General features: G+C 37.0%; 13 protein-coding genes and 2 long non-coding RNA genes across 27 annotated transcripts; 8 read left to right on the top strand and 7 right to left on the bottom strand.

Annotated features, from left to right (window-relative positions):
• Positions 1-4,450: 4,450 nt before the first annotated feature.
• Positions 4,451-7,718, top strand: LOC125204731. 3 transcript variants are annotated; one of them, XR_007173627.1, is made up of 7 exons: positions 4,451-4,943; positions 5,473-5,708; positions 5,797-6,055; positions 6,564-6,743; positions 6,828-6,983; positions 7,066-7,306; positions 7,548-7,718. XR_007173627.1 is itself a non-coding variant. In XM_048103446.1 (6 exons), exons 1-6 carry the CDS (start codon positions 4,914-4,916, stop codon positions 7,237-7,239), a joined length of 1,035 nt encoding a protein of 344 aa, XP_047959403.1. In that variant the 5' UTR covers positions 4,452-4,913; the 3' UTR covers positions 7,240-7,493. The 3 variants fall into 3 exon arrangements, 1 of the variants encoding a protein (XP_047959403.1); XR_007173625.1 differs by lacking the exon at positions 7,548-7,718 and adding an exon at positions 7,419-7,493 and having other exon boundaries at positions 4,452-4,943; XM_048103446.1 differs by lacking the exon at positions 7,548-7,718 and having other exon boundaries at positions 4,452-4,943; positions 7,066-7,493.
• A 9,979-nt stretch (positions 7,719-17,697) lies between these two features.
• LOC125209517 (60S ribosomal protein L15-like) lies at positions 17,698-19,617 on the bottom strand. Its single transcript, XM_048109120.1, has 4 exons — positions 19,459-19,617; positions 19,226-19,392; positions 18,441-18,638; positions 17,698-18,089 (listed from the first exon to the last, which is right to left on the bottom strand). Exons 1-4 carry the CDS (start codon positions 19,460-19,462, stop codon positions 17,844-17,846), a joined length of 615 nt encoding a protein of 204 aa, XP_047965077.1. The 5' UTR covers positions 19,463-19,617; the 3' UTR covers positions 17,698-17,843.
• Positions 19,618-23,737: 4,120 nt separating this feature from the next.
• LOC125209528 lies at positions 23,738-25,883 on the top strand. The gene is made up of 3 exons (XR_007174331.1): positions 23,738-23,957; positions 24,397-24,470; positions 25,061-25,883. It is a non-coding gene; the product is annotated as an uncharacterized LOC125209528 (long non-coding RNA).
• Positions 25,884-38,632: 12,749 nt separating this feature from the next.
• LOC125189177 (protein ACTIVITY OF BC1 COMPLEX KINASE 3, chloroplastic-like) lies at positions 38,633-43,812 on the top strand. Its single transcript, XM_048086474.1, has 5 exons — positions 38,633-39,545; positions 39,618-40,173; positions 41,854-42,040; positions 42,149-42,518; positions 43,327-43,812. The coding sequence occupies exons 1-5, from the start codon at positions 38,697-38,699 to the stop codon at positions 43,453-43,455; spliced, it is 2,091 nt and encodes a 696-aa protein (XP_047942431.1). The 5' UTR covers positions 38,633-38,696; the 3' UTR covers positions 43,456-43,812.
• A 135-nt stretch (positions 43,813-43,947) lies between these two features.
• LOC125189335 (peroxisomal nicotinamide adenine dinucleotide carrier-like) lies at positions 43,948-46,573 on the bottom strand. Its single transcript, XM_048086649.1, has 10 exons — positions 46,416-46,573; positions 46,175-46,336; positions 45,968-46,098; positions 45,829-45,883; positions 45,515-45,667; positions 45,180-45,248; positions 44,980-45,087; positions 44,786-44,854; positions 44,397-44,451; positions 43,948-44,299 (listed from the first exon to the last, which is right to left on the bottom strand). The coding sequence occupies exons 1-10, from the start codon at positions 46,494-46,496 to the stop codon at positions 44,136-44,138; spliced, it is 1,047 nt and encodes a 348-aa protein (XP_047942606.1). The 5' UTR covers positions 46,497-46,573; the 3' UTR covers positions 43,948-44,135.
• A 43-nt stretch (positions 46,574-46,616) lies between these two features.
• LOC125189557 (alpha-ketoglutarate-dependent dioxygenase alkB homolog 6) lies at positions 46,617-48,270 on the top strand. Its single transcript, XM_048086840.1, has 7 exons — positions 46,617-46,772; positions 46,840-46,900; positions 46,971-47,009; positions 47,155-47,267; positions 47,425-47,671; positions 47,760-47,806; positions 47,892-48,270. Exons 1-7 carry the CDS (start codon positions 46,683-46,685, stop codon positions 48,054-48,056), a joined length of 762 nt encoding a protein of 253 aa, XP_047942797.1. The 5' UTR covers positions 46,617-46,682; the 3' UTR covers positions 48,057-48,270.
• An 82-nt stretch (positions 48,271-48,352) lies between these two features.
• On the bottom strand, positions 48,353-51,307 carry LOC125189250 (L-ascorbate oxidase homolog). Its single transcript, XM_048086575.1, has one exon. It carries the CDS (start codon positions 50,135-50,137, stop codon positions 48,461-48,463), a length of 1,677 nt encoding a protein of 558 aa, XP_047942532.1. The 5' UTR covers positions 50,138-51,307; the 3' UTR covers positions 48,353-48,460.
• Positions 51,308-51,446: 139 nt separating this feature from the next.
• Positions 51,447-53,860, bottom strand: LOC125189424 (transcription factor Pur-alpha 1). Of its 2 annotated transcripts, none has more exons than XM_048086730.1 (5): positions 53,447-53,860; positions 53,320-53,367; positions 52,409-52,549; positions 52,065-52,310; positions 51,447-51,986 (listed from the first exon to the last, which is right to left on the bottom strand). In XM_048086730.1, exons 1-5 carry the CDS (start codon positions 53,720-53,722, stop codon positions 51,834-51,836), a joined length of 864 nt encoding a protein of 287 aa, XP_047942687.1. In that variant the 5' UTR covers positions 53,723-53,860; the 3' UTR covers positions 51,447-51,833. The 2 variants fall into 2 exon arrangements, with proteins under 2 accessions (XP_047942687.1, XP_047942739.1); XM_048086782.1 differs by having other exon boundaries at positions 52,065-52,307.
• A 142-nt stretch (positions 53,861-54,002) lies between these two features.
• LOC125189616 lies at positions 54,003-57,444 on the top strand. Of its 5 annotated transcripts, XR_007170843.1 has the most exons (6): positions 54,003-54,120; positions 54,234-54,338; positions 54,478-54,535; positions 54,622-54,739; positions 55,466-56,923; positions 57,101-57,444. It is a non-coding gene; the product is annotated as an uncharacterized LOC125189616 (long non-coding RNA). The 5 variants fall into 5 exon arrangements; XR_007170840.1 differs by having other exon boundaries at positions 54,041-54,338; XR_007170841.1 differs by having other exon boundaries at positions 54,041-54,338; positions 55,466-56,982.
• Positions 57,445-65,607: 8,163 nt separating this feature from the next.
• On the bottom strand, positions 65,608-65,919 carry LOC125195425 (secreted acidic protein 1A-like). Its single transcript, XM_048093576.1, has one exon. It carries the CDS (start codon positions 65,917-65,919, stop codon positions 65,608-65,610), a length of 312 nt encoding a protein of 103 aa, XP_047949533.1.
• A 1,167-nt stretch (positions 65,920-67,086) lies between these two features.
• LOC125213072 lies at positions 67,087-70,161 on the top strand. Of its 5 annotated transcripts, none has more exons than XM_048113576.1 (4): positions 67,087-67,509; positions 67,592-67,901; positions 69,763-69,856; positions 69,984-70,161. In XM_048113576.1, exons 1-3 carry the CDS (start codon positions 67,226-67,228, stop codon positions 69,853-69,855), a joined length of 687 nt encoding a protein of 228 aa, XP_047969533.1. In that variant the 5' UTR covers positions 67,087-67,225; the 3' UTR covers position 69,856; positions 69,984-70,161. The 5 variants fall into 5 exon arrangements, 2 of the variants coding, with proteins under 2 accessions (XP_047969533.1, XP_047969613.1); XM_048113656.1 differs by having other exon boundaries at positions 69,926-70,161; XR_007174877.1 differs by having other exon boundaries at positions 67,715-69,856.
• Positions 70,162-71,862: 1,701 nt separating this feature from the next.
• On the top strand, positions 71,863-73,871 carry LOC125201363 (E3 ubiquitin-protein ligase SIRP1). Of its 2 annotated transcripts, XM_048099442.1 has the most exons (3): positions 71,863-72,038; positions 72,305-72,345; positions 72,566-73,871. In XM_048099442.1, the coding sequence occupies exon 3, from the start codon at positions 72,625-72,627 to the stop codon at positions 73,657-73,659; it is 1,035 nt and encodes a 344-aa protein (XP_047955399.1). In that variant the 5' UTR covers positions 71,863-72,038; positions 72,305-72,345; positions 72,566-72,624; the 3' UTR covers positions 73,660-73,871. The 2 variants fall into 2 exon arrangements, with proteins under 2 accessions (XP_047955399.1, XP_047955398.1); XM_048099441.1 differs by lacking the exon at positions 72,305-72,345.
• Positions 73,872-88,177: 14,306 nt separating this feature from the next.
• LOC125201235 (glucosidase 2 subunit beta) lies at positions 88,178-94,256 on the bottom strand. The gene is made up of 16 exons (XM_048099271.1): positions 93,966-94,256; positions 93,757-93,882; positions 93,485-93,580; positions 92,505-92,744; positions 91,745-91,920; positions 90,671-90,781; positions 90,515-90,580; positions 89,977-90,304; positions 89,797-89,901; positions 89,612-89,713; positions 89,455-89,512; positions 89,290-89,358; positions 89,069-89,156; positions 88,659-88,720; positions 88,510-88,561; positions 88,178-88,421 (listed from the first exon to the last, which is right to left on the bottom strand). Exons 1-16 carry the CDS (start codon positions 94,090-94,092, stop codon positions 88,356-88,358), a joined length of 1,872 nt encoding a protein of 623 aa, XP_047955228.1. The 5' UTR covers positions 94,093-94,256; the 3' UTR covers positions 88,178-88,355.
• A 4,497-nt stretch (positions 94,257-98,753) lies between these two features.
• Positions 98,754-99,740, bottom strand: LOC125204046 (uncharacterized protein At5g19025-like). Its single transcript, XM_048102589.1, has one exon. The coding sequence runs from the start codon at positions 99,586-99,588 to the stop codon at positions 98,935-98,937; it is 654 nt and encodes a 217-aa protein (XP_047958546.1). The 5' UTR covers positions 99,589-99,740; the 3' UTR covers positions 98,754-98,934.
• Positions 99,741-105,809: 6,069 nt separating this feature from the next.
• LOC125195416 (receptor-like protein 2) lies at positions 105,810-109,117 on the top strand. Its single transcript, XM_048093567.1, has 3 exons — positions 105,810-105,817; positions 107,017-108,221; positions 108,294-109,117. The coding sequence occupies exons 1-3, from the start codon at positions 105,810-105,812 to the stop codon at positions 108,938-108,940; spliced, it is 1,860 nt and encodes a 619-aa protein (XP_047949524.1). The 3' UTR covers positions 108,941-109,117.
• Positions 109,118-143,222: the final 34,105 nt, after the last annotated feature.

The raw sequence follows: 143,222 nt of genomic DNA, 5'->3' as shown, positions 1-143,222 counted from the left end.
TCACTATTCAATAATACTACTTTAATTACTTTTTGTATTTTATCAATTTCAATAGAGTGAGTACTAAACTAAGAGAGATTAAAATGATTGATTTGTCAAAAGTCAAAATATTTCATTTATCTTAGACATCCTAAAATTATTTAGGAATAGATTAACTCGGGACATAGACATCTTATAAACTACTCATTCAAGCTTATACGCTTTTTAAACCTAATTTTAGGCAAATTATTAAGACCGGAGAGACATGTCAAGTGAGGGTCATTGGATCCTCTACATATCTGACACGTGGAAAATTGTAGTTATATGGGTTGACTTATTAAACACTATGCTTTATGCAATCGTTATCAAATTTTATGTCTATAGAGATACCCAAATCATGAATTGGTAAATCCAATTGAAAATAACGTGGCTATTTAATAAGCAAGTCATGATGTTGTTTAGCTAAGCTTAGCGCACTCACATTAATTATATTAGAGCACTAAAACTTCAGTCGTATAGTAGCGTACCGTGGCATTTACGTTATCTTAATTTTTCCATTTCCACAAACATTTATATTTGTGCCAAAATCTTCAAATACAAGAATAGTCAAATTAAGTTTATTATTACAACAATCGAGACTCATTTGTCTTATTATGAAAGTATTATCATAACGACGCGATTCTCTTTAAAGAGTTCATTCAGTTATTCCATCAAGATTTTAAGTGTAACTATCATCTATAGAGTTGCATCTTTCTCAAGCTAATAATCAAAAGTTATATGTTGTCATGTCACCCCCTTAATTAAATCCCTTGGTGTCCGGCTTTGACAATTCAAATCTAGGAAGTTACAAATGACATTTTAATTTAAGTAAAAAAATAACAATTCGATGAAGTTGTCAGGAGATCGCACTTAATTATTGTTGTATAGTATCTTAATTTAACTGACGCATGGAATTACGTAATCTCTACTTATAAAATTTTTTAAAACAAATGAAATAATCCTTCACACCCGGAATTATTACTTAAATACATTTTCTACTGTAAAGAATTTTTCATTTCATTTAATATTTAAAATGAAAAGTATTTTTTCATCATTAAACATCATGAATATGCAAAAATATACAGGATGCAATGATATAATAATTAAAATACACAAATGCAAACACACACATGTATCATGTAGTGGAGACTTGAGCTCTAAAAATACTTGATGATAGGCACATAATTATAGAAACAACAAGATATCGTGAATTGGAAGCATAGATAAGAATAGTATAATTAAACACTATGTGCATGCTCTTCATAATGACCTTCTATTCTAGTGATTGTGTTTTACTTTTTCAACAAAGTGCAGCCACAGCACCATATTTATATTCAGTATTTTCATGCAAATCAGTTGCCGCCGCGCACTATCTAACTTAATTGCCTAAATATTTAACAAATTTCTATCACTTGTAAACTTCAATTTATTTTAATATGAATACTAGATCTTATATTTTATACTCCTTATTTAGAGGTTTTATATCAGTCCTATAATTTTAAATGCCAATTAATTACCATCTAATTATTTTTTATTTATATTTAACTTATTAAATTACTACTCCATAAGATAGTATCACATTCTAAACCATTTACAATACCCTCACCCTTGGGTAAAATTTCAAATTTGGGGTGAGTATAGAAAAAGTGTTCTATTTTGTTTGCATTCGGGAAAAAAACGTCAATAGATTAAATTAGGGATGTCAATGTAGCTCGTAACCCGTGGACTGGTCCGGATAGCCCGTCAAATTTACAGAGTTAGGACTGAAAATTTATAGCTCGATAAAATTACAGTCCGATTAGCCCGCACCCGATTAACCCGCAATCCGTTAGAGCCAGACCCGAAAACCCAATAAAATTTCTATCGTTCTATTTTTTGACTCTAATTCGACACTTAATTAGTTATTTTATAGTATAGATCACTAAAACAATAACTTTCAATTTTATATATTGAATATATAAAATTAGAAACTTCAAATTCACTAAAAAAATATACTCCATCCGTCCGCCATTAGGAGTCCCGGTTGAGTTCGACACGGATTTTAAGAAATATAAAGGAAAGTGGGTGAGAAAAGATAGTGGAATGTGGGGTCCATTTTTATATATTAGTTTTATAATAGAATATGAGTGAAATGAGTTAGTGGAAAGTGAGTTGTACCTACCATTTATTGTAAAAGTGAACCGGGACTCCTAATGGCGGACGGACTAAAATGGCCAACCGGAACTCCTAATGGCGAACGGGGGGAGTAGTACTATTTAAATTTCTAAAACATGCTTTAAAATTTCTTGATGTTTATGTTTTATTTTGCATAAATCTCAAATATTAGTATTTGATCATGTTTATATTTTGATTTTAAATATATATCTCAAATTTATCATAATTAAATATTTTTACATTTTATAAATATAACTAATTATTACCACTATTTATTGGATTAATCGCATGTTAATTTTATCGGTAGCAATCCGATTAACCCGTTGGACTAGCCCGGAACTCAAGTTTTTAGAGTTAGAGTTGAACTTTTATAACTCGAAAAAATCACAACCTGATTAGTCTGCACCCAAATGACCCATAACCCGATGAGCTTGCCCGGTTGACATCCCTGGCGGAAAGCATCAATAGCATTGACGTCTTAAAAATACCATCTAATTAGCGATTTTTAAACATGTCAATGCTATTGTCGTTTTTTTATTTATAGACCTGAGTAATTTGGTCGCAGTAATTGTAATATCTATCATATTTTGTTGGTCTTTTAGCGACGTCATCCTCTTTTTAAAATCGTCCTCATCTTATCATATCTTCACAAGCATTCTGAATTCAAAATTAAACCATTATTATGTCAAGATTTGAAATGACGGATAAAGTTGAGTATATACATAGTTGATAGTCCCACTCGCGAACAATCAACTCCAATAATATTAATTAAGTGGAGTATTTCGTCGTATCTGTCGTGGGTTAAATTGGTAATTTTACACAAAAATCTCAATTTTAAAGAAATCATATCACTTTTGTGCTGTTAATATAATTAAATTTAAACATGAAACGAAAAGTGGAAATATAAAAATCCGATCAAGAGAATTGTTAATGAGAAAAGCATCCTTTTTCCCACACAAAAAGCACTTACATGATTTTTATTCATCCATGAATTTCTGAATCACAATATTATTGTCGGAAAGTGATAGTCGTTTAGTTACAGATAATAATCCACTAGCAAGCATCTTTTATATTTTGCCACGTGAATAACTGAATCATTTTTCTCATTTCTTATAAGATCAAATCTAAATAATGCACTCTTTCTTGCAATGTCACATTACATTTTTATTTGTTCTTCGTCGCAAACCCGTAGTGTGGCCCATCATTTGACCGTTTCAAAGAAAATGGCTCATCCTTAGTTAATTGCATAGACCTAATGTTTAAATTTTTGGTTAATTTTGTCCTCAGAAGTCATTCCTGCCATTGAGTTTTGACGTGTAATTTCACAAATCTATGTGGCTTTCTTGGTTACGTGAAATTTAACATTAATTAAAAAAATAGTGAGTATTAACATTCTTCTCTTACATATAACACTTGAAAATAAACTATAGGCCTCAAATCTATTTTTTTTATCATCGTTACTGATGTGACACAAACAGGGGATGGGAAAACGAACATATGCGGATACCACATCTAATTCCTAATCCGATTATTGATTTGAGTATCCAATTATCTGATATGGGTATTCGAAGTTGATCAATTGGATATCATAAAATCTGAAATTTAAGCATTTTCTAATTTTTGCACCAACTTTTGTTTTGACATGCTCGTGTGATTTTTCAAACTAAGTTTAATTATCCATATTATGATCTGACAAAAGTAAAATTAGGTTAACAAAATAAATTTTTGTTGTATAATTTATATTCTAAAGTAAAAATTAAAGTTGAATTGTATTTGTTGGGTTGCAAACTTATTTTACATCGAACAATGGAAGACTTTGGAAGCAATATTTAAGTGTTGAATTTTAATTAGTTTGAGTTTTTTTAAAGAATGATTTAAAAATAAATTTGAGCGAGCTTAGTTCAAAGTAAACAACATCCAATTAATATACAATCAATGATCCTAACAGGTGGTACTAGAATCTAAATAACTTGATCAGGCTCGGAAAGACTCCGATTAGGATCGGGCCTTAAAAGAGACAGTTTACTGGTTGAGAATGGACTTCAAAGGAAAAAAAATACGAAAATTATAAATTGATAAATTTAGGGTATGAATAAAATGGTAAAAGCCATTAATTTTGAATGAAAGAAGTGAGTATTTCCAAAATAGGCTTCTTCTTTTCCACATAAAATAATCGAATATACGTATTTTATTGCCATAGAACAATTCTTACCAATTCATTGTGGACCAAAACAAAAGTCATAACTAAGATTTAAAAAAAAAACAATAAGGCGTCGTCAGCTTTACCAATTTGCACGCCTGAAATCGAACAAGTATGGCTGTTTCTCAAATTGAATGAGACCCTTCTTCCACATTACAAAAACAAAAATCTAGCCACACATCAAAATTCCCACACAGACAAACACACACTCTTTGTGCCAGATTCTACGTTGTAATAAAAAACGGAGAAGAAGAAGGAAAAAAGATAGCAGCAGCGGAAAGAGCGCCCCCCAGCTGTTTGTCTTTATTATTTTGTTCTTAACGAGGAGCTCCTAATTCTGCCATTGCTCAACTCAACTACCCTTGAAAATTGAAATCTGTTCTTCATATTTATATATAAATGTATATGTAATGTAATGCATTGTTTCTAGACAATATAAAAATCTAGTCTTGGAGATGGTGGAGGAGTAGTTCAAGAAATCTGAGCTCTTTCAGAAGAACCCTTCTGGTTTCTCTTCATTCTTGGGGGGAAATTGGTTACTATGGCCGAAGAAATCTGTCTTTTCACTAAGGTTTGATTTTTCTTCCTTATTTTTTTTTTCTTTTTTTTTTTCTTCTTCTCTTGGTAGCTTGGTAGATTTGTTTGAGTTAAAGTAGCAGATTGTAGTTCTGTAGAGGAAAGTTTGAATTTTTCTGTCTTTTTTCTTGCTCATATTTCTGAAGTTGAAGCTTTGACTTCAATGATTAGTAGGGTTGTTAATGTTACTAAATGAGGTTTTGAGCTTTAGGTTTTATGTAGTTTGGCTTCTGAGAAATCTTGAAATGTTGTTTGAAATTAAAATTTTGTGGTGGCCTGCAATGGGGTTGAAGTGTTTTATCTTCAATTTGGGTCCATTCCTGTAAAATAGGGTTGATTTTCATCTTTCTACATGAGCATTTATATTTACATCATTTTAGTAAATTGATTTCCATTTTCCATTTATTGGGAGATGGTAGGAAGAGGTGAAGGTTTGATGAATTCAATCACAACATATATATTTGACTTCTCTTCTGAAGGTGTTTGTGTATTAGTGGACTCATCATTTCCATTTGTAATGACAGGATTCTATAATCATAAAACCTCCCAAGAAATCTCCAGCTTCGTTGCGGATGCTTGTTTTAGTATTCGCTATGGCCTGTGGTATTTATATCTGTTCAGTCTGTTTAAAACAAACTAGCATTCATACAAGTACTAAGTTCCACAACATCGAAGTTAGTCAGAGGAATTGTCATGATAACGCCATCGATAGGTCTCAAACTCCATTCTTGCACTACCCAAAGCCCACTTCGTTTAGCAGGCAAGTATCCACACGTGTTTAATACCAGCTTTGCTATTATGGAATAATGGAATGTATAAGATATGAATGTTCTTTAATTTTATGGCAGGGCCGAATGTGCTAGTAATCCAGTGCGGCTTTTTGCTATTTTATCGATGCAAAGATCTGGAAGCGGATGGTTCGAGACATTGTTGAACAACCACACCAATGTAAGCTCAAATGGGGAGATATTTTCTGTTAAAGAAAGGAGAAGCAATGCCTCTTCAATTATCTCGACTCTGGATAGAGTCTACAATTTGGACATGTTCACAAGTGCTTCCAAGAATGAGTGCTCAGCCGCGGTTGGCTTCAAGTGGATGCTTAACCAGGTTAGCTAAGAATGCTTTAAAGCAGGGAGCCATAATTTGCATCTTTCTATGTTCTTTTTTTTTTTAATATATTTTGGGGTTCCGTTGCATTATCCATTTTTCCTGCACTAAAAACTCTGTTTAGGAACTTCCAAAGATTCTTTGTAAATAAACTATGCTTTCTGCTTCCAACGACAAGGTAAAGGGAGTGAACTGTGAAGATCAACTGATCAAGTTCGTATGGTAACTTGAAACACTCCATAGCACAATTAATCCTCAGGTGTAAAGAGATTGATGAACAAGAATCTACAACTTGTAAATAGCACTAACTTGATGATTATCTTATTATTGGCAGTATTGAGGATTACTTAAATTTGAGGAAGGAAAGCCTTTAGTTAGTAGTAAAGATTCTGCATGTTTTCAGGCTTCGTTTCACATAATTAGAAATCAGATAGCTGTTCAAATTTTTCCTTAGTGCTTCGTCTTTGAGGCTCTGTCTTTTTTAACTTTCACTTTACTGCTGATGCAGGGGTTGATGGAGTACCATAAGGAAATTGCAGATTACTTCAATGATAGAGGTGTTTCTGTAATCTTCCTTGTCCGGAGAAATCTGCTTAGGCGGATGGTTTCTGTTCTTGCTAATTCTTATGATCGTTACGCTAAACTCCTAAATGGGATGCACAAGTCTCATGTGCACTCACATGAAGAGGTATGTACGGAGCCACCTGTGTTGTTGATCGTTCAACTCCCATCCAACCAACTGTATGTGCTTACGGTGTCTAATCCCTTGTAGGCTGACACTCTTTCAAAATATAAACCGGAAATCAACACTACTTCGTTGGTGAATGATTTAAAGGTCATGGAGAAGATGGTCTTGGAGGCGCTGGAGTATTTCAGCCGCACAAGGCATATTATCTTGTATTATGAGGATCTCATAAAGAATCAAACCGTAAGTTGCTTTTTATCTTCACATTGGTTTTCTAGACTTGTCACAAAATGATGGTTCCTAACTGCATTTTCCTTTGCTGCAGAAACTGATGGATGTTCAAAGATTTCTCGGGCTGCCATTAATGGATTTAAGCAGCCGGCAGGTGAAGATACACCGAGGATCACTGTCGGAGCATATCAAGAATTGGGATGACGTCGACAAGATTCTACGAGGAACAGTATATGAGAGCTTCCTCCACACTGACTACAGTAATTAGGGTTAGAGGCCATTGATGACTGATAGAAGCTGCACATTTTTTGGCCGGATGCCACAAAGTTTATCAGGTGATCAATGCAATGTTGATCTCTGTCCAACTCCAATCCAAGTTTTCTTTTCCTTTTCCTTTCTTTGTAGTATTTCTTTTCATTTTGGTTATATTTTCCACATGATGTATAGGTCTGTAATTTGTGCATAAACATTGATGATGTGAACCGGACCGAACCAAAAGAGAGATCAATCGATTTCATATCATCGAATAGTTCTTAACTGTAGCGTGTAGTTTTCATACTCGTGTTTAATTCTTAGGGCACTCGTCAGGCAACTGCTTTTGCGGACAATGGCATGATGCCGAGTTTGGGCCGGACACGACTGCATGCGTTGTTGCGGATGTAGACGGCCCGCGCAACCCCAGAATGCGTGCCCTATATATAATGAGTAATCTGATGGAATTTGATGATAAACTCCTATGTGACTTATAGAATAAAATGTCCTTATTAGTGCAAAATTGTATTCAGATGTTTTCTCTATTGTAATTCAACCTAAAAGTCAACAATTGTCATGACTTAAAATATAAAGAGTAAAGGTCAAAATTGGTCCTGAACGTATGGTCATTTTACCTTTTTGGTCATAAATATTATCTTTTGGATTTTTTGGTCCTAAACATATGGAAATTTGATCATTTTGGTCCTCCGTCAACATTTTCGTTAAAAATTAACGGTCGACGGATTTAATCCCTATTTTGACCAAATTAAACTTTTAATTCTGATTTTTTACTCCCTAATTAATTCTCTAATTATTTTTATAAATATTCTTTTAAGGCATTAATCCTCCACATCTTAAATGGATCAAACCACCATAAGATACAAATTAATCCCCAAATCAGAATTTTAGGGTTTGATGAGTGGCTTGTCTTCTTCATCATCATCCCACGACAAAACTCAGATCAGCCGAAGTCAACGCATCGATGTCGTTCCAGCTCCAATAATTCGGCAAATCCATCTCCCACGCCGCTCCCGGAGCATTCACGCTGGTGATTGTCGACTCCTCCATCGAATCGAGATTTCCAGCGAAGTGATGGTCAAATGCATACGAACTAGCATTATTCGTGTCGAAGCTCGAGAATTGAAATTCGGAGGTTGGAATAAACTGAGCGCCGCTGAAAGGGGGAGGAATTTTGTCGATACCTTTCGAATTCGACGACGTCGATTCATGCAACAGCAGCGGCAATGCTGAAAAGGGGAGGACTTATTTTTATAAATTAGAGAATCCCAGAAACGGCAAACCCGTCGACTCCGCCGCCCAGCTCCCGTCGCCCTCACATCGGCGACTGCCGGAGGCAGATTACTACTCCCTCCATCACTATCGGTCAAACTCTCTCTCTCTCTCAACCTCTCCTCTTCACCAATTTTAATATTTGTAAAAATAATTAGAGAGTTAATTAGGGAGTAAAAAATCAGAATTAAAAGTTTAATTTGGTCAAAATCGGGAAATAACCCGTTGACCGTTAGTTTTTAACGGAAATGTTGACGGAGGACCAAAATGATCAAATTTCCATATGTTCAGGACCAAAAAATCCAAAAGATAATGTTTAGGACCAAAAAAAGTAAAATGACCATATGTTCAGGACCAATTTTAGCCTTTACTCAAATATAAATGAAATACTCACATTTTATGAGTTATTTCTACGTTCTTAGTAAATTTTATATAACTCGTAGTGCTAAGAATATCAGTATCCTATAGCAGTGGTGTGACATGGTCTAGCTTGATCTCTTGTACAATATTCCCTCCGTTTCGCCATAGTTGAGGCGAAATTTTTCGGCACGGAATTTTAGAAAGTAATATTGGATGTGTTAAATAAATAGATAAAAAAGTAAGAGAGAAGAAAAGGTAGAGAGAATAAAGTATAAAGTGAATAAAGTAGAGAGAATAAAGTAAGACAGAGTAAAGTAAGAAAGAGAAAAAGGTTACCATATTTAGAAATGACTCAACTATGAAGAAACTTTTCAAAATGGAAAAATGACTCAACTATAAAAAAAGAAACGAAGGAATTACTATATATACGTGGCCTATGCTGAGTAATGAAATACACCTACTGCTATTCTCTACTATTACGTCTATATACTTCTCCACTTATATCTATATTTTATTGTTCTACAAGTAGATTATATTGAACTTTTATTCATCAAGAATTCGGCTTTACTTATACGTACGTATAAACAATTGAGAATCCTTCCTCCAAAACTAATTAAAGAGCAGAGAAAAAGAAGGATTAAAGAAAAAATCCATTCCAATAATTTTGCTAACTATTCAATTAGTATATTTTTTCTTTCGGCCGAACATGAATAAATTCAAGAGTGTCGAACTCTCGAAATCATTTAATTTCGATGAACTGAATTTACTAATAATAGAAGATTCAAGAACCATGTTTCCAACTTACCTCCCAAAAAATTGGAAAGAAAAGAAAACAATCTTCTTCAAAAATGCCTGTGCCAAAATATCTCAACTAATATTGATTCTTTTAGACATAATTAATTTCTTTATACCTTTAATAAGTTAGTTTTTGTTGATTGCAAGTTATCAAAAAAAACTATACTAGTACTTATCGATGTAGCAACCTTGAAGTTCTTTCGTGGTCCAAAGATTAACTATGCTACTACCACAAATTAGTTTGATTTGAAGTTGATGCAAAATGAAATTTGAAGACATTGCACACATCCAACAAAGAAGATGCATCATGTGCAGTAGCTCTTCGCAATGCAAAAATTAAAAGTAGTTGTCAATTAGAGCAATTAATAAAAAGGATTTTATTTATATATCAACCATCATCAAAGTGTTTCAACTCTCCCAAAGCAAAACAAACTCCAAAAATAAAAACATGGCGAAGTAAAGTAGATTGGAAATTTACAAATTAGAAAGAAAAGATGAAGCTGAATGTGAATGATTAGATACAAAAAATGATTCAGTCACGCGTAGAATGGCCTATACCGGGACTATGGCCCGGTGTGGTAGGTCGAAAATAATCCTTATTTGCACCCTTGTATCTCATCTTTGAAGCTTGCAAACCTTTTCTTTCAACCAAGATTCGTCCTTCACTACTTACAAATAGGACTCCTAGAATGACCACCATCATCAAGAAAACAAAAGCTTTGCCCATCCCCATGAATATGTTGCAAGAGACGAGAAACTAATTTGGTTATAGTTAAACTTATTTTGGTGGGTATTTATATAATTGAAAAATGTAGGTCCCAAGATTCTCGTATGCTTCACCCTGGCCAATGATTACAATATTCAAGAATATGAGACTTGAGACAACCATATGGGCTGCAATTTTAATAGCTAATATATACTATCATTAGCTTGTTAGAAATATGGGAGAAATCCGAGTCGTTTACATGTCGTAATCTTACTATTATAATCGAAGGAAATGAATAACAAAAATGAAATGGGAATTACAACAAATCAGTTGTAAGTCGAGCAGAGAAAATCCCTCTTTCGTAACAAAAATTATGTCATGGCTAGTGCTTTCGGATTAGATTGTCCCAAAGATAAAACGACTTCCTTCTAGCGTGTAGAAGCACCTCAAATTCACTAGGCATTGGTGAACGAACTTCTTATGCACTAAATGAAGAATGCAAGGGAACTTTGAGAGAGATGAAGATTTGTAATTTTGTTGTGTTCATTCTCAAAGTTTATGCAACTTATATGTTAAAAGAGACTTTAAAAGAGACTTTAAAAGTTATAGCCTTTAAGGCACCTCATAAAGTTAGTTAGAGGTTATGGAAGTTCAGATAGAGTTACTATAAGTCTATAATATATGGTACGATTAAAGTGAAAACAAATCTTATCTCAAAACTAAGGCAAATTGTGGTCAATTAGATGAAAAATTAGATTATGGAAATTTAATTATTATGTGTTCATTATCTACACATTAATAGGGCATTACAAGATAAAATGGTCCTACTGAATATTGTTTTCAATATACAAATATGATTAAAAATATAGTCACATTTTTTTGACATTATGTATACTCCACTTAAGTCATTTTATACTAGTATGTGCATTTGGATCATTACACCACTGCAAAACACTTCATAAACCATAATAGTTCGCAAATTTAAAAACACACTTACATATATGACATTTTTTCGGCATAATATACATTGAACTCAGGTCACATTGACTTGGAGTATTATACAATGAAATAAAGAGTATTATACTATAGGTCATTTTAGATATATAAAAATGAGTACTTCATCCGTCTCATAAAAGATGTCACACTTAAGGGATGACACATGATTTTAGGAAGTTTTGTTTTACATATGTTAAGTGGGGAGAGAAATTATAATATTTATATTAATATGAGAGAGAAAATTTTCTGAAAATGAAAATGTGACATCTTTAATGAGACAACCTAAAAAGGAAAGTTAGACATCTTTTATGGAACGGAGGGAATCTACATATTTTTAATGTAAATTTCTTCTCCTAAACATATATAATTGAGATTCGTTAGAATCCTCATAAAATTTACTTTAATTTGATACTCTCTCCGCCTCATAAAAATGAGTCATTTTGGAATGATACGAGGTTTAATGCATAATTGATAAAATAAAATAGAAGAGGAAAATAAGTTTAATAGTGTAGAGGAATGTGGGACTCATAAATGAAGTAAAGAGAGTGAAATTATTTACTTAAATGGATATATACTTTTTCTATGAGACGGACGGAAAAAGAAATTTAGTCCATTTTTATGGGACGTGCGGAGTATGTGATATGTGAAAAATATTTAAATTGAGAGAGTTATATAAAATTAATTTTTTTTAAAGATTTTTATGAGTTAATTTAAGGTTTATCAACTTCATTGAAACTGGCATTTGTCATTAAAAAATCTATAGCAAGTAGTACTCCTACTTCATAATAAAACCCATTGAATTCATTATACATTGTACCATGATTATTCAAAATACATCGACATCATCGTTCATTATTCCATAACTACAAAAGATTGTAGACAGATAATCACTCTAATCGAAGTGCTTTAAATTGGTCATATATAAGAATTAATTTATTTTTCTACATATATTAGTAGGGAGAAATCATTCCATATATTAGAGCTCCCAGAATTACGGAGCAAAGGTTTTTACAATGAAAATCTTTGCCATTAACCGCAAAGAGAATCTTTGATTTAACACACAAAACCTGACAAAGGTGTAACCTCAGGCTGTAAAGCAAAGATATTTCAAAGGCAAATGCCCTCAAATTTAAAGGGATGGTTACAATCAAAACAGTATCAGTACCAAATAAATTGCTACACAAGTTGCTACTTCACATAGATTTCCTATTTTTAGTGGTTGAATAGCATTTAGTAGTCAGCTCATGGGGAAATTATTAGCATGTTTTCACATTATTTTATTCATTTTTTTTGTACCATGTCCTTTCAATTCTTGAATGGTAGGTACTTACATATATTCTCGGTCTTTCAATTAGCTAATTCAAATCATAACTCGTACCGGCACGAATAAGAGTCACATTTCTTTCTGGTATGGGTTAAAGAAAGGTTAAGAAAGTGGGTGAAAAAAAGTTAGTGAAATAGGAATCTCACTTATATATATATTAATTTAAAAAGATATATGAGTGAAATGAGTTACTGAAATATGGGGCCTCTTTACCATTTATAATAATTACGAACCAGGACTCCTATTTGCGAACGGACTAAAAATGAAAAAATGGAGCTCCTATTTGCGGACAGAGGGAGATTTGCTTGCGTTCTATACAAAGTAATCAGAAATCCAATCGCCTTGGAGACAAGTCTCCAATTCTTTAACATGTCTCAATATTGTGTTCTTATTAACAAAATTCTTTCGGCCATAATTGAATATGTATCATGTTTAATTTCATGAGATTGAATCTCACAACTTAATTCCATATGGATAATTATATAATAATGAGTCATAGATATCCACCTTCAACTAAAATAATCTCATAACTTAATCCTAAATGGATAATATGATAATCATATGATAATGAGTCATAACAACCGAACGACATCCAAGAGGACATAGAATTTTAAGTCCCCGTGACATATGACCTGTATTTCTATTTTATTTTGAAATAAACTAGCTTATACTAGCTTATTTATTGATTTGGATATGATCTAGTTTATAAGTATTCTCTCTGTCCCATAAAAATAAGAACATTTTTCATTTTGGGATGTCCCATAAATATATTTTCTTCTATTTTTGGTAACTTCTTTCTCTCTAACAAGGCGAGTCTCATTCAATGCTAACAATACTATAATTACTTTTTCTTTCCATCTCTCTTACTTTATCAATTGTGTTGTGCATTAATTCTCATGTCGTCCCAAATGTCCATATTTTTATGGGATGAAGTAAGTACACCCTCCGTCCCAAGATAAGGAATTGATAAAGCGAGAATAAAATAATAGAGCTGTTTTTTTGCTAAAAAGAGAAATGACTCACTTATAATGAGACAATCTAAAGAGGAATATAACTCACTTATCTTGGATGGAGGAGCCTATATATACTAGCTTCATTAATTTCCCATAATATACATACCTTGTGTCCTAATAGAAGTCCAACCACCTTGGATGGAAGTCTTCAATTCTTTTACATGTTTCAATATTGTGTTCTTGATTGACAAAACTCACTTTCCACCAAGAGGACATAGATTTAAGTCCCGGTGACATAGGTACAAAGGCAGAAAATAAACAATGAATAGAGATACTCCATAAGGCCATTTCTAATTATTTACGTCAAATTCAAACTCATTTTTGAGTATATGTCCTATCAAAAAGTTATTTTACTATAATCATTTACACTAAACTCATATTTTATACTCCTTCCGTCCCGACTAAGATGACACATTGCTTAGCCGGCACAGGGTTTTAGGAGTTATTGGTTAAAGTGTTTAATTGGAGAGAGAGAAGGTGGGTGTAAGTATTAAAGTAGAGAGATAAAAAAAGATAGATATTTTAATAGGAGTGAGAAAAAGTGGTTGAGTGTATTAATTGGAGAGAGAAAGCTATCAAAAAAGGAAATGTGTCATCTTAGTTGAGACAAACTAAAAAGGAAAACGTGTCATCTTAAGCGGGACGGAGGGAGTACAATTTTTTAGTATGTCTCACAAAATTTTTGTAGTAGCCCTATATATGTAGTTGTTCCATAGAAGTATCCAAAATAAGTTTGGATTTGCAGTATAATTGGAAAAGTTTTCTAGACAAAAAATGAGATTTGGTGTATGATTAGAGATTTATGGAAGAAAATAATGATGCGCAAGATTCCATATGTTTAAATTAGAAAAAATAAAAGAGTTTATGCAATTCGAAGCCAAGCACAGTCATTTAATAGGACCATATATAGCCTCTACGTTTCACACAATGTAGAGGATCACATTCTACAATTTCATGATATGATATTTATGTTGTAAGTACTATCTAGAAAAGAGAATGTGTCACACTGTCACTTACATGTCATTGTTCTCTAATTTAAGTTGGTATAGTAATAAAAAGTAGAAATTGTGAAGTAAAATGTCATAATTTGAAGTGATGAGATTCTAAACAAGTACTAAAAGATGTGAAATATTGTTCTACCATTGAGAATGGCGTTGAGATATTACAATTATATTCTCTTTGTTTGTAGGCGAAGCAAAAAACGGTACAGACAGAGTTGATAGGTTTTATTTCATTACTCCTTTACCTGTCAGCCAGACAAATAAGATCGCAGAATCAAACAATATTCATAAACCCTAGAGATATAAAATAAGGTACTATATAAGCAGATATTTGGTATTCCCCTACCCTACTGCTCAAATATTGGAATAGTAAGTATATCACTATATGAGGATTAGGTACATTGGAACAAAAATATGGCAAACATACTCCATGGCCGGACAGCTGCTTGGTCACTGTCCCATCTCAAAAATTTCTGTCTTATTTTCTGTTAAAAATTAAAACTAATCAAAAAATAAATATTCAACAATGTAGATACTTATTAGAGCAAAATACTCCTATGTTGGTCCTAAACATATGACCGATTTACGATTTTGGTCCGAAACATTCATGTTGTCGAATAGGTCCATTTTTTACGGTTTCCGTCATTTTTGACGGTCAACCATCAATTAGTGAAAAATAAACCCCGATTAGCCGATTTTTATTACTGTAGCTAATGTTGATTTTTAAAAAAAACATTTTTGGAATTATATGTAAATGTTAAAAAAAAAAAATAGACAACAAATTACAAGACAAAGTAGTCCTTCATATTCATTATCTACTTCCACTTGGTCCTGAACATTAACCACACCCAGTGCCGAATTACATCCAAAACAAATGTTGTCTTAGGCACTGCATCATCCCTAACACCATCAAAACTCCAAAACCAGCGAAACTAAGTATTCAATGTTGTCTTCAACTTCTGGAATCGGAGAAGAATGGACTTCCGCGTGAGAACTAGGGTTAGAAGAACCCAGAAACCCCGACGCCGCCGACGAGCCTTGTTCGTTTTGCTTCAAAGAATCGTTCTTTTCATAACTACAAGTAGCTGACGGACCTTCTTCGGCTTCATTTTCAGGCTGATGTGTGGACTTCCTCTTCCTTGCATATGCAACTTTCACGTTGACGAGACCGTCACTGCAACAAAAGTTTGGGTACAGCAACTTCCAACTCATGGAAACCAACACAATAATCGGTCGGAATCGGCTAGTTCTTGGTTGGAATAGGAACTAAGGTTTCTTAGGAGAGTGACGAGATAGAAGAGAGAGAAGAAAGAGAAGAGAGAGTTTGACATTTCGTTTTTTTCTCAAATGAAAAGTTAAAAGATAATAAGTGAATTTAGAAGATTTGTTACTCAAATTTAAATATAAAAAAATTAGTTATTTAGCAAAAGAATTAGCTTAATATTAACCTACTAATAATCTCATATTAAGTCTAATCGGGTCAAATTTGGACTAATTGACGGTTGACCGTAAAAAATGATGGAAACCGTTAAAAAAAGACCTATTCGACATCATTTTCATATGTTTTGGATTCAATTTTCAAAAAGTGAATTTTCTTGACCAAAATTATAAATCGGCCATATGTTTAGGATAAAAAATAGTACTTAACTCTACTTATTATAAGGAGTGTTCGCCTTGTCTGTTAAGCCCAGATATGGATGCAAATCTAAGCAATTGAATTGTTCGGTGTGTTTAATTAAATTCTGGAGAGCCCAAGGAAATAACCACGGCCCGCACTGTAGCATCCTGAAATGGGGATTTTCAAATCTTTGGCAAGTGGTGGTATTAAATTCTGCATTGAAAACCACATCAAGAATTGGCGACGACAATGACACTTTCACCCTCCAAAATTTCGATTACCCCAATCTGACTACAGAGTGTAGGGGTACTACCGTCAATTTGAAGTAAAATCAAGCATTATGTATTTGAATAATATTATATCATGGCCCACATCAGAACTAAATACTGAAAAGCCGAACACTAGATTTAAATTTGTGCTCATGTGGGCCCTACACTAAAAATTGCGGCCAAGAAATTATTCTGACTTTTCCCCATCTGGTAAAGCGAACGACTCCTAAAAGTATAAGACCATAATTGTTTTGTTTCTTACATTTTCAATATCCATCCAATCCAATCATACGTTTTAGTAAAAGATGTTTAAACGATCCAATCTAATCATCCGTCTCATGTTACTCACACTTTTTTGTTTCGACCCCCACCGAACTATTTTGCACTATTTCCATTTTAAGTAATACTGAGTATTTTATTAAGTTGTTAGAGTTAAATACTAGTACTATAAGAAAAGTGAGATGTTTTTAACCATTTGGACTAAAGTTAATATTTTATGTCATATCAAATGATCATATTATAAGTCGAATATTTATATCAAATTCAAATTTCAAAAAGTATTCTCTCTTAAATTAATTTTTATACTCCATTTCTTCGTCCCAAAAACTATAGTCCACTGTCATTTTGTATCGTCTCACCATTAATTTATTTCTAGTTTGTTTATTATCTCAAGATAAGTAGTCCACCAAACAAACAGTTAGTAATCACAAGAATGTTAGTATTTTTTTCACTCCACTGTCCTAGGTAAGACGACCACTCTCATTTTTCTCACATGTTTTGTAAAAAATAGTTAAAGTAGACAGAAAATAAATATGGAAAAGACTCTTCTACATTATTCTCTTTCTTACTTTATTTTCCTTCATTTTAACTAATCATTAAGATTTTTCTAAAACAAGTGATTTTAAATAGAACAGAGGGAATACCATATCTTGTTAAAGGAGTAATATATTGCCTTGCTATAAGAATGCATATCGCAATTCAGGGTGCATTTTTGGTGGATTTTAGTATAGAGTAGTAATTCAAGGAACGAAGCAAGCCACCAGCTACAGCAGCAAAATTGTAATCAACTGTTCACGGGTATAATTTTGAATGCAAACCGAGATTCAAAGATAATAATAGTTCAATAACAATAAATCTGTAATACACGCTCAACAAATAAACTTAAAGACTCTCCTAAAGATAGTGTGCAACTCCTGGAACACAAACCATATTTGGAGTCTGATATCGAAAACCCAAAAATGATCATGATCAACGGTAACGGCGAAGAGAAAGGGTCTGGTTTCTCTTCCATGTGGCCCTTCTTGAAGGGCGTGCTTTGTGGTGCAAGTGGCCCCTGCCTCTGAGACCCCTGAACTTCTTTCCAGCCGATGTAAGTCCTCGAAGCTCTCTGTGCTTGTGGACTGGGTTGCAGATCCAGTTGATACGTGGGTCATTGCGGATTGTAGTGTGAGCTGGATCGATCAATATTACTTCAAAGTACTTGTAAGTAGAGTCCTGCAATAACAAATTTTAATTTCATGTCACCAGCAGAGAATAAATAAGCACATTCACAGAACAGCATAAATAAGCAAGCTTTATTTCAGTATCTTGTAAGAGCATTCTTTCGTATATAAAACTGTAAAAAGATCAGCACTCAATTATAGCTACTCAAAAAGTGAAGCAAGAGGTATGATAACTAAGTTAGTCAGAAGGTAAGCTCATCATGCAAGTTGTACAGAAGTGTATTTGTTTATTTAAGCACACAAGACAATCAAATTACATAGCAAGATGCGTGCTCAACATTATTGCATGAAAAGAAAAAAATAGTGCAAGTATCAAATGTGTGAGTAAATCTGAAAAGCACACCTCATTAATCCAGTAAGAACTCAGAACACGTAGGCCGCCCAATTTACGTCCAGCACGCTCCTCGGCAACAGACCTTTTGCTGCGTTGAAACTTCAGTTGAGTAACTCCCTGATTTGTGGGCTTGCCATAGACAATACCCTTGGAAACAGGCCTCTTTCTTCCACCACGCCTAATACGAACTCGGTAGATTACATACCCCTGCATCAGGTTAGCCAAAAGAACATTCAGAAAAAGGGATATAGATTTACAAACACAAATATAGATAACAAACAGCTAAACTCACAACGCATAACATTACATAACTAAATAATAGATGGTTTATAGAATCAAGTTCAAATTACCTTTCTTAAAACATGTAAAACACCAATCGACTGAAACATCTATCAACATACAACTTTGATATTGGACATCCAACACTAAGATTTCAATTCAAGAATCCAACACAAACAACATTAGCCTTGTGATTGGACTTCCACATCCAGGCATCATTTCACACTCTTAACTAATATAGCAGCACAAATTCAAAAGCCCTTATTCCAGTCCTGGGTACAAAGAACAACATAATGGAAGCCTAGTTATATAATTTAGGCTAATTTAATACCAAATGCTTAAACTCCAGCTCGTTACCCTACACATAATTCCATTATCTACACCTCCATAAATTCAAATTACATATAGAAAACGGAAAGCAGAGAAGACATAAATCAAATCACACAATTAACCTAAATTCTTCAAATACAAAGGCACAGGCAGTAATAAGTTGAGATCCGTTAATGTATAGCTACCTGCTTGGCCTTGTAACCAAGGCGGCGGGCCTTGTCGGGTCGCGTGGGGCGGGTGACGCGTACAACAGCAGGAAGCTGTCGGTACTCCCAGCAGCGAACCCTGAGAAGGAATCGCATCACATCGGATTGCTTCTTCTTCCATAGCTCCGACACATAAGTGTAGGCACCTGAAAATCCGAACAAAATCGGTCAGAATCGGCACGGCGGAGAAATGGCGACAGTGCAACACTTACCCATGGCAGCCGCTGCAGTCTGACGAGTTTGATGGCCAAGTGAGATTATATGATGGTTGTGAGGTAGGGTTTTGGTATTAGAGATTTTGAGAAGACAATTTGGGCTGCCGCTTTTTATTTAATCGGGCCTCACTACTCTTACAGACAGATCGGCCAGATCATGTTTAAACCCAATATCCCAAAATCTACTACTTTAAGTTCTTTTCCAGCCAAAATTGTTACTCCTATTTTTCTTGCGTTTCAAAATTTTTAAATGTAGAGTGCATTGGTCGAACTTTTCCTCACTTACATTTGGACCACGTGCTCACCCCATCATCTGATTTTTTTTCTTGCTATTTCATCTATCCAACCAAGACCTCAGTTTGGTTCCGGTGATAGTGTTGGGTTTGATAGTCTTGAAATATCTGATTTTCCATGATTGTGTGTTGAGATTTATATCTCAGTTGATGTTTGGTTGCACCGATAGCATCCCCCTTAATAAGTTCCATGGTGTTTGTTTTGGAAGGGAGAAACTCCTGATACAAAATACATGGACAAATATGACCTCATAAAATAATGTATTGACACATTTGTCCTTATAAACCCTATTTCTTTTTGTGAACTCATTTAAAACACCCGCCTACATTAGCCAAATTCGTGCGGCTCTTCGACATTCAACTCCATCAACGGCTGCTGCTGTGTCGGGGTCCGATTATCGGCCTTCCGTGGTTTCATGTTGACCTACACAGGTATGTTCCGACGGTTGTTGTTGTGTCGTGGTTTTAGAATCTTTCGTTTTATGTGTTTATGCTAGTCATCTATGAAATCTTTCATATAAATTAGGTTGTGCCTCTCCATACTGCAATCGACAATATCGTGTTGGTATCGTCGCACATTTCAATAGTCCCCGTTACTGTCTGTATTCATTGTTGTGTTCTTCGAGTTGGGCTCGAAATATGTTGAATCCAATTAATCATTATTGATTCACCAATCTGATAATGTTTTGTCTGATTGATTCTTTGGTCCAATATTAGTCTTCCATCAAATAGCCTTCCACTTGTGTTCAATGGCATCCTAACAAATGGGAGGTAGTGATGATGAAGGTCTCCCTATACTTGAGGGTAAGATTACTTCACATCAGCGGCATATGTTTCTGTTTTTGTGTTGACTATGGGTTGTAGGTAGCAATGAGTTGGGCAGGAGCAAGTCCATAAAATCGGACAGGTCGAGGCGCGTTTGGTCGGTGCGGGAGGAGGAGATACTCATGGCAACATTGAAGGAGTTGACAGCGAATGGATGGAAGTCTGATAATGGCTTTCGAGCTGGGTATTTAACTCGTATCAAGGAGGCGATCAAGTGTGAATTCCCAAAGACTGATATCTGCCCTCACCCCTACATCTATTCAAAGATAACTACTTGGAAGCGAAACTATGGCTCCCTCATGATGATGCTTAATCATAATGGTATTGGTTTTAATTCGGATGTACAAGATAGAATGTGACGATGAGCAGTGGGCACAATTCGTTAAGGTTGGTGCTAGTTTATTTTCCATAAAATGCATCTGTCATAAGTTTGAAATGTGTGTTGTTGATTGAATTTATTTGTTTGTCAAGAGGCAGTTTATACATATGTATAATAGTTGTGATGATTACTTTTTGTGCAGAAAGATACAAATGCAAGATACATAAGGAACAAGTCTTGGCCTCGAATAGAAGACTAGAAAGAGGAATTTGGTAAGGATCGTGCTGAGGGTGTGAAAGTTGTAGATCTAGGAGATGCAGTTTGAACAATCTATGAAAATAAAGTCGACTTGCCCGATGTCGTTGGTACATCCCATCCCATGACATTTGAGGAGCTATTCCCCGACGAAGTCTTCCCCCTGGTGTTCTCCCAGAGATGATAGACGAGAGTCAGTCCGCTACCGAGGGAGATGGGGCTGATGCTGGGGCTTGTGTTGTGGCGGGCGCTGGTTCGAACTCAGGAGTTGGGGCTGCTTCTGGATTAGGGGCTGGGGTTGGGGCTGGTTCTAGGTCTGGGGCTGGTACTGGCGCTGGTTCGGGGTCAGGGGTTGCTGCTGGCTTGGGGTCAGGGGCACGTGCTACTGTTGTGGCAGCTGTGAAGGTGCCGAAGAAAGTTGTAAGAAAAAGGAAGATGGAGGATAAGATGGACGGAGTCCTTGCACTGATGAGTCAGATCCACACTGACACAAATGACCGCTTGAAATAAATTTCAACTAGGATTGGTTATGTCACACTCAACCCCCTCTGACGTAACTAGTTATAATAAATAAATTCAAATGGTAAAATAAGTAATCCACGTGTCAAGTAAATAAAACACACATATTATATAATTTCAAAAAAACAACTTTTATCAAGTAGTACATATTTCAAAACATTCTGAAAAGTAGTGGACCCTCTCACCACTCTATATACTATACATTTATCTACACGCAAAAATGATGAGGAGGAGAAGGTTGCCAAAATGCGTCAGCCGCCGAACCTGATAACATGTGGAGTTTCTAAAACTCATATCAATCAAAACATCAGCAATATCTTTGCCTGAAAAATATTAGTGGTTTATATAAGCCCAACTCAGTGTATATAAATTTCACCTTTAATTTCAAATCACAGAAATATCAAGCATATTTTTTAACTATGATTTATATATATAACTAGAAACAATAAATATCATAAACAATTTCACATCCATATGCATATGCCTCTATGATCCTTTTTAATATTCTGTGACTGATCAAGCCTGCTATCTGCCCGGGATTTCCATTGTATACGACCTGCAGGTCCCTTTTAATTATTTGACCTTTCCACGAAGGCCCCTCTTTGATTTGACATTTCCACGAAGGTCCCTCTTTGCATATTTTCTTCGACCCGTAGGTCCATTATCATTGTATATGACCCGTAGGTCTATTGCCATTGTATATCAGATCCAGAGCAAGACAGTCACATATCCTCTTTAATCTCATGATTCAAATAATTCCATATCCATTGCACCAATTACATATCCATATATTCCATCAATTAACTCCAATACTATAGATAAACATATTCATTGCACCAATTACATATCTATATATTCCATCAATTAACTCCAATACTATAGATAAACATATCCATTGCACAAATCACATATCCACATCATATTACACCATCAATATCAAATAACACAACCATTTCAGGCTCACATCATATGATTCAAATATTCACTCCAATTTAACACATAGTTTTCAATCACATAAAATATGTAAAATTAAAAGTGTGATTTATACACACCTGATTCTGATGGATAATCTAGCTGATCTCCTGATTCTGCTTTTAAAATTACAATCCTCAATCCTAGCAGAGTGGATGTATGTGCATGAGTTATGCGCCTTCTAAAAATTATTCCACTCATTTTCTACAACTCTCAATTCTATGAAAAGATAGGATGACTTTTTCTTTCCCTTTTTCTCTCTAAAATTATACTGTCCTCCCTCTTTTTTTTTATTACTATTACCCTCCTTTTCTACTTGAGGAAAATGAAGCATGCGTATACTTTAAGACGGTTTTTTTTGGCCGACAGAATAAACGATATGTATATTGTTTTACAAACCTTCTAAATTATAAACACTCCAATTCCTTGCTCTGGTAGTGGAAGTTTTATAATTAGCCACGTGTATTACATAAGCTTTCTTTTAACTTATAATAATACAAATGGCACTCCCAAATATATATTTGTGCATGCAAACCTAAAGGTTTGCCACGTATATACATTATCCTCTAACGTATAACTTCAATATGTTCTTTATTTAATTATTAGTATAACTCACATCCTTATTACTAATATATAGATACCATAATTAATTTATATCATTTAAGATACACATATACTAGCTATTCCCGTGCACATACGTTCACAATTTCTATACACTTTCATGCATACAAATTAAATTTCAATATTAAACATTTATGAGTCCATATACGACCCATATATTATATCGATAATATATAGATTTAATAAATATTTCTCTATCCTATACTCACTAATAGTTTAAATTCAATTGCTAATAAAATATACAAAAATATTAAATAATGTTATTTCAGGTCATGGATGGATGTTACATGTAATGACCCAAAATTTTGGGCCTAGAGTTCATGAGAATTTGGAGTTATAAATTTTTCCTAAATTAGAGAAGATTTTTTTTGTTTACTTTGTTACTTTTAAAATAAATAAAAAATAGTTAAATAATGGGAAACTTGCTAGGTGGGCTTAAGGGTGTTAATTTGGGAAAGATATAAATCTATCTCTCCCTCAAAACTTAGGTGTCGTGAAACACACCTTTTCACACACAAACACATAGTTATCCCTTATAGAATAGCATATCTCTCTCTGTCCTCTTCGGTCCAGCTCCAATCCACTCTCCGGCTCCGATCAGGACGTATATACTCGTCTATCTCCTATCTCCTTTCTCCCTTATTCATCTTTCACCAGAAAAGTTAAGGCCTAGGGCTTGAAGCACATCTAAGGTGAGTTGTTGCAAAATTTAGAAGGAGCTCGACCTTTCCTGCAAATTTAATTGAGTTTTGAGCTGAATTGTTCTTCAATTGACCTAGATTCTCTTTTAATTAATTGAAATTGGAGGAATTTCATAGCTTCAATGGCGTGAAGAATTTTATTCCTTATAGTGAATAGTTTTGAAAATAACTTAAAAGTTTTAGTTGTATATTTGGGGATTTTTTTTTTTTTTTTGTTTTTGACTCAAGCTTGTGTTCTCTAAGTTTTTCTCTCATCCACACAATAAAATAATTCATGGATGAATATTCTGGAATGATTATTAAATTTCTCTAATTTTTATACTCAGTTGTGGCTTTCATTTTAAATTATTCTACATACTGGAGTAATTTGATTTTCTTTGAGTTATTGCTACTAATTTAATTGTGTTATGACTGTGGTATGCTTTTGAAGCTCAAGAAGTTAATTGCAGTGGAAGAGCTTCTCATTCCATCAAGGGCTAAGGGATTCTCGAGTCTTCGTAATTGGTTAGTGATATGTATATTGCACTAAGCACAATTTCACCCATGTAGAAAATCTTGTCATATTGTATACATTGCTATTGATGGTATCTTTAAATAATGCAAATTATGAAAACCTAAGAAGTTCTTGTTTATTTTGTGATCATGGTAAGTTGTGGATGATAGAGTTTATTGATAAAATTAATTGTGTTGCTATTTTACAATTAGTGGATGAAAGTTTCAGTAAGGTTATGAGGGTTGAATGGAAAATATGTGTTTTCATAATGTTTCATCACACTTCTTTGTTTAGATAATGTATTGATGAAATATTATAAATATTGGGATTTTGTGGCCGGTACAATATCGGTATTGTATCAGGAATTCTTTGGAATAGGCTGTGCCTATTTTATGGAAGACTTGGCGAGCCTTGATTAAAGGACTTTTAGCATAAAAGCCTAAATCATTAGATAAACTTTCTTATATATAAGCATTCAGTTATGCTTTCAGTTTACCTATGGAGATGTGTTTGGGTTTATTAGTATGTTGGCATTTATATAGCTTATATTGTCACTAATTAACTACATGTGGCTTATTCTTTTGTTTACTTTCTTTTGTAGTTTCAGCAAGGGAAAAGTAGACCGAGAGATTATGGCACGATAGCACATCTGATTGGCCTGTACATACTTATTTTGAACTAAAACTCTAGTGGCATATACTTAAACTTTTTGAAGGAGAAATCTTTTTGTTGGGTAGCGTAACAACACTAGTCATCGTGCGTGTATAGAGCTATAGCTGGTGACTAACGTTGTTTCATTTAAAAAAGAAAAAAAAACATGATATTTTATGATACTTTACTTTAGGAGGGAAAAGTTCGAGAGCTGTTTTAATTGTCGCTCCTAAGTATTTTTTTTCTGTAATTTCTCGTTTGTGTGTTTTAAAGTTCTAATAATTATGTTAAAGTAAGTTTGTTTTTTTTTTCTCTTTTGTGAAGTGTTTTAATTATGTTAACCGTATTTTCTGAGTCGGGTTTGAGCGTTACATTACAGGTTATGACTTCAATCTTAGTACTAAGCGGACTGAAGTATTTGATTAACTCAAAGGCATCCTGGGCCTAACCATGAAACAACAATTATATATATCAAAGAAACTAGTCAAGGAGCCGGAGCTTATGGATCTCTTTCGGGGATTCCCAGAGATTGCTCATGGGGCATTTGTCTTTGACCTTCTGGAAATTGATGGGATGCTTTAGGCAAAGAAGGCATGATGGTATCGTTCTCCGGGTATTTTATTTTGGATAACTAGATGAGAGTTTTTTTGTCATTGATACTACTGAAGAGTTGTCGAAGCATTTATACATGGTGATGGTATATGTTTGGCCACAACTCTTTTCTTTTGTAGAATTTTTTGTATCTATTAAAACCACTCGAACCTTATGTATTAGGTGAATGTGTGTTATATGCTCTAAACTCCCAAACTTTTATTGGCAACCCATCATTTATGTACTCTATCAAGTATCAGTGGGTTCATTTTCATTATTTGTTGAGAAGCATATGATCAGACTCTCATTCATAGTTTAGTACTCCCTCCATCCCAGAGAAGATGTCACACTTGAGAAATGGCACGGGATTTAGGAGATGTTATTTTGTGTGTTAAGTGGCGAGAGAAAATTTAATTTTATAATTGATGTGAGAAGGAACTTTTTCCAAAAAAGAAAATGTGACATCTTTTATGGGACAAACTAAAAAGGAAAGTGTGACATCTTTTGTGGGACGGAGGGAGTACCATGTAATATTTTATGTAGGGTTTTACTTTATGAAATGAGAAAACGTGTATATGATGCAAACCGTTTCAATCATGGAAAACATGGATCAAAGCTATTCCGTTCCTGAAGCTTCAAATTTGCTAATTACAATTACATAGACTACTACATAGCAAAAACTACATCTCATGACATAACCTATTCCTTAAACATCAGCCAACCCACTTGATGCATCCATAGACAAAATATTACATAAAATTCCATCATATACTAGCAAAAACGAAAGTGCATAACAGCCAAAACACTATGTGCCTCGACATGCACAAAACATCATGAACCTACGGGGTTGTTTTACGTGATGCAAGGCACGAACTCCATGATGTGCACAATGACCCTTTTGGTGACGACAGTACACCCTTGTTTGCGGGGTTATATCGATTAGGAGACTTGGCAGACGTCGTTCCATCGAAGCATGGAGCTCCAACATCAAAAAGCTTGCGGCGTACTCGTGTAGAAGGGTCTGGCATCGGTGAGTTAACTTCATCCAAATCGGCGGGAGATGATACGTAGACACGCGAACTAGTGTGTTGGGTTCCACGGTCTCGGTTAGCACGATGACCTCAGTGGTGTCGGAAAGTGTAATCACCTCGTGAGGGAACTCAACTTTGATATCGGATAAGCCAAACAAACTCGCAAGAAGGCAGGATTCGGGCTCATCCCGATGGTAGTAAGCGCCCGCCGAGGGATCCCTCTATAGAATGAAATAGATAACTGATGCACTTTTTATTAGTACTAAATAAACCTACAAGTATACAGAGTATATATAGTATAGCTAAAGGTTAGTACCAGATATCGAACACGAGAAAGACTAACACAAAGTGTTTATCCTCTACTGAGACTCAATCACTATTTGGAAAAACATTTTGGTTTTGAAAACTTTTGAAAAACGGAAAACAATAGAAAGCATAGACCAACTAAGAGCAGATAAATCAAGAGAAAGACAATAGAGATAAGGGAATCCCAGGGATGTGTGTTCACAGTTATGGTTATACAAAATTCCAACTACAATACCCTAGCACAGTTATTACTTTGATAGAACGAGTCACCTAGGTTATGCTCATGCGAAACAAACGTTGATTACAAGATTAGGGTTGTCAATCCTAACACGTGACTCCAAAAAGCTCCTAAGACCCTTAAAAAGTCCTCACTCTCAATTAACAGTGCCGTTTTAAAGGAAGCTAACTGTAGTGTCTACTAAGTGGATCTAACTCGCTGGAACTCTATCACAGTTATGAAGCAAGTTATATTAAATCATACACGATTGTGTCACTCAATCATGCAACATCAAAACTACTTAGGGAAGAAACAAAGTAAAAACAAAACGGATATTAAATAGAAAACGGAACTTGTATAACCAAAGTCGTTACTAACACATCCCTAGAATCCTATGAGTTTAGTTACACATAATTGAATAAGCTAAAAACATAGATTGAAGGGAAGTCAATTTGAACATAAAACTAAAGCAAATATAACTCGTGGGTTGAATCCTTGTTGTTTTTGATGTTCTTGAAATCCTTCTCCAACTCCTTGCACCAATGAAGTACTCTAGGTCTTGATCTCTATGAATTATTTTGCAAGTAGAAGTTCTCTCTTTTTGATGAAGCTTGAGGCCTTATTTATAGGAAAAAGTCATGCCTTGTTGTAGAAGGAAAAAAATCTCCAAAATATGGTAAAACTGGGTACAAATCTAGGGCTTCTCGGATTCGCCACCTTTTTCCGGCGGGCCGCCGCACCTTGGCCGGTGGTCGCCGCGTTGGATTTCAGAGAGTCTGTTCCCTCGGCGGCGGACCGCCGCACATCTTCTGGCGGTCGCCGGGCGAGACTTCTCTTCCAAGCACATTTTTCCGAGGCGGACCGCTGCATAGATCTGCCCGCCGGGCGCCGGCGGTCGCCGCACACGTCCAAGGGACGGTCGCCGGTCGCCGTCTCGACTCGCAGATTTCCAAACTTGGCGTTTTGGCTCCCTTTTTCAGCTCAATTATGCACATTTCTCACAAAACACGTCAAAATACCAAAATAGACAAAATATGCAAATAATGGATGTGTAGAGTGACTTTGACATAAAAAACGGACCAAATAATGGCCTTAAAACAGTGCAAAATCCGAGCGTATCAATAACGACCATGTTTGAGGATACATAGGACAAATCTTGAAGTATTGCGATAGAATGACATATTCACTAGTACAAAGCTAGAAAATGAGCTTCTATGTCCACTCATCGGCAACCACCACCTTGTCTTCCATTTTTCAATAGGCTCCGGCGGTGGCGACCACTTTCTTAAAGGCTAAGTAGCGCCCCTTCAGCTATATCTACCGCTATGTCTTCGGTCGTAAGATTCGTTCCAAAGGAAGCGTTAATTAGTGCTTGAACATTGTGTAGCACTTCGGCTGGCAGATTGGCATCCTGCCAATCCCGGCCGTTCCTCATGCTGATCAATGTCGAAAGCAAAAGAGTATTCATCTCTCGATTCCATTTGCCTCGGTAGAAGAACGTTGTTTGTTGTGGGATTTGGGACTTCATTTTCAGATAAAGGTGTTGAAGCTATGGTCGCACTCTTTCCCTTATATACAACAATCGCTCGTAACTGCTTCCTCCGTCGACATTAAATTGGAATGGTTGAGCAATTACACCGATAGATAAACGTCAAGTCTAACGTTTGAGGGTCGCCGACCTCATTTTTTACTGTGGTCTGGCACCTCATGGACAGATGTAGTTGACAAAGATGGAGGCATGCAATAGATACAATATAAATGTATACATATTATATTATAAAATGGGTATTACTAGTACAAATCTTCCACATCCATTCCATGTAAAAATATACACGTGTTGATTAATTAGATATGATTATTGGCATGGTTTGCAGCCATGCATACTCATTTATTCTAAATACACGTGTACAAAAACGTGTTTGCATTTATGAATACAAAAGTACATTTGTTTAGACATTTGTTGGTGTAGTTGTTTATATTAGGTTATTATGTTATTTTTATTTTTAGTGGAATTATACCCCCAACTTAATGCTCAAATATTAAATAATATCGTACAGTGACATATTCAACACTATTTTGAGTTGAATTAATTACTTTTGAAGACAATTATATTGTTGTTTTTATACTCATATCTTATATTAACTGATGATTTCCATTATTTTATTTGACCAATACATATGGCATAAAATATACTCCTTATAATTATAAAATAATGATTGCAAATTGTAAATAATTAAAAAGAAGCATGCTCATTTGTCCTAATCTAAAAAAAAAAGATTTCCTATTATTCACACAATTTAATACTCCCTCCGTTCAAAGAAGATGAATATTCACTTCATCATCATTTGGAACTCTAAATACAATAAATAAAAACTCTAAATTTTAAAGTACAACAATAATATTTCAACATCCAAATGATAATGATATTTAATTAAATAAAAACATTAATTGTTAAATTCTATACTACTTCACTATTACAACCCAAGTAATATCATTCATTAATAGCCCAAGTTAGAGCCCAATAGTATAGCAATAGCAATATTTTATGAAACCCTAACTAAATGATGCGCCACATTCTCTCTCTCCGCCCTTATTGCCTCTGTCGTAGCTGCGCATCCGGAAGCGTCATGTCGCCTCGTGCCTCCTCTACCGCCCTACCTTGCTGGAAGCGTCCTCTCTTGACCGCCCTTCCGCTCCGGTGAACCTTCCTCCTGCCAACTTGCCTGCCTCGACGTTACCCATCCTGCACAGCCGCCGCACCGTCGCCGCCGACGTCAAACCTCCTGCACAGCAGCGTCGCCGCAGCTTCATCTTCAGCTGCACTCACCGCCTAACCCACAATCGCCGCAGCATCTCCTTACAGCGGCAGAGAAGGTGGATTTTCTGCAATTGAAGGACTTCTTTAATAAAGTAAATGAGAGAAAATTGGCTTGAGAGAGAAAATTTTGTTAATGGAGTTCTGAAGATCTTGCTCGGTATTTATAGAAAAAAATGGCTCCATTTTAGAATTTTGAATTCAAATTTTAAAAAGTAATTTGTTCTAGTAATGTTAGTTTTGCATGAAGCATGTCAAATTGAAAGTTGGTGTTAAAGATCTTCTTCATAAATCGAGATTCACAACCTTCTTTACTAGTGTCTTATAAATTACAAATCTTTTTGGAATATGTACCACCTTCTTCTTCTTCTTCTTGTTTCACACTAATCAATGCACTTAAATTTTTTTGGGAATACGTATCATGCTTCACACGATAACAATTTTTTTTCCACTTCATCAACATTTTTTGTTTTATTTATAGAACTCACAATTTATAATTAAAATTTGTTGCCCAATGGATGTGTTTCCCGCCTAAAATGCATTAGAGTGGCAGTTTGGTGAATATCCATACAACTGCCGCTTTAAATAGTATAGATATGGCGAAATAACCTCAACGGCAAACAAATAAAAGGGTCATGTACATCGCAAACTTAGACTCCGAAATAAATGCAATTAAACTCTTCCTAACTGTTACACTGATTCACTCTATTTTCAACTCCCAACTACTGAAGCGAAACAGATGGGTGGCGTAAGGATTTCATCCTTGGAGCTGACATTTATTTTGAAGAAGCAACCCCTCTGTAAATTATTTTCATGCCAACCTAGGTCAGTCAAACATCCTCTCATAAACACAGTACTTTTCATTGTTAAAACCCAGCGAAACTTCCTCATACCCTCCTATATCCTAGCAAAAGTGAGACGACAGTGAACAATGGCGGACAATGGTGGATTGGATTACCTCCAGCTCCCATCATTCTGCATGAAGTTCTCTGAGGAAACAAGCATGGATGAGTTGGTAAGGTTTTTTGTAATCCATTTACTAATTATGCCACCATAAGAGGATCACCATATATGAATTACTTTCTTTCGTTTGCAACTTTTGTAGCATATTCCGCCGTAATTTGTTGCGAGCAATGGAGCGGACCTCCCTTTCGGCTGTCGTCTTATGACAGCTAGGGGCACGGAGTGGGTTGTGCGACTCCTTAAGATCGCTAGTGGGTGTAACTTCCTCGTCGACTGGTCGAAATTTTGTCGCCACAACCACATTGTCCATGACGACTTCCTCACTTTCACATTGGTGGACGTGTGGACGATCCATGTAAAGAGGTACAAGATGGGTAGTGGATGCCCTCCTCCGAATGATTTCGTAGGTGAGTATAGCCCCAATTATAGTGAACTTTGTCTTTAATTGGGTCGCACGTTTTACATGGAGACATCTTATTAAACGAAACTTGATAAATAACCAGATGTCGATGATGAAGAATCAGAGGAAAGCTACACTCCTGATGTAGATAGATCGGGTGACTAAAAGCCGTGTGAGACGGAGGACGACACCTCGAATGATGACGACTTTGTATCCGAGCGAGGTTTTGTGGATATCGACGGCTGCCCTACGTTCGTCTTGGACCTTGCGAAAACTAACATCAATCGCACTATTGAGATACCATTCGCCTTTTTGGCACCGCCACATTCGTATGGCAGCCCTTGATGACCCGGTGTACTTCAATATGGACAGGGAAACATGAGATGGTCAAACTGGATCATAGTTTGACAAAAATTTGGGCAAAACACGTGTGGCGTCGTTTCAAGAATGGAATCAATTTGGTTGAGGGGGTTCGTTGTCATTTCAAGCTCATTGACACTAATGAAGTCCAATTTTAATGTGTGGTTCGATCGTTCTTAGGTTGGTCTATGGATGACAAGTATGTGTAGCACCTACGTTGTTCTTCCTTGTCACGTTTGTTGTGAGCTCGAATATTGTTGTGCAGCGTGTACCAATTTTTCAGTGGCCTTGGTTTCATGGTACCGCTGATAGTGTTGGGTTTGTATTCGGATGGTAGTTTATGATTGTAGTTTATGTTGTGAAACGTAGGCTATTTTGTATGGACTTCTTTATTGGTGCATGCTATAAAGCCTTGTTTATCTATGAAGCTAGATCAACCATGCTCACTTGTTGTTGACATTATTTATAAATGAACAAGTAATTCGAACACGAAAATGAAAATGAGCTCAAGTGAATTGTTGAAAAAATTAAGTTGTACCACAATAAGCAACCATTATATTTGAACATACAACACAACACAAATGTATGAATATCCATGGCATAAATTGCAAGAATTAAGTTGAAGACATCAACGCATCCTCGTTTACATGTTATGTCTCTCGACCCACATTGCTGTCGCCAGATCATCCATTTTCTTATTCCACTTAGCTGAAGGTTCCACACTGTTGATATGATCAACAAGCGCTTGCTCTTGCTCCATTTTATCCGCATCGTTGTCGTGGTTATCCAACTCCTCCTCGACCGGATCAACCGCCATCTTATCGCGGATGAAATTGTGAAGTAAGAAACATGCTATAATCAGGTCTGTTTGCACCTCAATTGGATAGAAACTTGTGGAATGGAGTATACCCCATCTCATCTTCAACACCGCAAATGATCATTTGATTACATTTCTAGCCTTGGTGTGTCTAATGATAACAAACTCCTTTAAATGACGTCATAAAGCCTTCGTTGTTCGCGTATGCATTATCACAAAGATAGTAACATCATGTAATGGATTGAACAAGTGAACAATGACACCTCCAAACTGTTAAATACATCGACCTGATCTCAAGTTCGGTTACTTAATTAACTGACTTGGTTAGAACCTGTCGGTTATTGGTTATAACCGAACTAACCGAATTGAAATTAAAATCTGTTTATGGTTTTAACTTTTCATCTACTTTTTATTATTATTATTATTATTATTATTATTATTATTATTATTATATTTATATTTACAAGTAATACATAAATTGTTTAGGCACTTTAAAAGACTCAAACTTTAAATGATCTAAAATTTAAAAACTTTTCTCCAATAATAAGTGAAGAGTTATCCTATTTTTAAAATAGTAGTAATGCTTAAGCGATAAAACTTTATTGTCTTTGAGATATCTTATTTTTAAAATAATGTTAAGACTTTAGACACTTTATGGACTTAGAAATATTATAACTGATAGTAACACAAATTAAAATAAACTTTTTTGAAATTGCAATATAAGACTTTGACAAAATTTAGAAGTAAATTACAATTTCTTCAATTGTGACAAAGTTTGAAAGTAAATTACAAATTTTCTAGTATTAATTAAAAATATAATTCAAATTAAAATTGAATTTACTTTCGGTTATCGGTTGGTTATCGGTTATATAACCGATTTTGAGCAAAATGTCAAACCAGAACCGACCCGAACACCGTAAATTTTGGTTCTCGGTTAACCGAATAACCAAAAACCGTTTACCCACCCCTAATGCATATATCTCGACACAGTGTGGGAGGATCGCATGAAATCGTATCCAACTATACGTGTTCTTCAACATTGACAAATTTATGGTCAATTAACCCTGCATGATCACAGAGTAGACGGCATAGTCGGCCCAACGTGTTTCTATCCATCCGTAAATTATCAACACAAGCCCGATATGTGAGACGGACTAGCCTATCTAACTGCTTAACATGAGCAGGAATTGAATCGAGAATTTGGGTTGGATCCTCTATGCACCAACGTTTGCGTTTGCGGGTATTTGTTCCAATTAGAGTCAGTATGAAAGATATCAGCAACAAATTAATTTGACGATTCCTTAATATATCCTCAAGCAAAATCAAAACGGTTGTCATCTCATCACGTTTGCGGCCAACCTGATGAAGGAACACATACAAACAGTTGGTTGCGAATCCTATTGTGACATACTAAGACAATCAAACAGACATACAAACATCAATTCCATAAAATTTAGAACAACAACTACTCCGTGCAAATGCAGCACGATGAATGTGCTATTTCCAATTGAAACCAATGCAACACCCACTGAATTTAGAAGTACTAAACGAAGTCAAATCCTTCATTCACAATGTGGTAAACACCAAAGTGGATTCAAGATTGACGTCCATACAATCGAGGCAATTGTATAATATATGACACTGACCACATATAATACTCTGCAAGCTCACTACATACAGACGGTGCTATTACCATCAAAAAATAAAACAAAAGCCTCTGAAATGGGAAGAACTATATTAACTCAAACCCTACCGACAAATCGATAATCGCAAATCTAGAACGAAGTCATAACAATCGAGACAAGTATGTAATTCCCAAGCACACATGTGCAACCAATTGAAACACATTCCAAATTGGCGATGCAGACGATTTCAATTTTCAAGCATCGGTGTGATTGTTGCGTAGTTGGGAATTTGTGTGCCTTGTGAAATTCCTCTTCACTAGCCATGGGTAATCGCTTCAAAATCGAGCCCAGGTTACGATATCACCAAGATTGGTCGATGAAGCTGCAAATCAATAAAAGATTGTAAAGCAACACAAAATTAATCAGATGTTCTTACAAAATCGATTGGTTACCTAAAAATGACGGCCAACCTTTCTCTCAGCAGAGGCTAAAAAATGATAGAGTGAAGGGGTATAATGGTCACTTGGCCGAATTTCCTCAAACGGGCTTCGCGAGATTGAGGATTATCCAGGGGGGAGACCTAGTTAGGATTATATGCTGGAATGCAGTTAGCTATTATAAATGCAACCGAGTTTTGATTTGTTTACCGAGTCGACGAGATAGTATATCAGTACAACTGATGAAGCTCGTTTCATGCATGTGTTTTATAGTAAAACTGCACTTAAATCAGTGAACTAACGATCCTTTTTTAGCCAGGTGTGTGTAAATTTCGCCCTAAACCCAAGATCGCACAATTCAAGAAGGCGAGAGCAAAAGCCGAAGAAATGAGGGAAAAAGGGGTGACATTGAGCTGATCAAGTCGAATATCAATCGGAGCCAGCCAGACTCTGTGCTGGAAAGAAGATTACAAAACTCCACTCTAGAGTGTGAAAGGAAGAAACGTCATTTCGGGGAGGTGATACCCTAGGATCAGAGCCCTACGCCTCCCTATATAAAGGAGCCTTACACACCAAGAGAAGGGAGGTCCCCCATTTACATTTCCTACTTAGTAGTTTATGGGGGTTCTCTTTAGAGTAGGTAGGATATTAGTCCTCTTCTAGGGCTGAAATCAGAGTCTTCCTTTCATTTCCTCGCCTTCAGTTGCTGCACACACTTGGTTCCGTCTAGATAGCCGGTAGTTTGATGTTTTAATCTTCGTTTTCTTGCAATTTCCGTTTCCGTTCCGTAATTCCACTCCGAGGAGAGGTGATGAAATAATTTACCGCTTTCCCAGCTTAGTTCCTGTTTTCATTTTGCTGTAATTGACTCTTTTCTGTTTTCTACTTGTTTAATCTAAGTTTCCGTTCTCGTTTCTTAGCTCCGTCTTGTTTTATGTTCTAATGTTTAGATCTGTCTTCGCTTTTGTGTTTTACGTTGAGTCTTAGCTTAGATTTGATGTTTTCTGTTTAAGTCGCCTTTCTCTGTTTAGATCTAAGTGTTTTCTTTTTTCGTTTCTGCATGAAAGTGTCTTAGTTTGCATTTTCGTTTTTTATGTGTTTTCTTTTGTTTCGTTTTCTTCAACTTTTCAGATATGTTATTGCTCTGTTTCTTTATGCTGATTTGTTGAAGAAGATTCTGTTAAAGTTGTTTTACCTTTTCGTACTTTTTGCAAGGGACTGACAATCTCGTTTATTATGTTTGTCTTTTTTATAGTAATGTTTATCGAGTTGATCAGTTAGGTTAGTTTAGTTGTTCAGTTTAGCCTTTCTTTCCAACCCAGTAGATAACTTAACCCAACCCCAAAGTAAAGCATGGCAGCAGCCAAGCCCCAAGCCGTGTCACACAAACAATGTCCAATGCCTCAACTCAACTCTGTGGGATCGATCCTTACTTCCCTATACTAGTTAGTTAGTATTAGTGGGTTAAGGTTTTTGTTCGATCGCCCTCCTGTCAGCTCTTCCCTTCTTCTCACTCGAGTCGGAGCCACTCAGCTTGATCTGAGCTTTTACCGGATCCACTATAACCCGCATTTTGCATGTAAACAGACAGAAATAGATTGGCCTGATCAGGTCGATTGCCCAACTTGAGCAGTTCACGACGACACACACCAACTTTAAAGAGAAAGAAGAGAGCGTGCGAAAAAGGGAGGCCGAACAACAACCAAATAGCTGACATACGTCCGATGGGCGGCCTTATCAAGGCCTATCAGTACAACCAAATGAGGCCTAACAATAACACATTTCTTATTTGATGTTTATACAATATTATTCAAGTAAATAGATAGTGATATAAAAAGGATAATAAAATAAAAAAGAATAGTGAAAAATGAGTATCTTTTCAAGTTTATATAATTTCATCCAAAGTACTCCAATATGCATGTTATATAAATTTAAAATTAATCAAGTTATTATCATTTAAAATTTTGGAAAAAGTTTCGTATACGAATACAATCACTGTAAAAATCATTTTTACCAACCAAACTCTTCCGAGCACTATCCTCATGCTGAGCACATTTCTTAGTACATTGTGTACTACTACTAGGCATTTTCGAGCACGATCAATGTGCTCGGAATATATTTCGGGACTTGCAAGTAGATTCTGAGCATTTTCAAGCACCAAAGTGCTCATGAAATACTGAACACCTTAAAAGTGGTTGAATATCGGTAGGGGTGAGCATTCGTTTTTGTTTCGGTTTTTTGCCCAAACCGAATAAAAAATTGAAATTCTATGTAGATGAAAATCGAACCAAACCAAATTACACGAAAAATCAAAATCTGGTCTATAAAAACCGATTTGAACCAAATATAACAGAAAGTTCATAAATATATCGAAAGATCCAAAAACCGAAATCCAAACTACAAAAACCAAACCTGAAATACCAGAATTGCACAATATATCCAAAAGAACGAAAAAAATTGAAAATCTAAAAATCAATTTTCTCGTATCAACCAATTTACATATCCAAATAATTTTAATAATTTATCAAATCTAAATATTATTATATTTATTAATATGAATTAAAAAAATAAACTAGTTTATTTTTAGGTAATAAATTAATGCTCATATTAAAAAGAAATTCGATTTTTTGGTTTTTCGATTTTCTTTTTCGATCCAAATCGAAAAATCGAAATTAGCCAAAAGTTTAAATCGAATCGTACTAGAGAACTGAAAAAAAAGAACAAACCCAATTTTAAATTTCTGTTTATTTCAAATCAGATATTCGATTTTCGGTTATTTTACTTACCCCTAAATATCGACAATTTATTGTAGAATAAATTTATATAAGAAATATTTGTCATGGATATAACCTAGCACCATTTATATGTTCTCGAAAATACCAAAAGGAAAAATTATGATAAATTAGAAATAATAATGTCCTTCGCAAATGTCTTAAATTCTGAGTCGTCCTTGTCGAGAACTTGTACAATGTGCTAAGAAAAATCCCAGCACCTCTTAAGTGCTCGCGGAATACCGAGTTAATGTCTGAAATTCTAAGTTGTGTTGTCCGAGCATATTGTACAAGTGCTCGGTATATTCCGAGCACATCGTATAGGTGCTCGGGAGTATTCAGATTTTATGTACACTCACATTTTTCTTTCTTCTCCTTTTCTCCTCCCAAGATATTTTTTTATCTTCCCTCTTATTTCTTCAAATTTTCAGCAATTTCTTTGGATTAGAAGTGTTCCCATTTGCTAGGACTCACCCTATCTCGCCATCTTCTAAATTATCTAGAGGTATCATCGTTATTGTTAGTCTTTCTCTTTAAATTATTTGGTTATATTAATTGAAAATGTGATATTTATGTTCATTTTAATTTAAGGGGCATTATTTTATGTGACATGGTAGTAAAATGAATACTATAATTCGGGAAGAGAGTGGATGTATGAAAGAAAATTTCCTACTGGAGAGTACAATCTTGATTTCAATGATGGTTTACATACGTTTATAAGTTTCGTTCTGCAACATCCCTCTAGAATGGATGATTCAAAAATTAGATGTCCATGTGCATATTGTGATAACAAAAAATTTCTTTCTACGGAAACAGTAAGGAGCATCTTATAAGAAAAATGATTTACTTGAAATTATTATGATTAGAGATTTCATTACAATACAAAAGCTTCATCCCGTTCAATACATGGTTGCATCAATGGATTTTGATCTATCATCGAATCTGCACCAACATATGGTGCATGATGCGTGTGAATAAACAACCGGTCACGACTCTTATAATTTTCATATGCAACATACTGTAGAATATGCTCCGCGTCACAATGATAATTAAAAAAAAGTGACGCATAGGATATTTTCCAGCTGGACCAATTTCCAGAATTTTGGAATGAAGTCCTACCTGCGTGATTGGTATTGGGCTTGGGCTGGCTCTATTAGATATGAGAGAACACGTCAGACACCGTGGAAATAACGGTGATTTATTTAGACAAAAAGAAAAAAAATGAGAATTTTGGTGGACCAGAATTGGCTCCGATGACTACCGCCACCATCTCTGTCGTGGGCCCCACTAGCTGGGTTCAGACTCAGAGGAGACTGAGAGCCTATCCAATTCCGCCGCGAGCTGCTCTGGTGGAGGCCAGAGGAGCAGCCATTGAAGAGGTCACCCTTGCCCGGTTGAGAGACTCCTCCGGCGCCGCCCCTTCTAGACACCGAGCCGATGATATGCAAGCCGAAGCCGCGGCAATGGCTCGCGCCGCCAACGCCTCTGTCTACAGCGCCGACCTCCTCTCCACCAAATACGGCTCGCGCCCAATCAGGGTCGCGCAGAGGGCGCTCGAGATATTCGCCGCCCTCGGTTCCTTCGCCCTCAGTTTGTGGCTAGACCAACTCAAAGGCCAGCTCGATCAGAACCAGAGGCAGCGAGCCGTCAATCTCAGAAACACTTTAACAAAATTGGGCCCTACATTTGTCAAAATCGGCCAAGGTCTATCCACCAGGCCTGACCTGTGCCCGCCTCTTTACATCGAGGAGCTCTCTCAATTGCAGGATGCTTTGCCCACATTTCCAGATGCAGAAGCGTTTTCTTGCATTGAGAGAGAGCTTGGATGCTCGCTTGATTCCATCTATTCATCAATCTCTGCATCCCCAATTGCTGCAGCCAGTTTGGGGCAGGTTTACAAAGCCCGGTTGAGCTACTCAAGCCAGGTTGTTGCTGTGAAGGTGCAAAGACCTGGCATTGAAGAGGCTATTGGCCTCGATTTTTACCTAATCAGAGGCCTCGGCTTCCTCATTAACAAATATGTCGATTTTGTTACAAGTGATGTTGTTGCTCTCATCGATGAATTTGCTCGGAGAGTTTATCAGGAACTTAATTATGTACAGGTTAGTTAGTTGGTGTTAGCAAGATCGTGTTTTGATTGTTTTCTTGTACCAATTTTTTGAATCTTTTTGCAGGAGGGGCAAAACGCTCGGAGATTTAAAAAATTGTATGCAGACAAAGCAGATGTCCTTGTTCCGGATATTTACTGGGACTACACTAGTGGAAAGGTGCTGACTATGGAGTGGGTTGAAGGAGTGAAGTTAAGTGAGCATGAAGCCATCGAGAGACAAGGGCTCAAAGTTTTGGACCTAGTGAACACTGGTATACAGTGCAGTCTTAGGCAGCTGCTTGAGTACGGCTACTTTCATGCTGATCCTCATCCAGGGAATCTCTTGGCAACGCCGGATGGGAAGCTTGCTTTTCTCGACTTTGGGATGATGAGTGAGACTCCTGAACAAGCAAGGTCTGCCATAATTGGTCATGTTGTCCACATGGTCAATCGAGACTACGAAGCCATGGCTCGTGATTACTATGCTCTGGACTTTCTCCCTCCAGATGTGGATGTGGCTCCTATTGTACCAGCTTTAAGGAACTTCTTTGACGATGCACTCAATTCAACTGTGAGCGAGCTCAACTTTAAAACTATTGTGGATGGCTTGGGCGCTGTTCTCTACCAATACCCGTTTAATGGTGACTATCCTTTTCCTTGAGGTCATGCCAAATTTATCTCGAGATACTAACACATTTGCTGTCTTTGTTTCCCATAGTTTGTTTCTAAGAATTAGATTATATATTAAATGTCATGAAGGAGGATGATACGAAAGAGAAGAAATGTGAACATATATAGGGTGGTCTGATTTGGAAACCATATGCTTTATGATTCTTAGTTTCCACGTGGTTGTTAATGCTTAAAATCAGATAGTATCATGGATCTTTTAATTCTGAGGATAAGAAAAAATCTCATTCTTTATCACTGAAACAAGTGCAAAAGCTTCTAAGAAACTCATAGAGATGATCATGCTCTTTCACATTGTGTGTACATTGAGAGGGAATAAAACAAGAAACTTTGGCTGGATGATAGAGCTAACTAGTGAATCATAACAAGGTTGAAAAAAAGTGAAGCTCGCTTAGCTCTTAGACAAAGCTAACTAGTAAATCAGAATAAGGTTGAAAAGAAAGTGAAGAACGCTTTAGCTCTTAGACAAGCATAGCATTTGTTATCGGCTATTAGCTGGGTAGGCCCTCCATAGCCTGACACGAGTTCTTCTCCTGGTATCTTTATCACTCTTCATTCAGTCATACATCATTATTTGATTTCTTCCTATTGCATTTGAGTCTTGTTTCTATCAATATGATTCAAATAGCTAGCTTTAAAACTAATTAAAACCCTAAAAGAAGTGTGAAGGATTGTGCTAGCATGGTAGACAAAGGCATTGAAGCTTTGGAAGATATAGTCTGTTCATCAATATGGATTTGCCCCTAGAATAGCTCCAAAGACCCTATAATTTTTCTGGAGTTTATCAATATGGATTGACCCCTAGAATAGCTCTGAAGACCCTATAATTTTCTGGAGTTCATCAATATGGATTTACCCCTAGAATAGCTCCGAAGCGCATCATGTGCGACTCTTTTCTTTCAAGGAGAATACCATGGTTTTGTTTAACACATACTTCTGACTCTCACAATAGGAGTGTCTTGGCTGGAAATATACGTTCACATGAATGCTACAGTACCAGCTCTTCCTTCTAAATCAAAAACAAGAACAAAACATACACAGCATTTATTTTTATGATCCTCTATAATTACAATAACATTTTGGATGTAAAATAGCATACAGTTCCCATATCCAAAAACTTCTAGCACCCATGTATTGTTAGCATGGGAGACCCATGGTGCCCATATGTCGGGGGAGGGGGGTCCAAGAGCTTTAGCCGATTATAGTGACTTATTCTTTTCCTAAATAGTACTCCCTCCGTCCGACTGAAGATGACCTACTTTCCTTTTTAGTTTGTCCCAACCAAGATGACTCATTACTAAAAATGGAAACACCTGTATCTTCCCTCTCTCTTACTTTATTCTTTCCACTCAACACACAAAATTAAATTGCATAAAATCCCATTCCGCCCAAGGAAGGGGTCATCTTCCTTGGGACGAAGGGAGTACTACTATATACTTAGTTCAGTATGTAGTACTGCAGTAGTAGTATCACATCAGGAGTCTATCAACTTGATCATAGTATTATTCTGGGTAGCTACTATAGCGAGGAGTTTTTATCTATCATAATATTCATGGTATCACTTCTGTCAGATAAATGTTCATAGGCTACAGTTTTTTCCATGTTGCGTCTCACCGGCTTTTATTTTTTTGCAGTGCCTGCATATTATGCTTTGATTTTAAGGTCTCTCACTGTTCTAGAAGGTTTAGCGCTGTACGCTGACCCTAATTTTAAGGTGCTGGCTGCTTCATATCCATATTTTGCTAAAAGGCTTCTTACTGATCCTAATCCATATCTCAGAGATGCTCTTATTGAGCTGCTTTTCAAGGATGGGAGATTCAGGCATGTAGTATCCTAAGTACTACTATCATTTTCTTATTCTTTTACATGATGAGTTATACTCCTCAGCATGTTGTTCATTTAGAAGCTTGGGTAAATTCTTTGCCACAGGTGGAATAGACTTGAAAACTTGCTTGTTCAGGGAAGAAAAGACAGAGATTTCAATGCCAAAGATGCTTTACAACCCGTCCTTAAATTACTATTGGGACCAGATGGTGAAGTACTCAGGAATTTAGTAATAAAAGAAGCAATCCAAGTAACTGAAGCTGTTACTGTGGGCTCAGTGATTGAATCATACAAATTAGTTCCTGATTTCATAAGAACTCTTATTTTTAATATCAATGGAACTACTAGTCCATTTGTAATGAGCAGTGCTGAACAGGAAAGTATGATGGAGCTTAGGGCTCAAGTATTCAGAATATGGGAACTCTTACGATCGTCAGATAACTTTGATCCTAGTATTTTACAGCCTATACTGCAGGTAAGTGGTACATATATTTGTGTAATACATGCTTGAGTTCAAAACGCTCTGTTAAAATTTATATTTTTGAACACTGGTAATACATACAATGTTTCCGAAATCTCCAAAAAGTAGGGAACTCCATCTGGCATTTATTCTATATGTTATTTATTAACTTAATTTATTGTATATGTCCATTAAGGGTTTTGATCTTCAGTTCCTTTGGGGTTTTCAGGTTCATTTTGCCTGTCTGAGTCATGTTTTTGCACGTGTGTGACTTGAGAGGATGTAGAAAAATATGTAGTCCCGTCTTTATGGTGCTCCGTTATTATAACAGACTACTATACACATTTCCATCAATTTGTGCCCCTTTTCCACACATGTCTTCTCTATAATAGAATATCCTACTTCTGGAAGGTGATCATTTAACGGACCTTTAACATGCCTATCTTTAGTCTAATTTGTAATATGCTAAATGAAGTTTCTTTGGTAACTTCCTCTCAAATTTGGTTTTGGAAGAACAATGTCTGGCAAGCAAATCTTTAGATGTATTTACTCTTTCTATTTTCATATATAATTTACTTTTGCATGCTCCACGATTCTGTTGGAGAAGTGTTAAATTTGAATGTTTGTTTCTTTCTCTAGTTCTTAAACTGTAGTTCAATAACCGAATGAAAACGTAATATGATGATTTGGTACAACATGGTTCAGTTTATGTGGTATCCATGAGTTGCAATTCTCCGTTGGAGGATATTAGTAATTATATGGGGTCTTGTGCTACTAAAATGAAACTGCTGGAATGTACAAAGGCTAAAACCCGCATATGCAGGTACTGCAAGAACCCGAAGCAAGGCAACTTGGTGGGCGTGTAGTTGGTGGAATTACTCAGCGTCTGGCTGCTCGCTTGCTGCAGCAAGTTCTGGGGGATCCACCAGGCGCTGCTTCTACAACATTGTAACTGCTCTTTCCGTCTGTTATTTTTTAAGAGCGGTTCTTAATCTTATACACAGATTTGTCAGAGTGATCACATCTGAAATTCATTATCTTAATTGAGAAGTGAAGAAAGAAACCTTATGGCTCTTTTTTTTTTATGGATGGCTCCAACCTCCCATCCACATGAATATGCAATTAATCTTTGACTTCTATATCATTGTTCTTCTGTAAACTTGAAGTGATGACATGATACCATGCCCATCAATATGTGAATTTTGAAGCTCAGTAGGTTTATCTTGTATAGCTCTGTACTATGTAGTAAGATATCAATGGAGAAGAATGTAAAACGATTCGCATTACAATGTTGAAATTTATTTATTCATTTAGTAATTGTTTGTGGGGGATGTCATGGTTTATCTGTGTCTGTTATCACCATATGTTTTCACTTGTAGTCTAGCTTCCCTTGCTCCATTAGTTTTGATTTCTTACAGAAAGCCAGAAATTTTCACTTGAGAACTAACTGGACAACTCAACATTTTCATTAAGGAAAAAATTATAATGATTTTGCTTCAAATGTTCTATAATATATGCATGAGATGAACATGAAGTTGGTAACAATACTATATAGTTTCATACTGTATTGTATTTTCTTCATTGTAAATTTGATGTAAGAGAAGGAATTGTGGATTCTCTCAATGCTATCTATCACTTGACACTTCTCATGGCATCATAAATCTTGACTAGCTCCTCCTTCACCATGAAAAGAACAGATGCAGCAAATACACTTTGTACGATCTTCGTGCTCATCCCTTTGTAGAAGCTCCTCACTCCTTCGTAACGTATCATTTTTATGATGGCATCAATTGTACCTGTTCCGTCACAAAACATATCCAGATAAAAATCTTGTTATGTTTCAAGCAGAAGCAGACACTACTAAAGATATTGTGGACTGGTAATTTTGCAAACCTGAGTATCTTAATGAAAGATTTCCACCAATCTCCTGCTTTGCTTGAAGTCTTGACTGCATATTCACCACATTATTAGCCACAACGAAAAATACGGTACACTACCACAACACTAATTTTACATCATCCACTGTATCATAAAAAAAAAAAAAAAAAAAAAAAAAAAAAAAAAAAAAATGCAGAGATTACTAAAAATCAGGTCTCTGTATTGTTGTTTGACAACACTATTATACACATTTATTGTAAGTACATCATGTTCATGTCGTATTAAAACTCATGGACTCTTTCGTATTCTTCACTTCCACAACAACAAAAACCAGATCATTCCAGAATACAATTAGTTAAGAAAAATCAAGACTTCAAGTATGAAGTATGAATAGATGATCTTACCTTGACAACTAACAGTGGATATGTACAAACAGTTGCCCCTAGCTTTGCGATGGCCCCCACTAAAAAGATCTAGTTAAGATGAAGTAACAAACCAAACAGTTTAGCAGTAAGACACGAGTTAAACAGTGATTACAAATTTCCTTACCAAGTGGAAAATGCAAAAGAGGCCATGCAAGGTTTGTCAGCAGATTTACCTCTATGGCTTTTATATTTGTTGATCCTTGTTTCTTAGCAGATCGTTTACTCCTCAGGTGTTTTAACAAACTCTCATAAATCATGAACTGAATTGATGGATTGCAGACCTGGGAAGCCAAAATCAAACAGTATTTTCAGGAATTCAAATACTAACATTTTCAAAGGCTGACTTCATTAGAAAATAACACAGCAAACTAACCATTATTAGCGTTGGAACAATGCCTTTCCAAAATCCAGCAACTCCTGATTCATTATAAACTTCACATGCCTACTAAAGATAATCAAATAGATGTCCGATTAATAGTGATATCAAACTAGTTAAAATCACAAAAACATTTTACTGTAGGAGGAAATGCAAGCTAAGCATGCAGTTCACATGTAAAATCTAGCTAAGAGTGCATTAGAAATTGTATACAGCACCATTCGATTAAAAAAATCATTCAAACTTTGAGCAATTAAAGAAAGTTACCACTTTCAAGCCTAAATTTAGATAGTAAAAGGACAGAATGATACAAAAAGGCAAGTAGTATTCACCGCTTGAATTGTTCCATAAGGGCGAGGCTTTATCGAATCAAGTTGAGCCAATTGCGTGGTCAAAGAAGATTGTGATAGAGCATTTTGTGAAGCTTCCTTCAACAGAGCTTCCTTTTTGGCCTCCACAATTTTCCTTTCTGCTTGAGTATAGGTCTGGAAATGAAAAATAACTTGAGCCAACAAACATATATCCTCAGAAAGTGTTTATCACGTGGTCATGGCAGCAAATACATAAGCTCTTATAGGCATAAACTCAGCAAAGAAAGCAGAAAAGTGAAGTTTTTGTGCTGAGCATAAAAGGGAAGAGGGGGTACCTGCATACGAGTTACAAGAACCCATATAGGGTTGGTGAAGAGTACGTTGAGAGAGCTGCAAGAGTGAAGAGTTATAAACACACACAAAGTGAGGAAGAGAAGAAACTTAGTATACTACTATATAATAGTCCTAGCCTACCCAGCAAGTGCAGCCACAAGAAGCCAAGAGAGCATTCCTGGAGTGCCATCTCCTCGGCCTTTTCTTTTATTTGCAAGGGCAAGGGCGACAGCCTTGTTTTTGAAAGCCTGGTAAAAGGAGTAATAGATTCCCTGGAAACTTCAAGTAGGGACAAGGAATTAGCAAGCCAACAAGATGTAATAGCAATTCAATTGACACCTCACTCACCTGAGAAGCTGCAGTGCCGAGCAGAGATGGTTTGAGGCCACTGTAGAGTCCTCCGATGCCCTCACTTCTAATGAGGTGAAAAATCTGAATGAGAGCAGGTGATGATGCACTTGGAGGAATCGACTCTTTAGCAATCCTCTCTGTCTGCTGCCGTGTATTCACCTGTGTATTCTAAACTACTCAGCTCTCACCTTGCTTCTTGTTAACCCACAAAGACAGAGAGAGAGAGACAAAAGCTTACCGTCTGCAGAGGGTAAGTAATGATCTGGGCAACAATCCCTCCTCCAGCTCCGGCAATCCCATTCACTATGGCGTTCGACATTCTACTGAATATCTCCAAGACTCGATTTTTACTCCTCTTATCCTCAACATTTTCATTTTCTTTTTCATTTATAGCCACCAGCGCCTACAAACAAAAAAAAATCAACTGAAAAGACACACGTGCCCACGAGGGTTTTAAATATTTACTCAATTCGATTTGAGAGTGCAAAGAGGAGAGACGGAGGTGATGGAGAAATACGTTGTGGGCTCGGTGCCGACTGTGATGTACATACCTGAATACATCTCCCCAGCTGAAGAGGAACTTCTCCTCAAAAACGTATGTGTCTACTACTACTACTACACTAACCCTAAACCTCTGCTTATTATACTAAATTCGTTTGCAGATTGACCAAGCCCCGCTTTCCAAATGGAAGACTTTGAAGAATCGGAGACTCCAAAATTGGGGTGCCTAAACATACCTAAATTTACCACTTTTCTTATTAATCTCATACTGATTCGGATATTCTATTTTCAGGAGGAGTTGTCCACGAAAAAGGCCTTCTTGCCCAACAACGTGAGTTTAGTTTCTTCCCTCACTAGCTCGCATTTTCTATCACTCTTTGCTTCTAAGAAATGACAGTAGTCATCCACTGCTCTTGTGTTGTGAAGTTTGGGTACAGTAACAGAAACTGAATGAACAACTTCATTGTGTTTTGCAGTGCCATCTTGGCTTAAAACAGTTACAAATAGAATATACGAGGAATCAAAGTTGTTTCCCTCGGCAATCAACCATGTCCTTATCAATGAATATTTGCCTGACCAAGGAATTATGGTGGGTGCTAAATTCAAGTGTACATGTATTTATTCCGTATCATTCTTTATGTGATTTTGTAATACTGTCATATGGAAAGTAGCACTAACTGCCAAGAAGTTGTATGGTCTTTCCTAGATTGCTCCCTTTTTTTTTACAATTTCTTTTTTATTAACAGCCACATCAAGATGGACCTGCATATATGCCTGTGGTGGCAATCCTGTCACTTGGGTCTCCTGTTGTCATGGACTTTGTTCCTCATCCTAAGTTAGAAAGCACTGACCAAACATCAGAAAACGATACTCAAGACATGATACATGATGAACCTTCACCTACAGAGGCCAAAATAACCAGCAAATACCTTCCTTTTTCTGTGGTACTAATGCCTCGTAGCTTGCTGCTATTTAAAGATATGGCGTACTCAGGTTGCTATTTATTTTTTCGTCCGTTTGTTATTGCGTATGTTAATCCCTTGTTCGCGTTTAAACATATAAATCTTATGTTTTCTTCCAGGTTATTTGCATGGCATAAAAGATTCGGAGGATCACTACTATGATGAGGCAAGATGAGACATACGGACATTGAAATACAGAGACAGGCATTTGGTTTGTATAGGGAATATTTATGGTTCTCCTTTTGGTGCAGGCTGTAAACACTACCAATGGTCCTAGTCCTGATGCTGGAACACTGACAGGCTTGGAAACTGATGGAGAAGATGGAGGTGACAAGGTGATTCACCGGACTACTAGAAGAATTTCTCTTACGTGTCGGCTAGTGACAAAAGTTCACAAACATCTAATAAAGATTTAGAACGATGAGTAGATGAAACATTTTAAGGACTTTTCCTTGCAGCAAGATTAAAAGATCTCTCCTTCCTTGATCATAACGTAGTAGTGTATCTGCTTTATACCAGAATAAGTTTCTCAATAAGTAAGTGCAAGTATGAATTACAATGTGAAACTTATGTGTGACGAACGTCATTACCTTATTCCCAGTTTGGCATATGCATGCATTTTTGTTTATATATTTGAGGCAATGCTGAGCATGTGCATGTACATGTTAATTAATAGTACATGAGAAAGTAATGATAAGATATGGCAATATAGTGGTTAAATGTGTGTATTCATTCTGAGAATGAAAATGGATATACATATATATGCACATTTATTTAGACTAGCTAGCATCTTCTTTTTTCTTCTTCTTCTTCTTCTTCTTTAAGTGTATAGAGCGAGCCTGGGCAGATCCTTGACAATGCCGCAGAGTTCCTGTTTGGCAGGGAGGTTGTACTCATCCCTCAAGGAGAGTGCCGGTGAGACAACGCTAAAGTAGAACTGTTGTCCCAAATATGCCCTCTCCTTCATATCAGACCTCAAGTTCCACATACCAGCATTGTCAAGAGTGGTCATGATTGCCGCCCACGAGTTAGGGTACACCTGAATGGTATGCCTGCTCACTGCATCCAAAAGATTGTAGTTCTGCCTCTTCTTGGGGGTCCACGTCCCAGGTTCAATTGCAACCGCAAAGAAGGAGTATCCATCCAAGTGCCATGTTTGGATAGTCTTCTCGTGGTTCTCGAAGATGATCTCCACGAAGTTCCTGAAGGTTGCATTCTTCACGCTGGGTGCCACCACAACTTTCTCCCCTTGTTCTGCCTCATCCTTCACAAGATCGTATTTGAACACTTGGTCCGCCTTCCCGTAGTACTCCGCCAGTTTCAATGGGGTTTCACCATCCACATGCGAGACACCATTGACAGCGAAACGGAGCTTGCCATCCACCACTTGTCGAGAGTTTGATAGCTTGATGGTGCGGGTGATGTTGATCTTCCCATAGTGGTAGGAGCCTTGTGGGTTGGGGCGGGCAGCACTGGCGGTCAGGTTCCACCTGAAGGAGCGGAATTGGTTGATGGACCATGCAATGCCGACGGAATTCTCAGGAGGGGGTAGTGGAATCTGGGGTGATGCAGGTCCGTTGCCATTGGCGTAGCGGATAGTGGCCACTGATGTGAGGACTTGCTTGAAGAAGCGGCTGGAAGCAACAAAGTAGTAGTCCTTGGGGGTTTGATCAGCGGTGACCAAGAGAGACATGCATTGGCCGACGTGGATATCCATGGAGTCGTACTCATTCTGCACGGTGTGGGATCCCTCCATCTCCACCAATTTCATGGCATGACCCTGGATTCTGAAGTTGACACTCAGCCTCATGCCCACATTGCACACCCTCAACCTGTAAGTCTTTCCGGCCTCCATGGTGATGAGTGGCTCAGCAGCAGCATCGCCAACCTTGTTAGAATTGCCATTGATCTGAATGCCATCGGGTTTGCCAATGGACCGGCCGGAATCAAGAATGCTCTTGAGGGTCTTGTGGCCCTTGTTGTACCAATCTCCGAGGAGGATAGCATGATCTTCCGCAGGATTGTCAAAGGGGACAGGGATGAGAGGACGGCTGTGGACCTTAAGCATGCCGATGCCCCCAGAGGCGCGGTGGAGGGCGGTAGTGGGGAAGTAAATATAACTGCCTATCTGGTCCTTGACTTGGAACTGATAGGTGTAGTTGTGGCCAGGGAGAATGGGGCACATGGTGGCGGGAGTACCGTCCTGCCATGAGTTCTTCCTGAGCTGGATGCCGGCCCAAGTGAGGAGGAGAGGCTCATCGATTTCGTTGAAGACATTGACAACGATGTTGTTGTTGGAGGTGCAGTTGATCTCAGGGCCGGGGAATTGGCCGTTGATGAGAATGCCCTGCTGAGGGACCCCCAACGGAGAGATGGTGCCGTAGGTGACATGCCATTCGAAGAAGAGATATGGATCCTCTGCATTGACAATTGACAAGAGGCATAGGAGAGGCACACCCAAAATAAGTGGAAGGACTGTCCTCCTAAAAGAACCCATTTTTTTTTATTGTTTATTTATTTTATTTAAAGAAGAAGAAGAAGAAAAAAGAAGAAGGCTAGCTAGTGCCTTCTTCTGGCAAGAGAAGAATGGTGTTATGGAATTCAAAGTGAGATTGAATATATAGGAAGGTTTGTTATCTAAATGAATGGCATCTCTTCCTTCATCCCTTCATTTTCCTTCTCTTCCGCTCCATTCTTTCTTCTTTTTTGTTTCTCTTAACTGAGCCAAAGGTGTCTCTTTTATTTTCATATTATCCCATGCTTCATACCCTAATAAAAAATTAAATCGTGCAACTCTAATTTCATCAATCGTTTTAATGCATACCACCATATCTTTAATAAAATGGATCATGTTTCAAAATTTTAACTACTACTACCTCCGTATTTGAAAAATAGAAACATTTGAAACGACACGGATTTTAATGCACAATCGGTAAAGTAAGAGAAAAAAATGGGTAAAGTAAGAGAAAAAGTAATTGGAATAGTATTAGTGGATTATGGCATCCACTTCCTAAAATGGAAAGTTTAGAAAGTTTTTATTTTTAAGGAACAAACCCAGATGAAGTTTTTTTAAGACAAGGTGGTAGTATGCTTTTAATATGGCTATATTAAAATTGTATTTTCGTAAAGAATTATGATTTGACTAATGTAGAGTAAATACTAGGTGGTACTACTGTTATTGCCTTACACTAACCAACCAAAGTTTGATTGTTTTGTACAAAACTCTTGAACAAATATGGTTGGCAGAAGAAGACCATGTAGTAGACGGCTCATGTAGTAGACCCATCTTTGTGGCTGGCTAATGTCTGAGGATTTAGTGAATAAAATATGTTAAAGCAATTCTGAATCAAGTTATCATTTTCTCATTATGCAAACTACTTAGCCAGGAATTTTCTTATATAATGACATTTCTGTTTCTTGTATTTCTATCGATATGCATATATATGTAATCGTCTCATGTGTGTGATTTGTAATGAAGAAAACAGATAAGAATAATTTGATTCATGTAGATACATGAATCAACTGTACTGAGACATTCATCTCTGACATAACAATTAAGGATTAGAACATTTGGCTAAAATGTGAATTGGTAAAAACATAGAATTAACTTTTTGAAGGATAAGATCAATATCAATCAATTCATCAAAAACAATTGATTAACTCGAATTATTTTACCAATCTATCCTATCACTCAAAGTATTCTGTTTATTGTCAAACAAAAGAAACACTCCTATAAGCAAAAAATACTCCACTCAAATAATCAGTCGACAGTCTTGCAGTTAGTCGTTAGTCATTACACAGACACATATAAGCAAGAACTGCTCACTCAAACAAACAAGTTTCAACATTCATGACATGGTATCCCTTGCGAAGAACACACATCAATTTCCTAGCAGAAAACACACTTCCAATCTATTCAAAAAGACATCTAATTAAACAAAGGAGGCCAATCTTTTGGCAGAAAATGTGCTTATTTGTTCATGTATGTATCATTCATTCTATCTAGAATCAAGCTGAAGAAGACGAGGGCAGACTTATTCAGATGAAATCGAGACATGACTAAAGCCGAGCACTACACAAGCAGCAACACAGACGTGCACACCCAATCAATCAACCATAATAAATAATGTCACAGATGACAGATCACAATTGGTTTTGAGATACAGACTGGTTGGCCACACTCTCACCCATGTTCACCTTTGAGGAGGGTCCACGGTCCTTACATTTGCACCAGTCATGCCCTCAATTTTATCTTTTGTGATCTCCACAAAGTGACCCACCATTTCATGGAACTGCTTCAGACCAGAGAGTGGGAGAATTATGGATGAACGATCTGAACCAGTAACCTGCATTCCATGTTTTCATTAAGTCTAAGGGAAGTTGCATGATACGAACTTTATCAATAACTGATTCCCTTAACTTACCTCTGATATTCTTAAGAAATGACCTCTGTTGTTGTTACCCAGATCAAAGAAAAATTTCTTTTGATCAGCTCTTATCACTTTGGAGACTCCCATATTACCTATGTCATCAGTTGCGGGTGGCAGATCAGAAGAGCGATCAACATTCACTTCAGCTGCCGGGGCAGATCGAGAACCATGACTTGATATAAAACCAGCCCCCACATCATCTGAAAGCCTGACAAGGCGTTCCGGAGCTTCAGAGTTCTGCTGATATTTACACAACCAAAAGTACATACATGAAGGTTTGCTTATTGAGGCAATCAATAATATCTACAACTACGTAATGAAATAATGACTCTACATACCTGATTTGGAAGGACGACTAGCTGTGAAGTTTCATTTATTTCGCCCAAAATATTTCTGAAGGCCGCCCACCCCTCATCATGAGCATTTCCAGCAGGAACAATAATAGTACTGCGGTTTCGGCTGACAGAAGCTTCGGATATCTGCAAGCAAATTCTAATTAGTAAAAAAATGCAGACTTTCAAGACGTGACTTATTTACTCAAGACAACTTCAGATGCAACAGCATCTTTTCCATTAACACGCACAACAGCATCTTTTCCTTCTAATTATATAGAAGTATCTTCCAAAAGAATGCACATGGTTTATATTTCTGAATTCAATAACATGTTTCTGGTTAATGGCCTTAACTTTTTTATTCCCATTCATTAGAAGTATCAATACTAGTACCTTGTGAAATTAAAAATGTGCTACTGCAGTTACAAGCATTCAGAATTAAAACCTAGAAACTCCATAGAGCTAGATATGGGAACTGTAAAGTTGAACTGTAAACTCCATCAGCAAACAGTGACGCTTTTAGTTAATTTAATAAAGCAACAAACTTTACACAAATACACAGACCTCCTTTTTTCAAAAAGAGTACAATGATATTGATCATTGCTATTTAAAACTACAAACCCATGCTTCTGAATTGTATTTTGAACAAGAAAGTTTTCAAGATATATGCATTCTTGTATTACTCAAACATGTTTGATTGATACGCATGCTTGTATATTGGGAATATGATATTTTTGAATATAACCACTAGAATGTTTAAGTGGACATAAACTAAACCAAAACTAAAACTAAATGTTTAACATCGAACACTTGAAAAATTAAATTCTTTATCAATGAAACTGTGAACGTTGGATTCAATAAACACGAATAACAGAAGCAAATAATTGCTGATAAATGATTGAGAGAGAGGAACTAACTTTGAGGAAGCGGCCCCTTCTGTTCTCCCCAACATCAAAATAGAAAACCTGAAATCCGATACAAGGGAAGGAAAAGTTAGAAAAGCAGGAAAGAAATTGAAGAAAGGGAAGGGCGTGTGGGGCATGCCTTGGTATCGAGCTGGAGTTCTTTGCTAAAGACATCCTGGTCATCGGAATTGACATAGTAATTGAAGAGGTCGAGGAACCAGGCGATGCCGTTGGAAGGTACTATGATGGTGGACCTTGTGGCGGAAGTCTTCTCGGAGATCTTGAGGTAACGGCCGCGGGGATTCTCCTTGAGGTCGAAGTAGAATAGCTTGTGCTCCACCTGCAGCGTTTTGCAGAGCAGCTCCACATCATTCCCCCCTCCTCCTCCGCCGCCGCCGGAAGAATTCCCCTCCATCTACGAATTGTGGCAGAAATTGGGGAGGTTAATAGGGTTTTGAATTTAGGTCAGTGCGGTGTTATCTAATCTAGTCATTTTGGGGAAGCTGCGTTTCACCACATGGCCAGCCCCTAATTCTCAATTTCCGATTCTGCCCTTGTTAATTTCTCTATTTCCAAATTAATTTCTCGCAACACTGTAATTGTAACCTTCCGGCGCCGGTGCCTTCTCTCTCTTTCTCACTCTCTCTCCAATGCCTGCTGATTTGGAGAAGGGATCCGTCCCTATTCTCAAGTCCCACTTGGACCCCCAATCCTTTCTTCCCTCCCACCCACCTAATTTTGCTTCTCTGAGTCTCTCTATCTTTCAAAAATGAAATCAATTCTTCCTTTTAAGGGGTGTTGTTATTTATGCATGTATATGCCTTTTTTACTCTATTAGCTTTTTCATATACTCTATGAGCTGAGCTCCTTGCATAAAAATGGTAACTTTATCCTCCCACATAGTTGACTGGATTTTGTTGTGGCAGTAAAAAATGTTGTCAGCAATTTAGCATCTCACTTTAAGGAAAAGTTAAGATTCTTCCTAACTCCTATCGTTCCAATTGGTCATTTGTCATGCTGATGTTAGCTAGGTTAGTAGAGGTACTTCTCTCTCTCTTTTATGTGTGCGTGTGCCTCTATAATATTTTTATGTTCCTCCTGCTTGTAGCAAAGTCCCCACAAACTGATTTATGTGTCTGCTTATTTACCATTACTGTCGATCTTGTGTAGTGGAATTCTGTGTCTCCAATGGATTCGTCCAACATCTATTTGATTTTGATGGACTATGGTTAGTTCTTATAGTACTATTTGCTTTAGGAATCACATACTATTACTTTTATCTGGACTAAATATTTCTTTTCTTATTGCTTCCAGGCATCTCTGAAGCCAATCATTTTGTCATTTAATAGTATCTTTGTGGATTTCTGCACTGATGCTGTGCCCATTTCAACTGGACCACATCTGTTTCTCAGTTTCCTGCATCTTTAATGGAGTAAGTATAATTCCTCCATTGATTGCCATTTTTATGTTCTCTCTGAACTTCTTTAGCTTCTTTAATGTGTAGCTATCGTCTAGTACTTTAATCCAGCTAACATTTGTAGTTGAAAGTATTTGTTGTTTAGTCTCTAATATGTCCTCATTCTGCTATATTGGCTGCTTTCTTTTGGCCCGGAGATGGGGAAATTAGGTCTGTTTGCCGGTGGAAAATGTTTGGGAGGAAAAGTTTGATATTATATTCTGGAGTTCAGATATATGCTAATTAAAGAATGTGTTTGAGAAACATGGATGTGGTTGGTTATGTTATGCAAAAAAAGAACGAGAAATAATTTTGCAAGGAGAAAAAAAAATGCACAAAGCATCGATTTATTAACTCTAGTGATTGTATATTATGTTCTTCATGTTTAAGGAGTAAGTATATTGTATCCAATCAACCTGCTTCAGGATAGCATGTCGGTGGTGAAGAAAATGTGATCCTTGGACTTTCTGTTGCCAAAGCTTCCCATAATGAGAATCCCAGTTTCATATTGGGGGTGTGGATAGAGAAGTATCACCCTGTTTGTGTGATGATATGCTTAACAATTGATGGGAAGATCTCACTTTTCCATTTTACTAAGTAATTTATACCATATTTTATGTTTGCTTTTTACTTGATTAATTTGATAGTTTTTCTGTTGCGTTCTCTTTAGAAGCTACACGTCAATAATTTTCCCCACTGTAGTTCTCCAGGCGCTTTATCATCAGCTGGATGATGTGCATCCAATGAGGAAGATGATGCTTCACAGGAAACGGTGAAGCACATGCCCCTGATTTCTTCTGCAAAGCATGGGATCCCAGACACTGAAAAGTTGATGAATAAAGATTTCTTCTCAGGAGAAGTCGTGGATGGTGATACGATCCCACATCGGTTTCACACGAAAGTGTGGAATAGCATATAATAGGGAGTCAACCCTTTACTTTTGACCATGGTTTTGGATTAAGTTAGGGCTTCCTATCTTATATGCTTATCAATTTGGTGCGGTGAACGTGGATCTGGATGTCCTACGGAAAGGGGCTACCCGTAGGTGTGACCAAAGGGGTGCCACCGAAAAATGTGGGCCCGTGGCTTTGGGTTTGCCACCCGGCGTGTGCCGTCCGTGGACGTCCGGTTTAAAAGAGGGATGGATTGATACGATCCCACATCGGTTTCACACGAAAGTGTGGAATAGCATATAATAGGGAGTCAACCCTTTACCTTTGACCATGGTTTTGGGTTAAGTTAGGGCTTCCTATCTTATATGCTTATCAGATGGTGTTTCTTGTCAATCAGTAAACAACTATACATCATTTGGATCTAATGTGGAACCATTATTACACAAATTGCAGCCATCAATCACTACTCCAAGCACATGGCATTTATTGGGATCAAATGCAAGTATTGATGCTTTAGAAATTCCTGATGAGGTTGATAATTCGGATAAAGGCGCATTACAATCTGGCACTAGCATACTGAAAACTTCGACAGCCTTGAAAGAAAAATCTTCTGTTGCAGTTACTCCACTTCCTTTGGACAGACACTACTGAGTACACATTGGACTAGAAACCTACTACCAGCATATCCTAGTTCACAAGTGCCTTCAGGGTGTATTGTTGCTTCGGGAGATGGGTTCCAGTCCGAATCCGAAAAGGAAACAAGCGAACTTGTCTTCATTGTTGCTGATGCAGAGTAGTTTTTGATAAGGAAAAGTGGTCCAGTCTGAATCCAGGGACCTAATCACATTCATCTCCACCATTGCTGATGCAGTCTGAATCAATGAAAGGAACTGAATGCATCGCCGTCTCCAACCTCGCTGACGAACTTTGTGCGGCATTCTTTAGTTTCTCATTTCTGGCATCATACCTTTCTCACGATAAACCCTTATGCTTGTGTTTTCATGGCTAGACAGCGATGTCAAATGTGTTGCCTACATGATATACTTGAAAAAAAAAATCATTTTATGTACCTTGCTTGTCTTCGATTAGTAGGCTTTTATGATGAGCTTTTTCAGGTTACGGTATCTTTAGGTTGAAGAAATGGCCAAACAACTTGATAATCTGCTTGAAGGCAATGAAGGAAAGGGTTGGCTTCAGGATGCATCCATAATTCTCATACAGAAATGAAGGGATATGAGCTCTTTCCGGAAAATGTGGAATGTGGATGGTTTGTTCTCCTTCTCGTGACTCTTTCAGTCTTTCCTGTAATAAAATGTGTAGCTGAAGGTGATATGTCTTCTTGCTCCTCTAAACAGCCTGCCAACAATTTGATATATGCATCCCTTCTGCTACTGTTTAGTTTTTTCAAAGTTTACTAACTCCCTCTTTCTTGGCTATTATGCAGGGATAGGGGTTATTGAATTTAGAAACTTGGGGAAACTCAAGTTTTGCTTGATAAAACAGTAGAAGGTTTGATCTTGCTTTTGATAAAGTTTGCAGTGCAAAGTTAATGTTGCATATGCGGCACAAAATGGAGTAAAGGTTAATTTTGGTCCTAAACATACGACCAAAATACAAATTTGGTCCAAAACTGTAACACCCGGACTTTTTCCATTTTTTTTTCAAGTGTTCTTGAAAGAACATCGAATATTAAAGTCAATTCTCGCCTTTGTATTTTCGAGTCGATAGAAGGAAAATATATACAAAATTGGGCCAAGCAATTATTCTTTTCCAAGCCCAAATTATTCACGCTGATGAAGCCCACTTTTATAAGTTAAATTGGCTATTCTTTCCACCGATCTGAACCCCTCTCAAATATGCTACCCACTTCTCATTATGGTTGCGAAAAATCTGGCCATGATACCTCAACAAACAAATTAGAAATATGTTTATGTATGTATATGTATCACCACCACTCCACGATCATACAAAATTCTCACCCACTTTCATTCGAAATCCAAAGAGAAATCAGAGAGACAGAGAGCTCCAATAGTGAAACTCAATCTCCCAAATCTGTTCTCAAATGGTTTTCACTGGGCGACGGACGGGAATGGAGAGATGGAAGGCGAAAGCAGCGGGGTGCTGACTCTGTGTTGGCAACAGCGACCATGGCGATGAAAACGGCCTCGACGCGACAGCGGGGCTGCTCCATGGTAGTCCGATGAAGCGATTCACGGAGATGCAGCGGCGCTGAGTTAAGGTGATTAGGCTAGTCGTGGAGAGAGCGAATAGCAGCAACTACCACTGGACATCGGCGGAGGCGGCGTGACGAGAACGATGCCATGAAGAAATGGAAGCGGCGACCTGATGAGGGAGTTAGCAATCGAGAGAGGGAGAGAAGTTGAAGGCTGAATCTGGTGGAGAGAATCGTGGATCTGATGTGAGAATGGACAGCGACAGACATCGAGTAGTAGGGGCTGTTCGGTGGCGATGGCAGGGTCGAGAGCGCAGCGGCGCTGTGACAGTGGCGGGGTGGCGTGCTTAATGGGACGGCGATGGCGAAAGCCGAGCTAGAGCAACGGAGATAGATGAGAGACCGAGAGGCCGAGGGAATTGTCGGCGCTGGTAGAGCTGAGCGATGGAGATGGCTGGAGTCACGAGCTGCACCGCGGGTGGCGAACTGCAGCGTGAGTTGACGGAGAATGAACGAGAGGGTCGTGTAGTACTGCGCTGGAGACAGCGGTAGAGCTGATCGGATTTTAGGCCAGTGGAGAAGGAGGCGCGGTCAAACTGGTAGCGGCGAGTGACAGTGAGAAAGTCCGATTCTTGTGAGAAGAGAGGAAGGAGAGTTCTGCTGATTTTCCAATCGTGTGTATTACTATTTCAGGGAGAACCGGGGAGGCGGTGTAGGGAGCTCGTCACTGTGAACGTGATGGTTGTGACCGAAATTGAAACGGGAGAGATGGAGAGAGACAGCGGGACTTGGCCTTGCTATTTGTCGTGGCAGTGAGGAGCTGAGACATCGAGCTCATTGTCTCTGACGGCAGATTGGAGAGAGAGAGAAAGAGAGAACACAACTTCTGAATTTGAGAGTTTACAATTTGGGATTTTCAAATGGGAAGGAATTTAAGAAGAGAGATGGGGTTTGAAGTGTGTTTTTGCAGAAGAAAGAATCGAGAGTGTTAGCTCCTTTAATTTCATGTTAGGGCCCCCATTTTTTTAAGTAATTGGAGTTGTGTTGTTCGACTGAACTACATTATTTGGGCTGGCAGAGACAGAGAATGGATAGTTTGGAATTTAATGAGATGAAGTGGCTTGGGAGTCGCGGCCATTTGAGGAAAGAAAAGTACTTATTCTGTGATAAGAGTTCAGAATTTCTAAGTAAGATCTTAGGGTAAGATTTTTACATGCATTGTCATAATTAAATTATTTTCTTGAGAGTCTAATTTTTAGCATATTATATTCTTTTAAAAGGGGCTGATTTTTGCATGCTATTTGAGAACGGAATGGAAAGACAAGTCGAGGATTTTAAGCAAATGAGGTGGGCTTTCTTTTTAAATAAGGATTGTGTCTTAAGTATGTTTATTTTTAAATGGTGCAAAATATGTTTGTCATGCCATATTTTTGTGTTGATGTGGGACCTATCTGAAGTGGCTTTTGCCATGTATGGTTAATCGAATTCGGGTCTGACTAGGGAGTGAGTCCCTACTCAGGCTGGTGTACACCCAGTAGATCGTGCGCTATCTCTTTGAGTTGGCCGGTCTAGTGACTTGGAATGTGGCCACATTCCTTGTCATGTAGTTCAGATATGGTATGGTGATGTTGATGATGTTGAGGTTGATGGTGGTGATGATGTTGGTGAAATGTTTTAGTGACTCGGGCCCTTTCAAAGTTAAAACCCCGAGGTCACTCGTTAATGGCATGATAAGAAATTTTTTTTATAAAAATGTTTTCGGCATGAGTCCACTGAGTGCATCAAGTACTCAGCCCTGCATGTGTTTTCCATATGTGCAGGTTGAGATGTGACGAGCGCGGTGGGTGTTGAGCATAAAAGTGAAGAAGATAACAAATAAAGATTTCGAATATATTATGTCTTCATACATAGTATAATTCTTCTCTCGAATGCTTCCGCTGAACGTGTTTCTTTTGAGTTCATTTATTGATGAGATATTGTATTCCTTTGAGTTGTTAGTTGTTGAGATAATACTCTGATTTTATTCGAGATATTCCATTTATTTTGAGCTATGGTCGAGTTTTGTTATTTCCCCCTTTCTTCCCCGCTTCTTTAATCCTCCCCTAGTCGCGATCACCCGTGTTTTCTATCCTTAGAAAATGCGGGCGTGACAAATTGACTTTTACTCTTTAAAATATAGAATACTTCTAAGGGTTCATTTGATACATGTAATTGGAATTGAATTATAATTCAAATTCCAAATCTTTTATTTGATAAATGGGGTAATTGATATGAAATCAAATTTGATGAAATTATATAGTATGTGGATATGTGTAGTGTGTGCGTGCAGTTGCCTAATTTTATAGTAATGAATTACAATTACCTACTTTTGATATGGAATTGTAATTCAATCATGTGATACCAAATAAAGCCTTTATAATAAACTTAAAATTTTAAATTCTTCTACTGTATACTCTTTCCGCCCCACCACAAGTGATTAACTTATCATTTTGAATTATTCCACCACAAAGTGATCAATTTCCCTTTTTAGCTAAAAACAAAACTGTAACCATCTCTTATATTATTCTCTTTTCTTTTCCTTTATTTTGTTTATTTCTCTTACTTTTTTTTATCATACTTTACTCTCTCCACTTTAACTCAATATATATCCTTTTTTTTAATCACGTGTCCAAAAGAACTGTCCCATCATAAGCGATTAACTTTCCATTTGGGTTGACCCACCATAAGTTATTGATTTCTTCTTTTGACAAAAGCAACACGTTTATCTCTCTTACTTTATTTCCACTCTTATTTTATTCTCTCTTTATCTCTCCTGCTTTTTTCCTTTCTCATACTTTATCTCTTAACTTAACTCAATAAATAATACCCCCTCCGTCTCATAATAGATGTCACACTTTCCTTTTTAGTTTGTCCCACAAAAGATGTCGCATTTCTATTTATGGAAAAAGTTCTCTCTCACATTAATATAAAAATTATATTTTTCTCTCTCTATTTAATACACAAAACAAAATCTCCTAAAATCTCGTGTCGTCCCACAAGTGTGACATCTTTTATGGGACGAATGGAGTATTTTTTAAAATTCAGTGCCCTAAATAAATTTATCATTTAGGTGGGACGGATGGAGTATTATATTTAAGAGTAAAGTTCAATTTTGGTCCAGAACGTTCACTTTTTGAAAAACAGGTCATAACAAATGAAATTTAAAGTGTATATATACTAAAGTATAAATTGGATGGTTTTATTTTTGTGTATTTATTTAGTTTATTTCAAATGTCTCATTCTAATTGACACATATTCTAAAATAAAAATGTCATCATCTTTATTTTGTACATCTCTCAACTTACTAGATAAAATTGTATAAAATTTTACGATAAATAGAAAATGCTCCACTTAGAGACATAATGCCAATGCCATAATGAGATTAAAATAGTCATTTTAGATTGTTTTATATTTTTATTTTAAATAAATGTTTTGTACATATACCATACTACCCTTGTGCATATAAAAACATTTATTTATATTTAAGAATTACTTGCTTAGGAAAGTTGTGTGCATTTATATGGATGGCTTGATTAAAGCAAATATATACTCTAATCATCTCACCACAATCTCCGATCTCTCTACCTAATCGGCTGCATCATTATATTGGCTTTAATTTTATACTCCACTATCTTGTTTAGGAAATAGATTTCAAAATTTTAAATACTCCAATGATCCATAAATTAATTTTAAAATTTTAAATACTACCAAACAGAACCTTAACTAGAGTTCAAGATCCATAAATTAATTGTTTATTGTTACACAAGGAAAGGCGTGTAGAAGATCACTCACAATAATCCTCTAGGAATGGATTGATTCAATTAGAGAATAGATTGATACCATTATAATTAGATAGATGTCCACGATCAATTGAGTTTTTTAGGGTAATTGAGAAATGAGATGCAATATCAGCCACTCATTTTTATTAAATGAGTGGTCCAGATTTTGCCACACAAAAAATATTTTTAGATTAGTTTATTATAAAATGGCATAATGGTAATTTCATGATTTTAATTAGATTCTTAAGCTTGTGCTATTCAGCTACTCATCCTCACAAAACTCATCCTAACTCAGACGAGTCCAACCAGCTCCTTCCTCGCCGGAGACGTCGTCGGAGGTGGAATCCCTAGCTTGTCGTCGGACGCCTCGAGCAGATAGCCTAGATCCGGCCACGATTCGCCGGACTACCAATTCGACAATTCCTTCCTCAACCCCTCCGGATTCGCCGCAATCCGACGCCGACTCGACGATTCCTTTCTCAGCCGCTCCAGATCTGTGACCGGAAGTGGGAGATGCAGTGATTTCCTCCTCGAAGCTCTTCATGAACAAGTCGAGGTCGTGGATGGAAGTGCAGAGATCATAATCCTCGTTGATTCCGTCCAGCAGATCCTCCCTCGGCCGCTTCACCTCCGGCGAGTCAATCTCCTCTGCCTTCGTCTCTGTTTCGTCTCTCGCATTTTGAATTCGCGCGAATGCAGAGGGGATCTGGACTGACGACAGTTGCGGCGTCGATTCTATAGAGCAGCAACTTGGAGAAACGATGGGTTTCTTGAGCATGGGTGTATCTAATTTTGTGAAGGTGTGTTCTATTTTGGAGATCTAGGATCTGTCCAATTTGTGGTAGAAATCGAGATAGAGAGGTGTTGGGGATGAAGAAGGTGGGAGAGAGAAGGAAAAACGTGAGAGAGGGGAAGAGAGTTTGTTCTCGTTTCCAGAATGAGAGTTTTTCTGCCTTTTTTTAAATTTTAATGTCAACTACATAACAATTCATGTCAACTATTGTTATTGACATAATTTATACGTAAAATGTTGTTGTTGACATTAATTATATAAATCGTTGACATGAAAATGTTTATTCTTGACATGAATTATATAGCTCGTTGACATAATAACGTTTGTTGTTGACATGAATTATATAGGTCGTTGACATAAATTTTATGAAAAATGTTGTTGAGATGAATTATATGTAAAACGTTGTTGTTGACATAAATAATATAGGTCGTTGATATGAAAATATTTGTAAAATGTTGTTGTTGACATCGTAATTGACATAAATAACGTTTGTTGTTGACATCGTAGTTGACATAAATAACGTTTGTTGTTGACATAATGTCTCTAGTTGACATCACACAAAAATGACAAAAATACCCCCTTGTTGACATAAACTACACACCGTTGACATTGAGCGAAAATTATGAATGAGTGGCTGAGATTGCATCTCAATTCTCAATTAGGCCCAAAAATCTCAACCTAACAGGACCCTATCATTCTATGTATTATTGATCAATACAAAACACTCTTTACATACTCTTCCTTCTTCCCAAATATGTTCAAGATTTATTGTCATAGTGAATATTCTTTTTTTTTCTCATACTAATAATTTTTGTTTTTAAATATTAGCTAGATTAACTCATAAATTACTTTTTTTTTTATATCCATTTTTTAATAGTAGTACTAGTTTTATTGCTTAGTAGGAGTATATAATACTGCTGTTTAATTTTTCCAGAAATGTCCACAAACTATTCGTTAAATTGTCGAAGAAACTTTATTCCCCTACACCTGCTCATATATCATTTGAATATTTCTAAAAAATACAATTTAAGATTCTATAAGAAAGTTCAAGCGTGAATGTTCAGAAATTTAAAAGCATTCGAAATGTCAAGAGCCTGTCGATGAACAAAAAATGATATCAACATATGTCGATCAAGCAACAACATTTAGAATATTTGATCAATATAAAACTCAAGATCCACAAACGTTTTATTACGAAAAGAGAGAAAAAATCCAATAAACATAAACCAGATCACATGATTAAGCAACTCCTTGAACACGATTTGAACGTCGTCCACGAGCACATGTTCGTCCTCCACCACGCCTATTACGAGTTGGGTTAATTTCAATATTTGATCGAAGCCTCGTGTCTGCTCTCGGCCCTCCGCGAGGAATACTCACCAACGGATCTAGTATAGCAGGCGGATCAATAGAAATGCGTGCATTCTCACCATCGGGCCTTGGATTCGAAATTAACCCACCACGATTAATATTCATTATATCCACCAATAACTTTTCGTGGACTTCTTTCACCATATTTATCACATGTGGGTCAGTTATAGCTGCATTTGCACATTTTACAAAGCTTCTTTCCATATCTTGAAACGCTTTGAACTCTATAGTCATGTGAGGATAACCACCTGCAAAAACAATACTAGAATGCGGTCTATACTCTCTTGCCCGCCATCTTTTCCTGATTTAACGACCGTGTAAATGATTAATATCTTTGTACACCAAGACTTTCAAGATATGAACACAAAATATGCCTTTAAATTCATACCTACGGCAATTGCAGCTTATATATTCCCCAAAAGGAAGATACTCGACAGTCTAAGTGTCTTCCTTGTGAAAAACATTCTGCACTAATCGCATCTCCATTATCTTGCAACGATGCACACCATCTTCACCAATTGCGACATCTTCCACATTACAACTATTAATTTTCTTGATTTCCACTTGCAACAAGAGGCCGATGTTATGAGTGTATTCACCTAGCAATTGTTTCTCCCATTGAAAAGTTGACACATGTTTCAGCATCAAGCACTTTGACTTGTAATCAGCGTTCATCTCTTTCTGAAGTTTGTTTTGAATAGTGATCTCGTATTGTTCCACAAACAGTTTCAACGTGTTGATTCAAATAGATGGGTGCCCAATTCTCACTTTCATCAAACAAATCTTTCAGCCACCTATTATTATGAAGACTGTGTTTAGATAGAAATCTGTCCACCTTGACTCGAATTCTGCAATACTGAGACTGTCATATATCGTTGAGTAGAAATGAGACAAACAACTACGAAAGTCAGCAACACCTTTGAACTTCTGTGGAATTTTACAGGCAATATGCCATAGACAAAGTCTATATACAGTCATTGGAAAAACTGCTTCACGACAATCTTTATACTCTCACATTGATCTGCATTGTTGTAGGTTGAACACTTTTCATGGCCAGTAACTAGTTGTTAAAGAACCATTTAAATGATTTAGACTGCTTGTGACTCAATAAACCACATCCCAATAATATTGTTTGGTTATGTTGATTAACTTCGACAACCGTCGCCAATGGCATCTTGTATTTGTTTACAAGGTAAGTTGTATTGAAACTCACAACATCGTGGAACTCTTCGTACGCAGCTATACTACGAGGATGTACCCACATCACATTACGCAGGCGTCCTTCATCGTCAACATCCATAATGTGGAAAAGAGTTTTTATCTTGCAATTGCATCCTCAAAAACAGCCTGTGTATAGCTTCAGCATCCCCCTCTCCAAATCTCAAACTTCTCATTTTATCTATGAAGTTCCTACAGTCTCGCTTAGTGACACCTAAATTCTGAGCACCTACGGCCATAACTTCTAGAGTCCTCACGTTTTGACAAGTCCCATAGCCTACAATATCTCGATTTTTCAGTAGGCGTTTCATGTGCAAAGTTAACTCTCGGTTACCCGGAATAAACATTGACAATTGCGGCTCAAGACTGTGATTGTGATTCAACTCAACATTCGACACAATAACTTTACCATTAGTCTTTACAATGCAATTAACACGAGCTTGACATTGCATTTGTCTGGTAAACTTCATAATTACAGCCGCAGGTTTTCACCCTTTGGAGTATGCAAGCACGTAATACTTAGACGACGAGTTATGTATTGCAACAGAAAACCCTTGCAACTTCGCATAATCTCGATGCTATATCATAAGGCTCTCTTTTGAATCATATTCTGTTCCCTTCATAGGAGCCATATTGGCTATAAGATCTTCACCCGAAACATCATCATCATCGTCGTTGTCGTCGTCTACACCATTAGAATCTAGGATCACAGTAGTTGCTTCTTTTCTGTTGTTATTTTCGTCCTCTTCTTCTATCACATCATCTCCTTCTTCATCATTGTTGTTACGTTCCTCTTCCACTGTCACATCATATCCTTCATCACCATTGTTGTTATCCTCTTTCGATAACTCATGATTGTCGCCAAAAACTTCCTCATATATCTCGTTCATCATACACGTATGTGTATTCATCATACACGAACACAGGATGGAATGTAACTAAAAATAATTGTAGAAAAATGGGACTTAGTTTTCAGTTGGGTGCAGTCCCAAAATTGTCATATCTAAACAAATCTTGCAATGTGATAATCTAGTTATATGTGAAAAATGTACAACATCCCAAAAATCTCACAAACACCCTCCCCCCATGTATATTTTAATGAACATGTATAAGAGGCCTAAAACACATAAATAAGAGCATAGGGGAGGTACCTTTGATGTTTTTTTTTTTTTATATTGTGGCAGCAATGATTTGGATGAACAAGGCTGAAGATGCCGCAACCTGAGACGCTGAGGGCTGGACGGTGGAGCTGTTCGACGGAGGGAGGAATGAAGATATTTCTATAGTTGGCAATCTCTTTATTTTTGATTGAGTGTATTTAGGTAAAAGAGTTTAATTTGATATGAGTTGACTCTTGATAATAATTTGATTGATGTATATTAGATGAAAGATAGTAATTTGATATGAATTGTCTTTCCTTTTATAATTAATTGATATATATTTATTTATTCAATTATTATTAATTTCAAAATAAGGGTATATTAGTCCATATTATAATTTGGCTTATGACAAAGTGACATAGGGATATTATGGCATTATGTCTCTAAATCATCACCCTTTATCAAAATCATCATTGCAGTGTTACTCAATTAAACGAAGTAGAAGAATATACTCCCTCCGTTTCACTTTAGCAGTCCCAGTCAGTTCAGTCTGTCTCGTATTAGGAATCTCAATTAGAATCTATTAACCCCGCATTCAATTAACATTTTATTATAAAACTAATAGTATATAAAAATGAGATTCATGTTCCACTATCTTTTGTCACAGACTTTTTCTTTATATTTCTTAAAATTCGTACAAAATTCAATAAGATTGCTAAAGTAGGACGAATGAAGTATAATTGTTCGTACTTATTGAGTTCTGAGTCAATAAACTTAAAATTTTATCGTGTTAAAATTTAGTATCAAAAATTTAATAGGCTATATGGATCAGTGCACATATTAACAATGGATTGCCGTCTCCTATATATGATTAAGAAAATTAATGTGATTGATTTTGTTAATTAAGGTTGAATATTATTATTAATGGAATTAAATTTGGATCCGTGATTGAAATGGGTGACGTGGGCAAAAGTGGAAGAGAGTATCCAAATAGGCAGTGGCGAATGCAATCTAAGCACCTCAGCAATGGCGTCGGCGCCTGCTGCTTATTCCTTTCTCCATTGATCGATCGATCAATCCACCAATTCATGAGACGATGCGTTGTTGTTGTGGATTAGGATCTCGCCGCTGGATTTCCAACTACGACAAGCTCCATCGCTTTGCCCTCTTCCTCATCTACGCTCAGATTGGCTGCTCTCTCCTCGGATCGCTCTCCCCTCTCTACAATGGCGTCCTCATCCTCCATTTAGGGGTTTCTCTCTTCGGCCTCGTCGCCGTCGAGAGCAGCAATCAGAGCCTCGCCCGCACCTACGCCTTCCTCCTCTTCTGCTCCTTCTTCCTCGACCTCTCCTGGTTCTTCCTCTTCTCTCACCAAATCTGGTAATTCTCTTCTCTCTCTCTAATCTCTGCATATAGTGTTACTGCTTCTGATAAAATAATTGTAAGCAAATTGACGATCCAGGCATTTTCCTTCTGGTGTGTACGGAACCTTAGCTGCCTACGCCGTGAAGCTGACTCTGGTGGTGCAGATCGCCGGAGTTTCAGTTAGGCTGTTATCATCCTTCTTATGGATTCAGATTTACAGGCAGGGCGTTTCTAGCGCGGACGGCTCAGCTGCCAGAGATGCGGATGCCGATTTGAGATTTAATTGCCTCAACTCGGCTACTCATGTTGTTCGACATCCCTACGATGTGATCGACGATGCGTATGATCCTGCTAATTTCCTGCCTCTTTTTGGAGATCGCGCCAGGGATGACTCCTCTCGATATGGGGTATGCTCCTTCCTCTTCAAACCATTATTCATTCTTCTATGTTTTTCACATTTTATTCATAAATCATATAGTAATATGGATTTGTTAGAGCTACAAACAAAAATTAAGACATGGAAGACATTAGGAGAGCAGAGCAGTCCAAATATTGAGTTGCTAAGCTCCTTAAATTCACAAATTAACAGACTTAGCAGTTTATCTTGTGTTGTGCTGCTTATTCTTTTGTGCAATATATATGTATCCAAATATGAACTGTTGCTATGATTTGGTGTTTGATTGCTCATAAATTTGGTGTTTGTATTTGATTATAAGTGTAAAATAATCCTTAGCATTCAAAATCGTACAAGTGGTAATGGAGATCATCCCTTGACATTCGCATGAAAATGGAAGATGTTATGATGTTGGCTCCTACTCTGTATTATTATTGACTGTTTGATTTATAAGTTTGGATTCTTACGTTGTTTTAGCTTCTGTGCATTGTGCAACTCATTCGAAACACAAGTCAGAACTTAATGCTAAACTGGGACTGGATCTGTTAATAACTAGTGTACAAATATTTATGAGGGCCAAACTGGATGACTGAACTTGTGTTTTTGCCAACTATGATGTCTTTTGTCATTGCTGAGATGATGCGATTCTCTTCTAAGCATGAAGACATTTTTCTTATGAATGAGATGCAGAACATAAACCTTAGTCCGTGGACTGAGCATGGTGGTCTTTGACATTTACAAGCCTATATAGTCTGAAGTAGTTTAACTTGTGTTTATAGTGTCTAAGAGGATGCTTGGGTGTGGTGGTTTGGGAAGAGGAAATAGGAGAACAAGATAAATGGGTGATTGGAATTTCCAGAATCACTTCATTCCGCCACCATTATACAATAATCGTTCTCATTCCTCTTAAAGTATACTGCTGGTTCGGGATTGAGATGTGAGACATAAATACTAGCAGCAATATATTTTTTCCATTAGCTTAAGCTGTTTGCTTCACTAGATCAGGAGCTGGAGAGAATGCAGCTCCATTACAAACATAATGTGAATGGTAGAGATAAAGTGATATTGTAGGGATCAGACTGCTTAGGATTCACTAATTACCGGGACCTTTTTTATTGATTGGTTCTGAGATAGCTAATCTCGGAGGTACAAGCCAATACAAAAGAGATATTTTGTTTCACCACAACAAATTATTTGATTCTTTGTTTTCAAAGAATTTTCATGATAGACCAGAACAATCATTTATAGGATTTAATGATTCCTAAAAGTCGATTCATCTTTTTGACTATTTTCATTGAAAAAATCTATACAGATATATTTGTATCTATCGTTAATATTCCCAGAATAAATACAGAATTTTTTCTTAAATTAACAAAAAAATTTATTGATAAGAATAATCAAAGAAAACAAGCAAAAATTAATACAAAAAAGAAAACTAAACTTAATCAAAAAGTAGAAAAAGAAATAATTGTATCAGAGCCCTGGTTCAGGGCTGGGCCTGTGTGGCTCGGGGTTCGGTGGTTGCGCTTGCAAGTTCTCCAATGTCTCTGCGTGAGCTCGACCAAGACCTGTGGTGACCGGGTGACCTGTAACATGAGGCACGCATGTGGTTTTGGTCTTGGTCTGGTGGTCTTGGTTTGAGGGGAGGATTGTGAGGGCAAACAATTCCCACATTGGAGAATGAACAAGACTTGCAAGTGTATAAATGGGCTACCCCTACTCCATTAGTATGAGGCCTTTTGGGGAGATCCCCAAGAGCAAAACCGTGAGGGCTTTGCCCACAATATCATACTAATGTGGAGTTCGGATGTGCGCCACCGATACCCAGCAGATATGATCACCAGATGGGTATGAAGCTTATTTTTGGATGGCAGGCTATTCAAAACGGCGACTCAACTGTAGGAGACTCTGCTGGAACTTCTCAGGCGCATTCATACAAAAGTTCTGATGTTTTCATGTTAAGATAATGTGAGTTACCTCAGTACTTGCAAACTCTTTTCTTGAGCCTCCATCCTTATCATGCATCACTTGTTTCAGATTGTTGGTCCATGATGAATCATATTGTTTACTAATGGGTGGGTGATCAATATTTCAGGACGAGAAATGCTTGAGATGGTTTGAACTAATGGTGATGGTTACTTCTCCCTTCATTCCATCCTCATATTTTTTATTTTTTCATTCAATTAAAGATGGGTAAGTGCAGTGTATATGTTTTTTTCTATGCATGGCAATATTTTTCTTTTTTTAGTAATGATGCTGCCATATGACCAGGACCACATTCTCACATTGTTCTTTTTCGATGAAAGAAGGCCTGCAACTATTAAATGATATATAAACAAAAATGGTTCTAATAATTTTGAAACATAATGATTATACCAAGATTTTAATAAAATGTTAGATAGTACTATTTGATTAGTGTAGAAAGTGTCGCATCATAACAAATAGTATTATGAGTGTGTTAGGGCTCACTGGACAGATTTTTTTTTAAGTAAGAAATATTAATGCGAGTTTATTATGAGAGGGGTGTTACAAAAAAAAAGAGTAAAGTTACACATTTTTTTATAGCCAAATGAATATAAATATAAAGACCTCACAATGAACTTGAATTCCAGATCTTTGGTTTCAAACATTACCACTGTCACTAAATCAATTCCCACGCATAAAATTATGAACTTTTTATTGAAAAAGTGAGTTAAAAAGACGAGCACTTTCTACATTAAGCTTTAAGCTTTATCTCAAATATATCATTAACTCTCTTTTGAGGACATCACACATTGAGATTTACTCGTAAAATATTTCTGTTATTGAGAGAGAGAGGAGAAATCGATTAATGGCAATTGATTGGTTGTGGAACACTGTCACCATGTATATTAGGATGAACAAGAAGTGGCCAGCTAAGAATCAATTCTCATCACTCAACTTTTCTCTCATATATTGATCATTGCATCAAATACAAAATGATTGCTCCTTTTCTTTTCCTTAGTTTGGTTTACGTCAATGTTTTAAAAATCAAACATGCGAACAAAACAAACAATAAAACTATTATTAGTTCATGATTCAACTAGTCAGATGAATGGGTAAATAATTCACAACCGGACCAATCAATTTATCCAGTTTAAATCGACCCAATATTAAACTACTAATTTTCACGTACAAATTGGGCCTAACCATAAATCGATTTGAATTAAAACGCGTCAGATGCATATTTATTTATTTATGGAATTAAGGTCAATGTATAATAAATCCACCGCGTCGCAAACGTGTATGGAGATGTGAAAATTCATAATAAGAAAGTACTACACGTCTTGTACGATAATAGGTAAATTCTTTAATAAAGACTGATAGTGGTACTTATACAAAATGAATTACAAGATGATTGATTCTTGGATGAGTCGCCTCTTTATTGGATTAATCACTTTAGCTGTTCGGACTAAAGAAATTTAGAAGTTCCATGTCATAACATAAATCAGTTTAGTTGAGCAATTAAACATCTCGACTTAAAAAAAAAAAAAATATTAACATTTAATATTATGAAATTTTCAAAAAGTTAGATTTTTCTTACTAACTTTAAAATTGACAAATAATATCACGAATTTTATTCTGGATTTGTTTTCCCACGAATGAAAAATTTTATGTTATTTTAATAGATTGAAGAATAATTTTAAAGGGAGTGCTTCAAGAAAAACTATCTTCAAAGTTTGTGGAGAAATTACGAAAAAAAATTCATATCATTGAAGAATTTTTTCATTCATGGAAAAAATAAACCCGGGGTAAAGTTTGTGATATTATTTGTCAATTTCAAAGGTCGTGAGAAAAATTAAACTTTTCAAAAATTTCGTGATATTATACGCCAATATCAAAAAAAAAAAAAAATATATTGTTGAACTAGATTGAGGATACAGTAAATAAAAGAAATAAATGGTGGTGGAAGAAGAGTGGGCCATGGTTTCGTACATAAGATTCCAACACCGAAACGCAAACACGCGGATGGAGGACAATATTCATTCCCAATATCATTTCTGAACCCTGAAACATTCGTCCTCTCCACCATTTTCATATCAAACCAAACCAGTTTTGATATTACTACTTACAACAAAGGAGAGGAGGGAGCATCAAACAACAACAAAATTCATTCTTTTTCTTGTTCCTGGTATTTATCTCTATCTCTCTCTCTCTTTTTTTTTTAATGATTCTTGGGTTTTGACTTCTTTTTTTATTAATTATTATTATTAATGTGTTGATGCTGGCTTAATCCTATTAAAACACGCCTTTTTCTTGAACCCTCTCGATTCTTCTTGTTTGAATGCATATATTTTCTAGTTTGTTGACTCATTAAGCCGTAGCCGACTTGATTAAATATCCTATTTTCTTATCATCTAACCAACATTTCCTTCTGTTTGGATCTGCCTAATTCAGTGGAATTGCAACGATTATTGTGTTTTCTGGCTTTAAAAAGGGTATGATTAGGCTATTCTTTGCATCTTCTTTGTTTTCTGTTCATATATGTGTGTGTAGATAAGTAGATTTATCCTTGTTGACCATAAAAATTCAATCTTTGATCTGCCTATTGTTTCTCTGATTCTTTTGCCTAGGGGTTTTGTTGTGTTGTTGACTTAAAACTTTATGCATTTGTTGAAGTTGGAGATTTGAATGATTTGATGGTGTTGTTGTGAACAGGTAAAAATCAATTTACCAATTGATAAATAAAAAAAAAATCAAGTCTTGGTGCAACAAGAATGGAGGAAGTTGAGGCACCAAGATATTGGTGCCATATGTGTTCACAGAATGTGAATCCAACCTTGGAGATTGATTCAATAAAATGCCCCATCTGCCAAAGTGGCTTTGTTGAGGAAATGGCCTCTCAAGAAAATGATAGCCCTCCTACTGATCTTCAACTTGGAGGGTCGGATTCAGATCGCACCCTCTCCCTCTGGGCGCCAATCCTACTCGGTATGATGGGCAACCAACGGCGTAGGCGCCGTATGAGGCGCATGGGGTTTGAGGAGAGCGACAATGAAAATGACAACGACAATGATGATGAGTTTGGAAGGCACCACCATCATGGGGAGGAGGAGCTTGACCGTGAACTGGAGGCTATAGCGAGGAGGAGGAGCTCAGCCGCGATTCTGCAGCTCTTCCAAGGCATGCGGGCTGGGATACTATCTGAGCCAGAGACTGATCAAGGGACTAATAGAGCTGGAGATAATGAGCCTATGATTCTCATAAATCCCTTTAACCAGACCATCATTGTTCAGGGATCGGGAAATGAGTCCATAAGTCGTGCACCTATTGGCTCCCTTGGGGATTATTTCATTGGACCAGGGCTCGACTTGCTGCTGCAGCATTTGTCGGAGAATGATCCAAACAGGTACGGGACACCTCCAGCTCGCAAGGAGGCAGTTGAAGCTCTACGGACTGTGAAAATCGAGGACACTCTTCAGTGCTCCGTTTGTTTGGATGATTGTGAGATTGGTGATGAAGTTAAGGAGATGCCTTGCAAGCATAAGTTCCACAGTAAGTGTATCCTGCCATGGCTCGAGCTTCATAGCTCTTGCCCCATCTGCAGGCACCAATTACCTTGTGAAGAGTCGGAGCTCGACTCTGAGGGGTCAAGAAACGACAGCAGCAGTGGAGAGACGGACAATGGTGATAGAAACGAAAGAGGGAGACAGTTCTCGGTTTCTCTTCCGTGGCCCTTAAGCGGCTTGTTTTCATCCTCCAATACTTCAAATGCCAGCCCAAGCACTTCACACCACCGGGATGAGAATTGATCTGATCTCTGGTAAACGTATATATGTGCAAATTCGGAGGCAATAATTAGAAAAAAAGTGACTTGTGTTTTCGATCAGCTTGCTAAGAACTGCTGTGGGTTTTCTGTATTATTTGTATAGTTGCTGTCACTGGTTTGAGTGTTGAATGTTTCATCTCCTGGCAATTTATGTCTGGAAATGTGCAATAAATCTTGTTCAGGCAAAGAAAAAAACAAGTGTGCTTGAAAATAGGGAGAGTTTGCAATAGATATTGTGTTTAAAAAGAAGAAAAGAAAAAAAGAACTAAACAAACTGCTTAAGATGGATGTTCCAGCAAAAACTATAAAAGGTGTGTTGGATTGAAATACGCACACTATTCTCAAACTGAAATTTCAAAATTGGTTCAATTTAATTTTTTTGAAAATTTAAATTTTTCGATGTAGTTCAGTTCCGATTTAAAAAAATTCTATTTTTCTTCCAAAAATCAGATGCTTGTGGTGTGTGTAGTGTGTGAAATTGGTGTAGTGTGTGAAATGTGTGAAATTTGTGTCGTGTGTGTAGTGTATCAAATGCTTGTAGTGTGTAAATTGTGTGAAATTTGTATAGTGTGTGTGAAATGTATAGTGTGTGAAATGTGTGTGAATTGTGTGAAATTTGTGTAGTGTGCGAAATGTGTGTAGAGTGCGAAATGTGTGAAATTTATGTAGTGTGTGAAGTGTGCAGTGCGTGTGAAATTTATGTAGTGTGTGTGCAGTCGGTGAAGTATGTGTTGTAAATATATAGTGAAAAATATTTAATTTTATACTCCCTCCATCCATGAAAAATAGACCACATTATGAATAACACGAGTTTTAATGTGAAATTGGTAAAGTAAGGAGAAGTAGTGTTAGTGGAATATGTGGTCTATATTATTAGTGGTGTTTAAGTTTAATTGTGTTAGGTAGCAAATGTGGTGTCATTTTTCAAACTTGATCTATTTTTCGTGGACAACAAAAAATGACAAATGTGGTCTATTTTTCGTGGACAGGAGTAACTATTTGGAATTCTAATTTTCTACTTTTGATATGGAATTCAAATTGTGGAATTGAAGGATTTGGAATTGCAATTTAATTCTAAATCCAAATATATTAGGGCTACCAAACATTGTATTTGGAATAGAGGGCTCCAAATCTAATTCCACACCTCCAATTCCATGTTCCCTAACATAGCCTAAGAAAAAAGTGTTAGTGAGTTAAGTTTGTTAATTTTAGTTAAAAAATAAAATGACTCAACTATAGAGAGACCCTACATTCCACTAACTCATTTCACTCACATTTTATTATAAAACCAATATATCACATTCCTCCAACTTTTCTACTCACTTTACTCCATAAAGTCAAACAATTTAAAACCCGTGCCAGTCAAATATAATATATTTAATGGCGGACAGAGGGGAGGGTGTACTGAAACTATGAAAATAATAAAATTAAGAACGGTAATTGTAACTCTTTTGAATCAATGTCAAATTATGTAATTAATATTGAACATACTTAAACTTAAATTTCTTTTAAATTTTATTTAATTTTTTAGCAAATAATTTTTTTATAAAACATTCATACTTTTAACCTAAAATATCTTTAAATAAGTTTTCTACAATTAGCATTAATAATTTTTGAAGTTGAAGCCATTTAGGTTTTAGCATGTGAAAATAGATTTCTACTATTGTTAAACTAAAAAAACAATTTTAAACCAAATTTTGTAGAATACCAAAAAATCGAATTAATAGTTAGATTAAGTAAATGCATTAATAAAAAAATCTCCTCAATTATTTCACATTTTAACTCTCCAATTTTGGCACAAATCTCTCATCTCGCCGATCTACTTGAACCGTCTCCGTCTCAAACTCTATGGATTGCACCAAGCAACTCTCTTCTATCTAGGTGTTCTCTTCCTCCAAAATGGAATTAAAGGTTTAAATAGAGAAAGAGAAAGGAGTCCAATATGTAAGTCAAAATTGAATTCATTTTGTTCAAGTCAACGAATTATGAAACTTTACAAGCATAATTATTTATGAAATTAATAAATTTTATCACAATAACGTATTATCATAAATTTTTGAAAACTTTATTAGATAACGTTGGCATTATAATTAAGGGTGGATATAAATACCAAAATACCGATTTTTCGGTGTATCGCAAACTAAAGGCTAAAACCATGTTAGTACTCCATCCATCCCAAGGAAGATGACCCCTCTCTATACGAGATTTTATGCATACTAATTTTAAATTGTTTAAAAAGGGAGAGAGAAAGTTGTTGGATGTTTAAAAGTAGGAGAGATGAATAAATTAAGGGAAATAAAAGGTGTTGATATTTAAAAGTAGGAGATATGAAAAAAAGTAAGAGAGAGAAAAGGTTGTTGGATGTTTAAAAGTAAAAGAGAGAAATAAAGTAAAAAAAAAATATATAGTTAAGTATTTTAAATATTTCCTAAATAAGAAAGCGGTCATCTTGGTTGGGATGAACGAAATTTTCGGGTACCGGATCCCGAAATTCCCAAAATCCAATACCCGATACCCGACCCGAATTTGATTTCGGGTACCCAGATACCCGACTCGGGTATCCAGTCCCGAAAAATCGGGTATCCAGTCCCGATTGTGATTTTAATTTATTTTTTATTTTTTATTTTTGGAAATTAACTACAAACTTTTAGAATTTATTTAATATTATTTAATTCGAATTTAATACAATATTGAAGTAGTATTCAAGAGAAAATAACTATAAATTTTTAGATATACAAATTCTTGTAGTAGTTCTAATTTAAAGGAAAATAACTACAAACTTTGAACAATACAAAATTCATAAGTTATACGTACTACATATTAACATCTTTCGTCCATCCACAATAAGTCAATAACCATCAAAATTCATAAGTTTAAACATTCATCCCTTATAAACATCACAATTCAATCATTCATAAGAATCTAGATCTAAAAATAACATCATCAAAGATTCAAAATTCAAAATATTACATGTCAATAAAATTAAAATATAATTAAAAAATTAAATTACATATCTTATACGCTAACTATTAAGTATTAATTAAAATATAGTTAAACAAATTAATTATATTTATTTATAATAAAAACATAATTTTTTAGTTTTAAAACAAAATCGGATAATTCGGGTATACAATTATCCAATTTTTTCGGGTTTGGATATCGGGTATCCAATACCCAATATCCATTTTGACAGACCTAACTGCAGTATTTTAAAGTTTAATTGAACACAAACTAAAGGCTAAAGCTACGTAATTTTTTAGTTTGCAATTTTCTTAATTTTTAATTGGCAAGGCATTTGAATATATTTGAATGTGGTTTGTAACTTAAATGTGATTTTTCCTTGGAAAGATTTAATCTATTATTTTAATAGTGTCCACATGTCCTTTTTTATTAATGTTTTAAGATATGTTTATAAAAGTTGGAGGTTAGGAGATTTAATCTAGATATCTCCTTTCCTATCAATCTTGTAATGATACTATCTCCAATTTTTTAAAAATAGCAACACTTTTTTTTAGTCCATTCCTTAAAAATAGCAATTTTTCAAACTTTTCATGTTAAATTATTTTTACACCCTTAATAAAGTGGACACCATCATCCACTAACATTAATTTCATTACTTTTTTTTCTCTCTCTTACTTTATTAAATTGTGCATTAAAACCCGTGTCGTTTCAAACCTCCCTATTTTTAAAAAACGGAAGTAGTATAATTTTCTATTTTCTGGTGAAATTTAAGGACAATTAGACCCATGATTACCAATCATTTATAATTTTCTATTTTCTAGTGAAATTAAGGACAATTGGACCCATGATTACCAATCATACAAACCACATACAAGATTATAAAAAAAAACGGTGGAGTGGGATACGATATGGTCGATGATCTACAAAAGTCTTTTTGGCAAAACTTCCATGCCTGACACCATCACAAAGCAGTTTGCGAAGGGACAACAATTGGTACTTGGCTCATAGGGATTTTCATTTCAGTCCCAATTTCTTAACCATGTACTAATTCGATGCAAATCGTTCCATTGCGCTAGTCGGGAAATGGATGGTTGGAAAAGAAGTTGATGCAATGTATTGGGAAGGGACAATGGTCACATAGGTGGGAATGCATCAAGACTGATTTCAGGAGCATCTTTGGCCCCTTCATCAGTGTCATCCGAGAACTTCATGAGTGTGTAAAGTTTTTCTGGAGATGTCATGCACAACGAAAGTCAGGAAAAAATTCTATCTTCTTATATAGAAAGCTCCTTTACATAAAAGTTCATCATGATATTGTGAAGTTTATATCTTCTTTTACACTTTTCAAGAGTTTTAGTCATAATTTGTGTTTGTTTTAAAAGTTATCATGATGAACTTTATCTCTCTTTTCACACTCATCATCCGTTTTAGTCACAATTTGTGTTTGTTTTAAAAGTTATTATGATAAACTTAATATCATTTGTTATACTCTTCATCAGTTCTGGGTACAATTTGTATTTGTTTTAAAAGTTGGACTCCTCCAGGAGACTACGACGGTAAGGGAGGCAAATGACTTACTTTTTTACTTTTTAATTTTTGTTGTATATTAGTTTTGAGAACTTTTATTTGTATTGATTTTCATATCAAACAAAATGATCCCTTTTATAGGGTGAAAAGAAATCTAAATACATCTTCTAGATTATATCATTTGTTATTTGTTTCTAAAACATTTGCTTCCATATCTTCTAATAAATGTTGTGTTACACCCCTCAAGTTATGTAACGAGATCATCGATATTTAATTTGTGCAACACGTTGTTATACCTCTATGTTTAGTTTTGTTAGATAGCTCTCTTGGGGGCTTAACGCCACCACTCTCTTAGTTTAGATTAGTTTTGCTTCAGTTTTTCCTTAGTTTAGCTTAATTACAATTTGTTCCAGCAGTTCTTAATTAGCTTGTTGAAGATACCATCGTTCTCAACGTGTGTTCTTCATACTTTATCACGAACGTTCTAATCTATATCACGAATGACCTTATTTTTTCATTAAGGCCTATTTTTTATATATACAGTACTATTCTATTACAGTAATTACTAGGAGTATTACAATATGTACTTTTCCATTTTCACAATGAATCTTTGCACTTCTTTGGCTTTCATCCTTAGCACAACACTTCTCTATGTTCTTCTGTATTTTTCCCACTTCTTGTTGAACATTGTAGGTTGACATAGTTTCTCACGCGTGGGATAATCATATGTGTGTTTCCTTTGTAATGATTATCTTGAACCTGACGTTTCTAAGATTTAGGGTTTCTTCCTCTTTCTCTTTTTTCTCCATCCATAGAGGCGGTTATGCTTCCCAAGGGTTTACTTTTGTTTTGTCTCACTTATAATTGTAGAGCCACCTCATCCAGTATTAGGATTCGATATTGGTTCCAGTCTTTGAAGCTTTGTTATTGTTGGAGATCATTCCCTCATTAATATTTGTCTGAAATATGCTTTCATTATCTGCCGCCACTATTTTCTTTTAGAGATTATTTACTTTTTTTCATCTTGACAACATAGGTGACCTTCCTTTACTCTTCTTTTTTTCGCCATCGATCTACTTCTTTGGAAGCTTACTCTCTTTAATAACACAATTGTAATTCAATCTTTAAGTGAGAGAGCTGTGTTATGTGTTCTTTTCATGACAATTTTAATACCTCAAGTTCAAGAGACCTATTCTCCCTATCTATGCCTAAATACTGAGTTCTACTCCACTGTCCACAACAGTCAGTTGCAATGGTCTTACTGTTGTCCTCAGTATCTGTAGTTTTCTTCAAAATTTTGGTTGTACCTGTTCTTTCCTGCCATTTGAATGACTTTTGGATGGGCAAAGCTTGTCAGAATCGAAAAGGACTTGATTAGAAAGAAAGACTGAAATTTTCATCCACCAGTGAAAGTGTTCACGAAAATTGTGACTGAATTAGGTCAAATTCTTCTTTCTAATCTCCTTTTATATTGAATTATAACGGGCCAGATAAGGGATCCATAGAGCTTGGACTTGGGCCAACCCCGTTGGTCTTTTACTAGTTAAATTGAGCCCCAATTTAATACAAGCTCAACTGAATATTATTATCGGCCACTACAGTAAACTAATATTGACTATCCGTCTAATCTCAAATTACAAGTAATCTGAGCTTTACCTCTTTATTATTTTCTTTTAAGAAATAAATATCCATTAATTAATTTAAGTATGTTATTTCATATTAATTAATTAATTTTTTTTTCAAGAGTTGTCTAGTTCAAAATCATTATTTATTATTGAGCAAAGGTCAATTTCCTAAACATATGGCCGAAATACCAATTTGGTCCAAAACATTCACTTTTTAAAAAACGGGTCCATAACATATGAAATTTGTGTCATTTACGTCCAGTTTTGACGGTGCCGTCAATTTTTTACGGTCAACCGTCCTTTAAAACAATTTTGACCCGATTAAGCTAATTTTGACCCGATTAATCTTATTATTATATTTTTGAAAAAAAAATTGAAAATGCAAAATTGAATATGAAAATTTTTGACAATGCAAAATTGAAAATGCAAAATTTTGGCCGAATCGACGTAATAAACTTACAAACTAGTCCTTGATATTCATGATCATGATCAAATCGGTCCTGAACATTTAACAAATGAAATCAAGGCTTGTGCCAATGATGTCAACAAACAAGTTTGTATGGCATGGCACAGTCAAAACCACCATACAAAAACAACTATCAACCATACAAAAACCAGTACACACCATCATCAAACAAGTAGCCACCAACAAAAACAAGTATGTAGAGTATTCATTACAACCCTTCCATTAATTCTTCTTCTTCTTCTTCTTCTTCTTCTTCTTCTTCTTCTTCTTCTTCAGTGAGACATCAACTTCCGAAGTGGCTGGATCCTTATACATGTCTGCAATCGAACTTGTGTAAGTTGTCCTTCTGTGGCCGGGTTGGTGGCACAGCGTACAAGTTGGTTGTTCTTCATCTCGATTACGCTTCTTCCTAGTTGTTGGCCCTACAAAAATTATGAGTAAACATTAGTATTGTTTAGAGTTTATATTTGAATGAAGTAGTAAGTTTTAAAAGACAGTTATACCTTTCGGTTGACCCAATTGAATGCCTTGGGGGCATCTCCTTTTGTTGTGACCTTTTTCACTACAAAGTCCACACGTATACTCCGACATCAACCCCTTTCTCGACATTCTTTTGCCACCATCATCCTCATCCAAGACTTCAACAAACCGAAGGGCTGCCTTTACTTTATCCTTGCAGATTTGCGTTGCTCTTCCACTGTTTTTTGACTAGCTCCTTTCGGGCGTCCGGGCAGTCGTGTGAGCTCAGGTGGAACAACGTCGGGAGAAGGAGTCTTTGGCCACAGCTGCGGTCCTAGAACCGGGTAGATAATAGGCTCGTACACCTTTTGGAACGTCTCCTTCGAGTAGCATTTATCTACAAACGAGTCCACATTCTCGTTGGTCATCTCGATGGCAGCAATGGCGTGATGGCACGGGATTCCCGTCAACATCCAACGGCGACAGCTGCAAGTCCGGTTCTTTAGATCAACCACGAATTGTTTGTTAAACTTGGTGTTTACCTGATATATCCACTCACTAGCCTCCCTCGCCATACATTCCCCAATTTTCCCCTTTAGCTTTTCAATCTTTTTTCTTATTTTAGGCCCAAAACAGTCATCCAGCCTTGCTCCCATCTTCCGTCGTGAGGTGAATCTATCCATCAAGTACATTCGGATACATTCCAACATGCCATATAGTGGCTTCTCCTGTGCAAACAAGAGCACCTTGTTATAACATTCCGAAATTTTATTCACCAAGATGTCGCACTTGGCTTCATACCCGAAGAAAGCCCGGCTCCAACTCTCCTTCACCGTGTGGGTGGTCAACCACTTGAATGCAGCCGAGTTCAGATCCTTCACCTCCTCCATGACATTCTCAAAGGCACATGTGTTCGTTGCACGGGCTGCTTCCCAGATTTTGTCCTTGAGTGTTGGTGAAGGGAAAGTCTTCTTGAAATTTTGGTGCATGTGCCACACGCAGAACCGATGGTCAGCATACTCGCAGTTAGCCCGCACGGCATTAATTAAGCCCTGTAAACATCATAAATGATTCAAATTACAAGTACAAAAGCAAAATTATATTACAAAGTTACAAAGTACAAAAGCAAAACCGATGGTTCCAGGTTCAAAAAGCAAAATCACATTACCTTTTGTCTATCTGAAATGAAGGTCCACTTGCCGGAGTCCTTCATCTCCAAGTCCAGAACCAGCAACCTCAAGAACCAATTCCACGTGTCAGTGTTCTCGATCCGTACAACAGCAAACGCGATGGGAAAAATTTGATCATTTGGATCTAAACCAACGGCAGTGAGCAATATGCCCTTATCTTGTCCCTTGAGATGGCACCCATCCAACCCTACGATGTGCCTGCAATGCTTTTTGAAGGAACTCTTGCATGCTTCATAGGCGATGTATATCGCCTTGAACTTATTTGTACCATCTGACAAACGTTGGGTCGATAGGACAACGGTGCTCCCTAGACTGGCCCTCAAAATCTCTGCCTTGTAATCGTGCAGCCTCTTGTACTGCTTGATTAGATCCCCCTCGAGCAGATTTCGGGCACGAGCCATAGCACGCTTCGCCTTTCCAGAAGATATAGTGATATGCATCTCAGAATGAACCTTCTCGATGAACTGCCCTACAGTCATCCCCGGAAAGACCCTCATATCCTCCTTATATAATTGACTAAGGTACTTGGCGTTAGCACATCCGTGGTTGAATGAAGCACCTCCACACTTGTGAAAATTCCTGACATTTGAAATCTGCCAACAACCAAGACCACTTCTATAAGCAATGTTGATCAACCAAGGACAGCCTGCCTTGGTCTTCTTGCTTCTCAACACTCCTTGACAGTAGGCAGTACACCTTATGTTATCGTTCTTCTTTAGTCTCAACTTCTTCCCTAACTTCACACCTTGATGTCGAACAAGCTCGGTGAATTCTTGCTTTGTGTTGAACCGCAGCCCTACTTCCCATTTTGGATCATTGAGATCCGTGGAAGCCTTGTACCTACGGCTCACAATAGAGGGAACTTCATTGTCACGGTCGCCCAAGTCCCATTCGGGCTCCGTACCTGAGCTAGGCGAGTCACTGGGAAGATTATCACTGTCTTCATCATCACCAGAACCATCACCGATGGTTCGAATGGCGTTCACCACATTCTTCCACCCCTCCACTTGCGCAGCCATTATTTCATCTTCTTCCTTATCACTGAGATCATAGTCACTATCCACAAAAGTAGGATCAGCCTCATTGTCATCTTCATTCATAGCATTTCCTTCGTCTTTATCCTTTCCCACAGCTTTTCCCTTCCCTCTACCCTTTCTCTTCTTGTCTGCTATCCCCTCAGCCTTACCCTTGCTATTCCTTTTAATCTTACCCTTCCCTTTAGCATTTCCCTTCCCTTTAGTCTTTCCAATCGCTTTAGATTTCCCCTTGACGGCCGCTGCTCCCTTATCCTCCTTACACCCTAAACTCTCATCCTCTAACTCATATATATCTTCACCCTCTACTGACATCTTATCTTCACCCTCCAAATCCTCACCATCAAAACCAATATTATCAAGCCAATCATCTTCACTGTAATGTATTTCATCCCTTTGATTTTTTTCACCAGCCCATCATCTATTTCCTCACTGTGCTCTTGAGTTATCTCCACCCGAACTTTATCTCTACCCGAACTTTCAATATGCTCTTGAGTTAGCTGACTAACAACCTCCCGAGTTGCATCAATGACCACAGCCCCCACTTGAATTGCATAGACATCAATCACCCCATAATGAACGCCCAACTCTGCCATCTCCAATGCAGACTTGTTATCAAAAAGCCGCACCAGTCCGTCCTCCAAGCTCATCCTCGGCTTCAGGTAGAAGTAGTCTAGCCCAGTGACATCAATCCCTAGCTTCTCCAACACGTCATCAACCTCCAGCTTCGACCATTTGTCTAGATCGCACTTGTGAATGTATTCCAGCTCCCCATTCAAGTACTGCCTCCCACACCCAGCCTCAGCCTCAATTACACCATTGTAGTGCACCCTCGTAGTGAAGGTCCCATCTGCATTCATAACAAAACGCAAATAAACTATTTAGAACAAATAGGTCCAATATATTTGATAAATAAACCAGCTTAGTCCTAAACATTTACAGACATAACAAAAGGTCACATTGTCGTCTAGTTCCCTACAACCAAACCATGTGTTCCCCACCACCAGCCAACACACCCATTGAATTCTTCATTCAATGTAGACAAATTGACCCCACATAACACCCAATACACACCATTTTAAAACATTTGCATATCCCCAAATCAGTTCCAAATCATATGGAAACCCTAATCATGTAAATGGGACCACTTCACAAATAAAGACAAACACAAAAAGAACAAAATTCAATTATGTAGAAGAATTTTTCGACAAAGACAACACAAACAACACAAAAAGATATGAATCTCATGAAACCCTAATAACATCTCAATTTTTTGACAGAGACAACATAAGAAGCACCAAAATTCTAACCTTCGCGATTTCGAGTTGGATGAATTGGATGTGGAAGTGAACAGCCGTGTTTGGCCTTGGTTCTCTCCTCAAAAGAGGCAACCTTTCCCTTCTCCTTTGGTTTTTGAGGCTCCAGAAGCGGACAATCTTGTCGGTGCTTAGTCCTCCTCTCAAAATTCTCTTCGGTTTCTGGAAAATTGAACGGCGGAGCTCCACGGTCATGTTCGGAAGAACTAGGGTTCGTCATCTTCCTCCCTGCGTCGTCTTCTTCCTCAAGGCCAACAAGATAAAATCGGCGGCTTCGACGGCGTTGTGGGTCAGAATCGGACTTAGGGTTTTTGTGATTTTTGTGTGGAGAGAAATAGCAGAGATAGATAGAAGAGAGAGCTAGAGAGTTGGGAAATAGGGTTTGTTATTTTTGTGTCGATTCATGTACAATTATTTTTGAATTAGAAATAGAAAAGAAATTAAAAAAAGTCTTAAAAAACAATTTAATTAGAAAAATAATTAGCAAAATAATTAGATGACTAATAATCTAGATTAAGCTTAATCGGGTCAAAATTGTGTTAATGGACAGTTGACCGTCAAAAATTGACGGCACCGTCAAAACTGGACGTAAATGACACGAATTTCATATGTTATGGACCCGTTTTTCAAAAAGTGAATGTTTTGGACCAAATTGGTATTTCGGCCATATGTTTAGGACCAAAATTGACCTTTACTCTTTATTATTCTAGAATAAATTCCAACCGGTCATGTTTCTGAATAATAGAGCCTTTTTCGAACACCTCTTGAGGGTATTATCAATCTGGATTCACTCACACGATTCATCAATAACAATACTAGCATATGTAGACATTGATCGATTACGAAAAATCTGCACCATTTGAAAAAATCAAACTAGTGCATAATCAATATCGTAGGCTCAATGTTATGTCAACAATGATTAAGAAATACTCACTCCGTTCCGCGGTAGTGGAGGTGTTTCTTTTTGGCACGCGATGTAAGAAAAATTGTGTTAAGTGGGTTAAGTAAAGGAATACTCTCTCCATCCGCGAATAGGTGTCTCAAATCATTTTGACATGAGTTTTAAGAAATATTTTGAAAAGTGGGTAGAAGAAAGTTAGTGGAATATGGGCCCCACTTGTATGTATTAGTTTTAAATGACATGTGAGTGTAATAAGTTAGTGGAATATGGGGTCTCTTTACCAAAATGGAAAAACGAGACTCCTATTCGCGGACGAGGGGAGTAATAAAATAGGAAATGAAAAAGGTAGGGAGATGAAGAAAGAATAAAGTAAGACAGAGTAAAGTAAATGAGAAGAAATGTGTTGACTTTTACTAAAAATGGAAATGATGAATGACTCCACTACTATGGAACGTACCAAAATGACAAAATGACTCCACTCTTGTGGAACGAAAGGAGTAACAATCACTGAGACGTCTTTCAGTAAATAGCAAGAAAGACTTATCTCAACTGTTAGATCATTCGGTGCTAAACCACGCAGTGTCGTTTATTTCCTAAGGTAAGGAAACATGCGGACTGATACTGCAACCTTTCATGATAGGTAGTCAAAGCCTATGTAGGTTGTAAAATTCTATTTCTTTCCTGTACAGAACCGACTGTGTCACCTTATGTGAACGTCGTTCATGAACAGTCTACTATGCAGAAGAAGTAGACTTGTTTGCTTCTTATACATTAAAATGTTTGAGAAACATATTATAAATGTATAAGCAAACACCAATGTGATAAAATTACTTCTTCTCGCCTTAGATTAAAAGTGGATTGCAGAGTTTATTGGATGTGTATAAGCAATTCTATCCGTGCAATATGTTCGAAATATTTTTTTCCGGTATACCAATCCTAAAAGTTCTTAGTGTATGAAATACCTTAATTATGAACCACCATTGTAAATGCTCTCAAACGCTATAATGCTGAGATAGATTTATGTAAGTATTAAAAATGTCGTGATACAAAGAAATCTCATCATTATATTCGTTTGTTAAAATTACACTCCTATAGAATTTGTGGACATCTTTATCAAATGGTATTTGCTTGTTTCTTATTCTGATCTTCTTCCTCTATCCTTCTAATCTTCTCCACTTTTGTTCTCTTCCATTTCATCCCATTTGAGATTGAGATTAATCATTCATTCATTGCAAAAATTTTCTTTTAATCTTTTTTCTACTCTTCTATATGTAAAGCTTTCTTCAAATTACATGAGTGCTATAAAAATAGTATTTGAAATGAAAATAACGTAAACAAACAGAATACTCCATATTTTTCTCATTTCTTCTAATTGAGAGAGAATGAGGAAAATGAATTGGATAAAATAATACATGGCACAAATCCTTCAAATTATTTTTCTTTGGATAGTGTTAAAAATTTGAAAGAAACTTTCAATTTTTGGATAAACTTTTTTTAGATACTGAAAAAATGAGACTATTTTTGTTGGATGGTGGAAGTAGGGGTGGTTCGGTACGGTATACCGTATTTTGAATGTCATACCGTATATCATACCGAAAATTACGGTATGACAAAACACCATACCGATACCGTACCGAATTTATTGGTATACCGGAAATTCGGTATGGTAGTTTTTGATACCGTTACCATACCGTGTTTTCGGTATACCGTACCGCATTCCGGTATATCGTACTTTTGCGATATACCGAACTTCGGTAAGGCATATCGTTATACCTGTTATACCGAAAAGATAATACTATACCTAATATATTAAAAAGAAAAACAATTCTATTGTTCAACTACTTCAAAAAGTATAAAACAATTAAACTCCATACAATCATTCTAATATTCAAATTCATAAAACTTTGACAAACAATTCAAAAACAAATTATAAAATCATGAGCAATATTATCTTTATTTTTTAAAACCTTGTTGGTGAATTTGACAAAAGACATTACTTGTAGATGAGGCTGAAAATGTAGGATCCAATTTGCTATAAATATAAGGGTTATATATATATATATATATATATATATATATATAATTACATTCTGAGGGAGTGATCAATTGCTAACTAATTAGCAATCGCAAACTAAGACTAAATCTTAGCCAATAGATTAGAAGATCTAGTGGTTGAAATAAGGTGACATAGATTATATTTTTAATTAAGAAAATTAATAAATAAAATTAGAGGGTATTAATGTCAATTCCCTCTCATTAAAATCATCTTAAAATTTTAAATTTATGTAACTCTCTCAATTTAAATTATTTTTTCATAAAAAATATATCAAATTAAAGATAATTTTATAAGGATTCCAACGAGATCTCAATTGCATATGTTCCGACGACGTTCGGATGATGAAATTTGATATTTTTTATTTTAGTTTTCGTAAATGTTGATAACCAGATTTTTATCAACAAATACATCAAAAAATCTCAATAAAACCATGTAAAAATCTCAATATGTATGTGTTGATATTTTCGTGTACTAGTGTTGATATTCTTATGTCATATTATTGATATTTGTAATACACTATGTTGATATAAAAAAACATTCACGAAAATTATCATATGATAACATAATGACGATATTACCCTTTTGTTGATATTTTGTCTACTATTTATTGAGATTCGTAAGATTTAATTTCATCCACTCATTTTAAAATTTAAGAGTGGAAATTTGGTCTTGATTTTGGATTAAGTAGCTATAAGGATTAGAATATGACCCTACATCCTGGTATATAATATATTTATATATTTAATAATCAACGGTATACCGACATACCGAAGTGTCGGTATATATCGAATCTTCGGTATGGCGGTATATACCGGTATACCGCAGTAAGTCCGATATTTCGGTATTTCGGTATAATTTTCCACTCCTACGTGGAAGTATATTGATCGGCTGGCAAATATTCTTTCAAATTTTTTTATTAAATATGTGTGCACGTGCGTGTATCATGAAGATAAGACCCACACAAGCTAAAATATAAAGAAAATATTAACTCCATATTTGTGCTTCATTTCCGAGTTACTGGTCTACAGCCTCTATCTTCTTCTCATTGAGAGGAGAGAAAACAAAAATAGCTAAGCCCAATCTGACAACAAAATCATGAAATGGATCCTTGCATTTAGAGTGGTTTAGAATCCTCTCTTCCTGCTCACAGCTCGTCGTGTATTCCCATTGGTTGATCTTTATTGAGCGACTCCAATTTTTCTTGCAGTTCCTGTCAACAAACATAACCACATTTACAAGTGTGTTTCTCTAAACCACTATGGATTAAAGGAAATAGAAAAAAGGGGTGGCAATAACACCTTGAGTTTATCTTCAACACACAGAGCAGGGGTAGCTAAAAATGCAAGGTATCTGGAAATACACGCATTCCAAGTCAGATGCTAGTGCACAACAATGGCAAAACCCAATCACAAAAACCATAACAGGATACATGGAGAGAGATTCTTACTCGCAACGGCTTGGTTCATCAACATCCGTGAGTTCATTTTTCAAACCACAACGTAACCTCACCTGTAGAGGTCAATTAACAGACAAAAATGATACACCACCCAATAAACTATACAAGGAGACAAAACACATTTAAAATGCCGATTGTCCCTCTTTAAAACAAATGGAAGTTCCATGGATGTGAATTAAAGTTGATTTTCGGGAAGTATAGTCCACCAAATGATGAGGGTTATCTCCTTCACATTTGAGAGCATAATTGACTTTAAATTTTAATAAAATGACCATTTATATCTGCAGGTTCCAACGTTTTCTTTTGAAAATAGATGATTCGACTATAAAAATCCATTAGCTGGTTATGGATTGAAGCTGATAATATGTGCAAGATGTTCATACTTAATATATATGATCTACCTTTAAGCTTCTGTCTGGGCCATTCCAGCACTTATCTCCATTCATAAACTGCATTACCCTGTAAGATTCCTCAAATTTCTCCCAGCTCCTACAAGAATATTAAGCAGCCTTAAAAAACAAAAATAATTGGAGTAATTTAAACTGTAGACTGAAGCATGGAACAACAGGCAATACAAACAAAATATATCAAGATGAAGTGCTCTGCTCATTAAAGTGCTTACCCTAAACGAGTTGAACTGTATCCCTCCTCCTGGGTAGCTTGTTTGAATGGGCAAACTTTGTAAACATACCTGTAAGAGTATTTCCATTCCTCAGAGACGTTTTTTTTAATTGGAACTCAAAAACGCAATCAAGGACATGAGAAAGTAACTAAAGAAATTTCTTACTTGTTCTGCTTGCTTTCAAAGCATTTACCATAGAATGAATAAAATTCCTTCTCCGGACCTGCAAATACATTTTGAAGATATTAAAACCCTATACAAATGCATCCCAAGTATACAGTTAACAATAAATAAAGGTTTTGCTCGATGTCAAAGGTATTACCAAAATCTTCTTTTAGTTTCTGCTTCAGATGCGATATCCTTGACTGTATTTTTGATAATTTGGAACTGGTATCATCATATTCTTTACGTACCTGTGCAGCCTCTGAAAAATCAATCAGCAATATGATGAATATCTTCTGTTTGAATCAAATGATGCAGAAATTAAATTAGGGAAGTTGTCTTTACCAGATACATTAACAGGTTTCTGGAAAATATTGACAGCCTGAAAGATGCTCTTCACTCTTTGCTGTATCTTGTCCAGCCATGATGAGCTACTTGTGCCAGTTATATCTGAGAATTTTGGATCATATGCTGGTAAGTTGTTTAAGCAGGCTGTGAAAGTGATTCTTAAGAAAATTAATTTACCTGAAAAGTCTAATTCATCATCAGACTCATGTCTCTGTGAAGAACTAGAATCATACTGATTTGCTTCATCAAAGTCATCAACTTGGTCATCACTGTCAGCATCATCATCATCATATCTATTATGCTCATCCTCCTCTGAGCCGTAACCAGCATCATCCTCATAATTGGATTCATTTGGTGTCTCATTTGGATATTGGTGATCCTGATTTTGAGAGGTATCAATCTCCTCCTTATGTTGCTCGGTCTTTTCCCCCGTCCATCGAGATGCAACTAGGCGGCCCAACTCTTCTTTTGATAGTGATTCAGTGTTTTCAGCTACATCTTCCACCTGGAAAAACAAGTAAGGGTCACCCGGTAGCTTACAAACATGTTGGATAAGGAATCTGAGTCATTAGGATCTTTGAAACCTGAGAACCAGTACATAAAAGAAAAGCTACTGAGATTACCATAAGAAGTAAATGATACAGCAACTTACTAGTGCAGGGCTAAAGATAAACGACCAAAACTGATATGGGCAGCATCTTCACAAAAAACATACCTGATTTCCGCTATCAAGACCATCCTTGCCATCAGAAGTGGAGTCTTCACCTAGATGTTCAGTATTCTAAAAAAGTATAGACTTTCATTTATTAACAACTAAAAAATAAAAAGTTATCAGTGATTCAGTTGTGTGTTCAGCCAAAGAAGGCCAAACCTGGATAGAGCCGTCTTGCTCCCCTGCTACATCATTAGAACGTTCGTCCTCAATTGAATGGTCACCAAGTTCAGGTTCACTGGAAGATCCATGATTGTCTTCCGCAGAGTCCTAATGAAAGTCAAATGTGCTATTTCAAAATTTATGGAAAAATGGTTGCAGAGATAGTTATGCCCAAATGAACTCAGTTATACGGGGGGCATCTATTTCATTTAGTAAATAGAGTGGATGTATTGGAAGGATCCATCTATTATTACAATTTACAAGTGCTAACCCAACTCTTTGTCTCTTCCTAGGAAAAGATGTTAGGTAGTCGATAAATATGTTTTCTTTAAGCAATAAGGTAACATAGTATCTACATCTCCTTATAAAGAAGTTCTCGCAAGGGTTTCTTTGCTATCAATTCATCTTTATTCTGCTAATGATCCCTGTAGTATCTTTACCTATGCAACTGGATAAGATCTAGAATATTTATTTGGACAAAAGCCTTCAAGTTTAGACTCAACGTTCTTCATTGCATGTAAAACTAATACGTGAAAAAAAGTACAATACACAGGCATAGTAATCAAAGAATTACTGTTAGATGGAAGTTAATGATACATAATAACTCTAATCCTATTCATTGGTAACTGAATATTAAAAATTAGAGGATGTACAACAGAAGTGTTATACATTATACTCCCTCCGTCCCATAAAAATATAGGCATATGATATGGCACGGGAATTAAGACAAAATTGGTAAAGTAAGAGAGAGGGCAGAAGGGTAGTTAAACAAGTGTTAGTGGATGGTGGGACCCACATTATTATTAGTGTTTTAATGGTGGCATAAGTTGTAAATAACTTGATGTATAGGGGTAATAAATTAGGATAACTTTCCATAAATGGAAATGCTCATATTTTATGGGACGGACGAAAATGGAAAGTGCACATATTTTTGTGGGACGGAGGGAGTACTTAATAATTTATTTATGTTCTTTATGTTCGCTATGCATTAAATCCACAGGTTTAAATGCCAACTGCCAAGAGCAAATTAAAACCGTCATGTGAACAGGGGTAAACTCATATTGGCAAAACCTGAGGAGGTTGATCTACTAGCCCAATATCATCATGTATATCCTTCGGTGTAGGCTCAGTATCTTCAGCTTTGGTATCATCATCTTTAGTAGCTTGGGCTTCCTTTCTTTCCTTCTCTTCCTTTTCTTTCTGAAGCCGTTCGTGTTCCTCAGCCTTTTCTATCTGTTCCTTGCGTTCTTGACAAAGATAGAGCAAAAGCAAGCATTAGAATAAGTAATTGATGAAATATATCTCTCAGAATAGAATATGCATCACACTATCACAGTATAGAAGATGTTACAACATAAAAATAGGAGTAGATAGTCAGTGAGGAGCTTGATACTGTAATGAACTAAAACTTTACATGATGTGTGTGTCACAGTCCTCTCATTGCCATTTTAGAAGGTGAGCTAGAATTTTTGCACATTTTCTACAACCATCGTTAGGTTTTAGTAGCATACGTTATTCATTGTCCTTTAAACAAGCTCATAAGAACAGCAGAAATCACACCACAAAGAACATTAGGGTTGTACTGAAGCATGGATTATTTTCCCATGGAATCACATGCAGTAACACAATAAAAAAATGAAAACAGATTCAGATTTATACATGCGCAAAATAGAGTCTTTATAATAGCCTAAAATTATCAAGGGATTCTATGGTGTCTATGTCAGTCAAACACAGAGACTAATGAACGACCTAACTTAAGAGGCAGCAAAGCACATTGAATAGCATTTTAGATTTCTTTTGGTGGGGGTGAGGGAAAATGGGGCATGTTTACCCTTGAGCTTTTCAACCAATCCGTTGAGTATCTTTTCCTCCTCTTTTAGCTTCTGTAGTTCTGCTTCCTCCTTAGATATGGATAGTTTTGCTTTCTCAATTTCCTGCCTGCGTATAGTGACACCTTCCTGGTATGTGGCAATCTTTTTCTTCAATTTTTCTCTTGCTACTTTTCCAGCTTCCCAGCATGTATTGGGGCATATGGTTTTCCCATCATACTCATCGCTCCCATCACAGCAATCTGCTCAGTTGTATAAGTTAATATTTAAGTCCTCAAGTAGCCAAAAAGTGATAGCTATGACAAAAGGTCAAGATAACACCATAGCAGATGTACAAAGGGTGCGCTGTGCGCTATGTAGTTTATGATCAAACACGAGTTAAGGCATGTAAGAGAATTAAAGAAGAACACAGGAACAAGCATTTCTACAACTACGAAATAGAATGCTTGACACATCTAAGCAAGGAGTGGCTAGAAATACAGATGAAGAAGCATTCTTTGATCCTACTTGGAAATTTAATTGATACTACATCTCGTTCGATATATAGATGATGGTTCAAAATCTAGCAAATGGGAAAAAAACAAAATCATAACATGATGAAATGGACAATCATGAAACAAACTATGTGATTCTCTAATCATCGAAGGTAAAGTTTGTCTGTCCGGATTTTTAAAAGTCTGATATCATATAAAATAATAGGAATTTAGGTGTTAGCTGATATGATTGAATCAAATAAATGCATCTCTAACTGTGTGCAGCCAAATAAAATAGTCAGTGCCATTAACAAGAACTCAACCACAGATGATAGATAGGTGTTGGTAGCAACCTTCATTCTTGAAAGTTAGGAACATACTACCATCATACCTACCTAAGTCTAGTCATTATCATTCTTTGCCTGATTACCAAAAATCAAAGAGGAATCTTAAACTACAGCATCCAATAAGTTCAAAAAGAAGTATGAGATTAAATCACAGTATATTACCACAGATACCGTCATTGACCCTTGAAGAATATAAAACAACAGGAGCATGTCCAGCATTCTTGCAGTAGAATTTTCCATTGGGGCAAGCTGATGTTCCTGCAAAACACAGAAATTGGCAAAACACTCTAGCATCAAGCCACTAATAAAAGTTAATTCTAGTACAAAACAATCAATGGAACCATATATTCAGCTGCATCAATCAACCACAAGGGATCAAAGCTAATTCATCAGAATTCAACTATACATCGAAATACAGGCGAGTAAGAGAGTACCGGGCTCATCAGTGCCATCAAGGCAATCACAAAAGTCGTCGTTGAATTGCGATTTGTTAAATTTCTTAGATCCATCTTTGCACTTAATCGCACTAGCTGATGACAACCCCTTGTAATAACTCGCATCTGTACCAAAATCCAGTTTGCATTATTTCCTGAAGCAACATTTTTTTACTGAATTACAGACGCACGCACAAAAAGGCGATCACCTTCAGGGGAGACTCCGATGAGTGAGTCGATTGGGGGAAGAGATGCCACCGATCTGGTGATGCCGTGTAGTAATAGAATAATGCCGCAGCCAAACAGCATAAGGTTTGACCGAATTCTGGTTTCCATCTTCTGTTACGGCTTGATTAGGGCAGTAAATAATGAAGGGTGAACCTGCAATCAGAGGTGCAGAGTTAGGGATTTTGGTTAGGAAGCAGGTGAAGCTGCAGGTGCATCCGACGACGCCGTATCGTGTTAAGCCCTCGATCAGTGATTCCGGGTAGATATCACTGGGGTTTACACAATAGTCTAATAATATTTCCCCCTTTTTTTCGCTTTTATTTTCAACGTAATCAAAATTTGTACCTCTAGTAATTTTCTCGTTTGTGTTAAATAAACGAGAAAATAAAATGTAAGACTTGTAAATCATACTCCCTCCGTCCCCCATTAAGAGTCACACTTTTCTATTTCGCTCCGTCCCTAATTAAGAGTCACATTTTATTTTTACTATAAATAGTAAGTAGATCTCACATTCCACTAACTCAATTCACTCACATTTATTATAAAACCAATATAAAAAAATGGGTTCCACATTCCACTAACTTTTTCAACCAATTTTTCTTTACATTTCTTAAAACTCGTGCCCGGTCAAAGAGTGACTCCTAATAGGGGACGGAGGGAGTACAATTTAATGTATTATAAATAAAATCGTTTTAATTAACACATATTTCAAGCATTTTTCTTTTTCAGCTCATATTAAGTACTCCCTTCGTCCGTCATTAGGATTCTCATTTATGGGCGACACGGGTTTTAAGAAATGCTAAGAAAAGTTGGTGGAAAAAAGTTAGTGGAATAGGGGTTTCACTTGTATATATTAGTTTAAAATGAAATGTGGGTGGAATGAGTTAGTGAAAGGTGAGACTCTATTACCATTTATGATAAAAGTGAACTGAGACTCTTATTCGCGGACGGACTAAAATGAAAAAACGGGACTTCTATTCGCGAACGGAGGGAGTAATATATTTTTTTAATAAAACAATGATGGATATTATGAGGAATTTTTTTTTCTCAAGCGGGCCAACCTAGGATGAGCATAGCATAATATGGACTGGAGAGATTATTCCGCTGACAAGTACACTCATGTTGCAAAAGTGAGCATCCACAATAGTGGACTAGCACGAGGACTAGCTGCTAGTCCGTGCTAGTTCGTGCGTGACTAGAGATTATTGTGACCGGCGAGCGGTAGATGGACTAGCCAAACAGACGAGAGGTCGTCCGTCGGAATTGGCGCTAGTCTGTCCGCTAGTTCGCTATTGTGAGCTCCCGACGAACTAGTGCACGGGCCAGCGGTTTTTTCAATTTTTTTTATTAATGTATTTTTTTTAATTATGTACTCCCTCCATCCCATTTAAGATGACCATCTTTCATTTTTTGTTTGTCTCAATCAAGATGACCACTTTTCAATTTTGGAAATAACGTCCTATCTCCTTTCTCCTTATTAAAATATTCAACTACCTTTTTCCTCTCTACTTTATTCAACACTTCCTAAAATCTCGTGTCACTAAAAAATGTGGTCATCTTGAGTGGGACGAAGGGAGTACTTTTTTTTAATTTATATAAAATGGATGCATTTCCCATGTATTCGTGTCGAAATTTTAATTCCGTATTTGTGAATTTGTGATTTTGTTTATTGGTTACTCCTAGTGCTTGTCCACTATTGTGCAGTGGGTATTGATGTGGCAGTGACGTAGCATAAGGTGTTTTTGACTAGTCCTAGTGCAAATCCACACTATTATGGTTGTGGATGATGCTCTAAGAGCATTCTCAGCCCAGTTCCGGATCTAGGCCCCCAGGTCCACTCAATCGCCCAATGTCATAATTCTTCACATTTTCTCCGTCAAGCCACAACTCCCACAACCCTGCAGGCCTCATCCAGACCCCAATTATTAAATTGCACTATTCACAAATAAGTTACTCCCTCCGTCCCGGATAATTCGTCCCGGTTTTCCATTTCGGTCTGTCCCACATAATTTGTCCCATTTCACTTTTACTATTTTTGTTAGTGGACCCCATATTCCACTAACTCATTCCTACTCACATTTTATTATAAAACTAATACTTTAAAATAGAATCCACATACCACTAACTTTTTCAACTCACTTTTCATTACAATTCTTAAAACTCGTGCCCGGTCAAAGTGACCCGAATTATCCGGGACGGAGGGAGTATTTTACAAGTAAAATAGAAAATATTGAATAATTAAAATGCGGAATATTCATTGTTTAGTCAAAAATTATAAATTACAAAATCAAGAAATTAAAATAAATTACAAACCCTATAAATTAAAAGTTACAAGTCCTAAAAATTCAAAATTACAATTCCTAAAAATTGAAAACTTTCGAACAATTATATTTTGGAAAATACATAGGAATGGTGTAAAAGGAATGAAAATAATGTGGAGTTTAAATAGGCAAAAAAAAATAAAAAAATAAAAAAATCAATTTTTAATTAAAAAAAAGGGGGTCCTGGTCCGGCCCGAGCGCACGCAATGTCGGGCCGGACCGCCACGGGGCGCATCCTGGGAGCACACAACGCCGGGCCAGGATGCAACCGGACGCGGCCCGGGACTCTCCTCCGTCCCTAGGCGCGACCTGAGCCGCGACTCCCACCCCTCCAATGCGTTAAGCCGTGGGCCGGGACCCAGGTGCGGTCCGGCCCGTGGCATTAAAGCTGCTCTAACAAACATGCAGGCACTGCCGAGAAATATCTTCAGTAGCGCCACTATGATTGAGATGAATTTATGTTTGATTTGTTTGGGTTGTTCTAAGTTTTTATTTTTAGATGTGTTTTAATTGGTTATTATTAGTTCAAATGGCGTAAACGTGCCGTGTTCAACTACATTGCTATGTGTCTAATACAATATTATACTACAATTTATATTGATTATTATATTTTTTTCAATCTTAAATTATTCTGTGTTTATTGGTTAATACTCTCTCCGTTCCATAATAGATGACATAATCGGAGAATGACACAAGATTTTATGAGATATTGTTTTGTGTGTTAGCTGGAGAGAGAAAATGATATATTTATATTAAAGTGAGAAATTTTTTTCCAGAAAAAGAAATGTGACATTTTTTGAGACAAACTAAAAAGAAAAGTGTGAATCTATTATCGAACGAAGGGAGTACTATTTTGTTGGTTTTTAGTTTAGCTTTGATAAGCATAGATACAAGAAAGAAATATTGAAGAAACCAGAAATTAGATGTTGATGTTAACTTACCACTTGCAATTGTAAGTGAAGGCGCAAATAATGATATCATCAGAAGAATGAAAATAGAAATATTATGATGGTTGGTCGGAACCAAAAGAAAATTGCGATAGAGGGAGTTGGCCTCGGACTCGTTCAATCTAGTCTAGTTTTAGGGATTGAAGAAGCCCAAAGACTGTTGTAAGTGAAGCTAATGATCAAGCTTATAACATCTAACTTGAACTAGCTTCACACGATATGGGAAAAGACTCGTTACTTATGATGAACTATTCCTCGACCACCACGAAACTGTGATGCTCAAGTTGTGTTAAACATGAGAGTTGGTGCAGGCATGATACATATATACACATTTTTCAGCTATGCATGAAATGTAGACGGAAATGCAATGAATTAAGTCTATTAGTGTTAATGGGGCAAGTCATCCCTGTTCCTTTGAGGCGAAATGACCCTACTAACACGGGTAGCAACAAAAAAGTTGTACATATAAACTGCAAATAGACATTACACACAGGGTCGTCAAATTATCTACTATCTAGTAGTATATGACAAGACTGGTAAGAGGCCTTTCCCAAAATTCAACAGTGGAGTGCACTTATACACAAAAACAGCCTTAAAATCAACTTGAAAATTCAATCCAATACAAATTCTGGGTTTCAAGTAAATGGAATCTTTAATCGAGCTACAGAATGCGAAACTATCTTAACATGAAGATTGAGTTGGAAATAAATGGAAAAGGCTTAGTTGGTAACATCCAAGAAATAAGTGTCAAAGCTCCGTTGATTGAGAATGATGGTGTAAAGATCCTATACCGGTGGCAAAGCTGCTCTCTTGGTTTTATAAAACACTAATTGGATGTGATTCCATCAGCTTCAGTCTGTTTTTGTTTATGGATTGGGATATGATATGTAGAGATTGAGAAGGTTAGTGTGGTTCATGGGTTGGCATACAAGTATGGTGGTGACTACTGACTACTGCTTTCGACCTTTATAACAGCAGAGGGGAACTAACTTATAACTTAATCAATATAAACAAGAAGCCATGCTCAAACATCTGAGTAAACACCCTAGCTGCTGCTGCTGCTGCTGCTATCTATAAGCAACAATACTGACTAAGATTATCAAAATTACCACAGATCTATAAAACTGGAATGCACATATAGGTACTAAGTAACCAAACAAATTGCTATCAAACCTAAATAATCATGGTGCAGCTCTCACTCCAAAAGATCAAAAACCACAACAATCTCATTCATTTACCACAAACAACATCACCTATATCTCCATCAAAGCTACATAACAGTTTCACCCTGCAAACACAAACCTTAATCTCTTCCTTACTGAATTCTCAAAATGATTATTCCAAAAGAAGATAAGAGGCAACACTCCATATTCTCATGATCCCAAGCAACATCCAAATTATCCCCAAAAACATGTCTAAAGCCCAACAAAAGTGCAAAACACACAACTAAACATGGCTTTAAAAACAGGAAAGCACAAAACAAATAAGAATGCATGACATGTTCAACAAAACACAAGCTTTAGTTGTATTCATAGATGTGATCAGATGAGTGTTTTCCTGTATTTCGAGCTAGTGTATTACTAATAAAGTCTAAAACAAGCATCACTTATTGTATGTATATATATCAGTAGTATATTGTATCAAGACAAGTGAACTTTCACTGGTATGTAAAGGAAACAAGACTACTTCTTGATTCTGCGAACTTTCTTATGACCCCAAACCTCCATCCTACCAAGCGGACATCCGCAGGGAGCTCGGAATATGAGGACCGTCCTTCCATTGACCGGCGCCATCTTCTTGAGCTCCGCCTCCAACTCTTTCCGATCCTCCCCCAATTCCAGCTCCCTCAATCCATTAATTTGGCGATAAGCATCGGCATGGAGCGGCGGTGGGGAGTGCTTGACGCAAGCCTCCGTCTCCAACTGAATATCATACTCCACTGCCCTCCGAAGCCCCTTGCACTTAGGGTTTCCGCACTTCCTCATCCTCAAATCGATCAACAGCGCCACAATCACCCCCACCACCACCGTCGCAAACCCCACCACGTAGGGAAGCGGCTCCTCCAGGATGAGGTCAACCATGGCGGCGTGAGCGGCAGGCAAAAGCTCGCAGAAGAACAATTTCATGTAAGGAAGGATTAGGAAGGCCGAGGAGACAATCACCAACACGAGTATGACCAGATCGACGGCCGCGAGAGGGGAGCGGTGGCAGAATTCATTTGAGAAGGGGTTGAGAGAATCAGGGCGGCGGCGGGGGGTGAAATTGTTGGTGTTGCGAGGGGGGAAAGCTCGGCAGAACTGGATCAAACTCCGGCAATCGACCATCGGCAGCCTCATCTGAATCGCGGATTGGATTGGATTGGATTGGGGTTAAATTGAGATCTGAGATTGCAGAAATAGGGAGAATTTGATGATAGATTAGTGGAATCGGATAGCAAGAGTTGAAGATGACTAATTGACTTTCTTCTGAATTATCATCATAAAACCAATCCAATTCAATGCCATTTACCAGACGAAATGGAAAACGCCAATCCACTTTCCTTTAATTGCACTCTGCCCCCAAATTATACTAATATAACACTTTGCCCCCTCCTCCATTACCCGTCAAATGGTCACAATCATAATGCATGAGATGAAACGTCTTTAATCTTGACCATTTTTCTTATACTCCACAAAATTATTTAACGAGTCGTGGCCGTGGTCGTCGTGAAGGAATGCTAAAGTTACAAATTATTTTCTATGTACGTTTCTAACATTTAATTGACTTGTTTTAAATATCCTGTCTTAGAGTGAATATTCACATTTCGGTTTGAGCTTTTTAGCTAGTCAGATCCATTTGTCCGCAAATTCAAACTTTTATAAAAGTGAATCCGATCTGAATTGAATTGTCACCAAATCTGAAATTCTAAAATTTGATCCGAACGCAAAGATCCAAAATTACCTAAAAAAATTAAATATCTAAAATTTTTACATTTATTCTTGATGTAAAACCATTTTTTTCTAATTAGACAATTACTATAATCTCTCTAAAAGTCTAAAACTTTATAGTAACTTTTTGAGAAAAAAATATTGTAGTTAAATATATAGAACCGTAACATACACCACTTAATTAAGTAATAAACGAACATTTGAACTAATTTAATGCTAAAAAAGTAAATGAATGGGAGGAATGCTCTTTAATCCAATTTAGGCTTTTGTAGTTTTAGTGTTTTGGTTATAATAAATGAACATTTGACTGGTAAAATTATTAGTAATTAAAGCTAAATTCAATATATTTACAAATAAATTTTCAATTCCAATTTTTTTTAGTTTTAAAATTTAAAATGTCTGATCTGAAAATCCGATATTTATATAAACTATATTCTGACCCAATTCAAAATTCGGAAAAAACCTACAAAATTTAAAACTCAATATAGTTTTGATCTGATATTTGAATTTTTAGTATTTTACTCACCTTATGGCTGATTTGTTTTTCTCTATCTATTTTTATTTGGGTTAAAAGTTTCATATGAGGTGATGATTACGTTTAGAGTTGTGAAAGTATTGACGTGATTAATTGCTTAGTGTTTGCTGCTACGTTTGTCTCTTAAAAATAGATATTAATTCTATTTTGGTTAGTCCCTTAAAAATATACCTTCTAATTTTTTTTTATTTTAGATAATGGACCAACAATCCTCTAATACTACTTATACTACTTTTTCTCCCATCTCTCTTAATTTATCTATTTTTCTCTTCATCTCTCTTCTTTTATCAATTCTTCTCTTTTACTATATAAATTGTGCATTCAAACTCATGTCGTTACAAAAGTTTCTAGGTAGAATTTCTAACCACTACTCTCTCTGTCCATCTCTAGCTGAGTCGTATTCTTTTTTTGGTTGTCCCACTATACCTGAGTATTTTCTTTTTTTTTAGCAAAAAATAACAATTTTTCTTCTCTATTACTTTACTCTCTTTTACTTTATTCTCTTTTCATCTCTCGGCCTTTTTTATACATTATTTAACTCAATTAACACAATTTTTTCTAAATTCTGTGCCGAAAATAAACGCTCATTGTACAGAGGGACGAAGAGAGTACTAATTTATTTTCACAAGAAATCTAAAATCTCATAGTCTTAAATTAGTTGTAGTTAACAATTAAATGATGAGTTAGTAATTAATCACTCGTATGAGAAGAATTGTTATTATTGAAACTACTTAACTAATTATTATAGCCATGGGCTTTGGTGTTGATCCGATAAATACAGAACAGTCGGCTCAGCGCCTCAGCCGTATGACAAAATAATCAAATATAGTTGCAACCCCATTTTTTCCTTCCAAATTCATATAGGCTCCGTATGGTATTGAATCCGGATCGCACAGTTGGAATCTACGCATCTAATTCAAATATGAGTAGTGATTTAGAGACGTAATGTCTCTATGCCATGATGCCCTTATATTTTTTTTTGCTATACATATAATTTACATAGATATATATCTGATTAAGGAATATTTAACCAAGTTCATTATTCTTACGTAAATGCATATATGTGAACTGGAGATAAACTTAATCCCACTAGAGTAATGGATTTAAAATTTTTTCAAACGGATTTCAAAACCATTCTTGTCATGTAAATTTTTAAAATAATTAATTAAAAAGTCAATAATTTAGATTATCAGTATTAGACCATCTTCAACAATTTACGCCAAACTCAAACTCATTTTTGAGTATACGTCACACCAAAAAGTAGTTTTACTCCAATCATTTATACCAAATTCAAAATTTACATCATTTTTGGGTTTTTGTCTCATAAAATTTTTGCAGTAACACCATATTTGGTATTGTTTGTGAAATAACACCAAATATGGGTTTGAGTTTGGTGTATGGTTGGAGAAGATTTCTACACCAAAACTCATTTATGGAGTACGGTTGGAGATGGTTTTAATTAACACACTACATAACTGAATTATTATATTTTATTGTAAAATAGTTTGATAACTTAAATAGCATTATATGATTTTTCAAATAAATTTTTATTTAATCATTCTATAATTTAAATTTTAGGTTTTTCCTTATTCCTTGTGCTATTCTTTCATAACTTATTTTTTTTCGTTAAACTTTCTAAACATTTTGTCAATGTAGTAACAATGAAATCATTCATTTAATAGTATATGAAAAAATATGTAAAAAATAAACATTTATCTTATTCAGATTGGTTTGTATAATAAAATAATATAGGAGTACTATTTTTGCATTATCTTTTCAATATTTTTTGATATTTTTCTTTGCTTTAATTAAATTTAATATTTTTTATTTAATTAAGCTAGGGCGTCTAATATTTTAATATAACTATATAATTTTAAAATATTAAATAGATGAGTTAACAACATACAATTAATTTTTATTCAGATTTGAATGTATCATTTTAAATATTAAAAATCAAAGAAATTATTTATTTACGAAAATAATTGGATGAATCTACTTTTCTCAATTTAGATTATTTTAATATATCACATATCAACAAATTGATTAAGAATTAAAAGTATAAAGAATCATAAACTCTACTAATAATATATAAGATAGTACGTATTATTTTTTTAGAGTTAGGAAATTATAATTCTATAAAATAAAGAATTAAAATTAAAATTTAACCCATAAACACTAAACTCAATTAGTATTAGTACACCATATATCAAATTTTAATTTATTGCATGTTATAGTTAAATCAGCTAAAAATTCTAATATTGTAGTACTAAAAAGAAAAGAAAAAAAAAATTAATATTTAAAATATGAAATATATGATATAAGAACATATGATTTTATCGAGGTTCGACTGTAATGGTCCATGATTTATGAATTTAGAGAAATCAAAATAAAAAAATTACAAATTAAAACTATAGAATTCTTAAAATTAAAACCGTATATCACTTAATTAGTAGTATTAATATATAATATATTATTATCAAATTTTAATGTGTTGGGTGTTATAATAAATTGAGCTAAAAACTTTATTATTTTATAAAGATCGTTGTGAATAAAAAGTGACTAAAAGAATAAGTTTATCAATATTGAAGATTATAGTATTATAATTACAAAGTAATTATTTTTTGTCATATGTTATAGTAACTCTAAGTATTTACAGTTCAAAAATATTAGATAACTAATTATTTATATTTTATAGCGCTAATTATTTGTTACAAATTATTTAAATTCAAATTTATAAAGACTAATTCGTTAAGAAGTCTGACATTATTTATTTGCTGGTAAATTTTATTTTATTTATAGATAAAATGTACACTAAATATATAAAGCTAATAGATATATTTTAAAATTTTAAAGATATATCTTTAAGTAAATGCATTAAAATGAGTATAGATAAAAAAGTTATCAAATCGTGTTTTAAAACATTAGAGGATATTCACGTGTTATTAAATGCATTCATCATTCATGTATGATCGGCATTTATATCCTTAAATAGATGTATTTAATAAACAAATTAATGTAGGGGTAATAAAATACATATATAAAACATGAATTTAATTAAAAATATAATATAATATACATTTATCATTTTAGCCCCATTATGGTAATGCCATTATGTCTTTAAAACATTTTTCTTTAAATATGGTGTTTGGTACCGTAAAATATTATAGTTCCAGTTCCACCATTTGAATTTCATATCAAAATAGATAATTGGAATTCAAAATAGATAGTACTCCAAAATTGGGCACTTTCACACACGACACATACAACACACATACTACACATTACACACTGCACAAACACATATTGCGCACACCACACACACACAATACACATGTACACACACATTATATAATTTCTTCAAATTCAATTCCATATTAATTACTCCTTCCGTCCCCCATTAGAAGTCACACTTTGACCAGGCACGGGTTTTAAGAAATATAAAGAAAAGTTGATTGAAAAAGTTAGTGGAATGTGATACCCATTTTTTTATATTTGGTATATAATAAAATGTGAGTGAATTGAGTTAGTAGAATGTGGTACCTACTTACTATTTATGGTAAAAATAAAGTGTGACTCTTAATTGGGGACGGATCGAAATGGAAAAGTGTGACTCTTAATTGGGGACGGAGGAAGTACATTATATTTTCAGAAAAGGATTTGGAATTGAATTATAACTCAATACCCTCAAATTCAATTTCGTAGATTCTAATCTCAATTCAATTTCAATTTCAATTTCGTGTACTATTTATTAGGAAAAACAACTAGTTTAGATAATTAATGTTTTATTGGATGAATGAATTATGTCAGTAGTAGTAATTATTTAATTGATTAGCAGTAGTTAAAACAGATTTACAATTATATAGTTACGGGAATGAATAAAAAGGAGTTGAAGCAGTCAAGTCTTTATAACTTTGACTTTAAAGTGTGTACAACAGTACAAGTATTCGGAATTGCAAGTCAAATTTACGCAATTATGTTATGATTCATTATTTACTAGCCAAATTAATAATAATTCATCACTACCTAAATTCACTCTCACGTGACAAAGAAACTTATGCAACAGAAGTGTAGCAACTCGTGCATCCAATTCCTAATCCACATCTATGAAAATTCTCATTACCTAAAATCACTCTCACGTGACAAAGAAATTTATGCAGCAGATGTGTAGACACTCATGCATCTTATTCCTAATTCACATCTTTGAAAATTCTCATTAATTCCTATGTAATTATGGTTCTCACAGTCGAATTTGGTGGACTCTGTAAACTTGTAACCTATAACATTATAATTAATACGATGATTCAACTCAATTCAACTGATAAGATGCTCTCTTCCATATAATAGTTGAGATTGAGTCCTCATGGATGTAGACAAAAAAAATATATTGATGTTACGTCCGTTCTAAAAAATAGACTAGTTTTATCACTTTGAGTCGTCTCCCAAAATTAGACAAAGTCTAAATACGTAAAATGTTTAACCAATTACACACGAGATATTTGCAATGATATTTATATTCTCTTGATTATTCATATACTCCTAATCTTGGAGTATATCTGGTAATGATATTTATATTCTCTTGATTATTCAAATACACTCCTAATCTTGGAGTATTACTCAAGGCAGTGGTCGTCACGCGCTCCACATGACGAAGTCTGCACTTGATATGATTTTTTTATTTGGTAGACCTAGTTAGTCTTCATGTTATGTTCCAAGTGTCCAATTTTTCTTTCTTTGAAGGTTTGCACTTGATTTCTTTTATTTGATTTGATTTGATTATCACTAAATATATAAATCAAAACAAATAATACTAAATGACCGTCAAATGATAGTGATGCTCATAAGAAGCTCACGTAAGAAGCTCACATAAGATATATGTGTCATGCATGACACTAATATTACGACTAATGTTATCACCTATATTTATGTTTTATTGCTTCTAGTTAACTGAAACTACTGAGTTCCAAGAATAATTAGAGTTAAAACACAAGGTGGTGTCGGTAAGACAACTAAGTAGTAAGGGACAACAACACACAAATAAGCAAAACTAAAATTTAGCATCTTCCAAAATCTCTTTAAAATCAAGAGTCGTTTGGAAATGGTATGGTATGGGAGATGTCATGCGCATGCTCAAAAGCTCAAGAAGAGATGTACTGAGATAGAGAGAGGGATAGGAAAGGATTGGTGGAAATTAAACTGAAAACTCCACTAACTCGCTACTGCACAATTCTGGATAATGAAGTGCAAATCAACTATGCTATGAGACATTCCCAGACTTCTTTTGTCTTTCATTTTGCTGCTGCCTCCTTTAAATTGAAAAAAAAACACATCTTTCTTTTATGGGGTGTTCTCTGATGAGGTTTTGAACAAGTATTTCTTTTAGATTTTTGTGGGTTTGATCTAATGGAGAAATGTTGGTGTGGGTGGGAAACTTTGATTTACAGGGTCTTCTAACGGTGAATTTTCCTTTTTTTCCCCCTCAGTTTCCTTTTGTATTTTACCAATTCCACGTTACAATTCGTGTCATTCACAACTTTGTGTAATTTTTGTGGACGAAGGGAATATTTCCAATTTTTCTTCTTTTTATATTTTACGCTTGATATTGATATGAATGTGATCAAATAAAAACTCTAAATATTATAAAAACTCAAAACTATGATCTGGACCATTGAAAAATGTCAACGGATAAAAAAAAAACATCAACAGGAAAATATCAACAGAATTTCAACGGTAGTCAATGATTGATGCTGTGTTGATATTGTGTTGATACCGCGTTGACATTAAAATCTTAAAATTTTACACTGTGTTGATATTGTATTGAAATAGTATTGAAGCTGTGTTGAAGAGCTTTGAGTTTGTATGATATATAAGTTTGCATTTTATCAAAATCCGATATTGATATATGCCATTTCGAATAATACATACAGTAGAATTCAAGAAGAATGAAATTATTCAAATCCATGTCACAGTGATACATAGAAAACTTCATAATAAAATGAAACAATCCAAATCAAAGTCTCCATGGATGGACCTATCCCATTTTCCTCAGCACCGAGGAATCATGATTTTCCACCCTAGTACCTAGTCTATTCTTTCCAATATTCAAATCTCTCTCTTGAATATATAAGGAGTGGATGAAGAGAAAAGAAGGGAGACAAATTAATCAAAATGGCCAAACCCATGCTACTTCTTACCCTCTCTCTCAATTTGTTCCTCCTCTCACAAAATGTACTAAGTTGCAACAAACAAGAATAAGATTCCTTACTAACATTCATCTCTTCCCGCTCCCCTCCCCTCAACCTCAGCCTCAACTGGTCTCCCTCTACCAATTGCTGCCATTGGCAAGGCATAGCTTGTACATCCCGCAACGGCGCTCCTCGTGTCACTCATCTTTGGCTACCGGAAAAAAATCTCTCTGCCACCTCCCTCACTCTACCAAACCTTCCTTTCCTAGCCCACATAAACCTCTCCCACAACCATCTCTCCGGCCTCCTCCCCTCTCTCCCTCCTCGCCTCCTCACTCTCGACTTGAGCTTCAACTCCCTCTTCGGCCCACTCATCCGCACTTTCCCCATCACCATCCACACTCTAGACCTCTCAAGCAACCATTTCAATGGCTCCTTTGATCCCACCTATCTTCTCCCTCAACCATCCAATTTACTCATCTTCAACATCAGCAACAATAGTTTCACCTCCTCCAGTCCTTCATCAATTTGCAACATCTCCCCACTCATCAAAATCTTGGATTTCTCCATGAATAAATTCATTGGTCCATTATCTCCTTCCCTCACCAAATGCTCAAACCTTCAAGTTTTCAGAGCAGGCTCCAACTCCCTCTCCGGTCCACTGCCACGCGACCTTTACACCCTAACAAGATTGCAAGAAATCTCTATGCCTAACAACCAACTTTCCGGGACAATCAACAAGGTCATTGTGAACCTTTCGGACCTCATTATCTTAGAGCTCCATGTCAATCAACTAAGTGGTGAGATTCCTCAAAGTATAGGGCTGCTTTCCAAATTAGAGCAACTGCAACTCCACTCCAACAACCTCAACGGCAACTTTCCACCCTCTCTAACAAAATGCACCAACCTCACCACTCTCCTCCTTCGCAACAACCTCCTCAACGGCCAAATCTCCACTCTCAATTTCTCCAAACTCCAACATTTACAAACCCTTGATCTCGGAAACAACACCTTCTCTGGTAATATCCCGGGCACCCTCTGCTTGTGCAAGTCCATCACAGCAATCCGGCTTGCCTACAACCAACTCAGCGGCGAAGTCCCTCCTTGTATGGCCTCTCTCAAATATCTCAAACAGATCTCCCTTACCGAAAACCACCTGTCCAACGTTGTGGGAGCCCTGAACACACTCAAACACTGCCAGGATCTGGCAGTCCTCTTACTCGCCCGATGCTTCCACGACGAGAGAATGCCCAACGACGACCTGCTGCACCTCGACACCTTCAAGAACCTGCAGTTTCTGAGTCTAGGAGGGTGCAAACTCAAAGGCCAAATCCCAAATTGGATTTCCAAACTGAAAAAACTCAAAGTTCTGAACCTCTCATTCAATAAACTCTCAGGCCCAATTCCAGCATGGGTAGGATCAATGCCAAGCTTGTACGTCCTCAACTTAACTCAAAACTCACTCACGGGAGAGATCCCACGTGAGATAACGCAGCTGCCGGCGCTGATCTCCGACAACAGCAGCACAGACATGAGCCATCTCGTGTTGCCCTTTCTATACGACAATCTTCAGTACAACCAACTCTTCAACCTGCCACGCAGCCTGAAACTCGGGAGCAATAGTCTCAGCGGCAGAATTCCAACAGAAATCGGGCAGCTGAAGCTCCTCCAAGTATTGGAACTGAGCAACAACAATTTGAGAGGCAGCATTCCTGAGCAGCTGTCGAATCTGATAAATGTGGAGAAACTGGACATGTCAGGGAATGATCTGACGGGAGAGATTCCGAAATCGCTGACGAAGCTGCATTTCCTGTCAGCATTCAGCGTGGCGGATAATGATCTGGAAGGGGAGATTCCGAAGGGAGGTCAGTTTGAGACGTTTGGAATTGGCGCGTTTGAAGGGAACACTAAACTGTGCGGTGATGTGATACACAGAAGCTGCGGCGGCGCGGTTGTGATAAACAGGGCTAGGCCCGATGCAGAAAATGATGGCGGGAGTAGAAGTATTTGGTATTATATGCAACTTCCTCTTGGATTGGGATAATTTGTTGGATTAGTTGGAGGTACTGCTCTACTCTTCTTCAAGAGTTGGTAGTCGATTATACTCCATATCATAGTACTATGTGTATATGCAAATAAATTACCACCATTCTTTCTTGTTTAGGTTGGAAATATTACACACAATCACACAAATTAATAATGGAGGATTTTTTTTCTTTAACTAGTTGAATACAAGTATTAAATTCTGTGATTAGGGGACTTTTTTCGAGTTTCAACTATGGCATCATTTTTGTATCTTTAGACCCATAGTGTGTATCAAAGATTTTTTTTTTATATCAAAAGCACCACGGAGGGGGAGGGTTAGGCGTACCCACACCTGTACATATCATCCAGAAATATGTTACAGAATTAGAAGCCAAAAGTGCTTCTAGCGGAAACGCGTTACAATATAAAAACAAGAGAACCACGGATCATTAAGGACTCCACAGAGTAGTCCAAGGCTAGAGTAGAGAGGGGACGATTCTCAGAGGAAAACCGACACCCCTTTACTCTAATCCTCAATATTTACGTAATCCCCAACTCGAAGCTCCGTCGTACATTGGGAATCACGACCTTTTCTAGCACCGCGAGAGCTTTAACTACTGGAGGGGCTAAGTTTGTTAGGTTTGGTATACCGAAAAGCATGTTTCGATCAAGTTTCGCTCGAATAGAATCTTGCTTGTATACGTAAAACTCTATAATCCACTTTTAACCCGATTCAGTATTATTCGAGCAGTTCTCGCACGAATAGAATCACTATTATTATTACATTGTGTTTGCTTGTGCATTTATAAGATGTTTTATAAACATTTAAATGTATAAGAAGCAAACAAAGTCTAAGTCTTTTGCTTAGTAGACCGGTTGTGGGCGTCGTCCACTTTAAGGTAACACGGTCAGACCTATGCAATGCTTTGCAAAAGAAAAAGAAGAATTTCATAACCTAGATAGGCTTTGGCTACCCATCGTGAAAGGTTGCAATGTCAGTCCGCATATTTCTAAGCCTTACTGAAATAAGATGACATTAGTGTGGTATAGCACTGAACGGATCTAACAAGCAAGACGTGTCTTTATGCTATCTACTGAAAGACTAGGTCTTGATAAAATACTATTTCTTAATCTACATATGTTAGCATTGAGCATACGGTATTGATTATGCACTACTTTGACTTATCAAATGGTGCGGTTTTTTCGCAACCCAATAATCCTGATATATTGGGTAGTGGTGATTAGTATCTAGCGGTGCTAGGCTTGCTACTATGTTGAATCGTGCGCGAGGTGAGTCTCCTTTGATAATGTCCTCAAGAGGAGCTCGAACAAGGTTTTATTATTTGGAAAACTGGCCAGTTGGAGTTTTATTACTCTATGAATAATAAATAAATGTTTCTTACTAAGTCCACTCTTGGAATTAATAAGATGTTAATTAATTAAGTCAATAGCAGACATTAATTAATTAATGGACATTTATATCTTAAGCGTGGGAAATAAATAATATAAATAACGAAAACCCGGATTACTTGTAATTTCGGATTTGGATGGGGAGAGTTCAATATTACTTCTGTAGTGGTTGCTCGTAATATTCCAATATAAGCTTGTATTAAATTGTGGGTTCAATTCAATTAGTAAAAAGCTAATTGGGCGAGCCCATATCCAAAACCTTCCATAGATCTCTGTCTGGGCCCAAAAGGAACTTAATATAAATAGGAGAATAAATGAGACAGAAATTATTATTATCATTACTCATAATTTTCGTTCCCCTCTACCTAGAGGAGTTCAAATTTCTCTCCTAATTGGAGAATGATTTCTTCTGTCTTCTTTATTCGAGTCCTAGTATTTTGATAAGATCAACCCACCCTGATATCGAGATACAGTTCGGGAACCAGAGAGAAGATCCGTGGTCTAGTATTGAAGATCATCGTGGAGAAGGCGCGAGCAATCGACGATTCTTTGGAGATTCAAATCGGTAACTCTAAACCGTAGAAATCATGTTTAGGATTTACTTTCTTTGAGCATGAATTATTTGCGTTCTAGCATGCAATTATCTGTTTAACATGTGAATTGATTAATCTCATAATCGGTCAAATAGATCCTACGTCGATTTATTTGTTTTGTACAAGTCTTCCGCTGTGCAAGGGGCACCAAACCCCATCAAAGTTATGGTCGAAGATCAGTGACACCTCCTGCTTACTTCCTTGCTTTGCTAGCAAATCGGAAACTTGTTAACCTCTCTATGAATATGGGACATTCTGATGTTGAGATGTGAAAGAAAGAGTTTTGGATCGAAATTGTGTATTTACTTGAATGATAATCGTTACAATGGTTCACCTATTTATAGGTCTAGAAATATTTACATAAGGAAAATAATCTTTGCCTATTTTACAGGGATTATACTCTATCTATGGAAGAAGATCAATTAGGGATCAATTCTAATATTCTACGATATCTTCCAACACTCCCCCTCAAGTTAAGTAATGGGGTTACCAATGCTTAACTTGTCCAATGCCTCTTTGAATGACTTCGAGTTCACAACCTTTGTCAGTATATCTGCCAATTGATCTTCTGACTTGACATAAGGAAACTCGACTATCTTAGCTTCAAGATTCTCCTTTATGAAGTGTCGATCCACCTCCACATGCTTAGTTCTATCATTTTGTACTGGGTTTTCTGAAATACTGATTGCAGCTTTATTATCACAAAATAACCTGCAAGGTTGCGGCGACTGAAGGTCAAGCTCTGTCATGAGTCTCTTCAACCACAAAATCTCTGTAAGACCACTCTTAATCCCTCTAAATTCTGCTTCAGCACTTGAGAGTGCAACTACTTTCTGTTTCTTGCTCCTCCAAGTGACTAGATTTCCTCCAACAAAAGTGAAATATCCGGCGGTTGACTTTCTATCATTTGGGTTACCAGCCCAATCTGCATCAGTGAATCCATGCACTTCTAAGTGGCCATATTTTTTGAAGAATATCCCATGCTCAACCGTACCTTTCAGATACCGAACTATTCTTAGTACTGCCTCCCAATGATCTTCCTGTGGTGCATGCATAAATTGGCTGACTATCCCCACAGCGTATGCTATATCAGGTCGTGTGACATCCCTAACCCGAAACATGCATTATTTTGCATATTGATATATATTCATTTATTATTACATATTTATAATGTTATTTACATAATTATATGTTATATATATATTTACATAATTACGTATGTGTGTGCATGGGAGTGTTTAGTGCATGGAAAATATATATTTTAATAGTGATCCTAAATACGATATAAATAATAGTAGTAACATAGTTTAAAAAAGTTATATGTGTACCTGTTAGCATTACGTGGTCACTATTTCATAGTGCCACCAATAATAGGTGACAAATGTCAATTAGGAAAACTAATAAGCATGCATATATGCCATATATTTAAATAATTTTATGATGTATAGTAAGCAATAGCTTTATATTTAATATGGATAGGGAGCCGCCTCAAATATTCATAGATATATATTTTGCTTATAGCCAGTGAGACAGAGAAAGAGATAGATGTGTTAGGAAGAAATAAAACGAAAAATAGTTTCCACCTCCTCCGGCTATACAAAGTTGTAGATACAGAAGGAAATTTGGGTGTTTGAGTACTTATTATCCCAGGTGTGTATAAATCACACTTTTAATTTTACATATTTTATGTGATTGATTGCTATGTGTTAAATTGGAGTGAATATTTGAACTATATGATGTGAGTCTGAAATGGTTGTGTTATTTGATATTGATGTTGTAAATGATGTGGATATGTGATTTGTGCAATGAATATGTATTGGAATTATTATTGATGACATATGAGTATTTAATTGGTGCAATGGATATGATTGATGCATGGTATTGGAATTTTTTGAACCATGGAATTAAAGAGGATATGTGACAATCTTGCCCTGGGTCTGATATACAATAGAAAAAGACCTACGGGTCATATTCAATGATAATGGACCTAAGGGTCAAAGAATATATGCAAAGAGGGACCTTCGTGGAAAGGTCAAATCAAAGAGGGGCCTTCGTGGAAAGGTCAATACAAAGAGGGGCCTTCGTGGAAAGGTCAAATAAATAAAACGGACCTTCGGGTCGTATACAATGGAAATCCCGGGCAGATACCGAGCTTGATCTGTCACAGAATAATGAAAAGAACGGAGAGGCATATGCATATGAATATGAAATTGTTTACGATATTTATTACTTCTGGTGATATATGTTGGTGAATTAATGTGTTTGATATTTGTGTGTGAAATTAAAGGTAAGGTTTATATGCACTGAGTTGTGGCTCATATAAACCACTAATATTTTTCAGGAATAAGATATCAATGATTCGTGGGTTGATGTGAGTTACAGTTATTATAAGGGTCGGCGGCTGACGCATTTTGGCAACTTCTCTTCCTCATCATTTTTTTGCATGTAGATAAATGTATAGTATATAGAGTGGTGAGAGGGTCCCACTATGGATTAGAACGTTTTGAAATATGTACTTGATAAATGTTGATTTTTGAAATGATACAATATATGTGTTTTTATTTACTTGACGTGTGGAATATTTATTATAAATTTTTGAATTTAAATAATAGTAAGTGCATACGTCATAAGGGTTGGGGTGTGACAGGTCGAGTGTGGGAAAGGTAGATAAGTTTCCCTACCAACCGCTGGTATCTCCCCCTATCAGCTAGCTTCGCCCCTTCGAGTATCTGCAATCCATGATTTTGTACCATAGGAGTGTCAGCCAGCTTACAATCTATCATTCCGACTTCCACCAGCAAGTCAAGAACATACTTCTTTTGGTTGATGAAGATTACCTATCTCGATCTCAAGACCTCAATTCCCAGAAAGTATTTGAGAGGGCCTAGATCCTTCATTTCAAATTCTTTGAACAGATTTCTCCGCAGTTCACTTATTTCTTCTTCGTCATCCCCAGTGATAATCATATCATCCACATAAATGATTAGGCATGTGATCTTTCCATCCTTCTTCTTGATAAACAATGTATGATCTGAGTTGCTCTGCTTGTACTCATACTTCTTCATTACTTCAGTGAATCGACCAAACCACGCCCTTGGAGACTGTTTTAGTCCATATAACGTCTTTCCAAGCTTGCACACTTCACCTGGTTGGAAATCATCAGTAAACTCTGGTGGAGGAACCATTTACACAGGTTTTGGTAGTTCCCCGTGCAGAAAAGCGTTTGTCACGTCAAATTGGTGGAGGGGCCAGTCTTTATTTGCTGCGACGGAGAATAGCACCCTCACAGTATTAATCTTTGCCACTGGAGAGAATGTTTCCGCATAATCAACTCCGTATGTCTGTGTATATCCTTTCGCCACAAGTCGAGCCTTATATCGCTCAATTGACCCGTCGGGTCTCCGTTTGATGGTAAACACCCATCTGCAACCCACTGCCTTGACTCCTTCTGACAACTTCCCTTTAACCCAGGTATTGTTTTTCGTTAAGGCTATCATCTCTGTGAACATCGCCACTCTCCAATGCTTGATTTTCATTGCTTCTTCGGCAGTTTGTGGTATTTTTTCCTCCTCATATAATGCTGCCGCAAAAGCTCGGGCCATCTTCGTCAGATTAGCCTGTGCAAAGTTTGCCACTCCATACCTACTTTTCACCCCTATTTTACCAAGAGAGTATCGGTGTGGTGGAACTCCCTGATTGATTCGATGTGGAAGCATATATCCGCCCGTATCTCCATCTACTGTATTTTCCTCAGTTTCTGCACTGTTAGTATCATCAGTAGTATTTTCTTCGGGTTCCAGACATACCTCGGATATCGGTTGAGGAAGGACAGTAGGGCGCGGATGAGCTGACTCTGACAGGGCTTGCTCGGAAGGAGTGACAGGAACAGTCTCTGTTGGTCCCTCAATCAAAGGGCTTGGAGGTGACACAAACCAACTTAAACAGTCCCCATGATTATTTTCAGGTTCTCTCTCCCCCTGACTGTTAAGGTGGTGTGAGTAAAAGAACTCGGTTTCTAGGAAATTGCAATTTATAGCGGTGATGATTTTTTTGGTGTTTGGGTCGAAGCATCGGTACCCTTTCTGATTTACCCCATAACCCACAAAGACACATTTGGTCGCACATGGGGAAAGTTTGGTTCTCTCGTGTTTGGGAATGTGAACATAAGCAGTACACCCAAAAACTTTCGGTGTCATGCTAAGGGATTCTGAGATGTTGGCTTGTTTGGAAAGAATATTAAGGGGTGTTTTCATTTTTAGGATTTTGGTAGGGAGTCTGTTTATGAGGTAAACGGCGGTGGCTACCGCTTCTGGCCAAAGAAATGTAGGGACATTGGAATCAATCATGAGAGCATGAGTTACTTCTAGGATGGTTCGGTTTTTTCTCTCTGCCACCCCATTTTGTTTAGGTGTATAGGCACATGAGGTTTGGTGAATTAGGCCTTTCTCCTTAAAAAATTCTGACATGGTACTATTAACAAATTCCCTCCCATTGTCTGACCGAAGGACTTTGATGGTAGTGTGAAATTGGGTTTGGATCATTTGAAAAAACAGGATAAATTTTTCAACTACCTCAGATTTATGTTTCAAGAAATATATCCAAGTCATTCGCGTGTAGTCATCAATAAAGGTCACAAAATATCTAAAACCATTCCCCCCAATAACAGGTGTAGGACCCCACACATCAGCATGAATCAAATCAAACATAGATTTCATACCGGTATTAGAAGGTTTAAACGATTGTCTGTGGCTCTTGGCCAAAACACATGTCTCACACGAAAAATCACTAGGCAACAAAAAATTGGGAAACAAAAGTTTAAAATAACCATGGGAAGAGTGTCCTAGTCTTCTGTGCTACAGCCAAGCCTCCTCTTTTGTGGATCCGTGAGCCAGCATTGCACTCCCTTGGTGAGCTACCCCGTCCACATAGTAGAGTCCTTGGTTCTAAGTGCCACGCCCAACGATCCTCCTCGTCCGAATATCCTGTAATATGCAAAAACTTGGGTACATTAGCAGTGTACAATTCAACTCCCTTGTTACATGACTTACAGACATCAATCGTTGAGATAAGCTAGGAACAAATAAACAGTTCGATAACCAGAGATTTGGAGATATTTCTATGGTTCTAGACCCTTCCACTGTAATTAACTCCCCATTTGCAGTTCGGATATAGGTTTTAGTAATTTCACCAAAATTAATAAAATCAGATCGTTCCGGAGTCATGGTATCAGTGGCTCCGCAATAAAAAATCCAACCCCTTTTTCTAGCACTATCAATATTTTGCACACTAAATGCAGCGGAAATATTCAATAACGGTGCAAAATGATTATGGGTCTTAATTTGGTCAATATCTGGGGTCATTTTGAAATTAACGGTTCTCGGGTGGTATTTCTCATAATTGTTCACAGAATGGGGTCTCAAATGTAATTTAGGTATAATAGGGGGTTCCAAACAAAAATTCAGAGTTTGATTAGGGTTTTACAATTTGTCAAACCCTTTACCTCCCAAATATCCGTCGCCTCCTCCCCATCTATGCGATTTTGTCTCGCCGGCCTTTTCCACAAAATTCCCGACGCGTACGCTGCCAACTCCGCCGCCGCCGCTCTCGGTGCCGGCTTCTTGATTCGGAGGGTTGTGCGGTAGATTTCCCCCTCCGGTTCCACCTACACGGCTGGGAACCGAGCTCTGGTTCTGTTGTTCGGTTATGCCGACTCCGGCGAACTTCGCCTGGGCTCGAGCTCTCTGCCGTTTGTCCCACCATTCTGGGTATCCTACTTGGAGAAAACAACTTTCCTTCGTGTGTTTGTTCTTGCCGCAGTGAGAACACCACAATTTGCTCTTGTCCGGCTTCCCTCCGGCTTGGTGAGCGGTGGCTCCGGCAGGTGGAGGACGCTGCGGTCCGTTTCGGTTGGGTCTGTCTCTCTGTGCTCCGAATCCATATCCGATCTCCCCCCGATGATGTATCGGCTCCCTATGCCAGTGGCATCTCCGATTGGTGAAGAGGATGCCGGTGACATGATATTGCATTGAGTCGCCTCCTTCTTCACCAACGCGTAGGCCTCTTCGACTGAGGGGTAAGATCGAGTTTGAGGATATCTCGCCGGATTGCATTATACTACGGGTTTAATCCAGTGAGGAATTTGAAAAGCCTCTTCTCGCTTGTGAAATCTCTGAACTGTTTGATCCCCTTATCGCAGCACGTCACTGGTTGTTTTTGGCTTCTGTCGACATAATCCATAATCCATGGATTCGACGGTAATATGTCTCAAGGTCTAAGTTCCCCTGTCTGATATATAACACTTTGTCTTCCAGGTCGTAGATATGGAATGAATCCGCCTTGCTTTCGAACGTGATTTGAAGGTTGTCCCACAGAGCTTTGGACGTTTGGTGGTGAGCAAAATCGGCAATAATATCATGTTCGATATTGTCGATTATCCACGAGAAAACCACGAGATCGGTTTCCTCCCAATCTCTATATCCCTTGCTGTTTGGTTCTGGTGGCTCATCGACTATGTGAGAGTATCCTCTCCTTCCTCCTATCGCGACTTTCATAAGTCATGACCGTTTAGGGTAATTCTTCCCGTTGAGTTTGAATGCCACGGTAACGTTCTTGCTTGACCTCAATTTCGAGGGTTCGATTATGGGTTTTTCATCGTCTGTGTCTGACATATTTTTTGTGAATAGGGATGGATTTTCTGGGTTTGATTTCAGCCTCTTGGCCGAGTTTTTGGTATGGTTAGGGCTAGGATGAAAATTTTATGAGCCCTAAAACCTGCTCTGACGCCATGAAAGAAAGAGTTTGGGATCGAAATTGTGTATTTACTTGAATGATAATCGTTATAATGGTTCACCTATTTATAGGTCTAGAAATATTTACATAAGGAAAATAATCTCTGCCTATTTTACAGGGATTATACTCTATCTATGGAAGAAGATCAATTAGGGATCAATTCTAATATTCTACGATATCTTCCAACAAGATGCTTAACTAAGTTGCGAATTGATGTAATCAGATGCCGGCTTCCAGCAGGACCTTGACTCTGCTCTTTGAGGATTTTAATTACCTCCATTGCATCAAATTCGATCCACAAACATGTTCCCTTTTCGTTTGCCAATTCCAGGCCTCTATGCAGGGCCTTAAGTTTGGCGTCCAAAGCTGAGGCTGCAGTGAACCTAATCGCAAATCCCTCCACGATATATCCTAGCTCGTTTCTAATGATCCCACCACCTCCGGCCTTAATTGTTAGAGCAGTGAAACTACCATCCGTATTAAGTTTGATCCAGTTTGGTTGCAGCGATGACCACCTAACGATCAAGGAGGAGGACGGTCTCTTCCTTCTCGCAGCTGGGAAGGAGAAGGCCACTCGAGAAGAACACCCAGACCAATGTTGTTTCCCAAAAGCCGACGTGGAGATTGCTCCTTGTAGATGTTGATTGATTCTATCAATAACCAAATTTGTGTTGAGCATCGTCTCCTTGTGAATGACGCTATTCCTTTCCGTCCAGATGTGCCACACAATCAGGCACGGAATGATGATGTTTACATGTCCTTTGGGATGTCAAGTGATGACAAAAGCCAATTCTGTATTCGATGTCCGAACCTGCTCCGGGGAATAACAGGTAATCCGTAAACCATTCGGCATAATACATCCAGATTTTCTTGGCTGCCTCTCCCCGAATAAAGAGATGTTCTCTTGATTCGATCTTTGGTTGAATGCAGCATCTGCACTTCGACACCGGCTGTACCTTGCGCCATTGAAGCTTGGTATCCACTGGAACTCTGTTCGCCAAGAGTCTCCACACGAAGATTGAAATGGAAGGCGTAAGAGCCGGGCTCCAAATCGCTTCAAAGGTTTCCGTATGGGGGTTATGATGTCGAATGAGGTTCCATGCCGAGACGGTGGAGAAGTTCCCATGTTGGTGAGACCCCATCTCAACACGTCTTTTCCATCTTCATCAATTGGGACTAATATCTCTTCAATGATATGGTCTGACACTCCTTGGAGAGGTAGCCCAGTTCTCAGCCGAGCCTCATCCCAACTATTACTGACCCAGAAGTCCTTGATAGTGTTTCGAGGAAGCCTTGCCGACGGATTGCAGAGCTCTCTGATGGGTTGGTCCTTGAGCCAAATAGCATCCCAGAATTCTGCTGAGCCGTCCCCAATCGTCCATTTGATGAACCCATGGGCTTTACTGCTTGCATGAAGCATTCTTCTCCATGTTGGGCTATGGCTCTTCACGCTTCGAACTTGCGATGGAGCTGATTTGTGGCAGTATTTTTTGAACATAAACTGAGCCCATAGTGAGCCTTGAGCTCGAAACCGCCACCATAGTTTCATTCCAAAGGCCTCCACCATGTCCTTAAATCTCCTAACTCCAAGTCCACCTTCTTCCACTGGGTGGCAAATTTGGTCCCAGCTGATCCTGTGGGTCCTTCTACACTCGTTGCTTGACCCCCAGAAGAAACGGCCGATTAAGCTCTCCATTTGTTTCATCGCATCCTTAGTAGGCTCCATGACTTGAAAAATGTGAAGCGGAATGGCGGCCAAGGTACTCTTAATCAAGGTGAGCCTGCCCCCGAACGATAAGTACCTATGTGACCATGTGTGAATCCTTTTTGATATTTTTTCCCTTAGGAACAAAAACATCGAGGTCTTCTTGGTTCCTCTGTAAATGGGTACTTGATAAGGCTCGTTTCATGCATTGGTTTAGGGTTAAAATTCTGTGCATTTAGAGCGCTAATGTGCGTTATTGAGTTCAGGTGCGTAGTAAATCTGCCGGACCCAGGAGTTGTTGTTACCTGACCTGGCAGATGCAAAAGAGATGAAATTGAAGTAAAAATCAGAAGTCGTCGTTCGGACCTGGGAGAATCAAAAGTCGGCGACAGGAGCAGAATGGAACAAGGTCTGGATAAAAAAAATTAAAAAAAATTGGAGTTATAAGCCGGACGAAGTCCAGGGAGGTATAAGCTGGACGAAGTCTAGGAGGGAAGGAGAAAATTATAATAAGAGCTAAGACAGGGGAACTCTCTGACCCGAGGCATCAGTGGTATAGCATATAAAGAGCGAACGATCCTAACATCCCTGGTGAGGAATGAGTGATCGAGCGAATCCAACAGTTAGTGAAGTTAGGGGCTATCTTGACAAACTGACAAGCCGATTAGATAGAAGAAGGGAAGGGGAAGATTCGGAGACTGTAGGTTCTTGAATTGACCTTAATCTTGTGGGGATGGATGCTAGAAACTAAACCAGTTTATGCATTTATATGTTTATGTGTTAATATGTGTTTTTATCTGTTTTCTTTGTCTAAGTCCTTAGCGTCTAGGTCTAGTAGTTTGAGTCTTTTTCCTTTTTTTTTATAGAGTCGGTTAAGGGGAAACCATGCATTGAAACGTTCCTTATTCCTTTTTCTTGTCTTCATACTTGAGGGCAAGTATGGTTTAAGTGTGAGCAGTTTGATAAGACTCGTTTCATGCATTGGTTTAGGGTTAAAATTCTGTGCATTTGGGCGCTAATGTGCGTTATTGAGTTCAGGTGCGTAGTAAATCTGCCGGACCCAATTTTATTGCTTTCGTTCAGTGCTTTGTTGGTTTTAAGTTTCATAACTCTAGTTCTGACTTTGATCTGCTGGGTTCAGACTTATTTCTAGTTATTATGGAAGTTTATGTTTACTTTTGGTTGGATATTTCTGAGTTTATGATCATCTCTTGCTTTTAGCTTTCGTTCCTTGTTTGTTGTTGGATGTTTGGAGCTGAGATCTGTTGGTTTGTTGTTGGAGGTTGGGGATTTGCATATGGAGATGTTTGGATTTGTTGAATCTTGGTGTTTCGGAGTTGAAGTTTCGTATATTTGGTGCTTGATGTTTACGTTGTGCATGAGTATGGCTATTTACTTTATGTTCTTTGCATCCTTTAGGTCCAGTAGCGTAGATCTGTTAGTTTAGGCTTTAATTCCTCGTTTTAAGTCTAGATCTAAAGTTTGCTCTGTTTTCATGGTGTTTAAAACTCTGTTTTCTCTGCTATTCTCGTTTGATTCCCGAAGAAGATGAAGTTGTTGGTAGTTAGAACCAGATCTGCTTTATGTCAGTACTTTTCAGCATGTACTTTGCTTTTTCTGCATGTCCCCTAGACCTGTCAGTACGATCCACTTTGTCTCTTTTACTTTTCTGCATGCTTTTCCAGACGCTGGTAGTTTAAGGAAACTTGTCTTGCTTTTTTGCTTTATGCTTGTCTGTCCAAATTAGGAAAGCCTTTCTAGTTAAGTCTACCCCAGATGTTTTAAAACTTAAAAATATCTCAGTTCTCTAAGTCATGTATGCTCCGTACGCTCTCAGTTATTAGACCCGATAGGTAGAGTAAAGTTCTTCTGATCTCTCAGACCCAGTAGGTAGAGTAAAATTTTGCTTATCTCTCAGACCCTGTAGTCTTAAGTTTTCGACCCATAAAATTGCGTTGCAGCAGCCAACCCCTTTTTCCCAAAACATCCTCAAATGCAGTTTCGTAGCACCTTCGTCCTCGTGGGATCGATCCTTTACTTCCCTATGCTAAGTTGTAGTATAGTGGGTTTAGGTTTTTGAAGGGACAGAGTGCACCCAACGACCCATTTCTGATAAGTTTCATGATCTTCTAGCCTCTGAAGTCTAGTCGAATCCTCTGGACCTGTTAGATCGAGTGACACATATCACGCCGCACCTGCACTGCACTCTTGGGCCCTGTCAAAAATGGCGCCGTTGCCGGGGATAGCATGGTGTTATTTGTGTGTTTGCGAATATTTTGGTGTAAATAGTTTATTTACTATGTTTTCTTTTGTTTGTTTTTTCAGTTTATGAACATAAGCTACCGGTTCGGACACTGGAACAACTCACCTGGTTGGAGGAGCGCCCAGACTAGTTGGCGGGTCAAGGAAGCGATATTCCCAGTTACCACCAGATCGGGGCTTACAACAGGGGATCCAGTTCACATGAGTTCGGAGAGCGACGAGGAGTCAACTTCGTCATTGAAGAAAGAACCAAAGTCAACCTCAGAAACAGAGGAGGAAAGCGTTGAAGATTTGGCCAACGCGGGCGACAACGATCCGGAGATCGGCTGGCTCACTGCCCATTTAGATGGCGAGTCTGCCCAGGCCATTGTCTCCAATCAGCGCCAGAGGGCGATCGACATCAAAACTAATGTGCTGGGTATTTTACCAAATTTCTCGGGTCGGAGGAATGAGTGTCCATATGAATTCCTCAATGAGTTCAGTAAGCTTTGCAGTATTCAGAAGAGGCCCAACGATGCAACAGAGGAGGATTACCGACTACGCGCGATCCCGTTTGCGCTGAAGGGGGAGGCTAACACGTGGTTATTAAGGTTGCCTCCCGATTCGATCCATACGTGGAAGGACTTGAAGTTGGAATTTCTGGATTACTTTTTACCTTCTAACAAAACAAATGCTCTTAAGAAAGAGATCCAGGAATGCAAGCAGGAGTATGATGAATCGTTGAGCCAATACTGGTCCAGATTTAAGGGGTTGCTCGACGCTTGCCCAAACCACCGGATGATGGATGATGAAACCTACTATCTATTCTATGAAGGAGCAAAACCTGAGTCCAAAGATCTGATGAATACCGCTAGTGGAAGAAATTTCACCAAGAGGAAGGTGAGCGAGGCCCGAGAGATACTGGAAAGATTAATTAATGCAAAAAAGGCATACGATTCACCTCGTACCATCCTAAGGAGGGGAAGTGCGGATGCAATCACAGTGCAAAATGAAGAAAGGATGGATGCCCGAGTGGATGCAAGGATGGATGTTAGAATGGAGCAGCTGGAGAAGACTATCCTAACTGCCCTAGGGAAGAACGATTCACCGGGTCCAACAGAGAAAGAAAAACAAGCACTGGGTCCAGAGGATGGTTACAATTATTGCGGATCTCAAGGAAGGATGGATTGTCCAGCCCATATAAATGCGGTAGGTAATTGGAACCAAAATAGTCAAGGCAACAATTGGAACCAGTGGAGAATCAAAGACGCTCCATGGAGGGACAATCCATGCTTCAGGTGGTCCGAGGGGAATCAAAACCCTCAACTCCAGATCACTAACTCAGAAGGAAACCAAGGGAACCAACCCAACTGGTCCGGAAGGAATCAAGAGGGGCAAGGCAACTGGAATCAAGGAGCACAAGGTAATTGGAGTCAGGGAGGTCAAGGAAATCAATCCAGCTGGAACAATAGGAACCAAAATAACCAGGGAAGCTCATATGTACCCCCACACCAGAGGAACAACAACTATCAGGGGCCAGGGAATCAGTACAACAATAACCAAGGAGGTCAAGGAAACTTTCGCCTGCATCAAGGGGGTGGACCAAATCATGGTCAAGGGCCAAGTGGCAGTCAACAGAACACTCGGACCCAGAGGAATCTGGATGATATGGTCCATGACCTAGTGAATTCTCAAGAACACATGCAAAACAACTTGGTGGCAAACAATGACGTGGTCCACAAGCTCCAGGATGCTCAGCAGGAACACAAGGCAACGATGGATCTGATGTCGAAGCAATTATCTCAGATCGTAACGTCCCTGAGCGACATGCGAGGAAATGAAGGAAGGATTCCAGCCTCAGTAAAGCCACCAGAAAGGGCAAATATCAGCCAAGTTACCCTGAGATCCGGGAAAGCATATGAAGGACCCAAGCTGAAGGTAAATGATGAAACGCCAGTGCCGATGAGCGAGGATGTTATCCACCCGGTCCAACAAAAAGAAGAAGTTAGGGCAGAGGATGATATCCAAGCCGGTGACTTGGGAGGATCGTTACCTCGAATGGCTGACCCATTTTTCTTAGACCCGGAGCCTGAGGTAGAAACTGAAAAAGAGAAAGGAGAGGCGGAAGAGCCCTCTAAGGAAGATCCGACCAACGCAACAAAGAGGGTTAAACCTTTTCCCTACCGAGGGGATGCCAAGAACAAAAAAGGACAACCTTGTGGATTTCATAGAGATCTTTGGAAAACTGGAGATCAATCTCCCGTTCCTGGAGGCTATGAAGCTGCCCCCGTTCAGCAAATTCATTAAGGAGTTCATTGCGGGCAAGGAAAAATCCGATGGAAAGATCGTGATCGGGGAGAAAGTATCTGCAGTAATTCAAAAGAGGATAATGCCGTCGAAGCAAACTGACCCAAGTATGTTTACCTTACCTATCACTATAGGAGGTGTCAGAGTCGAGCATGCTATGTGTGATCTAGGTGCATCTATTAATGTGTTACCGCTTTCCATATATAAAAAACTGGTAGGAGCAAGAATGACTAATACGAAAGTGGTGATACAGTTAGCTGATAGGTCATGCATTAGCCCTGAAGGAGTGTTAGAAAATGTGATAGTTAAAGTTCATGATTTTCTATACCCTGCTGATTTCCATGTGATAAAGATGAGTGAAAATGAAACTGCTGAGTCTAGTGGCGTTCTTTTAGGAAGACCATTTTTGAGGACCGCTAAGACTATAATTGATGATTTTGATGGCACTATCTGTTTAGATTACAATGGGGAGAAATTCACTTTTAGTATTGATGAAGCTATGAGGAAACCACTTGACGTGGAAAACCTCCATTTCGTTGATGTGATTAACCCTCTGGTCCAGGAATTTCTTGAAACCGAACTATTGCAGGAACAGGCTGATACCTCGGAGATGACCGAATCCATGAGGAAAGAGGTTGGGGGATGGTGTGAAGCAGTTATTAAGAAAGGGCTATCTGATGAGGAAATCACAAAGACAATAATGAATTTCTGTGGCAAGGCCGAATCCACTAGGTCCAAGGGATCAGTCCAACTGGCCAGTGTGGAAAAGTTGCCAGAATTGGACGAGCTTGTCAAGAAAGGAATGGAGAAGAATCCGTTGCCACCTGAAGTACCCCCTCCAAAGAAAGAGTTGAAGAACCTTCCTCCCGGTCTGAAGTATGCCTACTTGGGCGAAGGCGAATCTCTGCCTGTCATAATCAACAACCTTCTGAACCAGGAGCAGGAAGTCAAGCTATTGGAAGTGCTGGGGAGGAATCAGAAAGCAATAGGGTGGACTCTATCTGACCTAGTGGGGATTAGCCCCGATCTATGTATGCACCATATCCGTTTGGAAGAAGGAGCCAAGGCACACCGGGATCTCCAGAGGAAACTTAACCCCAACATGAGAGAGGAAGTCTTAAAGGAAGTATTGAAGCTGCTGGCCCTGGGAATCATATACTCCATTCCCGATAGTGAGTGGGTGAGTCCTGTCCACATGGTGCCAAAGAAATCAGGAATACAAGTAGTCAAGAATGACCGCAACGAGCTTGTGCCCACAAGGTTAGTCACGGGGTGGAGAATGTGCATAGACTACCGGAAACTCAATGCGGCCACACGCAAGGATCATTTCCCGCTACCCTTCATCGACCAAATGCTGGAAAGGTTGGCGGGAAAGCAATACTTCTGCTTTCTAAATGGCTACAGTGGATACTTCCAAATATATGTCAATCCGGAGGATCAGGAGAAGACCACATTTACCTGCCCCTTTGGAACATACGCCTACTGAAGAATGCCTTTTGGTATGTGCAACGCACCTGGGACATTTAAACTTAACTTGGGAATTTAAAACTGCTACGCTAACAGCTAGACCTAGGCGAAACAACAACAACATGAACCAAATCGGAACAGAGCAGACTGAATCTAAACCATTTTAATGACTAACAATGAAGAACCAAACAGATCTACAGATGCTAGACGAAGTAAAACAGAAAGCAAGCGGAAAACTCAAAATCCATGCACAACTCAACCTCCTCACTTCGGATCCAACCTCAGACGCTAAATCCACTCCGGATCCAAGCGTCCGACACAAACTCCAACCAAAAGAAACATTTCATAACTTCAGATTTAAACAACAACCTCCAATCAATCAACAAACCACAGATCTATCACCAAATTCCCAGATCGAGTACCACCGCAGCAAAAACAGAGATCGACATATAACTTGTCAAAATAAACTCTCAACAGCAGGATCTATGTAAATCAACTTGAAAAATCACAGATAAACGCAAACAAACAGAAGTGAATAGATAATCAGTAGCATCAACAACCGAATCGACTCCCAAAAGTGAAGTTCGACCGTAAAAGTGCAAAACAAACTGAAATTTAAAGAGATTGTATCTTCGCCCTCACGCGGACGGTGTTACGACTGAAATTTTGAAGAACTAAAACCCCCTCGGAACCGAAACTACCCCAGATCTCCCATTCCCAAGTGTGTGTTATGTGTGTGAGCTAAGAGTGAGCGAAAAAGAGTGATGATAATTTGTGTGTTGCATGCTCCTCTATTTATAGGCGTTGGAGTGGGGCCCAGCGAGGTATAGATAGACTTTGTTGCCCTCAGCTACTGACTCCCTCCTTCACGCCTTCTTTTTCCTTAGATTCTGCTCATTTTTACTTCATTCCTTCGCTAGATTGTTTCCTTCAGCACCTCCTTGATCTAGCGATTCTGTCACACACCTGGCTTATAAACCGTGTTAGACCCAGCAAAATGTAACGCTTTTCACCATATAACCGATGCATGAAATTAGCCTTATCAAACTGGTCACACTTAAACCATACTTGTCCTCAAGTATAAAGACAAGAGAAAGGAAAAAGAATAAGGCGAATTTCAAGCAAGGTTATCCCCTGACCGACTCTTTAGACTCTAGACAGACTCCTAGACCTAGACACAATTTAAAACTTAAAAAGTTTAAGAAAAAACATACAAACACATAAACACATATGCATGAGCTAGCTTCAACTTTTAGACAACCGTCCCCACAAGATTAAGGTCAATCCAATAGGTTGCACTCCTCCAAATAGGCCCTTTCCCTTCCTCTACCTAGCCAATCTGTCAGCTCGTCAAGATAGCCCTTTTACTTACCCAATTGTTGGATTCACTCGATCACTCATTCCTCACCAGGGATGTTAGGATCGATTCTCTCTTAAGTTATTGCCACACCACTGAAGCGTCGGGTTATGAGAGTTCCTCCTTTTCCTGGGTCAGGCTATTATTGTTCCTACCCTTTAGACAACTTCCCCCTGGACTTCGTCCAGCTTATTCCTCCTTATATATATTTTTTATTTTCTCCTTTTTTTTCTCTCTTTTTTTTTTTTTCTCTGGACTTTGTCCAGCTTATTCCTCCATTTCCTCCTCTCTTCTGGACTTCGTCCAGCTTATAACACCTTACCCTGGACTTCGTCCAGCTTATACCTTCATAACCCAATTTCCTATTTTTTCTCCTTCACAACTCTTCTCCCTAAGCATTCAGTGGCGGCCCTTAAACATGTGTTAGCTCGAAGTTATTTAAGGCTTATAACTCGCTATTATAGTAGGGCTTCACAACTAAGTAAGCAAAGGCATCCTCCATCGTTCTCACTTCACTCAAATTGACTTGGCTTATTAAAGGAAAATGCTTCTAAGTTGAAATGCCTCCTACTTTCAATTACTTTCACTAAGGGGATCATGCCGTATTATATTCACTGGCTCATGCGACACAACAAAACTTAGACCTAAAGACTCTTAACATGCAGACAAATTCATGCATTGACTCCTCTCCCCCTCCCACTTCACTCAAGCTTGTCCCCAAGCCATCGTCGTGAAGGGGGGAAACAGAGAAATCAATGCAACAATATCAACAGGTTATAAAAATAAAAACTTCTCACACTTAGACCAAGCATTGGGCTAAGTGGGAGAAAAACACATCAAACAGAAAATACAAACTTCTCAAACAGAAAACACATCAAACAGCCACTTCTACGCTCTCCTAGCTCTAGTTCTAGTTCCATACTTCAGATTTTCATATCATGTTGCTGCGTACTTGGACATGGAGGATTCCGGCCACCGTGGTTCTCATCGTCATCGTTGTTATTTTTCTGTGTAACACCGCCTTGTGAAGGCGAAGAAACAATTTTATTGCTTGTGCTTTGTTGGTTTTAAGTTTCATAACTCTAGTTCTGACTTTGATCTGCTGGGTTCAGACTTATTTCTAGTTATTATGGAAGTTTATGTTTGCTTTTGGTTGGATATTTCTGAGTTTATGATCATCTCTTGCTTTTAGCTTTCGTTCCTTGTTTGTTGTTGGATGTTTGGAGCTGAGATCTGTTGGTTTATTGTTGGAGGTTGGGGATTTGCATATGGAGATGTTTGGATTTGTTGAATCTTGGTGTTTCGGAGTTGAAGTTTCGTATATTTGGTGCTTGATGTTTACGTTGTGCATGAGTATGGCTATTTACTTTCTGTTCTTTGCATCCTTTAGGTCGAGTAGCGTAGATATGTTAGTTTAGGCTTTAATTCCTCGTTTTAAGTCTAGATCTAAAGTTTGCTCTGTTTTCATGGTGTTTAAAACTCTGTTTTCTCTGCTATTCTCGTTTGATTCCCGAAGAAGATGAAGTTGTTGGTAGTTAGAACCAGATCTACTTTATGTTGGTACTTTTCAGCATGTACTTTGCTTTTTCTGCATGTCCCCTAGACCTGTCAGTACGATCCACTTTGTCTCTTTTACTTTTCTGCATGCTTTTCCAGACGCTGGTAGTTTAAGGAAACTTGTCTTGCTTTTTTGCTTTATGCTTGTCTGTCCAAATTAGGAAAGCCTTTCTAGCCTCTGAAGTCTAGTCGAATCCTCTGGACCTGTTAGATCGAGACACATATCACGCCGCACCTGCACTGCACTCTTGGGCCCTGTCAGTACTCCTAGGTAGGTAAAAGGCAACTCCCCTTGTTGGAACCCACTTGTTGCTTTAATCTGTTGTGCCCAACCAATATGCTTATTGGCATTGAAAAAATTTCTCTTTTGGCGATTGATTTTTTGTCCCAACACAGCAGAGTAATGATCCAGGCAGCTCATCACCTCTACTAGGGTTGTGTTACTTGCCTTGGAGAAGATGATAATATCATCGGCATAGGCTAGGTGCGACACTCCGAAGCTATGCCTCGATGTGCTAAATTCCAGCTCTCTATTTCCAAGCAAAGCATTATCGAGTAGTCGGGACAAATATTCCACTGCAATGGTGAACAAAGCAGGGGATAACGGATCGCCTTGACGAAGGCCTCTAGAGGATTTGAAGAAGCCCCCGGACTACCATTGATGAGGACTGAAAACCAGTTTGAACTAATACACCGTTCCACCATGCTGATCCATTTCTGCTGGAAGCCCATGCGCTGTAGGACTTTGAAAAGAAAAGGCCATTGAACTCGGTCGTAGGCTTGGCCATGTCCAACTTAATCGCAATGTTAGGAGAGGGGGAGCTTCTTTCGATGTGTTGTATCAGCTCTTGAGCAAGAAGTACGTTGTCACTAAGGAATCTACCTTTAATGAAGCCACTGTGGTTAGGGGAGATAATATGAGGCATTAGAGTACCTAACCTTGATGCCATGATTTTGGAGATGATTTTGTTGGAGACGTTGCATAAGCTGATGGGTCTGTAGTCCGCCCACGTCTAGGGATGGTCTTTTTTAGGGAGGAGGACGAGCATGGTTGATGTGAAACCCCTCGGCATGTATGCTCCATCGAAGAAATTTTCTACAGCCTCCGTCACATCTTTACCAATGAAGTCCCAACATACTTGGTAGAAAAGAGCAGAGAAGCCATCCGGCCCCGGGGTGCTCTCCGCTGCAATGCTGAAGTGTATTGATTATTTCCTGGTTCGGCTCTTCAAGGGTGATGTCCTCGCTTGAAATGAGCGTTTGAAAAAACATTGCAGCAGATGCCCTAAGGCCTTCAGAGTTGCTGATTGAATCCGGGCCGTGTTTGATCTCATGGATTCTGGAATTGAGACGTTTTTGTTTTACCCATCCTTGGAATTATTTAGTATTCCGTTCCCCCTCTGCAATCCATCGGATAACAGCTTTTTGTTTCCAATAATCCTCCTCCATTTTGAGAGTGAGAATGAACTCTACAATGGCCTTGTTGCTCGCACATCTATTCTTCGGGTAAGGATTCCTTTCGTAGCTCTCTTGTGCAGTAGCTGCCTCTTTTTCCACCTTTTCAAGTTTGGAGAATAAGTTGCCAAAAGTTTCTCTGTTCCATTCCTTGAGTCGGTTTTTCACTTTTGTGATCTTTAAGTGGAGGTTGAGCATGCCTTTTACTCTGGTATCCCCTTCCCAAACGCTATTGACAACCGAGAAAAAACTATGGTGACGGACCCACATGTTTTGGAATCTAAAAGGTGGGCGCACGGAGTTGTTTTCGTCTTTACATCTAATGAGCAGAGGGCCATGGTCCGAGACAATTCTAGGAAGGTTGGTCACTCTTGTCGCTTGAAATGTTGATGTCCAGCCCTCTCCTAGAAGTACCCGATCAAGTTTCTCAAAATGCTCACCTCTTGCCCATGTGAAGGGGTTGCCATCGCTCTCTGGTTCAACTAGTTGGCATTCATTGATCGTCTCAACGAACTCCAAGATTTCTTTGCGTTTGATCCTACTGCATTCACCTTTCCCTTGTCGTTCGTCTTCCGCTGCAAAAATGTTAAAGTCTCCTCCCACCAACCAAGGCCTTCCTTCCATAGCCTCAGTCACTTCTTTCATAGCTGCCCATAATGGACGCCTACCAAGCCGAGAGCATTTTCCATAAATGATTGACATGTAGAAGTCTTGATAGAGCCGATTGATATTTTTATGTGAAGCATTTGTTCCACATCCTTGCGAACTTCCACCTTCCAACTTTGCTCCGCCAAAATCCATATTTGGTTGTTAATGTTTGCGGCTTTGAACTCCAAATTCAGCTTTCTGCATACCTCTTGTCTTGGTACCACAAGAGGTTCGATAATGGCTGCAAAACAAATTTTGTGAGTCTTAATTAAGTGATTGAGAGTACCTTGAGTTCTTGCATTTACAATCCCCCTAGTATTCCAAATCAGGAAGTTGGCTGACATGATCAAAATTGACGTTGAAACGAGGTGGCTGGCCCCTCATTCCCAATCACCATCCCAGCCTTGTTTTCTACCGATTTTTCCCAACTCACTATGCTGGTTTCTGGTTGTTTGGAGGTGCCACTCTCGATGTTGAGGTTTGGATCCGGATCCTCCTCCATCTCAAGCGCATCTCCGTACTCCTCCGTGTCGAAACCTCCATTCTCCAGTTGTTTGTAGTAGCTGGGCTTGGAGAACTTCAAGAGGGCTTCCTCAAGACGACCACTAATCCGAGGTTCGATGTTAAGGCTCTCCACGGGACCTGGGATAGACGAAGAAATGATACCTGCTCTGTTTTCTCTGTTTTCTGAGCTATCTTTGCCTTTGCCCAAGAGTTGTTGCCCCATCTCTCCAGAGGAGTGAGACCTTTGAAGTATCCTGTATTCTTGTTTATGCTGTTGCTGCGGAGGACCTTTTCTTCTCCCTTGTGTTCTGAAACCACCATCTTCTTCTCCACGAGGCTGCCAATGAGCTTTTTCCGTGCCTCCATCTCCCTCGTGTATCGGTTTAGAGAAGGAGTTGTACCTCCCTCCTTCCGTTGATGTAGAACAATTGATTTCAGACGGCTTCGATCCATTATGATGTTGAGGAACAGAGTGTTAATTTTTCTTTGCTGGTTTTGCACTCCTTCCATTAGCGTAGCATGTGAAACCTGAATGTCCTGCATGTTTGCATTCACCGCAGTATAGAGGAACCGTATCCTTTTTGAGCCACTTCTTTCCCCAGGATGTCCAGTTAAATAACTGGATTGCTCATTTAAAAAACAAGACTTAAGTAGAGACGAAGTTTGAGTTTAATACCACTGATAATTTTTTATACTCCCTCCATCCCATAAATTTATGGACATTTGGGACGGCACGGGAATTAATATACAATTTGTAAAGTAAGAGAGAGATAGAACGAAATAGTAATTATAGTATTGTAAGTGGAGAATGAGACTTATCTTATTAGACAGAAAAAAAGTTATCAAAAATAGAATGAGATAATTTTATGGGACATCCCAAAATGAAAAATACTCTTATTTTTATAAGACGTGGGGAGTATGACATTATAAATTTTTAGAAATATATCATGCTAACTCATACCAAATACTCAAAATTCTTAATCAATAAATGAAAAAAGTATGAATTTTATTTATTAATTATATGAAAATTAAATTTAATTTTAGTAAAAATATATTCTTGATATGTCATAAAAGAAATTAAACGTGTAAATATGTTATGGGCGTAATTTGAATTTCAATTATGCAATAACTATAACTAACTAATGGGTATGATCAATTGCTAACTCGTCCCTTAATTGCTAACTTAATACCCTCAAATTCAATTTTGTAGATTCTAATCTCAATTCAATTTCAATTCTGTGCACTAAACAAGACCCCCAATGTTTAAAAAAAACTCAAAAATTCTATTAACAACCGTAATTCCTCCTTGTTTTTCCTATTTATTAGGAAAACAACTAGTTTAGATAATCAATGTTTTATTGGATGAATGAATTATGTTAGTAGTAGTAATTATTTAATTGATTAGCAGTAGTTAAAACAGATTTACAATTATATAGTTACGGGAATGAATAAAAAGGAGTTGAAGCAGTCAAGTATTTATAATTTTGACTTTAAAGTGTGTACAAGTATTCCGAATTGCAAGTCAAATTTATGCATGTAACATCCATGACCTGAAATAGTATTATTTAATATCTTGTATATTTTATCATCAATTGAATTATAAATATATTTAGTGAGCATCGTATAGATTAATATTTTATTATATCAGGTGTATATCAATATATATAGTTTGAATTCTTGGAAATCTAATAAATATAAATATAGATTATACTTAAAATTTATGGTCCTAAATATTAAATATTAAAATCCAATATTGCATGGAAAATTATATATGTACGTACAAGTTTAATATGAATATGTTCTAATGCATGAGATAAAACGTCTTTAATCTTGACCATTTTTCATATACAAATTTATTTAACAAGTCGAGGTCGTGGTCGTCGTGAAGGAAAGCTAAAGTTACAAATTATTTTCTACGTTTCTAACTTTTAATTGACTTGTTTTAAATACTATCATTCTTCCCGAGTGAACATTCAGATTTCAGTTTGAATTTTTTAGCTAGTCAGATCCATTTTTTGCAAATTCAAACTTTTATAAAAATGGATCTGATCCAAACTGAATAGCCTACGAATCCGAAATTCCAAAATTCAAATTATAAAATTTGGTACAGAAAGATCCAAAATTACCTAAAAAATAAATATATAAAATTTTTACATTTATTCTTAATGTAAAACCAATCTTTTCTAATTAGACAATTTCTATAATCTCTCTAAAAGTCCAAAACTTTATAAACCTAATTATAGTAATTTTTTTAGAAAAAAATATTAGAGTTTAATTTATACTAGAACCGTAACATACTAACATACACCATTTAATTAAGCAATAAACGAACATTTGAATGTAAAGAGTACTACTACTAATTTAATGCTAAAAAAATAAATGAATGGGAGGAATGCTTTTTAATCCAATTTAGGCTTTAGTAGTTTTTAGTGTTGGTTATAATAAATGAGCATTTGACTGGTAAAATTAATAGTAATAAAGCTAAATCCAATATATTTATAAATAATTTTCAGTTCCTATTTTTTTTAAAAATTAAAATATGCCTGATCTGAAAATCCGAAATTTACATAAACTATACTCTGACCCAATTTAAAATCCGAAAAAACCTACAAAATTTAAAACTCAATATAGTTTTGATCCGATATTTGAATTTTGAGTATTTTACTCACCTTATGGCTAATTTATTTTTCTCTATCTATTTCTATTTGGGTTTAAATTTTCATATGAGGTGATGATTAAGTTTAGAGTCGTCAAAGCATGGATATGATTAATTGATAACTGTTTGCTACTACCTTCGTTCTTTAAAAATACAATTTTCTAATTTTTTGTATTTTAGGTAATGGACCCAACAATCCACTAAAACTACTTATACTATTTTTTCTCTTTATCTCTCTTAATTTATCCATTTTTCTCTTCCTCTCTCTTGTTTTACCAATTCTTCTCTTTTACTATACAAATTGTACATTCAAACTCATGCCGTTTCAAAAGTTTATAACTAGTAATTCCTAAGTACTACTCTCTCCGTCCTTCTGTAGTTGAGTCGTATTCCTTTTTTGGTTGTCCCATTATAGTTGAGTTATTTCTTTTTTTAAGCAAAAAGCAACAACTTTTATTTTCTAGTATTACTTTACCTTGTCTTACTTTATTCGCTTTGCATCTCTCTTCCATTTTCCTTTCCTACTTTACGTTCACTAAAAAAATGGGCAAACGACGGGAATTAAACCCGCGTGTGGTGGATTCACAATCCACTGCCTTGATCCACTTGGCTACAACCACCCTCTACTATAAATTAGATTATTATACATTTACTTAACTCCCTTAACATAATTTTTCTTAAATTCTGTGTCGAAAATAAATGCCCCTTGTACAGAAGGGCTGAGGGAGTACTAATTTCTATCCGTTAGATCTAAATGATCTAGTGGTGCCACATGGAAATTTATTTTATACTTAATTAATTTGAAAATGAGATTTTCGTCATTCCTTAAACATGTCAGTTTTCGTCATTCTCACAAAGTTTTGGTCATTCTCGTGATGTGAGCACGTAACAATAATAATGCCAACTAAATGCCTTGAATATGTCAACTACTTTGATTGACACTGAACATACATATGATTGGCATTATATGTACTATGTGTTGATATGATTCTGAAAGTTAGAAATATTGAAAATTCAAATAAAATTATCTTTATCATCAAAACATATGCAATTAGGATCTTGTTAAAATGCTTATAAAATTACCTTTAATTTGATATATATGTTCAGTGAAATAATAATTTGAATCGAGATAGTTATATGATTTTGAAGCTTTAAGAAAATTTTCTAAAAATTAGTTATAACTAACAAAATTCAGTTTCCGTTAATATATATGATTGACATTGTTAAACAACTAGTTAACAATATTTGAGTGTATCAATAATTCACATAGGTGTGTGAAGAGCTAGAAATGTGCATTGCGTGCTGTGTGTGATATCACTCAATCTAACAGGTCCAGAGGATTCGACTAGACTTCAGGGCCTAGAAGATCATGAAACTATCAGACAGGGGTCGTTGGATGCACTCTATTTCTTCAAAACCTCAACCCACTATATTACAACTAGCACAGGAAAGTAAATGATCGATCCCACGAGGACGAAGGTGTTACGAAACTGCATTTGAGGATGTTTTGGGAGAAAGGGGTTGGCTGCTGCCACGCAATTTTGTGGGTCGAGAACTTAAAACTATTAGGTCTGAGAGATAGAAAAAACTTTACTCTACCTACTGGGTCTAAGAAATGAGAACGTACGGGACATGCATGACTTTAGAGAAACGAGATATTTTAAAGTTCTAAGACAACTGGAGTTAACTTAACTAGACGGACTTTCCTAATTTGGACAGACAAGTATAAAGCGAAAAGTGGAGACAAGTTTCCTTAAACTACCAGGGTCTGGAAAAGCATGCAGAAAAGTAAAAAGAAAATTCAGATGGTACTGACAGGGTCAGGGGACATGCAGAAAAAGCAAAGTACATGTGCTGAGAAAGTACTAACAAAAGCAGATCTGGTTCTAACTACCAACAACTTCATCTTCTTCGGGAATCAAACGAGAATAGCAGATAAAATAGAGTATTAAACACCATGAAAACAGAGCAAACTTCAAATCTAAACTTAAACGAGAAATTAAAGCCTAAACTAACAGATCTACGCTACTGGACCTAAAGGATGCAGAAACAGAAAGTAAATAGCCATAATCATGCAAACGTAAACAGAAAACATCAGATCTACGAAACTCCAACTCAAATTCACCACGATTTAACAAATCCAAACACCTCCTTACGTAAATCCACAACCTCCAACAACAAACCAATAGATTTCAGCTCTAAACATCCAACAATAAACAAGAACGAAAGTTAAAAGTAAGAAATAAACATCAACTCGGCGAGATCCAACAAAATCTAACATAAACTTCCATAATAACGAGAAATAGGTTCGAATCCAGTAGATCAAAGCAAGAACTAGAGTTACGAAATTTAAAAACCAACAAGTACTTGAAACCGAAAGCAAACTAAACAAAACAAGTAAAGATTGTTTCTTCGCCTTCACAAGGTGGTGTTATACAACAGCAAAATAATGATAAGAACCACGGTGGCCAGGATCACTCCATCTCCAAGTGCGCAGCAGTTAAAAATGAGAAATTTGAAGTGTGGAACTAAGGCATGGAACGAAAGCTTGAGCTAAGAGTGTGTAGAAGTGGCTGTCTTGTTCTTCAAGATTGAGCTCTTTATATATGTGAGGCTCTGATCCCTGGGCTATCCCTCTGGTAATTAGACGCTTTTGCCCTTGAATAAGATTCTTTAAAATAATCTGCTCATGCTCCATTCTGCTCCTGTCGCCAACTTTTAAATCTCTCAGGTCCGAACGGCGACATCTGATTTTTACTTCAATTCCATCTCTTTTGCATCTGCCAGGTCCGGTAACAGCAACTCCTAGGTCCAGCAGATTTACTACGCACCTGAACTCAGAAACACAGATTAGCATCCCAAATGCACAGAATTTTAACCCAAAACCAATGCATGAAACGAGCAACCAAGCAACCAAGTAATCCGTATAAAGTGCCAATAATCCGTATAAAGTGAATAATCGTCACATACCATCTTATACCATGCAATACTCCATTTATAATATATGCCAAATATACCCAAATAAAATCAACCAAGTAAAAACACAATCACTTAAACTCATACGAAGGAGTACTACTCCCTCCGTCCCCGATTAAGAGTCACACTTTTCCATTTCGGTCTGTCTCCAATTAAGAGTCACACTTCATTTTTACCATAAATAGTAAGTAGGTCCCACATTTCACTAACTCAATTCACTCACATTTTATTATAAATCAATTTTAAAAAATGGGTCCCACATTCCACCAACTTTTTCAACAACTTTTCTTTACATTTCTTAAAACCCGTGCCCGGTCAAAGTGTGACTCCTAATCAGGGACGGAGGGAGTATATATTAGTATTATCATTCCAAAATTACATTATGCATTTTATCTAGTCCATATTACACGTATGTATTCAAGCATATTTAGTTTTACACACATAAGAGGAGGGATTGGCTTTAGCATCGGAATCAGAGGGACTGGATTCAGCAGTGGTGGGCACGATTTCTTCGTCGAGTACTTTGAAAACTAGGGCTGCGACCTGGTCAAGCCACCTTTTTGTGATTTTGATCTCGTCCAACTCTTTCTTGTACTCCTGTGCCGCATCATTGAAAATATTCCACCATAGCCCACCAAGGTGGGGTAGAACTCTCCACGCCAGTTTGAAATAATTGGGTTCCCTCCATTCGCTGTCTACCCTTTCGCTATTTGTGGGAAGCATCTCTCATCAAGAAATATGAGGAGTACAATACAAGCCATTGTGAGGGCAACTAATTTGCGCCTCTATCTATAAACACGAAGTTGCTTTTGCTCACTCTCAACTTCCCTCACTGCATCGCCGAATTTTGATTTGAGATCCCCAAACTCCTCGCTGAGTCGGCTACAGTGCAGGAGGATGACCCCGTCGGCGCACGCATGTACATCGCCCAAAGCTTTCTTGGCCTTTGCCGCAAGACGCGCGCACATCAAGTTGCAGCGGCCTTGAACCGCCCACTCGTCGATCAATGAAATAGCCTTCTCAGCTATTTCACTCAGGAACGCCGCCTTCATCTCCAACTCTCCCGGCGAAGTTGGCAGCGCATCCCCCTCGTAGCGGAGATGAAACTCGAATTCCTCAAGGCTAGTGTACTCATCCTCTTCCAAATGGTCTATGATTTCCCGGCACGGGACGAAGCTGAAAGTGAAACTGAGATTGTAACTGAGATTGAAACCGAACAACATTTTAAAATACAATCTACTCTTCCAACCATGTAGCAAACATTGTGCGAATTTCAAGTCATTCTAATAGAACAATACAAGGGTCACTGCGAGTATGTGCTTGAGCGTACGAGTGTAAAGCACCATGTGAATTTAACCGTGCGAATTTCAAGCAATGCTGGAGCGTGCGAATTTCGAGTCAATGTGGAAAAATTGATTGTTCTTATATTCACATCACTATGGTGCATGCGTTTAAATATATTAGGATTTCACCCTAATAAATCAATAACAAGATAGAGAAAGAGTACAAAATAGTTTTCTGCCATGCAACCTTAGTCTTCCTCATTTTTTGAGTAGTTGCTTTCATCTTCTTCCTCCTCTTTATCAAGTGGACAGGTAGCCCTTTTTTTCATTTATGTTTCTCTGCCCCCTTTTTTTCATTTATGTTTCTCTGTCAAAATCCGACGACTTTTCTTTTTGTTCTTTTAAAACTCACTCTTTCTCTAGGATCTCAATCAATCAGTTGCGGGGCATTGATTTGTTGTAGTGTGATAATTTTTTCACTGCAGCAATTTGTTGTGGGTTTTACATCTTATCTCGTGCTTGCAATTTTGAGAATTCTGAAAATTTAGGAGAAACAAGAAAATGGAAATAAGAAATTTGTTGTAGTTCTTTTACATCTCACACTCGCAATTCTAGAAGAAGCAAGAAACAAAAATTGATTGTGTTGTGAAATTTTAATTTGGAGAATGACATCATATATGTAGACATGAGAGTTAGTCTCTGGCTGGTTAAGCAAGAAATCCAAAGTTGAGATGTCAGATGCGTTAAGGAATTTCAATTTGAAGAAAAAAAAGGAGAAGGAAAGGTTGAATGAATAAGTCGATTCTCAGCAATCTAATCAGAGCATTTTGCAAAGGGTAAAAAAAGTAATTGCAAAGGGTAAAAAAAGTAATTTGGGTTAGTGTTAGCATTGATGAAATCTGACTATTTTACTCACAATACAACACTGCATAAAATCCCGTGCCAAATTAGAAATATTCCACTTAGAGTGAGACGGAGAGAGTATAGATTCGCCACTTTAGTATTTATATGGATTTATTCGCTAAGAGTCTCCATATAATATTGCACTTCAATATTTAAGCCCAGTTTCAAGCTTCACAAAATATGATGACAAACAGATTTGGTTTCCTTTATGCGGCTTTGTAGGAGCATTTATGTGTTACTTCCTTAGTGAAATATTGTCCACAATTGTTATTTTAGTCCTTCTATGAAATGCTATCCATTTTGCTTGTTTTTTTTCTTCCATTTTTAGTAATGAAGTCCACTTTTCACTAACTCATTACACTTGCAATCTCTTATAAAACTAATATATAAATAACTAATCTATAAATGTGAAACCCACATTCCACTAACTTTTACTCCCCTTTCTTAAAATATGTGTCGAGTCAAATATGGACAATATTTTGTGAAAAAAGAGAGTATTCTATAGCAATATAGATGTAATCATTATATTCCATATTTGTATATGATGTGAAACGAATAGGTTTTTGTCCTATCCATATGATGTCCAAATGGAGTCAGATTCGAACAATGATTCTTCTATCCATATGATGTCCAAATGCTTTTCAAAGATGACCATTGTCTTCATCGTCGAAAGAACATAAGTACCTTGCACGCCTCAATCGAAACTCGGATGAGGAAGTTATGATTGTTTTAAGAAAGTCGCGCAATGCATAAAGAAATGCACGGGCGGGTGTTTTTCAACAAGAAAACGGCGGTCGGGTGTTTTTGTTGAAAAATCAATTTTTGTCCAGAAACTTCGCGCGGACGGGTGAAGTGAACCGTGGGAAACGCCCGGTCGGGCGTTTTATCCGGGATGTGACTTTTTGACCAAGAATTGTTTTATTTTGCTCTTTTTTTTCACTCCTAGTATAAAGAGACATGTTACTCCTAGTATAAATAGACATGTTAGGGTTTTTTCATGGCAGCTTTTGAATGATATTGGAAGAACAAAGACTCAAATTTGAGCACCCCTTCATCTTTGAAGGTTTATCCAAAATCCCTTGTGGTTGCATTTCAATCTATTGTCGGGCTTAGATTAAATGTTAAGGTATGCAATTATAGTTCTTGTGTTGCTAGTTTTGTGGAGCCATTAGATTTTTGCTTTGGTGAAAGTTATCTTGGGTTGTCTTCATTGTTTTGTAGAAGGTCTCTAGGTTCCAAGCATCTATCTAAATCATAACATTTTCATCTTCCTTTTGCACCATTTTTATTGTTTCATTTCTTGTTGAGTTTGTTGGGCTGTTGAAATATTTACAAGAACAAATCCGGGGCAAACGTATGTGTCTTGAATCTTTTCTACCATTTTTATTGTTTTATTTCTTATTGGATTTGTTGGGTTGTTGAAATATTTCCAACAACAAATCTGGGGCAAATGTATGTGTCTTGAATCCTTAAGATTCACATTACATTAGCCCCACCTCCAACTAGCAGCAAACATGGCCTTGCAAAATATGGAAATCTTTTATATTACATACTCCCTCCGTTTTATAGAAATAGGTCATTTGGTATTTACACGAGTTTTAATGCATAATTGGTAAGTAAAAGATAACAAAAAAGTAGTTAAAATAATATATAGCCATAAATACACACACACACATATATATATATATATATATATATATATATATATATATATATATATATATATATATACACACGTGTATACGCCGTTCACGGATCTATTTTTCTATGAACTTTCATTTTTCACATCAGTTAAAAGTCATCATAGCTGCTAACTATTGTGGAGAATGTTTTTTGAAAATTTTTAATCACCAGTTTATGTGATAGAATTTGCTTTATATTTTTCTATTGTTACCATTGCACATAATATTTGATACACCTTCCGTCCGCGATTAGGAGTCCCGGTCACTTATGCACATCTATTTTATGAAAATGATAAAAAATAGTTAAAATAGAAAAATGGTAAAGTAAAAAAGAGAATAATGTTGAGAAGACTCTTGTCAACATTATTCTCTCTATAAAGATAGTTAATATAATAATGTAAATGATTAAAAGATTCTAAAGCTTATGTTTATGCAATTAAAAGGAGATTATATTGGTTAAAAGATATCAACTATAAAACCAATAAGAAATCACTTTATAAAACTAAATATTAAGAATATATAATAACTTAATAAATAAAGAAAAATTATAAAACGAAGAAAATAAAACTTAAAGACACGTAAAACTAGCAACCTGTTTTTCTAAATCTGTACATAAGAATTTGTATTAAAAATACAATTCTTAATAATGAAATTTAACATATATAATTTCTTTTAAAAAATTTTAGGTTTGCGCATAATAAATACAAATTTATTGCAATAATTAAATAAGCTTATGAAATTAAGAACATAGTATTATATAGTTAGGGGAGTGATCAATTGCTAACTCATCATTTAATTGCTAACTACAACTAATTTCAGGTCATAGGATTTTAGAAAACGTGTGGTCTACAATTTTTCACGTGCGATTTTCGTTTTTATTAATAAAATAAAAAAAGATAAAAAAAACTCCAAATTAGGGTTTTGGATGAAAATGTCAATATAGTGTTTCGAAAATATCAACACAATGCTTTGAGAATGTCAACACAATGCTTTAAGAATGTTAACCCATTGCTTATATTGATATTCTACATGTATTATATTAACATATTTTATATAGTATGTTGACATTTCTGCTTGTACGAAAAAATTAAAAAATTTCAATTTTTTTTTTCAAATTTTGACGTCGGAACATATGCATGTAGGATATCGTTGGAATCCTTATAAAATTATCTTTAATTTGATATATGTTATATGAATTTAAAGTTTTGGGATTTCTTTTAAAAGTTAGTTATAACTAAACATGTAGTTAATTGACATTAATACCCCTATTGATATTTTTTGGAATTAATCCTATGGCTTTATTGATGTTTTTCGTTGATCGTATTGATATTTAGGATTGATGATCTAAGCCCTTAATTTGAATATCTAATGGCTATTATTTAGTTTATTTAGCAATTAAGTTATTAGTTAGCAATATAACACTCCCCTATATAGTTAAGCACATATTTACTTGACTAAAAATATAAATTTTGTTCATCGATTATGCTAAGTTTATTACTCCGTTGATACGCTCGGATTTTGCACTATTTTAAGGCCGTTATTTGGTCCGTTTTTTATGTCAAAGTCACTCTACACGTCCATTATTTGCATATTTTGTCTATTTTGATATTTTGACGTGTTTTGTGAGAAATGTGCATAATTGAGCCGAAAAAGGGAGTCAAAACGAAAAGTCGGGAAATCTGGAGTCGACGGCGACTGGCGACCGCCGGCTCCCTGCAGGCGAGATCAATGCAGCGGTCCACCTCGGAAAAATACGCTTGAAAGAGAAGTCTCACCCGGCGACCGCCGAAAGTCGTGCGGCGGTCCGCCGCCGGAGAAATAGGCTCTTTGGACTCCAACGCGGCGACCCGCCGGAGAAAGGCGGCGAATCCGAGATGCCCGAGATTTGCTCCAAGATTTACCATGTTTTGAAGATCTTTTCCTTCTACAACAAGGATTGGCTTTCCCCTATAAATAAGACCTTAAGCTTCATCAAAAAGAGAGAGTTTCTACTTGCAACATATTTCATAGAGATCAAGAGCTAGAGTACTTCACTTGTGCAATGAGTTGAAGAAGGATTTCAAGAACATCAAGAACGACAAGGATTCAACCTACGGGTTTTTTTTGCTTTAGTTTTATGTTCAAATTGTCTTCCCTTCAATCTATGTGTTTAGCTTATTTCATCATGTGTAACTAAACTCATAGGATTCTAGGGATGTGTTAGTAACGACTTTGGTTATACAATTCCTTTTTTTATTTAATATCCGTTTTGTTTTTACTTTGTTTCTTCCCTAAGTAGTTTTGATGCTGCATGATTGAGTGACACAATCGTGTATGATTTAATATAGCTTGCTTCATAACTGCGAGAGAGTTCTAGCGAGTTAGATTCACTTAGTAGACGCTACAGTTAGCTTCCCTTAAAACGACACTGTTAATTGAGAGTGAGGATTTTTCAAGGGTCTTAGGAGCTTTATGGAGTTACGTGTTAGGATTGACAACCCTAATTTTGTAAACAACGTTTGCATCGCATGAGCATAAGCTAGGAGACTCGTCCTATCAAAGTAATAATTGTGCTAAGATATTGTAGTTTGGAATTTGTATAATGAAAGGTTACAATTTATGTTCGTAGTGCGGTCAAAAGGAAATAACAGGTTCCCTAGGTCAACGAGGTAAGACGTTCTCCCAAAAAGGACGATACTAACTCCTCTACATCTGTTTCGCAGAAGAAGAAAGCACCCAAGGAGGACCCCGAGATATATGTTATCAAAACCAATAAGGGGAAATACAAG

Source organism: Salvia hispanica, chromosome 1 (genome assembly GCF_023119035.1).
Source record: "Salvia hispanica cultivar TCC Black 2014 chromosome 1, UniMelb_Shisp_WGS_1.0, whole genome shotgun sequence".
NCBI lineage: Eukaryota > Viridiplantae > Streptophyta > Magnoliopsida > Lamiales > Lamiaceae > Salvia > Salvia hispanica.
Note: the sequence above shows the minus strand (reverse complement) of the source record. Positions and strands in the feature narration are given on the sequence as shown.

Coding starts and splice junctions, on each gene's coding strand:
- LOC125189424 (XM_048086730.1), bottom strand. CDS start 53,722: ATGGAGGGGAATTCTTCCGGCGGCGGCGGAGGAGGAGGGGGGAATGAT. Junction 53,368..53,446: donor AACTCCAGCTCGATACCAAG/GCATGCCCCACA, acceptor ATCGGATTTCAG/GTTTTCTATTTTGATGTTGG. Junction 52,311..52,408: donor TAGTCGTCCTTCCAAATCAG/GTATGTAGAGTC, acceptor TGTAAATATCAG/CAGAACTCTGAAGCTCCGGA.
- LOC125195416 (XM_048093567.1), top strand. Junction 108,222..108,293: donor AGGAGGGTGCAAACTCAAAG/GCCAAATCCCAA, acceptor ATAAACTCTCAG/GCCCAATTCCAGCATGGGTA.
- LOC125204046 (XM_048102589.1), bottom strand. CDS start 99,588: ATGAGGCTGCCGATGGTCGATTGCCGGAGTTTGATCCAGTTCTGCCGA.
- LOC125189250 (XM_048086575.1), bottom strand. CDS start 50,137: ATGGGTTCTTTTAGGAGGACAGTCCTTCCACTTATTTTGGGTGTGCCT.
- LOC125189177 (XM_048086474.1), top strand. CDS start 38,697: ATGACTACCGCCACCATCTCTGTCGTGGGCCCCACTAGCTGGGTTCAG. Junction 39,546..39,617: donor AGGAACTTAATTATGTACAG/GTTAGTTAGTTG, acceptor ATCTTTTTGCAG/GAGGGGCAAAACGCTCGGAG. Junction 40,174..41,853: donor CTACCAATACCCGTTTAATG/GTGACTATCCTT, acceptor ATTTTTTTGCAG/TGCCTGCATATTATGCTTTG.
- LOC125209517 (XM_048109120.1), bottom strand. Junction 18,639..19,225: donor TTGGTTACAAGGCCAAGCAG/GTAGCTATACAT, acceptor AACCTGATGCAG/GGGTATGTAATCTACCGAGT. Junction 18,090..18,440: donor GTTCTTACTGGATTAATGAG/GTGTGCTTTTCA, acceptor TTGTTATTGCAG/GACTCTACTTACAAGTACTT.
- LOC125195425 (XM_048093576.1), bottom strand. CDS start 65,919: ATGAACGAGATATATGAGGAAGTTTTTGGCGACAATCATGAGTTATCG.
- LOC125189557 (XM_048086840.1), top strand. CDS start 46,683: ATGGAGAAATACGTTGTGGGCTCGGTGCCGACTGTGATGTACATACCT. Junction 47,268..47,424: donor TGCCTGACCAAGGAATTATG/GTGGGTGCTAAA, acceptor TTTTATTAACAG/CCACATCAAGATGGACCTGC. Junction 47,807..47,891: donor AGGATCACTACTATGATGAG/GCAAGATGAGAC, acceptor CTTTTGGTGCAG/GCTGTAAACACTACCAATGG.
- LOC125201363 (XM_048099441.1), top strand. CDS start 72,625: ATGGAGGAAGTTGAGGCACCAAGATATTGGTGCCATATGTGTTCACAG.
- LOC125204731 (XM_048103446.1), top strand. CDS start 4,914: ATGGCCGAAGAAATCTGTCTTTTCACTAAG. Junction 5,709..5,796: donor AAGCCCACTTCGTTTAGCAG/GCAAGTATCCAC, acceptor ATTTTATGGCAG/GGCCGAATGTGCTAGTAATC. Junction 6,744..6,827: donor ATGTGCACTCACATGAAGAG/GTATGTACGGAG, acceptor AATCCCTTGTAG/GCTGACACTCTTTCAAAATA.
- LOC125213072 (XM_048113576.1), top strand. CDS start 67,226: ATGCGTTGTTGTTGTGGATTAGGATCTCGCCGCTGGATTTCCAACTAC. Junction 67,510..67,591: donor CTCTTCTCTCACCAAATCTG/GTAATTCTCTTC, acceptor TTGACGATCCAG/GCATTTTCCTTCTGGTGTGT. Junction 67,902..69,762: donor ATGACTCCTCTCGATATGGG/GTATGCTCCTTC, acceptor TTTGGATGGCAG/GCTATTCAAAACGGCGACTC.
- LOC125201235 (XM_048099271.1), bottom strand. CDS start 94,092: ATGGAAACCAGAATTCGGTCAAACCTTATGCTGTTTGGCTGCGGCATT. Junction 89,714..89,796: donor GAAACCTGTTAATGTATCTG/GTAAAGACAACT, acceptor TTGATTTTTCAG/AGGCTGCACAGGTACGTAAA. Junction 88,422..88,509: donor GTGTTGAAGATAAACTCAAG/GTGTTATTGCCA, acceptor GTTTGTTGACAG/GAACTGCAAGAAAAATTGGA.
- LOC125189335 (XM_048086649.1), bottom strand. CDS start 46,496: ATGTCGAACGCCATAGTGAATGGGATTGCCGGAGCTGGAGGAGGGATT. Junction 45,884..45,967: donor CTTGTGGCTGCACTTGCTGG/GTAGGCTAGGAC, acceptor TCACTCTTGCAG/CTCTCTCAACGTACTCTTCA. Junction 45,668..45,828: donor TTCTTGTAACTCGTATGCAG/GTACCCCCTCTT, acceptor TTTCATTTCCAG/ACCTATACTCAAGCAGAAAG.